At 53.7% G+C, this 141,934-nt stretch overlaps 2 protein-coding genes across 22 annotated transcripts; both read right to left on the reverse strand.

The window, feature by feature from the left end:
* Nucleotides 1-1,206: 1,206 nt before the first annotated feature.
* On the reverse strand, nt 1,207-78,915 carry Ptprs (protein tyrosine phosphatase receptor type S). 21 transcript variants are annotated; one of them, XM_045134660.1, is made up of 36 exons: nt 78,818-78,915; nt 55,442-55,619; nt 51,317-51,462; nt 50,839-50,980; nt 48,077-48,265; nt 42,755-42,865; nt 41,072-41,083; nt 32,374-32,643; nt 27,615-28,196; nt 26,775-26,908; nt 26,334-26,478; nt 21,983-22,288; nt 20,996-21,189; nt 20,861-20,887; nt 19,271-19,388; nt 17,987-18,595; nt 17,467-17,564; nt 16,015-16,268; nt 15,555-15,648; nt 15,236-15,451; nt 14,724-14,884; nt 14,263-14,274; nt 13,797-13,909; nt 12,194-12,241; nt 11,156-11,253; nt 10,960-11,083; nt 10,293-10,468; nt 10,069-10,188; nt 8,206-8,360; nt 7,793-8,078; nt 7,422-7,600; nt 6,491-6,617; nt 6,200-6,325; nt 3,135-3,289; nt 2,883-3,018; nt 1,207-2,374 (listed from the first exon to the last, which is right to left on the reverse strand). In XM_045134660.1, the coding sequence occupies exons 2-36, from the start codon at nt 55,530-55,532 to the stop codon at nt 2,306-2,308; spliced, it is 5,823 nt and encodes a 1,940-aa protein (XP_044990595.1). In that variant the 5' UTR covers nt 55,533-55,619; nt 78,818-78,915; the 3' UTR covers nt 1,207-2,305. The 21 variants fall into 21 exon arrangements, with proteins under 21 accessions (XP_044990595.1, XP_044990596.1, XP_044990597.1 ...); XM_045134661.1 differs by lacking the exon at nt 78,818-78,915 and having other exon boundaries at nt 14,724-14,881; XM_045134662.1 differs by lacking the exons at nt 41,072-41,083; nt 78,818-78,915.
* Nucleotides 78,916-127,168: 48,253 nt separating this feature from the next.
* On the reverse strand, nt 127,169-128,161 carry Znrf4 (zinc and ring finger 4). The gene has a single exon (XM_004654730.2). The coding sequence runs from the start codon at nt 128,159-128,161 to the stop codon at nt 127,169-127,171; it is 993 nt and encodes a 330-aa protein (XP_004654787.2).
* Between the last annotated feature and the right edge of the window lie 13,773 nt (nt 128,162-141,934).

The following is a 141,934-nucleotide window of genomic DNA, read 5'->3' on the forward strand; positions in this document are numbered from 1 at the left end:
AAAACCTTTCAGATCTTGGGACTGGGAGACGGCTCAGTGGTTAAAGGTGCTTGCTTGCAAAGTCTGCTGGCCTGGATTTGATTCCCCAGCACCCACATAGCTTTTTTTGTTAGTATGTGTGTGTTGGGCTTTTGAGGGAGGGTCTCACTCTAGCACAGGCTAACCTGACATTCACTATATAGTCTCTGCTGGCCTCAACCCTCCTACCTCAGCCTCCAGAGTGCTGGGATTAAAGGTGTGCACCACCACTCCTGGCCTAATTTTTTTTTTAATGCTTTAAAATTTTGTACCTTTTTTTTTTTTCTTTTGGTTTTTCGAGGTAGGGTCTCACTTTAGCACAGGCTGACCTGGAATTCACTCTGTAGTCTCAAGGTGACCTTGAACTCACAGCAATCCTCTGATCTCTGCTTCCCAAATGCTGGGATTAAAGGCGTGCGCCACCACTCCCGTTTTGTGTTCTGTTTTTATGGTGCTGGGGACCAAACTGATGTTCAAGTTCCTGGTTTTGCTAATGCTCCACAGGGTTCATGCTGCATGTACATGTCTGGGTCTCCTCTGGTCCTGGAGCTGTCTGACCTGTACCTTGGTTCATGCATGCTTTTCCAAGTTCTCGTCCTGCAGACAGAACAGGTGTGCCCCATAAACTCAGGTGGTCTGAATGATCTGTCCCCAGCTGGAGGCAATTTGGGAGGTAGAGCCTTGCTGGAGGACCCTTGCTGTTGCTAGGGCAGGCTTTGGGGTCTTCCAGCCATCTCCCCCTTGCCAGAGCTCGCCTCCCTCTTCCCCAGCTGCTGCTTCCACCTTCTGGCAGAGGATGGCCAGCCTGTGGTCCCGCCCTGCGTCACCTTCCATCACGGACCTTCCACTTGGGACCGTAGACTGTGAGCCAAAATCAAAATAAATCTTTCTCTCCTGTCAGCAGGTTTTGGTCGGGGGCTTTGTCCCAACACCACAAGGTGAGAATGACTTTCACGTTTGCTGTTTTCTAGGTCTCTTCCATAGAGCCATTCTGGCCACACCTAGTTTTGTTCCATAAACACATTTTGAATTGTGTAGTGGTTTTTGTTTTTTCCCAACTTTGTACCTACCAGATCTCTAGTAGCCCTTGTTCTCACTGCCAGGATGAGCCAGGATCGGGGTGAGGGTGCAAAAAAAAAACAAAAACAAAAACAAAAACAAAAAAAGACGACTCCCCAGCAGGCCAAGACCGGACGCTCTTCCTTTAATACAAAGTCGGTATCTACATACGGGGGTGGAGCTCCACCCAGCCATTTCTCCGCTCTGGTACAAAGAGAAAAAACTCACTTGCTTGGGGCCGGGTGGGGGACACGGTCCGCGATGTGGGCATAGGCCCCTCCTGGAAGTGGGACCATCCTCCCTGCCCCGGGGTTTGGATCCCTCTGCAGGGGCAGGAGGCAGGTGTGTTCAGGCCATGGTGTCCTATGCAGCAGTGTCCCCACAGACCCCTGTTGGTCTGGACGTGCTGATGGTGGTCCAGGTCCCCCCACCCCGTGCTTCACCCCCACAATTGCTGTACTTGATTTGTCTGAAAATTTAATTAAAAAAAAAAAAAAAGAAAGGCGGTGTCAAGAAAAAAAAAACAAAACCTTGGAAGGTCAACAAAGTCCCATTCCCACATGAAAGGTGACAGCTCTTAATGGCAGGGGGACAACCCCACAAAAGCCAGCTGGAGGGAAAGTCGCACACGCTCCCAAACGAACTATCACGCGAGGATGAAGATACTGTGAAAAAATAGACGTCTTGTCTCTGGACAGAACATCAGCAATGTTGATCTTTTTTGTTTTTAAATGGTTGGCTGGCAAGTCTTTGTCTCCTCTTTTTAAAAAATGCAAAGAAAAAAAATACACTATTTAAAAAAAAGGAAATGTCACTGAATACAGTCACATGGGAGAGTTTAAGCAAAGTTCAGCTCTGCACTGGCCCAGTGTCCCCAGGTTGTCGGGCAGGAGGGAGCTCCCGGGAGTCCATGGCCTCTGCCTACCCTCCTGGGAGGCCCCCGGGCAGCACCCCGTGTGTGCTCACCACCCCCCACCCCCCACCCGGGGCCTCGTTTTGGAATTGGAAGGAAATGAGGAATGTGCCAAGTATTGGAAGGCGGCAGGTGACAAGGGACACCGCTGGGCTGCACAGGGGGACTCAAGGTTCTGCGTTGTCCCCAGACAGCGCCAACCGGCAGCCTCTGTGCCATGTCCTTCCGCCCTGCCCGCTGGGGGTCTAGGCCGCTGGGGTCCTCTTGGCTTGGGCAGTGGCATCAGGGCCTATGGTGGCTGTGGGGACCATGGCTTTAGGTTGCATAGTGGTCGAAGCTCCCGAGGTACTCCAGAGCCGCCTGGTAGCAGAACTGGTACTCATCCTGAGGAAGAGGGACGGCGGGCACCGTTGGCATCTCTGCTCTAACCCTCCCAGTCCCCCAGTGCTCGCAGGAGACCCGAGTCCCTTCACCCAGACTGAAGTCCTGCTCTGTCCCCCTCTTGAGGCCCTCTCAAGGGTTCCCTACATGCAGGGGGAGTCCTTTTCCCCTGTAAGCCTGGGAGCCCCCGCCCCTGTCAGAGACTCACTCAGACAGCCCCGCCCCCACCAGAGGGTGCCCCGCCAGGCCACAAGGGGGCCGCAGGGAAGCTCTTCCTCTCGGGCTCACTTTCACCACGTGCACTGGCCCCTTTGAAGACGGATTCAGGGCAGAGCCTCAACTGAGACACACACGAGCAGACCATGGAACAGGAATGTGACCGTCTCTGTCACTCTGTGAACTCTTCTGATGATCCCTCCACCAGCTAACTCGTCCCCTTCCCATCCAAAGCCAGGGTGGGCGTGGGCGTCTCCTGGGAGGAGGCGGGGTGGCTTGGGAAGCAGAGTCCTACCTCCGTCTGCACCATGGCCGGCCTCTGCGTGCGCAGCACCTTCACCGTCTGGAAGATGTCCACCACGCCCTCGTACCGCATGCGCTCCAGCACGATGCTGAGTGTGATGAAGACTCCAGTTCGGCCCACGCCAGCACTGTGGGAGCAGAGCGGCAGGACAAGAATGGGAACCCGAGGGCGCAGCGGTGTCCGCTGAAGCCCCAGGGGCCACCTGGGCTTGGTGTCCCCAGCCGGGCTCCCAGGGCAGCTCACCTGCAGTGGACAGAGATGGGCCCGTCCTGGCCGAACTGCTCCTTGGTCTTGTGCACCTGGCCGATGAAGTCGATGAAGCCCTCGCCGGACTTTGGCACACCCTGCTCCGGCCAGTCTGTGAACTGGAACTGCCGGACGGTCCGGGACTGGCCGTCCTGGAAAAAGAGTGCCTGCTTGTCTAATCCCATCTGCTATGGCCGGCCAGCAACAGCGCCATCCTGTCCAGTTTTCTGTATCCACCAGGTAGCAGTGCATCCTCCACTGGGATGCTGCAGTGTCATCGTCAGCAGCCGCAGAGGGAGTCATCCTATCTCCACCGTCTTTACCGTCTTCCACTCCTGTCCCTCTTAACTACATTCACACTCACCATGCCAGTGTCCCTGCACCCAAACATACTCCATCCTTTATTGTCCCTCAATGCCATCTTTGTCACTGGCAGCACCGTTTCCCAGCACCCAGACTGACTGACTCACCAACCCCCACGCCGACGCTTCCACACAAACCACCTTCAGCTTTCCACGCTGTGCCTCCAGCACTGATCACCTGGGCCCCTTCAGCAGCGCATGTCTCCGGGTCTCCTTCCGTGAGCCGCCACCAGTTCCTTCTCATCCCAACATCCTCCACCATAGACCTCCAGTTTTCCTCGACCCACTTTCACCTCTCAACACAGGACAGGGCTTTTCCACACCATCACCCTGGCCATCTCTGCCCACTTTCCGCTGGCTGCCTCCTTCAGTTCTCCCTGCCTTTCTAGTCTCGGGCGCTGCCGCAGGCAGGAGCCGCCCAGTGATACCACCTGCCCCTGCCCCGCAGTCTCCATCCCTCTTGCGGGCACCACCATGGCTGCTAGCACCGCAGGCCATCCTCGGCGTCTCTCCCGTCCCCCCTGGCCAAGTGCCGGCCCTGCTGTAGCACCATCCTGTTTGTGCCCCCGTATCCCAGGGCACCCTCCCCTCCTCCCTGCTGTCATCCACATCCCACAACCCACCCTGTGCCACTGCTGCTGATGGCCACTGCCCACTTTCTGAGCATTCCGCTCATGAGAAGCATCTTTGTCTTTTTAAGTTTTGGAGCCCAGGTTGGCCTTGAACTCATTATTATGTAGCTGAGGACCTTGACCTCTTGACCCTCCTGAATGCAGGGAACAGTCTGCACCACTGGGCAGCTCCTTTAGTGCAGGACAGTGCTCTGTCTCCTCTGACCCCCACCCTGCCTTCCACACCAAATCTGCCCTCTTCTCCCATCCCCACCCACCTGACAGTTGCTCATCTCAGCTGCCCTTTCCTTCCTCCCAGGGAGATCTTGGCCATCCTCTCCCAACATCCCCTTGGACCACATCAGCACAAACCATGGCCCTGGACCACCTCAGCCATCACCTCCTCTCCCAGCCTTTCCCATTCTTACCAGGCCTCTGGGTCCCTCTGGCCTTGCCCACTCCTACCAGGGCCTCTGTGTTCACCCCTCACCTTGTCCACTCCTACCCAAGTCCTCTATAATCCCCCTTGCCTCGCCCACTCCTTCCCAGGGCTTCTGCATCCACCCCTGGCCTTGTCAACTCCTACCAAGGTCCCTCCCCTTCAACTAAATACATATTTTAAAAATAAACTCATGTGTTTTGAATGCTGGGTTCCCAGCTGGTGGCAATTTGGGAGGTGGAGCCTTGCTGGAGGAGGTGTGTTGTTGGGGGCGGACTCAGGGGTGTCACAGAAGCTCCCCCTGGCCAGAGCTCGGCTCACTCTCCTGCTGCTGTTTCCATCTCTGTGGCAGAGGTGATGTCCAGCCTCTGCTCGTGCCATGCTTTCCCTGCCATCATGGAGCAATCTCTGGAAACCATAAGCCCACATAACCCTTTCCTCCCTCCTGCCCACTGCTTCTGGTCAGGTGCTTTGTCCTAGCAACAAGGTCACAACAGGGGTCCAGCCTCCAGCCCCAGGGCTGGGATGTCAACTTCACTGCACTGGGAGACTGGTAAAGCAGCTTCCTTCCAGGAGTTTCACTGAGGGAGGAAGACCTTCCTGAATGGGGGAGGGGCTCCACCCCACAGCTGAGGCACCAAATGGATTGGGAAGAAGGAAGACATCAGCCTCCACTCTGCTTCCTGCCTGCCAGGAGACGATGCTTGCTCCTCCATCCCCCCTGCTACTGTGAATGCACACTCAGAAACCAGGAGCCCTGAGCACCTCTTCCTTCCTGTTTTCTTATATTTTAATATTTTATTTATTTACTTATTTAAGAGAGGGAGGAGAGAGAGAGAGAGAGAGAGAGAGAGAGAGAGAGAGAGAGAGAGAAGGAAGTAGGGAGAGAGGCAGATAGAGAATGGGCATGCTGGGGCCTCCAGCCACTGCAAATGAGCTTCAGACACGTGTCACCTTGTGGCTTATGTGGGTACTAGGGAATTGCACCTAAGTCCGTTGGCTTTGCAGGCAAGTACCTTAACCATTAAGCCATCTCTGCAGACCTCCTCCCCCTTTCTTTTTTTTTTTTTAATATTTTTTGTTCATTTTTTATTTATTTATTTGAGAGCGACAGACACAGAGAGAAAGACAGATAGAGGGAGAGAGAGAATGGGCGCGCCAGGGCTTCCAGCCTCTGCAAACGAACTCCAGACGCGTGCGCCCCCTTGTACATCTGGCTAACGTGGGACCTGGGGAATCGAGCCTCGAACCGGGGTCCTTAGCCTTCACAGGCAAGCGCTTAACCACTAAGCCATCTCTCCAGCCCTCCCCCTTTCTTTTGATGTGTGTGTGCATGTGGAGGCCAGATGACAACCTTGGGTATCAACCCGAGGAACACTGTCCGCCTTCTTTGAGGCACGCATGGTCTCACTGCCCTGAGCTAACCAACTAGGCTAGACTGGCCTACCAGTGAGCCCCGGTGCTGCTCCTGTCTCTGCCTCCCCAGTGCGGGGGTCACAGCACCCACCTCACAGTGGGAGTTTATGTGGGTGCTGGGAATGGAGCTCGTATCTTCCCAGTGAGCGTTTCCCCACCTCCTCACGTGGATTTTGCTATGGTATCGTGTCCCAGTCTCAGGTAGCCAAGTCCAACCCTCTCCCCTGCACTCACCCGAGCGTCTGTGACCTTGAACTCCCGCAGGATATACTGAGGCATGTTGTACTCTGCCATGGGATCCACCACGAAGTACTGGTATCGAGCTGAGCGCTCAGCTGGCCAATACTGGTGACATTTCTCCTGTTGGAACACAAGCACTGTGGTCAACCCCATCCAAGGTCTGCCTGGCATCAGCCCCACCCTGTGATATGCCCACATATATAAGGCCCATGTCACCAAGTGTAGTCAGCATCACGATTCACCCAGACCATCATCTTGCTCATCCTGGTTAACGTCACTACTCACCCGGCCCATCTCCCTCAGCTTGGTTAACATCACTACAATGGTGGAGTTATTCTCCCACAGCATGCGCCAGAAGTCCTCCGTGGTCTCGGCCAGGGGGCCCTGCGTGGCGATGTAAGCTTTCTGTTGCCTGCAGGGAGAGGGGCGTGGGCCCAGGCTGGGTCAGGGCCACGCTGGGAGGTGAAGCAACCCACCTGGCACTCCCAGGTTCACTTAGGAGCAGGGTCCCGCTTCTCCACCCATCTCCCAGAAATCCTTCTTCCCATGGACTCCAGCGGCCCCAGGGTAAAACTCAGTCACTGAGGAAGGCCCTCTCCTCTGCCCGGTGCCACTCAGTGATGTCCTGTCGAGTGCATAAGCCATGTTTCTCTCGACCTTGGGCCTTTGCAGGGACAGCACTTGTGCCCAGGGTACTTCCCAGGGCCTGTGTCTCCTGAACAGTACCACTCACATGGAGCCCTCTTGGCACTGAGGGATGGCTCCTCCCATCCCTGGAAGGCATCAGACAAAGTAGCAGGAGTGGGGGCTCATGCCTACAATCCCAGCATGTGGGGTGACAGGCAGGAAGGCTTGACACCATATAGCAAAACTCTGACTCAAACACTAATGCTGGAGACGTGGCTCAGTGGTAGAGCTGGCTGAGAGTGTGTGAAGGCCCTGGGTTCCACCCAGCCTGACAGGAGAGATAAAGCACCCAGATATTGACAAGTGCCCTGAGAAACCAAGCTGGTCCAGTTCAGACTCACAGGTGATGACAGACAGAATCAGCCACACTGCGGACAGCAGCTAAGCCTCTAAGGATCCCCCCCCCACTCCCTCCAATCAGTTGCCTGGGACTGCCAGTATTTGTCCAGCTTTATCCCTCCAAGTCGGAGGCCCCTGAAGGACAGGGATAAGACCCTTCTGGAGCACTGAATCTTGTGGGGAAAAGCACCTGTAGCCATCGATGAAGCTGGCGTTGATGTAGTCAGAGCCCTCCACACCCCGGATGGGCTGCAGGCACACGCGTGTGCTCTCATATGGCATGATGTTTACCAGGCGGTTCTTAAACTTGTTACACGGCAAATTGGCGCTGATGAAGCGGGACGTGTGGGCCTTGGAATTGGCCAACCGCTGTGGGGACAAGGCAGTCGGGGACAGATAAGGGACAGTGGTCAGGACAGGCCTCTTTCCTCAGCCAGAATGCAAATGGAGGGAGGGGGGCAGGATGCCTCGCCACCACTTTTTGGTGCCCACAGCTTGACATAGTCCCGTCCCATTCTCCTGAGCATCCCCTACCCTCAACCACCTCAGCCAGGCTGTTACCTTGAACTCTAGCTCCATGCCAGAGACATGCTCGCCCGGCTCCACCTGTGCCAGCTTCTGGATGTAGGAGTAGAGGCTGCGGGCGGGGACCTCAGTGTTGCCACAGCCCACGGCCTCCAGCAGAGCCTCGTGGATGAAGCTGTACTGGTCCTCCGTCTGGACCATGTAGTTCCGCTGGGAGCGCATTAGCGTCACATGCCCATACACGTCCACCGTCTTCTCTGGCTTGATACGCTCCAGCATGGCGTCAATGACGATGAAGCAGCCTGTGCGGCCCACACCAGCGCTGTGGGGACACGAGGGGACAGTCACACGGTGGTCAGGGGCGACAGCCCACACCAGTGCTAAGGTGACATGAAGTTGGTGGCCATGGAGCAGAGGACGGGTGGGGATAGGGGCATGGATGCATGTACCTGCAGTGTACCACAACAGGGCCGGCGTCGGGTGGGTTGCAGGTCTTGACCCTCCGGAGGAAAGCCAGGAAGGGTGTCGGGTACTCAGGTACCCCGTGGTCTGGCCATGCAGTAAACTGGAAGTGGCGAACCTCACGTTTCTCGCTGGAGCCATTCTGGGGACCATGGGAATGTGTGTCACTGTGAGCCCTCTCCCACAATCTAAGGACCTCCCAGATTCCCTTGGCCACGATGACCCACGACATGCTCAAAGTTGCCTCACCTCTGTTCCCACATAGGGTCCCCCATCTCAGCAGATGGTGGCTCCAGTCTCTAGGCCACAACTTGGGGTCACCCTCAGCTCTCCTCTCCTCCTGCACCTTACACTTTAGCTAATCTTGCCAGCTCTGCTTCTAAATCTTTAGTCTGTCCACTTCTCTCTCCCTCCATGGTGGCCATCTCGGTCCTGACTTATCACTGGTCCCCAAGACCAGGGCATACCACCTCCATCCTGTCCATCATGCCTGCCTGGCCTCCCCACAGCAGCTGCAGAAAACTTGTGACCCCAAGTCCATGCCCCCTCTTCTACCCACAGCCCTCTATGGCTCCCACCTCCTCAGGGTCAGAGCCCAAGTCCTCCTGCAGCCAGCAGGCCCTGCTCCGTCCTCCTTACTGCTCCTCCACCACCCAGGCTCATCTCTGCACATCTGGGGGGCTCTCCAGGCCTCCCATAGTCCCTTGCCCTTCCCGCTCCCCTGACCATGCTCTTTGCTCTCCACCTCTCCTACACTCGTGCTCTTGTCTTCAGCGTTTGCTACCTGGAGTTTTCCTGAGAGACTGGGAGCCCTGAAAAGGAAGGCTACGTCGTCTGTCTTTTCTGTGTGGTCTGGTGGCCCAGACAGGAGGCGGCTCGCAGACCATGTTTGTGTGCGTGTGCAGGAGCAGAAAGCTAACCCTCCCTCCCTCCTCATGGCCACCCAGTTTTCTGGCACTTAGGCCAGGTGGGTGCTTGACAGTGTGAGAGGCCTGGCCAGATGTGATGGCCTTGATGGTAGTACATGCCCCTCCCGCAGTCAAGTCTCCTGATAGAAAACCGTGCCAACTCAGAACTCCTAACAGTAGAGAATAGATGGAAGCACATGGTGGCCAACAGCATCAGTCAAACATGCATGTCCAGATTTTCTCCCTCCACGTTCTCTCTCACTATGTGGAGCTAATGGTAGCCCTGCCCACCAAGATGACAAATGACTGACAGGTGGCAGAACTGCACCTATGAAAAACCAGCAATGCAGGGTAAATGAAAGCACACAGTAGGCAGTAGCCATTAGTTAAGTACTTAAAGGGCATATCTAAAGCACTTCAGTATGGTGGCATGCATCCAGCAGTATCAAACATCTCCTGGATGACAGAACTGTACCAGTTCATATCTGCCCATATAGGTAAGACTGAACAGGAACCCACAGTGGATAGCAGCCATCAGTTAAATGTGTTTCTCCATCCTTTCCATGTCTGCATGGTGCCAGCAGTGCCTTCCCTCCCCAGCATTAAGATGACAAATGACTCATGGTTGACAGAACTGCACCTACTCAGAACCAGCAAGGCAGAATGATGGATGGTAACATGTGAAGACAGCAGCCTTCAATGAAATACAGTGCTAAGGTTCTCTATCTACACCCCAGCCTAACTGCACTGCTCGGCATGGTGGACAAGGGGAGGCCCTTGGGTGTGGCTGAGGGAAGAGGATGAGCTCAATGCCTAGTTTGGGTATTAGTTGACTCTGTCCCGTCTTCTGAACCTCAGTTTCCCCATTCCCAACACGGGCTCCATGAGTACATGATCAGCTTGGGACACATGTGTGCCCCACTTCTCAAGCCCAGGCCCTACCTTGTGCAGGGAGAAGGTCCTCACGCAGAATGTGGCCAGCTCAATGGTGTCCAACAGGGTGACCTGGATGAAGCCATAGGTCTCTGTGCCTCGGTTGGGCCAATACTGATCACATTTGATCTGCGGCAGGAAGAGAGGATTAAGCATAGAGCATGGGCTGGGGGAAGAGGGGGGTGCACAGGCCAGAGTTGTCAGGGGCTGAGGGTGGAGGGCCTGGGCCTCACCCGCGACTTTTCCTCTAGCCGTGTCATCATCACAATGGTGGCTGACCGCTGCTCCCACACCATACGCCAGAAGTCCCCAAAGGTCTCAGGCAGAGGTCCCTGTGTGGCGATGTATGCGTTTTGCCTCCGGTAGCCATCCACATAGTTGGCATTAATGTAATCACTGCCCACAATGCCTGTAGCGGGATAAGAGGCCCGGGACTTATGGAGGACTCCCCGTCAAGGGCTGGCTTCTTAGGGCGCAGCATTTCCTCTGCCCTCCTCAGACAGGACATGTCAATACTGCCATGAGGGTCACACTTCACAGCTGTTCTATGCTGGGTTATAGGCATCTGGGGCCAGATCTTTCTCTAAGATGGTTACTGTATGGCATAAGCACCATTCTGACATTCTACTTGAGGGTACGGCACTCTGTCCTAAACTGTGACAACCAAAAGCTGTCCTTGGGTACCCACCAAATGTCCCTTAGATGGCAGAACTGTCAAGACTGAGAGACAATGGCATGTTACATGTTATATGACAGCAGCTATCTGCTTAATACATCTCTGAAGATATCCGGCAACTACCAGGATGACCAGGGGCAGGTCTGGGGTGTCAGGATGGGGTCTAGGTCTGGGAGCAGTGGAGAGAGGTTGGGTGAGCTGGAACTCAGGGTCTTGCTCGCTACCTTCAATGGGTTGAAGAATGACCCGGGAGTGGTCGTAGGCGATGACATTGGCATAGCGGTTCTTGGGCTTGTTCACCTCTAGGTTGGAGTGCTCCCATGTGAACTGCTGCCCTGGGTCGATGGACTGCAGGGAAGAAGGGTAGGTCAGGTGTTGCTGCGGAGCTGGGGTGAAGGGCTGCTAGGCGGCATGGCTCACCTCGTATTCCTGAGAGAGCTTGAGGCTGTCGTTGGCTTTCAGTCTCTCTGTGTGCTCAGCCATGTCTGCGATGGGGACGGGCGGGTGACTGAGCATGCCTGCCGGAGAGCAGAGGCATCACTAGGTGGCCAGTTCAGGGGCCAGGACAGGGGGTATTCAGAGTGTGAGTCTGCCATGGGCGAGCTGCAGTTAGAAGGGTGTGGCAGGTGGTCTCAGCAGGATAGGAAGTCTGAGTGGTTCTCCCTGGTCCCTGGCTTAAAGGCACTGGCCCATCCCGGTTCTCCCCAGTCTGACTTGGTATGCAGGGGATGAAGGAAGGGATCCTCTAGAGGGTGTCAAGGTTCCAGCGCCTCATAGTGAGAAGCAGGCAATGGCACAGAAACGAACAAACTAATGTAGCTGGTGTGGCTTTCAGAAATATAGTCCCCAGGAAAGGATAGGGGAGTCCCCTTTCTAGAATCAGAGAGACCAAGAAGTCTTCTACTGTGGAGCACTAAGGGATGGGGAGGGAGACGCAGTACATGTGTGTTTTTGTTTTTTTTTTGTGGCGGGAAGAGGGATGATATGTGTCCCGATCTATGCCTGTCTCTGCAGTCCTTGAATGTAGCTGGAGTGGATGGGGGTCTCCTTTCCAGGTATGAAGGTCTGACAGACCCCCCCAGCCTGAACTGAAGATCCTGTGAACCGCATGTCAAAGCAAAGAGACTCCCAGCTGGCCAGTGTGCACTGTTGCTGAGTCTCCCCATGCCCCTGAAGCTGGGAGTACCCAGATCCCTCATCTAAGGGGCCTTCAGGGATTGCCTGTCATGTGGACATGTGTGTACCTATGTCTCACCCATGCCCTGCTACAGCTATACACACGCGCATACACACGCACACACAGGAAGCCAACCACAGACCCTGCCTCCGTGAGGTGCCAGCGTGAGATAGGTGGGCAGAAGCTGGCTGAGGGATGCACAGACAGAGACAGGCGCAGGATGGAGAAATCAACAAACAGGGGCGAAAGGAAGCTGAGAACAGAGAGACACAGGAACTAACTTTCCAAGTGTAACCCCGGCTCCCTGAGGGGGCTGCTGAGGCCCGAATCTGCAGAGACAGCAAACAGTAAATAAATGAAAACATGCAAGCCGGCTGCCCCCACCCCTTGCTGGCCACGGATGCAGGGAACAGGGCAACTTCAAGGGGTGAAGGGACCTGTGGCCACTTGGGCCCCAAACCCAGAACTCATAGAGGTGGCTGCTTGCTGTGTCCCACGGGCTGAGCACTGGCCATGACTATGAGGAGACCCCCAAGGTTTATGCTTGTTTGTCTATACCAACCCAGCCTTGGCTTCCTTTGGAGGCCAGTGGGCAGCATGGGGGGAGGCAGATGCTAGATGGTGAGGGGAAAACTTGGAGGCCATGGAGGAGCACTGAGCCAATGCTGTGAGCTTTAAGGACTGAGTTATCACGCAAATGTTTAAAATTCCTTCCCTAAACGCAAACAATTGATATAAAGCCTGTACAGAGCCAAAATTACAATGTGAGGACGCTAGGGGTGATGGTGACACTCTACATGATCCTTCCAGGAGAATGTAGCTATCAGTTCAATACACACTCAAAACCCTCATTTGGATGAAAATCAAAATGACAGCTAGCTCAGGAGAAAGAAATGTGTTAGAGGTGAAATGAGCCCCTCACGATCCCATCAGGAGGACAGCAGCCATCAGTTAAATATGAATGACCAGTGCTTTCACTTGGAAGAACAAAGTAGCATGAGCCAGTAGGGAAACAAGGAGAAGATTACAGTAAGGCTAATAATGAGCCCCTGGCCCTCATGATCCACCAGGAGGACAGCAGTTATAAGGTAAATGCAGACACAAATGGTGAAAACTATCATTTGTATGAAAATGTAAAAGACATGAATCAGTCCAGAGAGGGAAAAGAAAGAATTCATCAGGAAGAAACATGAGGCCATGCATGATTCCTTTAAGAAGACAGCAGCCATCAGTTAAATACAAGTGATGAAAGTCCCAATCTGGGTGGATGCACTACTGATTCCAACAAGCTGAAGGATGGAGGTAACCCTGGCATGAGCCCATGAGAACAGCAGCCATCAGTTAAATACAACATTAGCTACTTGGTTAGAAGCAGCTGGCATGAGCCCATGAGAAGGGGAGGGAAGATTGTGGACCTTCAGAGACAAAGATGACCAAGGCAGGGGATTTTATCCATGGGGAACTAGACAAGAGAGGGTAAATGCAGGAACCCTTTCAGGCACAGAAGGGAGGAACAGGGCATGGGGGTTGGGGAACTACCCTCCAAGTCATCCCTGTGCCATGCTGGGATCACCCCCAAGACCAACATGGGCAGTGGCTCACCCTCAACTCCTCCCCACAAGAGTGTTTGCAGCTGGCCATGTGGTAACAGCTCTGCAAGAGCAGTGGGGTTCTCCTTAGGCTTTTGAGAATACAGCTGCCTTCACTGCACTCTAACTCTCTGCCGTCTGCAGAGCCAGCCATGGGATCCGTGGACAGACCTGCTCTCAGGGCAGGAGTTCCTTGGAAATCAGGACCCTGAAGCCTGGCATGTGCGGGGGGGGGCAATTTTCTCTTCCCCTTTTGGGTCACCTCTGATACAAGGGACAAGGGATCAGTATGTACCTGGAGTCTGGAAATTAATGCGTCTCATTTCCACAGGATCCTTGGGATGGTGGGGGGCCAGGTCAGCATTGTTCAGCAGGCATTTGGTGCGCGGCTCCGAGTCCTTGCGTTTACTTCATGGGAAGAGAGAGACAGACAGTGAGCACACACATGTTCTCCAAGTGTACATGTGGAAGCACACGTGTACATGATTCAGGCCTGGGGACGTGTGGTAGGACAGGGGTCATATATACTGAATCCTGATGTTATGTGAGCCTTCACGCAAAACTGATTCCAGATCCTAGATAAGCTCTGATCCCAGACTAAGCCCTATTCCCAACTGACCCCAAACACAGACCAAGCCTTGATCCTAGGTTCACCTGCTAGAATAGCCAGGTGTCCATTCCATGAGCAGCAAAGCTCAACCCCTCACCCTGATCACCCTTCAGTCCCAGCTGGGAGCTGCAGGCCCAGGCCAGTCTCTTACCTGTCAGGTTTGCTGTTCCACAAGCAGGACACAGGTGAGGGGGAAGAACAGAGGTGAGAGGGAACTGGTCAGAAAAGACTGCATGTGCGAGTCTTAACCTCTCTGGAAAGAGGGGCTCACTACCATGCTTACACTCCTTGACTCTAGAGAGACTTTAGAGAGAAGGTCACCTCCACACTTACACTTCTCTACTTTAGAGAGGGTCCTCTCCATGCTTACACTGCTTTACTTCAAAGAGGGGCACGTCAACCCTCTCATGGGAATGTGCCAGGCACCTCAAGTGGCCACAATAATTCCAACTGGACACAAAACCCCCACTGCTGGAGGAGGTGAGTCATGGGCCTGTTTCGAATTTCAGCCCTGCGTCCCCTTTCTGTGATGTTGATCAAGAGGCTCGCCCTCCCTTACTGTTCCTCCCCCATCCCCACCCAGGTGCGTGGCTGGGGAGGCCAGACACTCACTTCTTATACAGCAGGATGGCGATCACAATACAGATGATGAAGACCACGGCCAGCACAGGCCCTATCACCCAGATAAGGCCCTCCTCCCCATCCACGATGGGCTGGGGATCTGGGTTGTCGAGCTGGAAGGGGTCTGAGAAGGGGCTGGCTGCGAATGTCTGCTGGAGGGGATGAGGCAAGGTCTACCTTCAGTCTTCCCTGCTCTGCACCCTCCTGTGGCCCCAGGAACCTGATCCCCAGGGAAGCCCCAAGTCCCAGCCACTGCCATTGCATTTCCTCCTCTATCACCGTCACTCTGAAATCCTAATTCTGGGATGTCTTCTCTGCTGTACTCCTACTCATCCTTCAAAGCCCCAGCTTTGTTCCCTGCCCCCCCAATATGGCCCCTGAGCGGTCCCTTCCTCCAAGAAGATGGCTGCACTAGCTCCTGCCCTCCCTGCTGCTCAGGCCTGACCAGCGGGAGCTGAGGCGGGGCGGGGGCAGCCTCACTGCGAGACCGCATCAGGACTCACAGGCTCATTCCTCTGCAGCACAGCGAGCACAAAGAGAACGTAGCGGTGGCCGGGCTCTAGGCCCCTATTGTCAAAGCCACCGTATTGTTTCTGGTTCCCAGGATGGAAGATGGACGGGAGGACAGAGAAGCGGGCTGCGATGTAAGGCCGGGGCACCTCCAGCTGGCGCGAGTGCCGCAGGCTGCGCCTCTGCAGGCGGGATATGTCCTGGATGAGCTGTGGGGACAGGTGCAGGGGCTCAGAACTTGGCCATGGGCACTGAGGCTGCAATGACTTGGCTATACCTGGCGCCCTGGTGGGCCCAGGCCCAGCCCCTCACCTCCTCCAGGTCCATGTCCTCTGGACTGCCCAGCAGGGTGGGGAACTGGCCGCCTCGAGACTTGCGCAGAGGGACCATCACGATGAAGTAGTTCCTGGGAGGGGGGAGTCCCAGGAGCTCTGGTGAGGCCCCGGCCCATGCTGAGCCTGCAGGCTTTGATCATGCTCTGCCTTCTGACTAAAATTCCACTCCTCCAACAATTATGCATCCCTCAAAGCCTCAATTTCATTGCCTACATATTCTTGTATCCTCTTGGGCAGGACCCTCTTCTCCCTACTGGAGTTATGCCTCCCTACTAACTCAGAAGCTCAGATCCCTCTCACAGGCCATATGTAGGGATCAGGGGACAGTGAATGAGGCACAAGTGGCTCAGAAGCACTGAGGTGGGCTCATGCAGTCTCTGTCTTATAGGTAGGCTCAGAGAGATTGTGAGGCTGGAAGGGGATAGGGGACAGCGTACTGCACAGTCACGGGGCTCTGGCCGTCGGGCAGGTACACCACGATGAAGCCATCGGCGTCAGGCTTGGGGGCGACGCTGGGCTTGCTGCTGAGCAGGTTGAAGGCTGTCCTGGCAGTGACAGTCTGCTGCAGGCCGCCCAGGCTGCTGCCGCGGTTGGTGAGCACGAAGTTGTAGAAGGTGTGTGGCTTGAGATGAGTGATGAGCTTTCTGGTGGCGCGGCCATCTACGTCCAGCGTGAGCCCACTGTACTGGATCTGTGGGCACAGGGGGCTCACGGCCTGCTCAGCCCTGACCCCCAGCCCAGGCTCTCCAACTTCACTTTTCCCCCTGCAAGCCACTCTTGACTGAGTGAGCCTTGATCCATCCTTGCTAATCCATTACCTGTCTGGTTAGTGATCCTATATACTGCGTCTCAATCCCAGGTGAACCCTGACCTGAAACCAAACTCTGACCTAACACCTGGCCTCAATTCCAGACTGGGACCCAGTCCAAGTGCAGTCTCATCTCTCACTGAATTGATATCACACTGAATTTACAGCAGAAACTGAACCTTAATCCCTGCTGGTCCTAAAACATAAACTGATACCCCCTTCCCCACCCCATCTGCTCGCTGACCCCACACAGAGCCTCAATCTCAGGTGAGTCCCAACCCTGAGCATCAACCCCACAAGGAGCCCTCACTCCAGGCAGAGAAACTCAACCTGAAGAAGCCCTGGTCCCAGACTCCATGCTTAGCTCGGGCTAAACCCTGGTCCCAGGCCAAAGCCCAACCCTGAGTTGTAATCCCAACTGAGCCTAAATCCCAGACTAAACTCAACCTCACCTGAATAAGCCTGAAACCCCAGGATGAACTCTTAAGTCCTGATCTATCTCCAACTCACTGGGCTCTAGTCTCAGGTGGTTCTAATTCTGACTGAGCCTCAATCCCAGGTCAAGCTTCAATGCCAACTGAGCCCTGATCCAGGGTGATCTCGGATTCAACACATACCCCAAACTGAGACCTGATGCAGACACAACTGCAGCTCTTGAGTCCTCAATCTCAGCTAATCCCTGTCTTTTAAAATATTGTTTATTTGATACAGCAAATGAACTCCAGACGCATGCACCACTTTATGCATCTGGCTGTACGTGGCTTCTGAGGCCATCATGCTTCACAATCAAGCACCTTTAACCACTGAGCCATTTACCACCCCCACCCCCCAGCCAGAACCCTGTCTTTGAACTCCAGCTTCAGTAATATATCCAAGTGAGCCCTGGCCCCAGGACAGCCCTTATCCTCAGTTGCTATCCTGACTGCTGACCATCTTCCATTCCAGCTGAGATTCAGCCTCAGGCTGAACCCTGACCAGGCTGTCTCAATTCTGCACTCTGCCCCATCCCCAGCTAAGGCCCTTTTCTAACTGCGCCTTGATCCTGGCCTGGCCCCACTTGCTGCTGCCCGCATGGCTGAACCTTATAGGGTGTGGGCGAGTTGTAGCCGTCAGGGAACTCCCAGCTGAGCAGCACTGAGGTCTTCATGATCATCTTAACCTTGAAGTTCTTGGGAGAGACTGCAGGCAGGCGGGTGGTAGCAAGGAGAGAACAGAAGAGAGGCCTAGTGAATGCAGGGCAGAGCAGGGCGGCATGGTGGATGGGGCGGCCCAGGTGCTCCCTGTTGTCCGCTGTGCCTGTGGCTTTCCTGCCTGGCCCTGGCCCGGCCCTGTCTCCCTGTCCCCAAGTCCCTGCTGTGAGAGACGGCGCGGCTGCAGAGAGAAGGTGGTGGTGGAGGAGGAAGAGGAGAGACGAGGGTTGGGGGTGGGGACGGCGGCGTGCCACCTAGGCACATCCCACCTGAGCCAGCACTGGAGCCTCGGGGCCTGGACTCGCTGAGCGTCCACGGAACAGAACAGTGACCACTTACCTGGGCAGGGGAGGGGCAGGGGGCTGGGCGCTAGGCCCGTCCTGCTGTGGTGTGGGGTTGCCGCGCGCCTACCTTGATCCTGCAGGAACGTGCGGTAGCGGACAGGGGGGCTGTAGGGGCCAGGGCCCCGGCTTGTATGAGCCCGCACTTGGAGGTCATAGGCCGTGTCCGGCTTGAGGCCCCGCAGTGTGAGCGCATTCTCAGCCCCTGGTTCGGCTGCAGATGGCACCTCGGTCTCTCTTGGGGGGCCCAGCTCGCCAGCCTCACGCACGGCCACTGTGTACTTGGTGATGGCCCCATTGCGCTCGGCGGGCACGGGGGGCAACCAGCGCAGCAGGACAGTACCCTCCGAGGCATTGCCAGCCGCCTCCAAGATCTGCGGGTGGCCGCGGGGCACGTCCTCAGGGATGCTCAAGACCTCGGCCGCCTCCTCGCCCAGACCGCCGCGGCTGCGGGCCGCCAGCCGGAACACGTACGTGGCCCCCTTGTGCACGCCCGATGCCGTGTAGTGGTGCTCGGAGGGCGGGAACTCCAGCGTGGCCAGTGGCAACGAGTCCTCCCGGCCAAACTGCAAGCGGTAGCCAAGCACCGGGTCCTCGCTGGTGCTGGCTGGGGGCTCCCAGCGCGCCAACAGGCTGCCCTCCGGCGTCTGCCGCACCGACAGGGTGGGGCGGCCCAGCACTGTGAGGAGCAGGCAGATGTCAGGGCCAAGGAGCCTCACAAAATCAGGACTGCAGCACTCCCTGGCTGTCTAACTCCAGGGCTCACTCTCCTGCCTTGGTCTCTCATTGGCTGGGACAGGAGGCAGCACATTTCCATGGTAGGGACATCCCAGCCAAGGCCTCACTGTAGCCCAGGCTATCCCACAGTGATCCTCCTGCCTCAGCCTCCTGAGTACTGGGATGAGAGGCTTGTTGGCCTCCAGCTATGCACTGTCATTTTTATCACTGTGAAGGTATCGCAGAAGGGCTTGCTGAAAAACAGAGCCCTGAAGGAAGTCGGGAAGCTGCAGAGTGGGTTTCTAATGGGCCCCAGGGATCTTCTGGCTGTTGCTTGGCCACACTAGCCTAATCCCCACACCCCAGCTTGGAGGAAACAACCAGGTGGGCAGCGCCCCACTCTGGCAGAGATGAGAGTACAGTGGAGCCCGGAGGACACAGCCTCCATCCCATGGGAGCTGGGGCCGAGGAGCTGCTGAGGGTGTGGTCTTTACTGACCCTGAGTCCCTCTACACATCCTCACGCCACTGCATGCTACTCCACCTGCCAGTGGGTCCTGGGACCACAGAGGCTTGATAATGCTGGGAAACACTGGGTCCTCACAGGCAAAGGGTCTGAGAGTGATGGGATGTCGCACCTGCTCCCTTGGTCACCACCACCTTGGGTTTGCTGCGAGCGCCATCGCCTTTCATGGTGTATGCGGCTACTGTGATGGAGTACGCGGTCTCAGGCTGCAGGTTTGTGATGACCATTTCCTGTGAGTGAGGATGGGGTCAGCAATGGGCCAGCTCTGCCTCCCTCTCCCCAGTGACAAGGTCAAGCAAAGAGGATGTAGCATCCGGTATCAGCGACACAGGCAGACAAATTCATGCACAGGCAGTGAGGATGCGTGGCACCGCCATGCTGAGATGGGCACATCTGACAGTCACCACTCTGGTTCCCAGTTAATCAACCACAGTCTGTCCTCCCCGCCGCAGCCACCAGAGGGCGCCGTGAGCCCGTCCATAGCCCTCCACGACTTCCACCTCCAGGTGTATGGGGGGGGATCAGAGTCCTTTTGGCAGCCACAAGGCCCTGCCTGTCCTACCCTCTCCCTCTGCTGCACCACATAGGCCCCCTTGCTGCTCCTATGTCACCCAGGCTCATCCTGCCCCAGGGCCTTTGCACAGGCCGTGTCCTCTGCCGCTACACTGGTGTGTTGGGGATGCCTCACACCAACTTAGGAAACCAACAGTTACATCTTCTAAAATTTTGTAAGCCAATTCAGATAAAAGTCAAATTATCAGAGGTAAAAATAAAATTCCACAAACTTAATTATCAAATAGTATTGAAAATGCCATCAGAGATTTGGGCATGGTGCGGCACATGACTGTCATCCCAATTACTTAGAGGCTAAGGCTGAGGTGGAGGGTCGTGAGTGGGTCAGCCTGGGCTACACAGTGAGGCCGTGGAAGACAAGCCCAGTGGCATAAACTCCCGGTTCTAGTCACCTTACTCTGCTAGTGGTCACCTATGTGCTTAAGGCCATTTAATCTACACATCACGGCAGAAACGAGACATGACAAGGCCCTGTGAGGCTAGGTGAGGACTTGCAGGCAAGGAGCATTTTTACCTCGACTAGACCCTGTGCAACCACAGCCGGTGCCTGCCTGCCTGTCCAGACAGCCGGTGCCTCACTACCACAGCCTGTCTCCTCTGGACTGCCAACCCAAGGAGGGGACTCAGGTCATCCCTGTCACCATAACAACCTCAGCCAATGACACATGCGTGTCTGTCTCTCCTGCACACATGTGGGCACACACGCATGCACACACATGCACAGCCCGGTGGGGAGGATGGGGGACCCCAGTGAGGAGCACAAAGAACAGGGGACATGGGACAGGGATACACAAACAGAGGGTCTCCTCCTTTGTGCCTCCCATCTTCCCTCAGGGTCTGAGGTTGGGAACACCCTGGGGGACCCATGACTGAAGCTGTGGGGGCCCAGGAGCCTTAGAGGAGCCTTGGCTCCCATCACAAGGGCTGAGGCAACCCAGGGACAGGCAGCGACTTGTCCAAGTCACACAGCAATCCTGCTCTCGGCTTTGGAACACCATGAGTAACGGGTGGTAATAGTGGGAGAAGACGGGAAGGCGGGGGTCACACGGGAGGAGACCCTGCCACCAGAGTCGTGCATAAGTCACGGCACAGCACGCCCGCGGACAGCAGGACATGGGGCGCTACTTACATATTCGGCCGTGTCGTCCATCTCCCACTGAGCGGGAGGCGGCCGCAGGGGAGAGAGGAGGGACGTGAGAGGGAGCAGGGGTGGGACGACGGTGGCACGCCCGGGGGTCCCGCCCACCCCCCGCGCCCCGCCCACCTGGGCATCAGCAAGCATGACGTCCCTGATGCGGGGCGGCCCGCGGGCCTCGGCGCCCTCCATAGGCACGTAGTGGACCTGGTAGCCGCGGATCTGCCCGTGCTGGCGGCCGGGCGTGGGCGAGCGCCACAGCACGCGGATGGCCGTGGCGTTGAGCGCCTCCGCCTCCACCTTCCGAGGGGGCGCGCTGGGCACTGGCGGGCGGGAGGGGAGGTGCGGCGGGGCCGTTACATGGGACACCTGGCCCTACCCTGTACCAGGGCACCGAGTGGTTGCCTTCAGAAGAGCACTGCCCCCCGAAGTCCTCCCAGATCCTGGGGATCCTGCTGCCTCACCACCCCCAGCACCCGAGCCACACAGCCAGCGAACTCTGCTGAGCTTCCGTCCCTGCTGCTTGCTCTCATTGTACAGGTGGGGAAACTGAGGGCTGGACAACCAATTCCACAGCCCTGAGGTTAGCACAAGCCCAGCAGTCTAGGCACGCAGGACTGTTTCTGTGGGTGCCCTGGCACAGTACCTGGCTCCCCTCCCATCACCCCCCCACCCCGGGGTTTTGCCCTCAAGAGTGTCTTCACTTCCACATGGGACTCCACACTAGCTCCTCCCTGCTTCCCATTTCCTGGTGGGCATGAGGCCACCAGGACAATAACACACCTCAGGGACTGGCCTGTGCTGCCACAGTGATTGCCACTGTCCCTCACATCCTGCTGACTTCTTCTAGGCAAGACCTCTTAGGGTACAGGAAGTCACAAATGCTAAGTGACCCCACTTAAGAGTGTAATCCTTGGATTTCTGAGGCTGAGGGCCGGTCATTCACCCATTCTCATGGCCCTGAGTTCACGGGGTCAGAGGTCTGGATTCTTCCAGGCAGAGCTCTCTGGCTCCCACCTTCTGACCACCAGCCCCATGGTTCAGAAGGTTCCAAGGGGGGCCAGGCTGAGCCGAGCCGAGCCTGCGAGGGATGTCCTGGGCCGCGTGGGTGCTTACCGTCTTCGTCGGTGCGGATGACCACGGGCGAGCTCTCGGGCCCTGGTCCCACCTCTGTGTGAGCCACCGCCGTGACACGGTACTCGGTCCACTTCTCCAGGGCCTCCAGGAGGATCTGGGTGGTGGTCGGGGGGATGTCGTTCACCTCCTTGGATTCCGGCTCCTCTGAGCCCAGTGGTCGGTAGCGGACGCTGTAGCCCACCAGGGCCCCGTTGTGAGTTTCTGGCGGCGGCGGACGCCAACTTACCAATATGGCCGTGGAGCGCAAGCTGGTGCACGTAACGTCTTGAGGGGGGGCTGACGGCTCTATCGGGGAGAGCGTGGGGGCGGGGAGGTGGGATGGGCGGGGGGAGGGGAACAAAAGATGGGAAAGAGAAAATAAAACAGAAGATGACAACGAAACAGAACCAAATCAAAAGAGAAGTCGAACCCAGAAGAGGTGGGTGTCAACCGAAGGTGAGATGGGCGGTGGGTGAGTGGGTGGAGGGAGGGCTGGCCAAGAACCACTGTGCTCCCTGGTGTGGACACCGAGACAGGCAGGATGGGTGGCGATGGACTCTCGCGGGCATCAGGCCTGTGTGCCATGCAGTAGGCCCAGAGCCTCTGTCAGAGGAAGAGCACCTGAGACATCACAGACCTGCCAGAGATTCAGACTAGAAACTATGTGCCTGGCACCACAAGGGGATCTATAATCAAACCCTATTCTGAGCACCTACTGTGTGCCAGGAAGTGGACAAGACCCCCGCAGGACACCAGTAAACGCATCTGCTGAACAAGTACGATGTGCTGCTCACTTGCCAATGGTAACAGCGCCAGAGTGTGCTGGGGCCTACTATGTGCCAGGCACCATTCAGATAGCTGCAGATGCACTCATTGGCTGCATACCTACTGTGTGCCCTGCACAGTGTTGAGGGGGCCTTATCTTGTGCAAACAGATGTGATAATATCTACTTGCTGAACGTGTGAGCTACCGGGGACTCCAATGCTGTCCTGGAAACTGGCTTTTGGCCTGAGGAATATCACATCTATACTCAGCACCTACTAGGTACCAGCCAGCATGCCCAGTGCTTTATAGAGTAATAACTGAAGTGCTGGCCTGCCCCACACCTGCTGGGTCGGGACCAGGATATGGTACTACAGCTCAGTGTGGACACCTACTGTGTGCACAAGTCTTGGTTTTTGCCCTTCACAGCCATCACATTTCTTTATCACCTACTGTGGTCATAGTCCTCTAAAAACCAAAAGTGTCTATCATTTTATGCAGCACCTGCTGCACTGGGCTAACAGTTGCATGCACTAAGCACCTACTATATACTGGACCTACTGTGTGCGATGCACTGTGCTAACAGCTCCCACTTACTATGTACCTACTGTGTGTGGGTGCTGGGCTAAAAGCCCATATACTTAGCATCTATGGTGTGCCTCCTCACCAACATCCTCACATACTAAGCAGTGCTGTGGGCCTGTGCCCTGTGCCCTGTGTACACTGAGGAAACTCCCACAATGGTGCAGTCTCTCATTGTTGAGCACTTGCTATCTGCAGGGGACTGTGCTTTGTGAACATGGCACCCGTATGGAGACCTTTCAGACTGATGATGGCACACATCTGAGCACCCCATATGTGCCTAGCACCAGGCCAACTCCCTTATAGCAAGTGTTTCTTACTGAGCACTTACTGCCAGAAACTATGCCAAGAGGCTTGCAGAACCCTCATAGCTCCATGTTCTGCACACCTACTGTATGACCAGCACCAGGGTCAGCTTGTCACCAACGATTAGTAGCTTCCATTTATTGAGAGCCTATGATTATGTGCCCCAGAGAGTCCTGCAAGTGGAACTTAGGGGACACCTATGTGACTGGCAGGATGTTAATAGTCTGCATTATAGATTGCTTCCACATGCGCAGTGCGGCAGGTGTGTAGTCAAGGCTTTGAGGGACATCTGTCCCTGTCACCACACATGAAGCCCAGCTATGGGCTAGGGGTTGTCCTGCAGAAATGGCTGATGATACATCCTGTGTCCTGCACACCTACTGTGTGAGCTCCTCGGGTTTGAGAAAGTCCCACTGGCTGTTTTGTCTCCTGGGTACCCACTCAACACTGCATGTAAGATCTCAACCTTACAACCCACAGGTGTGGGAGCTATCGGCCACCAGGCCCCACCCCAGGTCAGCTGTGCACCCATTGGGTGTGGGTCCACATCTTGCCCACCCCTGTACTACCTCTAAGCCCTTTCCAGAGGCCAGAAGCAAGTCTCCTTTGCAGACAGAGACGAGCCCTCAGAACCAGCTGCCTGTCATGGGCACAAGGCAGAGGAGTGGGGATTCAAACACAGGCTTTGCTGTAGCTTGTGGGTTGTCTGGGCTCCAGAGCAGGACTATGGATCTCAGCTTGGACTGGAGAAGTGTATCTGGAAGTCCCCCAAATCCAGGCCCTTAGCATTTCCACCATGAGCCTTCCTTATCTGTCCTCTGGCCTCATGTTTGTTGGCACTTACTGTATGTACACCCTCATGCTCGGCTCTAGGCCCCAGAAATGGTCTGAGCTTGGACCTCATGCACTGTGTGCTCATGGGCCCCACAGGCGACCCTAACAGCTCAGTTCATCTAGAATGATCTTCTAGCCTCCCTTCCTGGGGAACTAGCCAGGAGGGTGGGGGAACTCCCCCATTTCTTGACCAGCCACCCCAGCCCAGAATGCCCAGGAGGAAGCCAGGCAGGAATGGAGGAATAAAAAAAAATAAAAATAAAAAAAAAACACAGGAAATGTGTTGGAAGGAATGGATTTGCTGAGAAACAGGGAGAAAAAAAAATAAAACAAAAAATGATAATAAAACAAGAAACAAGGGTGATGGTGATGATGATGAAAAAAAATCATAATAAAAGAAAGAAAGACGCCTTCCGGAAACTCCCAGTCTTGTTACCTACCTTCCGCTCTTCAACAGCTAACTTATAAGACTTTCTTACGAGGAAGGGAATGACAGGGTGCCGGGTTACAGGCTATGTAAGCAGAGCCCTTGGTGGCTCCGGGCCCCAGCGTGGCCACCACCCTGCGGTTCCTGGTGGGCAGGTGGGACAGCGGCGTCTGGGGACACCTGCGGTCAGCAAGTGGTCTGACCCACACCTACCCTTGCATGGCCTAGGGGGCCCGCAGCCCAGGGGACACGCCTGGCCCTGAGTCTTGGGGCAAGAAGCGGGGAGTCCCTTCTCCCTGTCCTGGGCCGCCCCGGCGCGCACGTGGCCTGACCTTGGCGGTCGCGACCTTCACAATCCGGCCCAACTTGCATGATTTCTCAGGAGGGGACATTTGTGTGGGAAATGGGACACACATATATGAAGCCAAAGGTGGTCACAGACAGGGTAAAGGATTGGGGTTCATCTGGGCTGTGCACAGCCCAGGGGAGTGGGGGACACACAGGGTGGGCCGTGTTTGTGAACTCGCTTAAACCAGTGTGTACTCACCTCTGAGCCACCTCTGCCGGCCACCCTCACTGACCTCCACCTCATAGCCGCGACGTGGGATGCCCTCGAGCTGCCCGTGGGGCTCGGCTCAGGCTGGTGGGGACTGTGTCCCTGTGGTCCCCACCCTCAGAGACACCCCATCTGAGTCCATGTCACCCTTGACTGACATGAGAACCCACCCCATGTGCACACACCAAGGGTGTGAAGGTCGCCATGCTGAGCTGAGGATACTTCCAGAATGTTCAGTGGCCACGTGGTGAATGACTGAGGGGTGAGGGAAGGTGCAAGGGGCCATGAAGGCAGAGGCCATACTGGCCAGGCCAAGCACAGGGACAGGGTGGGGATGCAGCAAAGGCTGAGCCCAGTGTAGCAGCAGGGCTGGGGAGGACACCAAGTGACCCAGGTGTGAGAAAGGGACCACGGGAAAAACAAACCATTCCAGGGACTTGGAGCCCTGTATTGGGGTCTGCACGCCCCCCAAAGCTGGTGTCACCCTGAAATACCCACTGGCCATCAGGGGCTCCGAGCCACCATGCTCAGGGCGAGAAGGGCCACAGAGGTGCAGCTGTGACCACTGCTCCCTAAGAGTGCCGCAGGGACATGAGCAACCCCACACTTAGGGAGGAGGAAGGTTTAGGGACACATGGGCAAGAAATCTGTGGGACCAGGGGCCAAGCAGCCACTGCTCACAGGCCTCACTCTCTTCTAGGCACATAGCGGACCCCATGGCAAACCCCTACCTGCTCTGGGGGAAACTGAGGTGGGGCGGGCAGACACAGCCAAGGCCGAGACAGGTCGGTCGGGAGGCCCCCCTCCCCCGTGGTGGCTAGGGCCAGCCAGGGTCGGGGGCTACCGCGTCCCCCACCCCCGCCGAGAGGGCCGAGACACGTACTGGACTGCAGCGTGCGCTGGCGCACCACCGCGGTGAAGGCACCCAGGCCCTGTGGCGAGCGAGCCGCCAGGCGGAAGGCGTACTCTGTGTTGGGCTTGAGGTCATCCACCACGAAGGTCGTGGTTGGGTCGAAGGTCCGCCCCACCTGCAGCCAGGACAGAGAGGTGGAGACAGAGGTAGAGAAGCGGAGACACAGGAGAAACAGAGAGATGGAGGTAGAGGTGGGTTGAAGTAGACACAGGAGGGACAGAGATGGAGATGGAAGTAGAGGTGGGTTGAGGGAAAGGACAGGGGTGATGGGGGACATGAGTGAGGAAGAAAGACAAACAAGGCCAGGGTTGAGCAGGGAGCAGGGAGTGCCCGGCAGGGGCTGGTCCACAAGCATCCTGGGAGGTGAACTGTGGGGCCCGCCAGGCTCCCCAGTCATGGCTGCCCACGTACCTCTCGGCCACGGTCACCCTCACGGAAGAGCAGCTCGTACTTGATGACACTCTCCTGCCGTGGGGGGCTCCATGAGAGCCCAATGCTTGTCTCTGATTTGGCCTCGGCCCGCAAGTTCATGGGCTGGCCAGGCACTGGGGGGGGGGGGGGGAAGGAATGGGAATGGAGGAAGATGGTGAAGGGGTGCCAATCCACCAAGAACCCCAGGCCTCTTCCCGAAAAGAAGCTCCGAGCACTGTCCACAGGGAAGTGCTGCCCAGCTCCACATTTCCAGACTCCTCCTGCTGTTCTCTCTCCTGGAAGCCCTTCCTCTCACCACCCATTCACTTCAGGGTCCCATCCTTTTCTTCCAATGGGAAAAAATAATAAAAATGCCCCTCAGAAGGCATCTTGGTGCATTCCCCACCCCTTGTAAATTAAGTGACAGAGAAACTGGGAGACAGAAAACTTTAAAAGAGGACCTGCATTTTGTGCCCACCCCGCAATGACCATCCACTTGGGGTCTTCTTGAGTCTTAGGGTTTGAAAGCCCAGACCCTAAAAGGTTGAGAAACCCCGAGAGATTGGGGGGACACATAGAAAAGAGCCCTGTCTACGGTGTTAAGGTTAAAGCTCCCCACCCCATTACTGTCAAAGACGTGTCATCTGTCTCTTTAAGGACAGTGACAGATCGGGGCTCACATGCTGCAGGCCTGTGGGGATTCCATGGCTAATGGAGCAGACACAGCCCTTAGGGGACCTCAAGACCACCCCGAGTGTGGCTCCAGCGGCCCAATCAGATCCTCCAAGGAAGGCAGGTGGTGGGGACTTTTCAGGACAACCCAGCCCCAGTGGCCCTCACCTCCCTGCTGGGTCTTGACCTGGATGGGGTCAGAGAGCGGCCCATCGCCCACGGAGGTGAAGGCCAGCACGCGGACAGTGTATGTTTCGTCTTCCAGGAGGCTGCCCACAGTAGTGAGCAGGCTGTCATCCACATTGTGCTTCTGCCAGTTGCCCACGGGGTGCTCAGGCTCCATGGTGTAGTAGACGCGGTAGCCCCGGATGAGCCCATTGGGCTCCACGGGCTCCTCCCACTGTACAATCATGGTGCTGGCGCTCAGCATCCGAGCCTGCACATTCCGCGGGGCGCTGGCTGGGGCCTGCTCACCCGTGCGCGTCACCACCGCCTCACTGGGGGGGCCCTGGCCAATGGAGTTCACGGCCGACACCCAGATCTCATACTCAGAGTTGGGGCTCAGGCCGCCGATGCTGTAGCGCGTGGTGGTCACATCATCCTTGACCTGGTATGGCCCATCCTGGCTCTTAGACTTGTACTCGATGACGTAGTGGGACACGGCATCGGGGTTACCCGAGTCCCACGTGATGGTGATGCTGGTGGCGGTATTCTCGGTCACCACGGGGGTTCCAGGGGCTTTGGGGAGAGCTGTGGGCGGGCACAGTGATTCAGGGCCCAAAGGCTGGGACTTTTGACCTCAACTACCCTCTCCGAGACTGGACTTCAGTGGCAAGTACCACAGCTTAGTGACATCATCTCATGTCATGTCATCTGCAGCTGGAACCTGTGTGCCTGAGTCTCCCATGAAGGATCACCACAATGCAGCCACCTCACACTACAATGGTGGACCTACATGGAAACAGCAGCAACCAGGTGAGGCATAAAGCCGAAAACATTTTACTTTTTTGTGTGTGCATGTGGTATGAGCATGTGTGTGGGGTGTAGGCATGTAGGCGCATGTGCGCGTGCACATGTAGGCCACAAGGCTGTATCAGGCACCTTCCTCAATCACTCTCCACCTTAGGTTTTTTTTTTTTTTTTGGTTTTCTGAGGCAGGGTCTCACTTTAGCTCAGGCTGACCTGGAATTCACTATGTAGTCTCAGGGTGACCTCAAACTCATAGCGATCTTCCTACCTCTGCCCCCTGAGTGCTGGGATTAAAGGCGTGCGCCACCACACCTGGCTTATTTTATATTTTATAGAGATATGGGGGAAGAGGGAGAGGGAGAGGGAAAGAAAATTGGCGTGCCAGGGCCTGAGCCACTGTAATTGAACTCCAAATGATTGTGCCATCTGGTGGGCATGTGTGACCTTGCACTTGCCTCACCTTTTGTGTATCTGGCTTATGTGGGATCTGGGGAGTCAAACATGGGTCCTTAGGCTTCACAGGCAAGTGCTTTAACTGCTAAGCCATCTCTCCAGCTCTCTACCTTAGTTTTTTTTTAATTTATTTTTTAATTTTTGGTTTTTTGAGGTAGGGTCTCACTCTAGCCCAGGCTGACCTGGAATTCACTATGTAGTCTCAGGCTGTCCTCAAACTCACAGCAATCCTCCTTCCTCTGCCTCCCAAGTGCTGGGATTAAAGGCATGTGCCACCATGCCCGGCTCCACCTTAGTTTTTAAGACAAGGTCTCTCTGAACCCAGAGCTCACCAAGTTGGCTAGATAAGCTAGCTGGGGAGTCCTAGGAACCCCCCCCACCTACCACCACCTTCACCCCAGTGCTGTGTGCACCTCCATGTCCAGTGTTTATGTGGGTTCTGGGAATCAGAACTCATGACTGCACTTGGCCCACTAAGCTCTCTCTCAGCTCCACTTTTTTGGAATGGTATTTGCAGATGGGCAAGGGTGCACACCTAGCATTCCAGCATTTGAGAGGGTGAGGTAGGACGATGGCAAGTCCCAGGATAGCCTGGCTACACAAAGAGATCCTGTCTCAAAAATAAAAACATTTACTCTTGAAGGAGCTGTTTGTAAAAGCACTGTCATTTGTACCTGTGGTTCACTGTGCAGCCAGAGGTTTCTGGCTCTTCCCGCTTCACTGCTGCTGCCGTCCTTTGTCCTTAAGTGGCCACAGTTTAAATCCACCCTATACCTGCTTATCACCCTGGCTAGGGTCATGTGTCTCATTCTTACTCCCATCTGAGGTTACTTCATTTTCATGTTTTCCCTGCTAGCTGGGCCTAAGTTTACACCCACCTGGTAGAGCTCTCTGTCTCAAACCTCACACAACTCAGCCCTGAGAGCACTGGTCAGCATTCAGTCCTCAAGGCAGTGGCCAGCAAGCCTGCAGGGGCCAAGGGTCACCATGGGCCTGGCACACCTCTGAACGCAGCTCTGCCTTGAGGCCTGAAAGCTGAGCTGCCAAGATGACCTGTGGCTATGTGGCCAAAAGATTGGTGTGGGATGGTCCAAGAGGGATCAGGGGCAGGGATGGGGGAAAAAGAGGTGGGCAGGGGGCAATCAAAACAAAACATGTGCTGGGCATGGTGGTGTATGCCTTTAATTTCAGCACTTAAGAGGCAGAGAGGTAGGAGGAGAGCTGTGAGTTTGAGGCTAGCCTGAGGCTACCGAGTGAATTCCAAGTCAGCCTGGACTAGAGCGAGACCCTACCTCAAAAACACCAAAACAAGCCGGGCGTGGTGGCGCACGCCTTTAATCCCAGCACTTGGGAGGCAGAGGTAGGAGGATCGCTGTGAGTTCAAGGCCACCCTGAGACTCCATAGTGAATTACAGGTCAGCCTGGGCTAGAGTGAAACCCTACCTCAAAAAACCAAAAAACAAAACAAAACAAAAAAACCCAAAAGAGCAAACAAAAATTAAGAAACTAATAAAGCATGTTATGAATATGCCATATGAAAACCTATTTCTTTGTTAAGACCCTACTGCTGAAGACATTACATGATTTGGTTGACTGGGAACCTAAGCTGGAGCTGAGCAGAAACCTCATCCCCTCAGACTAGTAGTGGGAGAGTGCTATGCAAGTTGCCGGAAAAGAAAGTCATCTGTGTCTTACCCAGCAGTGGATCATGTGGGCTATATGGCCAGCCAGGAAAGATGTGCCCACTGGTGCAACAAAATATGTCTGATATGGGGGAAACCAACTGTTCTCTGTTTGGATCTGAGCCCGTTCCATGGGAGGGAATTTGTTCCAGTTACTAAAAACCTAGTCAAGTCTGTGGCTGGAAAGGTCTTAGGTCCTGAGGGAGCTACTACTGTCATTTGGCTAAACAGATGTGTTACATGCATTAAGCTGCCCTCTCAACACTTATGTTCAAGTTCACAATGCTGCTCTCACTTCCAGTGGGAGAAACTGCTCTCTAGATGGGAGGAGACAAACTCACCAAAGTGCTGAGAAGAAATGTCTGCACTGAGATATCTGTTTTGTCTTTATTCTTTTTTTAACATTTTATTATTTATATATTTATTTGAGAGAGAGAGAGAGAAAAAGAGATAGAGCTTGCACCAGGGCCTCCTGCCTCTGTAAATGAACTCCAGAAGCATGCACCATTTTGTTCTTTGGCTTTACATGAGTGCTGGGTAATCTTAACTAGGTTGTCAAGCTTTGCAAGCAAGTGCCCTTTCCACTGAGCCATCTCTCCAGCCCTTAGTGAGACATCTCTGTCATGCCCTCAAAGGCTCGGGCCACTATGGAAGAGGAAGCAGAAAGCACATAGAAGCCAATGGAAGGGGAGGAGTGCTGCACAACATGGTCTTCTGGGCATAAAGAGGACATGGCTTTCAGGATCTCATAGTGGCATTATCTGCACAAGGCCTGCACAATAATAGACCTGTCCACATTCTGCCACAGATGGTGGAGGAAGACCAAAAAAAAAAAAAAAAAAAAAAAAAAAATCAAAATAGAAGGGGGAGCTGGGCATGGTGGTGCACACCTTTAGTTCCAGCACTTGCGAGGCAGAGTTCAAGGCCACATAGTGAATTCCAGGTCAGCCTAGATTAGAGTGAGACCCTACCTCAAAAACAAATAAATAGGGCTGGAGGAATGGCTTAGCAGTTAAGGTGTTTGTCTACAAAGCCAAAGCACTGAGGTTCGATTCCCTAGGACCTAGGTTAGCCAGATGTGCAAGAGGCACACATGTCTGGAGTTTGTTGCAGTGGCTAGAGGCCCTGGTGTGCCCATTCTTTCTTTCCCTCTCTCTCTGTCAAATAAATAAATAATAAAATGCTTTAAAATAAGTAATAGAAGAGAGACTTATAAAGCTAGGACTTAGTGGAGGGGACAAAAGAAAATACTGGGAGGTGATTATGATCAAAATATATTATGTAAGCCAGGTGTGATGGCACACCCCTTTAATCCCAGCACTTGGGAGGCAGAGGTAGGAGAATCACAGTAAATTCGAGGCTACCCTGAGACTACAGAGTGAATTCCAGGTCAGCTTTAGCTACAGGGAGACCCTACCTTGAAAAACAAACAAACAAAATAATGTGTATGTATGTATGTGTATATGTATATATGTGTGTGTGTGTGTGTATGTATGTGTGTGTGTATAAATATTTATCTGTAATGTAAACACTGTCCAAAAAGTTAAGAAAAAAGATTTTATTTAATGCTCAAGGGGAAAAAAAAGGCAGGGATATGATATAGACTAAAAAACAAAATAAAACCTTATTTGTCAGTGGCAGAGGCTGAGTGATTTCCCTGCTTCACATCTGCTGACATCTCCGTTCCAGACAGGAGTCTACAGGTCTTAACCTACTCTCTCTGCATAGGCTGCTTTCTGTTGTCCCAATCTCCCACTTCTGCCCCTCACCAGTACACAGGGTCAGGGGACCCCTTGCCCCTCTCCCCCCGTGGACCCACTTACATTTCACCGTGATCTGAGCTACAGCTTCAATGACGCCCAGGCTGGACATGGCCACACAAGTGTAGTTGGCTGAGTCCTTGACGTCCGTGAGTTCTAGAACATTCCTACCCACGGGCATGTCGTCCTCAGGAGTCAGGTCCTCAGCCCCCTGCATCCACTTCACATAGGGCATAGGTGAGCCCACAGCCACGCAAGTGATGTTCACATTCCCGCCTGGCATGATTTCATGGCTCATGGGCAGGATGGAGAAGCGTGGGGCCACACGGCGGACTGGGGGGGTGGGTGGCGGCCGTGGCGGGAGGGTAGGAAGGTGGGGACGGGATGGAGGAGAAAAGCAAGAACAGCAGGAAAGAAAGAAAAAAAGAAAAAAGGGGTAGAAAATAATTTAAATATAAACAGGGCTATTACTTTCCCCAATTCTTTTATTTCCCCCCAAATGAAAACAGAACAAAAAAATTAAAAAACCAAACTCCAACACAAAGAAACGAAACTTGAAAGGAAGGTAGCTCACAAACAATATATAGAGCTCTATGGATATAGAGGAGAGACACGGAGCACTGTCTCAGCACCAGGGCTTCATGGCCGGAGGTGGCCACAGCACAACGCACACAAAAATTTATCAAGAGTTTCTCATCCTTGTGGACAGATGTGGCTCCAGTGCACAGGCCCCATGGGCTCCTGAGTGAGGCAGCCACTGGGGAGAGCACTGGAAGGTGAGGGATGAGGACACCTGTGAGGTGCAGGGCACTCACAGGAGGGCCCAACTTGCCTTCCTCCAGGGATGGGGCCAGGGAAGAGCGTAAGGGACATAAAAGCATGAGGGACATAAAAGCCTGAGAGGTGTAGTAGTTGGGAGCTCAACTCCCTCCACCCACTTCCCCAAGGAAAAGATGAGAAACTCTAATGAAATTTTTGTGGTTTGGGGTATAGAAACCCTTCTAAAAGCTTCTGTCAGGTTTGACAAGTTCCCATCGGAAGATGCAGCCCTCAGAGTCACAAACACCATGCAAAAAAGGCTGAGAGAGAAAGTGAGAGAAGAGAGAAGAGAGAGGGAGGGAGAGAGGGAAAGGTAGAGAGTTGGGACTGAGGGAGGACAGAAGAGGGGACATGATGGGAGCGTGGACTTCAGAAGACTCACGTGACAACTGAAAGGGCATAGATGAAGGGACAGAAAGAGAAAAGGAGGGGCGGGGCAGGTGACAAAGACAGAAAGGAGGAGATTGGGGGGCAGGTGACAGACAGAAAGGAGGGGGAGGGGCCCACTTCAGTGCTGCATATTATTCTAGCAGATGTGACAATGTGACATTACACATTGTCACATCACAGCCCTGGCAGAATCGTAAATAGGACGTTAAATAATAATTAATAAGTAATAATAGTAGAGGAGCGGACAGGCTGGAACATCGCGGGAAGGGAGGGTCACGTTCTGTGCGTTCCTTAGCGGGGCAGGTGGATGCAGCCTTCTGCCGGGACCTCGTGGACTGGCAAGGCGGCAGGATGCATTTCGGGGGCTCCATTTTCAGAAGTCAGATAAGTTCCAGGGCAGGGTGGGTGGAAACAAGGTGTGGACACTGGAGAAAGACACATCTGCCCTGACGGGGACATTGTAACGGGACAGACTAGCCTAACCTAGGACACACCTCTACCCAGAGAGGCACGGTGCCTTGGATCTCTCAAGGCATAACGAAATCACAGGCTGGGGCTGAAGAGGTGGTTTAGCGGTTCAGGAGCTGGCCTAAAGAAGCCACAGGGCTGGCCCAAGGCTCTGGAGGGGGAAAGACTAGTTTCACGGTGAGATGGAGGACTGGAAGCTGGGCTCACCTAAATGTCCCAACAAGGAAAAGGCATGGTCACTACTGCCTTGACTGTTCTAGGGGTGCGGTCTTGGATAAGGGTGTTGCTATAAAAAGTCTAATCTGCTGAGGAAGGGGTCTCAGGGAAGGAGAGAAGCCAGCTTAACCTGTTCCTTTCCAGTCTGGCTTTTAGCTGGGTATCCCCAAGCCCTGGTCCCTAAACCCAGGTGGGAGGCAGAGAGGATGTGGGGGAGTTGTGCAACAAGGGTGGGAATAACTGTCTGGAAGCTGAACCCCTTCAGAAAACGAAGCCCCACGAAAAGTCCAGTCATGGTGGACACGGGATGTAGGGATTGAGGCATCACTTGAGGGACGGAACAGATGGGGTCATGCAGACAGACTGGGGGGTCAGGGGAAGGGCAGGGCAGGGCAGGGCAAGGCAAGGCAGGGAAGGGAGCTGGGAGGGGGCAGCTCTGGCCAGGTGGAGGGTGGAGAGCAGGGGGTGGTGATGGGGTCGTGCCACCAGCATCCATAGTGAGGCTTGGGTGGGAGATGCTGAGGCTGTGTTGTCATGGAAACAAGACAATGGGGAGTGAGCGAGGAGAGGCTAATTAATCCAGGACAGAAAACGGCATTGACATCCAAACCAAAACCAGGAGGGGGAAAAGGCAGTAAATTAAAAAAGGAAGCAAAAAAAAAAAATTCAAATAAAATCAAAATTCCCCTTTGAAATGAAACACAAAACCCAAAAGCAAGAAGGTGGTGGAGGTGGGAAACTAACATGGAATGAGTGTGGTGCTGAAAATCGGGGTCTGAACAGAGGAGGGCTGTGGCTTCCCCAGGGAGGTCCCAGGCCCCCTCCCGAGCAGAACACAGCATCTGGCCTCCCCACCCAGCACCCAAACACCTTGGCTGGGGAATGGAGGCCACTGTGATGACAGCTCCACAGAGAAGCTGTGGGGGTAAATCAGCCCCTGGAAGCTCATCTCTATGGAGCCCCTGCTTCTCAAAGACATCTGCCTCTTCTTCAGAGCAAGTGAGCCAGAGGTCTTAATGTCCCACCCACCCTCCTTCAGCCTGTCCCCTAGGCAGAAGAAGAAATTTGGCAACCTGCGGGGGACAAGCATCCACCCAGACAGAACCCAAGGAGTATAGGGGTGCTCAGCCCAAGCATGGGCTGGCAATATTACTGTCCCAGGCTCACAAGCCACTTGATCTCTACTTTTAATTCATTAACATTCATTAATTTTGGGGAGAGTAAGGGTCTCACTCTAGCTCCTTCCTCAGCCTCTCCAGTGCTGGGATGACAGATATGAGCACCACACCTCGGTGAGCCCACCAGTGAACTGCTTCTCAGAAGACCTGGAATATTCCCTCCCCTCAATTCTGAGGCAGATGTCCTTAAGCCCAGTTAGCAGAGGACAACAGGGAGGGGCAGAGGTGGCAAAGCTAACAAGCATGTGGCGTGGCCAGAGCTTTGTGCCAGACCTGTCTGGCCCTCCCTCATGAACATGAGCCTTCTCACCACACTGAGCAGCAAGAATGACAGACAGCTGGGCTTCCCTTTCTGGGTATCTGGGCTCTTTCAAATTTGGGTCCTTACCCATCGAGGCACAAAAGGGGATAAAAGCACTGTCACGTCCGCATCAGCTGAATCATGGCACTGGCTGAGTAATGCACAGCAGCTTCATGAGCGCACCCAGAAGCTATCAGTGAAAGGCTCATATCCTATAGTCTCAAAAGGACGATCTAATTCTGAGATCTAAAAATTAAATACAGGCCAATTTCTCTCTTCTGAAGGACCAACACCTTATTCAAGAGACCCTGGTTACATGTGATTTGAGTTCAATTTATCTTCTTAAGGGCATCACCTGGGAAGAAATTCTAGTTTTTAGGAGTTCAGACCAGACAAACACATCATGACTATGCAAAATTTGATCTAGGCTTGTGAATGCCAGAGAATGACGACTACAAGAGCAATCATTTTAATGTTCACTGTCCCTGATATGGCCAGCCACCATCAGTTAAATGGCCATCACTATCAGTTAGATGATTAGCCACTATCAATTAAATGGCCAACGGCAATCCCATTATCAATTAAATGGCTATGGGCTATCAGTTAAGTGCCTAGCTGCTAACAGTGAGATAGCCAGACTGTTGTTAAGTTAAAGGACAGCTGTCTCTAGCTGAATGGACATGTCAATCAACTGCAATGGATTCTGGGACACCTAAAAAACACTGACCACTCGCCTCCCTGCCTACCTCATTTATTTTTAGGCTAAGCTATTGGAAGAGCGCTAGAATGTCCCAAGTTAGCAGAGAATGGAGCCCTGGAACAAGGTGGCCCTGACCCCCTCTGTGTGGGTGAAGGCCTCTGACAGGAGTGGACGGCTGACACTGTGTTCTGCCTGGTTTGGGGCGGTCACCCACCCACCTCATTTTCCACCCCGTGGCTGCAAGCTTGAGGTGCATGTTAAGGTGGGCACAGAGCCCACGGGACAGGCGGGCCCCGCAGGACCCTTGCCCCCAATTACCGACCTGAAAGGAGGGTCCAGGCGGGTTATAAAAGGCAACACCAGCCTTGGTCCTCGGCACGCTCCAGCTGGCTCTGGTCCCCAGCTCTTCTCGTCACCGAGTAGCCAGGGAGGGGGTCCCAGTGGGAGAGGGACCCATGTGGGTGTGGGGGTTGGGAGGAGTGGGTAGTGGGGTGGGGGTGGGGTGGCGGTAGGTTGGGAAGGGATAATCGCTTCAAACCCCGATTCACATAGAAAAAAAACTCTAAAGCTGTCAAGGCAACCCGGAGAAAACCCCTCCCCCAGGCAGGAAGAGGCAGAAACTAAAAAACTCACAAGTGGGGTTCAAGGGAGGGGGCAGAGAGGAAGGGGTGAGTGGGGCAGGAAACTCAAAAGTGAGGTGGTCTGGCTGAAGCGTAGGTAGGGGTCTGAGAGTGTCACGTCTCAACGAGTCAGCAAGCCGCAGCTCCAAGGGTGGGTGGGGGTTCTGCCGGGCATTTTGGGGTGAGAGAAAATCACGGATGCTTCTCTGAACTCCAAAATGGAAATGCGGATGAGGAGGGAGGGAGGGAGGGAAGGGAGATGCCAAGAAGTTCTGCAGCCTTCAGGGTGGGGGTTAGTTAAGCTTAGATTACACCTGTCGGGGAAGGGAGGGGCAGAAGCCCAAGTTTAAAGCCTGTTTTGTGTCCCCTCCTCGAACTCCAGCCTGTGACTCAGGTGTGGTGGGTACCATCCCCTTGGCTGACTTTAGTCACCTTCCCTCTCCCCCCATCCCCAGCATCCTGGAGACCCATCCAGCCTGCCTCCCTCTCCCACCACCAGCTCTTTTGGCCACAAAGACTGTACTGCAAGGCCCAGAGGGACCTGGACCCCAGCCCACAGCTTGACCAATGGCCTTGGCAAATTGTTGGCATTCTGTTGAATCACATTTTTTTAATTAGTGGATAAGGTTTGGGGTATAGTGTTACCCTGTCTCCCCAGTCCAATTCCTTCCCACGTTTTTGCCAATTGGCTGACCACCATTACTTCTCTGCTGTGGCTGCAGGAGACTGGCTCTTCCAAAGGACAAGGTGTAATCTAATGTCCCCCCATGACCCCCGCCCCACGGAGGAAATAGCAATGCAGAGGCAGGCAGCAGGCGAGGTGCTCAGAGCTCAGTGTTCCTGGGGACTGGTCCCTCTGCCCCACCCTGGAGACCTTCTCCCCCACAGGAAGGTGATGAAAGGGGCTGGGTGTGACCTCAGATCACCCCCCAGGGTCCAGTTGGGGGCCTTGAGGGCAGGGGCACAGCAGCAAGAATTGGAGAGCTGGCTAAGACCCCACAGAAGTGTTCTGGGGTATATAGAAGTGAAAGGCATCCAAGATCCCACACCTGTGTCTACTTGCATTTGGGAACACAGGAGCTGAAAGGGGATGGCCATCTGGAAGTCATCCACCCTAGGGTACAGATACCAGAGATTTAAGACTGTCCGCAAATGATGTGCAAAGGCCTGGGGACAAGTCACAGGGCTCTGAAGACATGGCAACAGAGCCCAACTCAACCTTGCTGACTGACAGCAGACATTAATAGACGTCAGTGTTGACTGAGCCCCGTTCTTTAAACTGTGATACTATCCTGAGTTCCTTCGTAGGTACGAAGTGGTTCCTGGTGCTCTGGCTGGGGGGGGAGGGGAATGCCATTTAACTGGGTTCAGTTCAATAATACTATTGCTTAATTGGAAAGCCCTGGTCTTTGCCTTAACACACACCTTGAAGGGTTTTGATAGAAGTGGGCAGTCCAGGAGGAGTCATCTGAATGCTCCCACCTAATCAAAAGCCTTCCTCCTCCCTCCGCACTATCTCCCCAGGAGACTTCTGAGGGCGGAGGTGCGGATTTAAAAATGGCCACAGTGTTGGCTTCCACCCCGTGGGTCTCAGAGTCAGGGGAATGTGAGAGGAGCAGGGGCTGAGGTTTTTGGAAAAATTCCTGGACTGCCCTGTCCATCTCCTGAGGACAGGGGAGGAGCTAGGAGGAATTGAGGTGGTGAGAGAGGCTCAGAAAACACTAGTGAAAAACACAAACAACATCTGAGCAACTGAGTCACATCTGCAGAGGTAGTTCTTTGTGCGCCTTTCTGGCTCTGGTGGGGGCAGTGCACGCTAGGCAAGCACTCACCACTGAGCCTCACCCCCAGCCTAGAGCAGAGTAGCACAGAGGGAAGTGAGTGGCCCCGAGTGCCTTGACCTCACACTTATCTTTCAGCTTTCCTACCGGCACCTGGGGGTCCCACAAGGTGAGGTACCTGATGGGCACCAGCATCCTTAGGGTCCTTATGGTTCAGCTCAGGAAAGGGGACAACCAGGGTCACAGAGAACTAGGGTTCAAGTCTGCTACAAGACACAGCCTGTGCAGGCTCACTGTTCCTCAGATGTGCAACATCGGCACCTAGCTGTGGAGGAGGGGCTAGGATGCCATCTTCTCTCACTTCTGGGGTTTCTATGGGGCTCAGGCTGGCAGCCTTACTAAGGACACCAGAAAAGCAGGCTCTTTCTTATTGCATCTGAAGACCTGGTACCCTCTTAGCTTTGGGTTTAATAACTGGAAAGTTAGAGAAGGCAGATGAGGGGTGAGGGGAAGGAAGAGAGGTGAACCCGAACAGGGTGGCCTCTGCCTCAAGTACTAAGTAGAGGCATGAGGGAGCGATGGGTGCATAGAAGCCTCCACTGGGACTTTTTTTTTTTTTGATTTTGGTTTTTCAAGATAGGGTTTCACACTAGCCCAAGCTGACATGGAACTATGTAGTCTCAGGTGGCCTTGAACTCACGATGATCCTACTACCTCTACCTCCCGAGTGCTGGGATTAAAGGTGTGTGCCACCATGCTTGGCAGCACTGGGAATTATTTTGCAGGTTAATGTTTTGTTTGGAATTGGCAGGAGAGTCGTGAGAACTTACTTTGTCTTGGGAAGGGATCAGAAGGTAGGGGTGTGTGAGAGACACAGAGAGAGAGCTGAGAGGGTGAGAGAGAAAGCTTAGAGAAAAGGGGTGAGAACAGGCAGAGGGAGAGTCAGGAGAGAGAGAGTGGGGGGAGAGGCTATGCCCAAGACTCCCCTGGGTTTTTTACTTTTCCAAAATCCCACAGCTCTGATGCTTAGGCAACTCAGAAAGTGACCATGCAGGGTAGATGGACAACAGACGCCTGTGACTGGACCCAGAGCCTGCGAAGAGACAGAAGCAGCCAACCCTGCCTGGGAGGTGGAGGTCTAGGGGTCCAGCCAGACTGCTGGCCAAGTCTTTCTTCCAACATATCACGCCACACCGTTTTTGATGGGTAGTTCCTGGATTTGTGTCCAGCCGGCACACACAGAGCCATCACAGCAGCTTTCATTCTGAGCACTGTGTGCCAAGTGTGTGCCATATTCCTTAAACTGACCAGCAGCATCTGGACACAAGACCCTCCAGCTACACCTCAAATACATACGTTTTATGGTGGTTTTTTTTTTTGGGGGGGATGGGTTATTTGGGCATTATGCTGAGGCACAAGAAAGACAGAATGCCCTTGTGCTGGCTCTGAGCAAGTTAGGCCTGCAGGAGGTGAAGGAAGCTAGTTGCTCGCCCGACACTCCATCCAGGCTCTGAGCTCCCCATCCAATCTGTCCAGCCTTGCACCTAAGTGGTCACTTTTGGGCCCAGCATCCCAACTGTGGGACCCTTTCCACCCTCCCGGATGATCTTTGGGACAGGAACACTGGCTTGTAACTCACAATGCGCGTGGGGAACAACCACAGGACACTCAGCCAAAAACCAAAGCCACAGCACAGAAACCACAGGACCAAAGTGTCGCTTTGGGGGAGAGGTGTGCAAGGGAGAGGGGAGGAGAGAGAACCAATGATTTCCCCCCAAAACGAAACTTAAAAGAATAAAAAAATAGAAAACTAAACAAGAAACAGAAGACAAACAAACAAAAACAAAAACAAAACAAAACACACTCCAACAGAAGGCGTTGGGGATTCACCAAACTGACAAGAGAAGCATGCAGAGAAATCTTTTTACATTCTCCCAGCATGCATCAGGCCCGTTACCATGACGACGAGGAGTGCAAAGAACTCAGCAACAACATCACCAAGGATGCAGAGGCGACCACAATGCAAGCATGGCACGTGCGCAGCCGGCCAAGGCCGGGCTGGCGCCGCTCAGGTTTTGTGTCTTTCTGGGTTTTGCTCTCACTTTGTGTTTCTGGTTTGTTCTGTTTGCTTTGAGCTTATTACACGTATTTGTTTTACCTTTTGCTTTTTTTCTGTGTGTGTCTGCATGTGTCTGCATGTGTGCATTTTGTGTGTGTGTGTCGTCAACTGTTTTCTCAGAATGTAAAAATGTGGGTAAAGAAAGTAAAAAAGAAAAAGCCACACCAACCTTCTCGAAGCTCTGAGGGATGTAAAGGGGTTTGATGCGTACAATGACATGGGAAGAAGAGAAAAAATAGGGGAGACACAGAGAGTAAAAGAGGACTTCCCAAGGCCAACAGCTGCAATAGTCTGCTTTCTCTTTTTCTTCAAACCAAAAAAATAAATTGAAATTAAAAAAGCAAACAAAAAAGAACAGTATAAACCTTCCTTCTTGCCCTCTCCTCCACTCCGCCCTGGACAGACAGAGAGCTACATTCACCCTTCTCAAGTCTCCAGACGAAATTCTGGAGTGTCTGAGAGTTAGGCAAAGATGTGGAGGCAAGATCTGCCCCATACCTGCCCCCAGAAAGAAGGGGGCTTGGTCTGGGGACCCAGATCCAGGAGCCACAGCCATGGAAGGTTCCCCTCCCTTCTTGTGCCCTCACTAATGGCCCCTCCCTAGCCCACCCCACCCGTCCATTCTTTTGAGCCCTACCAATGTTCAATGCCCCCCACCAATCCCAGTGTTGGCAAAGAAACAAGCAGGTTAGATGAGAAACGGTTGTCGGAGTCCTAGACACACTTTAACTCACCACAGTGCCGCGGCAGTCGACCACGCCCCCCAGTTCCCAACCCCCATCCCGCCTCCCTCCACACGGCCTCCTCCTCAGAACCGAGATTCAAAACCTCGGGGACCATGGGAAAGTGCAGCTGGTGGGACAAAGGAAGGGCAGGGGCCAAGGTAAGGGGCAGCCAGCTGGCTTCCCTGGTCGAGAGGGATGAGGGCTCAGTGCATTGCATGGGGGAAACTGAGGCTAGGGAAGAAGTGACCGAGTCAATCAATACACTGGGCAGGGGCAGGGCAGTTTCTGCAGTGAGCCTGATGGGAAACAACCATGGAAGACGGGAGATGGAAGAGGAGGAAGTGGGTGTCCCAGCACACCTGGGGACACCAAGAACCCCCAGCAGACAGCGTCCTTGGGGCGGAGGTAAGGGGAGTTGGCAGCCATGGACCCCAGGTCTCTGACCACAACTGAATGAAAGTTGGTCATGGATCCCAAGACCCACAACAAGGTTCCCACACACTGGGTGGCATGTCTGCCTCAGCTTGGAGCCTCAAAGCAACAGGGAGCCATGGCCCTGACCTCCCATCAGCCTGAGCATGTCCTTTCTTGAGCGAACACCAGGCTGGTTCTGGGGCAGTGGGCAGGAAGGGGCAGCTTGAACACCCAATCCCAAATCCTAGCTGGAGGGGATGGACGGGGCGGGTAGTAAAGCAGGTCAGAGAAGCAAAGCCAGCACGCGACAGGGAGGCACAGTACACCACAAAAGCAACTCAGGTGGGGAGCGGGTGGGCGGGGTGGGCAGCGGCCTACAGGCTCCCCCGGCCCTGTAGGCCCAAGACTGACCCCCCGACCCTGCCCCACTCCCTCCTACCCCTCCACCACTGTGTTCCTTAAGTCCCACAGCCCACAGGGCATCCACAGAAGTGCATGGGTTTGGGAAAGATTCCAGCTGCCCCCATTTTACAGACAAGAAAAGTGAGGTCTGGAGAAGGACATTCCTTATCCCTACATCCCTCTGTGAATGGGTTCGGGTCCTTCCTGCTCAGGTCTGTGGGGGAAGGGGGAGCCCGGAGGCTGTGAGCCCGAGGAGGGAGGGGGATAGGGCAGGATGGGTCCCTGCCTCTGACCATGGCGGCGTTCCCTACCTCGCACGTAGAGGTTGGCGGGTGAGGAGTAGCGCACGCCGGCGTTGTTGGTGGCCACACACTCGTACTTGCCCTGATCCGTCTCTTCGCTGCTCTCAATCTGCAGGGCCCCTGTGGGAAGAGGGCAGACAACTTGGCCATTGAGAGCCATGTCCTAGAAGGGTCTGGAGAATAGCCCGGCTGCCTGGCTTGGCCTGCGCTCTGTTCTGGCTGGGTTTGCTATAGGTCAGCTCAGATACTTGATCCTTGAAGCCTCCCTGGCTTGTAGACCCTATTACCCATTCACTCCATGCTGACCAGATCCCTGAAAAGCGGCCCCCCCTGACATTGTACAAGAAGCAGGTTACCAGGCCACAGAGCCAAGTTCAAGGACAAAGCTGAGGGTAGAGTGTGCACGAGTGTGTATACTGTGACTACCTGTGGGGATACTGTGTGCAAGGGCGCATGTAATGTGGCTACCTGAAAAAGTGCTGACTCTCCCTGGAAACATAGGAAAAGTTGAGGTGATGGCCACAGCCTCTGACGGTGACTCACAAAACAGTGACTGAAAAAGCCATGTAGACTTAGGGCAAACTCAGGAGCTGGCACCTTCCTGTTGGCAATGGGCACAGAAATAAGTGCCTGGAAGCCAATGGAAACAAGGCTGTGCTTCTGCAAAGGCATCTGAAGGGTTAGGAGTGCTTAAGCTCCATCACAGCCAAGGTTAAAAATGGTGGATACAGAATCAAACCCTGCGTCTCTTACCGTTAATTCCAGGTCAGCCTGGGCTAGAGTGAGGCAGGCCTCAAAAACACAAAACGAAAACACAAACAAGCCAACATGGCCTGTGCCTGGAACTTCCTGAAGCATCAGTAGCCCTAACACCTTCATGAGAACTGGGCCTAGATCTGAGGTTCTCAAGGGTCACCAGAACTTCCTCAAGTGGCATTACTGTCCTGGTAGCTGGACACGATGGCATGGGCCTGTCATTCCAGCACATGGAGGATTGACACAGGATTTCAAGGCCAGCATGGGCTATACAGGATGGACACAGGATTTCAATGCCAGCATGGGCTATACAGGATGGACACAGGATTTCAAAGCCAGCATGGGCCATACAGTGAGACTCTGTCTCATAAAAACCAACAAAAGAAAAACTACATCAAAACTTAACAATAAGGACTGGAGAGATGGCTTAGTGGTTAAGGTGTCTGCCTGTGAAACATAAGGACCTAGGTTCAATTCCCCAGTACCCAGGTAAACCAGATGAACAAGGTGGCACATGCATCTGGAGTATGTTTGCAGTGGCTGGAAGCCCTGGTGCACCCATGAGTGCCCTCTCTCTCTCTCTGCCTCTATCTCTCTCACAAACAAATAAAAAAAAATAAAAGATTATAAAAATCAGAAATAAGAGCCAGGCATGGTGGTGTATGCCTTTAATCCCAGCACTTGGGAGGCAGAAGTAGAAGGATTGCAGAGAATTCAAGGCCACCCTGAGATCACATGGTGAGTTCCTGGTCAGCCTGAGCTACAGCGAGACCCTGCCTTGAAGAACCAAAACTAAATAAATGAAATAAAAAAAAAATTTAAAAAGGGAGGGAGAATTATCTGGAATCACATACGTGACTGTTGGTATCTACATGTGAAAACAAGGCCAAGCTTCCCAGGGCTTTGAAGCCAGGTACAACTTGGAAGGAATTGTTTTCACAATGGAGCCAGATGTGTTTGAATCCCAAGCCTGGAGAGATGAGGCACTAAGCTCCCACAGTGCTCAAGACAAGCATGTGGCTCGCGGTGTACACGTGCGTCCTCAAAGACAACAAAGAATGAGCATGCACTGAGCAGGCCCAGAAAGCAGTCGTTAGGTCACACAGCAGCTTGGATACTGGGCCTAGAATTCTAGTCTTTCTCTAAGTCAGCCAGACCTGGCTTTTGAGAACGCCTGCCTCTGTCCTATCAGACTGAAGCCCACATCTTATTGCATGGGCATGCTGACGGCATGATGTGCATGGACACCCCAGGCACATGTGGGAAGGAGTACCCATTTCCCACAGCTGGAGCTGTGCATGGCCACATTTGGCCCCAGCCACAGAGACAGAGACCAGATGGACACTGGGCAAGGTGACAAGGAGACATATGACACGCTGGAAAGTGGCCCCATGGAGCCTAGGAGGTGTTGGGAGAGCGTGAGTGGCAGTTGGGTCTTACCTCGGATCGGGGTACTTTCTGTAAGGGAAGCAGAGAGAGACGTGAATGTCATAGGTGGGACTGAGGGGGCCAGGGAGGCCGGGCCAGACTATGATCCAGCCTGGGGCTTGGAACCTTGTTGGCCTGGCTAAGGAAGACAGCCAGGCCTCCAAAGGATGGGGCTAGGGTTCTGCAAGTCCGCCAGGCATGAGGGTTTCCTGGAAGAGGGGGAAGCTCCAGGATGCTAGCGGGGCCATTTGGCTCTGTGGGCAGATCTGCACTGAGGGGTTCATGACCTCCTCTCGTATGTCATTGTGAAATCTGGATGGGGAGAGGCAGGGAGCAATGGGGTCCCAGGAATCTTGTTAGCAACTGCAGTGGAGACAAGGCAGGTTAGCACTTGGGCATTGAGGAGGCAAAAGGGTCACCAACAGGCTGAGGAAGAGGAACAGGGAGGAGTTAAGGACAGGGAGGCCCTGCAGCCTCCATAACACCCGAAGGAAAAGAGGGAAAAAGGCAGACTGTCAGTCTGGCCCATGACTGCAGCTGATGGTTTGTTACTGGCTGAGGGACAAGACAACCCCAAGACCAGAGTGGAGATGCTAGCCAAGGCCCATTGTGTGGGTGGGTAGTCTAAGGCCAAAGGAAGTTGAGGGGTTTTTGACATAGCATCATGACATGGTGGTGGGGGGGGAGGGGTTGGTTCTAGCTTTTGAGCTTCCTGGGCTGGGGCTCTTACACCTGAACCTTCTTTGGCTTCCATTTCTCTTTATAGCTAAGGTCAGTTATTTGAAAGCCTCTGCCTGCTGTCATAGCGTAGAACCTGGGGAAGTCTGTTGAGAGGTGTAACACTCCAGATCTGAGGTTGTGGGAACCTGCGGGTACCCCTGATGGAGACAATATAGCTATGCTTGGATGATAATGTAGAAGCTAGGGCTGAAGAACCAGGTTTCCCAATACAGCTGCATCAACACAGCCACCATGTGGGGCAGAGGGCAACATGTCCATCTCTCTTGTTTTATTATACTGGGGATGGAAGCCAAGTACTTGCACTGCTGGATGAGTGCTCACCACCGAGCCACAGCCACTCTGAGGAGCAGAAGCGAGCAGGGAGTTCCTGTACCAAACATTCTCACATCGTAATAATTAGGCCAGCAACTAGGTTCAGAGCATTCATCCCACGAGGGTGTGGCCCAACTGTGCCGTTAAGCCCTCAGGCTGTATGAAGCCCATGGTCTGAGGGCCCTATGATGTCAGGGGGAGGGACTCTGGTAGTGTGAAGCCCGTGGTCTGAAGTCCCTCACTATGATGCCAGGGGGAAGGGCTCAGACAGTGTGAAGCCTGTGGTCTGAGGTCCCTCACTATGATGTCAGGGGGAAGGGCTCAGACAGTGTGAAGCCTGTGGTCTGAGGTCCCTCACTATGATGCCAGGGGGAAGGGCTCAGACAGTGTGAAGCCCGTGGTCTGAGGTCCTTCACTATGATGTCAGGGGGAGGGGCTCAGACAGTGTGAAGCCTGTGGTTTGAGGTCCCTCACTATGGTGTCAGGGTCTTTTTACCCTTGTCTCCTTCGGGTGCGCCTGTCTGCCGTGCATGGTGCGTGGCTGGGGAGGACTGGTGGTAGCGGGTGGTCCAGTAGGAGAGCAGTTAGTACACATGCCACACAGACTGGGTCTGTTACTGTCATGGTGGCTGTTAGTGTGGGGGAAGGGGCGTTAGTTGTTGACACAGAAAAGAAGTCAAACTTACCAAAGGTTTCTGAACGTTAACACAGGGAAACAAGAACAGAAAACAGTGCAGTTAATGGCGGTGACTTTGAATGCTGGGGGCTCACGGGGCAGGAAACAGAGGTGGATGACCACGGGTGGGGATGGGCCACAGAGTGCTTGTTGGCTTAGCACTCAGTGTGTGCCTGGCTCTGTACCACAGGCGAAGATCACAGAGGCGCCTGGTGAAGGCAAGGGCCCGGAGTGTGGCCATCTGTCCAGCCGAGCTCTGGGCCTGGCTGCAGAGCCACTCCAGGGGTTGGTACTTGGCTGGGGAGGATTGCAGGAGAGAGTGGACGGCCCCTCAGTGGCAGCAAGGGGCAAGGGAAGGCCTTGCCCCAGGCAGGCCAGCAGCTTTGGAGGCAGACCTTAATGGAAAGAAGGCACAAAAGTATATGCAGGAGATGGGGGGGGGTTATTCTAGGTGAGATGTGGGCCAGGAAACTACATCTGGACATAGTCACACACAATGACTGTCTATGCAGAGTACTGAGACACAATCGCATGCAGCTCCCGATGCACATGTCTCCAGAAGGGTGGATGGAGCTGTGTGCATGTGGAGTGCAAGAAGGCGAGTGATGAGGACACACACGTAGCTGAGGGCCTGGCCCACAGGAAGCCTGAACACACTCACATGGACAAGGAACACAGCACACACATGATGTCCCAAACGGACAGATGGACAGACACACAAGCTCACTGATGGGCCACATGGAGCCTATGTTGACAAGCACCGTGAACCATCTATCCCCGTGGCCAAGGCGTGGCTCCAACCCAAGGGCACCCAGCCTAGCTCAGGCTAGGACAAATGGCTTGACACCACGACACCACGGTTGTGGTTCTGCTGCTTCAGGACCAGGAGGGGACACTCTCTCCCTACAGGCCACCTGTTGGTAGCCTGTCAGCTTTGTCACATCTGAGCTTTGGCATTGGACAAGCCTGCATGCCACTACCTAAGCCCAGCTTCCCACACTCCTACCTGTCTGAGCCCATGAAGACCTCTCCCTCCTGTCTGCTATGGTTCCATTGGTTCAACTACCCATGCCTCATATACCCCCTCTGAAGGTGGCCCCCCTTCCCACTCCCCCTGACCCCCATCACCTTGGCTTACTGTCGAGTCTTGGAGCCACCCTGCCACTGTGGTCAGCTACAGCCCTTTGTCCTCTTACCCATCTCTGTCCGTCATAGTCAGACGCTGAAGAACTTTCCTCCTACCATCCTCCATAGCTCCCTACGTCTCCTACATGTGTGAACCCACTTATGCCACTAACAGGTGGCTTTGGGAACGGTCTTTCTTGGTTTGATTGTGGCTGTGCCCACGCACCAACTGATCCTGGCCAGGTCTCAAGGCTCCCCTCCCTCTCCTACCCTCTGTGGCCATGCATGCCCACCTGACCGCAGCTGTTTGATCCGCCCATTGCTGGCACTGGGATCCACGGGCAGGAAGTCCTTAAACCAAGTGATCTCAGGGTCAGGGTTTCCACTGGCGGCACAGAGCATTGTGGCTGTCCTCGTGCGCTCCACCACCTTCAGTTGTGGGCCCATGTCGATATTGGGGAAGCCAGGGGGCAGCTGGTCCTCTGCAGGGGTGGAGATGGAGGATAAACAGGACAGTGATCTGATTATGGCAGGGAACTCCCTACAGCTGGGGCTCAGGGACCAGCCGGCCCAGGTGACCTCAGTCCTGAGGCCCCTTCTTCCCACTGCTTCTCTATTATGGTAGGGACACATGAGAACTCTCTCCTACCACCCGTCCTTCACAGCTCTCCATTTCTCCCTCAAAACAAACTCTCCTGGGTGCTCATGCCCGTTGTAGGCAGTGGAGGGCCACAGGCTATACTGAGGTTTTCAACTGAAGACAACCCAGCTTCCCCGGGGGTCATGGGACAACAGGTGTTACTGGGTGGCTCTGAGTGGGTAAAGGCTACACAGGGCCCTCAACATCTCGAGGGGTGACCTGTCCATGGGTCATCAGGTCACAGTCAGCAAGTATAGCCACCACCCTTCCATGGTCCCTACTGAAAGCCACCAAGTCTCTCTCTGGTATCCTTTCCCCATTTCTGCCTCCCCTTCATTATCCCAATGTCCTCTGAAATTAGCTTCTTGCTCTAGATCCTTCCAGAACCCAATGTCACCACAGGGTCCCTGGACCTGGTACAGGGCCCAGCAAGCAAACCACATGGTTAGAAGTCATGGCCCTGGACTGAGATCCCAGAGCCAGGGAGCTGAGGTAGGAGGACCATGAGTTCGAGGCCAGCCTGGGCTTCCAAAACTAATGTCACTGAGGACCCACCCTTACCTTGACTTCAGACTTTCCCACCTCCTAGAGCTGTGGGAACGCGCATTTCTGTTGTCTATTTCTGGCTCTGTGGCACTCAGCGTGGCCTGCACTGAGCCCCTCAGTGAGCTCACACGAACGTGAGCTGACTCGTCACCGCGCTAGAAGAACTGAGATGCACACGAACTTGTGGGCAACTGGCGGCATGTCAGTGCAACATGGATGGGCCAGGGAAAACACCCCCAAGTCCTGGGTTGGGTGACTGGTGGTTCCCAGGGATGGGGACTAAGGAGGGTCATAGAGCAGGTTCTGAAGTGCTAGGAGCAATGGCAGAAGGCTGGGAATCTACAAATCACCAAGAGGGACCCATGTCACTATAGATGGGACACAGAAGCCAGCAGGGGTCACAGGACCTAAGAGGGAACAAAATCCACTGACCAAGTTCAAAGAGAAAGATGGTGTAAACCAAGGGCTGCAATCTCCAGCCTCCTGTCTGGTTTTGTTAATCAAGTTTTATTGGTACAGTTGTTGACACTGGTTTCCTTGTCTCTGGGACGGGTTTTTTGCTAGGATAGAGATCAATTTTTGTGATGGGGAACATGTGGCTTGCGGGACTGAAAATATTTGCTGTCTAGTGTGTGGTGGCAGAAGTGTGGCATTTCCAGGTAAAGCTGGTGCCACTTCTGGCATCTGAAAGAAATGACTGAAATGACCAGAAAGGACATCACATGTGACAAGGTGGTGGCTGGGGACTGAGACACCACCGTCCTGGGAGGCATGCAGCAGGGGGATGAGGCAAAGCAAGGACCAAAGTGTGCAGGGGCTGGAATCAACTCTATTACCGCAGCAGGGCCACAAGGTTTTTGTGATGCCCGGTGCGGCTCTATATAAAAGGAATACAGCCTAAGCTCCAAGTCCTAGATGCTGACCATGTGCTTAAGAGGGGAAACTAAGGCTCAGGCGAGTGTACAGGATGTGATGGGGTATGTCCACATTTAAGTGTGAGGAGCCATGGGGAGGTTCAGAAACAATGCCAGTCATGGCCCAGAGCATTTAATTCAAGCAGCACAGGAGGTATGCATGTCATCAGATGGGGGTGAAGGGGCACGGGTGGTAGGAGGAGCTACGGCAGCCGAGATGAGGCAGGAGGCTTGGCTAAGGGACCTGGGGTGGGGGAGGCAAGGACATCCTGGGACCTCAACAATCCAGGAACAAAGAGAGGAGGCAAAGAGGCTGGAAGTAGCTGGGGGTGTTCTCCTTAGATTAGTGTGTATGGACTTGCAGTGGCCTCTCAGCTCTGGAGTACTGACAGTGGGGCTGGCACAGAACCACAGGCAGTTGGCTGCTTTTCTGTGCCCGCGAAAGGTCACAGCAAAAAATATCTCAGGGAGAGGAGGGGCTGAGGCCTCCCAGCTTTGCTGTCCCACCACGAGGCAGCATGGCTGGCTGTCACTGTAGAGACCCTTGTCAGGAAGTGATTAAGAATTTCCAAGCATTAGCCAGGCATGGTGGTGCATGCCTTTAGTCCCAGTACTCAGAAGGCTGAGGTAGGAGGACTGCTTTGAGTTTAAGGCCAGCCTGAGAATATAGTGTGAATTCCAGGTCAGCCTGGGGCTAGAGCAAGAACCTACCTTGGTTAAGAAAGAAAGAAAAGAAGGAAGGATGGAAGAAGGAAAGAAGAGAGGAAAGAAGGAGAAAAAGAGAAAGAGACAGAAAGAGAAAGAAAGAAAGAAAGAAAGAAAGAAAGAAAGAAAGAAAGAAAGAAAGAAAGAAAGAAGGAAAGAAAGAAGGAAAGAGAGAAAGAAAGCCAGCCAGCCAGCCACAGCAGGAGGGTTCTGGACCACACTCATGGAGACAGTCCCGGGAGCCCAGTACCTCGGAGGACAGTGAGCTTGGCGTGCACGGTGATCTCCCCGGCTGAGTTCTGGGCCACACACTCATACACATTCTCATCGCGGGGCGTCCGCAGTGGCTGGATCCTCAGCACAGCCCCCGAGCTCTCGTCAAACTCGATGGTCTTGGTGGGAAGGAGCAAGGACAGGGTGAGACTGGGATCCTGGGACAAAGCCAAGCTGGGGGCCCGTACAAGCAAAGGGGTTACGAACATGTAGGTGGCGACAGGCGATATAATGACCTGTGACAAGTTTGGGTGGCAGTGCAGGACATAGAACACATATGTACATGTATGTGCATGCGTGCGTGTGTGTGGACTCAGGGGCAGCAGACCGAAGGAGTCCGTGGGGAGCTCGGGAGCACAAGACAGGCAGAGATGGGGTGGGAGCTGCTCTGACTTCAGAGGTGGCCCCATCTGCAAGAGGGTGGTTTTCAGTTGAGGCCACCCTGCCCAACTCACCTCAAAGCGCTGAGAGTTGACCTTCTTGCCCTTCTTGTTCCAGGTCACCCGTGGCTTGGGGTCACCCGTGGCCTGGCACACGAAGGAGGCCACACCCCCCGACACTCCTATCTGGTCCTTGGGTTCCTTGATAAACCTGGGTGGCTCTGGGGGTTCAGCAAGAAGAGGGAGGCTCTAGGGGATCCCTTTGGGAAACGCTTTCTTCACAGGGGATGACCAGTTAACCCTGATGTGCCCAGGAAAAGAAGGTCTGGTTGACTCTCCTAATGGGACAAGTGGGAAAGCCACCACAGGAACTGTGGCAGAATGTGACCACAAAATATGGCTCAAGGCAGCATTCAAACCCAGAGCCCTGGAGAGTGGTCAGAGTTGGAGTTGGGCTCAGAAAGGAAACACTGGGAAAACTGAGGCACGGTCCTGAAGAAGCACACCTGGGCATCTGTTGGGGCCAACAACCTCATCTGACACCACCCCCCATGACTGCCTGTGCTCTCCTCCCCAAAGTGCTGATTCCAGGGCACCTACTCTGGTGCCTTCTGGGCCTCTATCATCTGTACCTGGAAAAGGCTAGGTGACCAGGAAGAACTGTCCCCCTGACTTCCTTTGGATTGTTTCTGTGGTCACCCCGTCACCCTCAGGGATACAAGAGTCCCACCCACAGCCTTGCTACAACACAGTTGATAAATGCAGACACTTTCTGGGGCAGGCCCCACAGTCAAGGCTAAACACGACTTACAAAGTCCCTCCACTCCTTGGAATTGACCAACAAAAGGGGATACATGCTTTGTGTTTCTTTTGAGAGAGGGTTTCACTGTAGCCCAGGCTGGCCTTGAACTCACAGCAATCTTCCCACCTTGCTTCTCAAGTGCTGAGATTAAATGAGAGCACCACTATACCCAGCCAAAAAGCTAAGTAAAGATTAGTTATGGAGAACAACACTGGGTATCTGCACTTTCAGGAGAAGCTACAAGTGGCTAGAGTGGGTACATGGGCCTCATGGGTTCTCCCAGAAACTTCTGGAAAGTTTCCATTGTTCCGAAGTATAGAGCATCTCAAGAGGCCTTCAGGTTCCAGGTCTGGTACCCACAGGCCCTGCCTGCTCCTAGGCACCCCTCAAAGCAGTCCCTTCCTCAGTGGGTCATCAACCTTGCCTCCCTTGGGGAAGGCCCTGTTCATGGTGATATGCCTGTCTGTGCTCTGATTGCTCCCACCCTCTTTCTTTATTCTTTTCCTTCCCTCCCTCCTTCATTTCTGCTCTTTCCATCTCTCTCAAATAAACATTAAAAAAGAGAGAAAGGGGGCTGGAGAGATGGCTTAGCAGTTAAGGCATTTGCCTGCAAAGCCAAAGGATTCCAGTTCCACTCTCCAGGACCCATGTAAGCCAGATGCACAAGGGGGCACATGCATCTGGAGTTCGTTTGCAGTGGCTGGAGGCCCTAGCGCGCCCATTCGCTCTCCTCTCTCTCTCTCTCAAATAAATAAAAAAAATATATATTTTACAAAAGAAAAACCAAATAGCTGGCAAGGTTGTCTCTGCAGTAAAGGTGCTGCAAAACCCAATGACCAGGGTGTGATTCCCCAGTACCCACGTAAAGCCAGACACACACAGTGGTGCGTGTGTCTGAAATTCATTTGCAGCAGCTGGGGGCCCCGACATGTCCATTCATATTGTGCATGTGCACACGCGTGTATCTATTTACTTGCAAACAAATAAATAAAAAAGAAAATGTAGCTGACCCCCATTGTATAAGCATAAGAGTCCCTCTGAACCTGCACCTCACACAGTTCCTCAGACAACTCAGAAATGACAGGCCCAAGATTTGAACCTGGGTGTCTCCAAGCCCACATCACATCCACATCCTGAAACCAACGAAGGCAGATGTCTGGCTCCATTTCAGTCCCTGGGCCCCTCCTCCTGCTGCTGCCCACAGGAATGGTCACATGTCCTCAGCCAAAGGACATGGGGAAAAGCCACTGTGGCTGGGTCACGGTCCACTCTGGAGCTTTTGGGAGAAGCAGCTTGGCGGGGAGCCTCAAGAGAAGAGCACGCCCCTCACACCCTCCAATCCTAAGCAACATGGAGCAGGACCAGGTCATTATCTGGGCTGAACCCTCCCCCGACATCCTTCTTGCTCCAACAGCAGCTTGGCCAGCAATACCCTCAGGGGCCCCTTCAGACCCCTACTACAGCCCCCATATCCTTCAGCAGGCCACCCCCCGGCATACTCACTCCTCTCCTCTGGGTTTGATGACCCCACCAATGCAGGGTCCTGCCCGCTTGTCCCTAAGCCCAAAGCCCTCCATGCTAACCAGACATCTTCCTTAGTCTGTCCCTGGTGGCTCTAATGCCTGAGCCAGCCCTGCAGAGCTTCCCACCCACAGCAGATTCCTGGACTCTCAGCCTGGCACACATGGGCCCCTCTGTTTTCAAAGGGGCTGAGACAAGACAACCACCTTGGAGCCTGTGAGAGCCAGGCCCAGCTCCGGGAGACTCAGACCCTCCAGCACTGCGCCTATTCCCCTGCGGGTGGAGTTAAGATTCTTTCAGGTCTTGCAGACAGCTTGTGTTAGATCAAGAGGGCTTGGCAGCAGGGCTACCCCAGCTCTTAGAAGAAGAGCGGGAAGAAATCCGGAGCCCACCCCCAACCCCCGCGGCCTGGTTGGCCTTGTTTCTGTTTTCCCATTTCAAATTCTACAGAAAGTTTCTAGTGCCAGAGTTGGTGTTCCACCCACCCCAACCCCCTCACCCCGGGCCAGCCCCACAGAATCCTGGGAAGGCTCCCTGGCCCCAGTGTTGTTTTCTGCAGCGGACATCACACAATTTGGCCTGGTAAACATGCTAGCTGCCTGGCCACAACCCTTCAGCGCCAATGGTGCCCACCTGCATGTTCTCAGGGACCCAGGTACCTCTGCTCAGGCCCAGCTGCTGCTAAACAGGGACCAGGGGGAGCCCGTGCCCCTCCCATGCCCTGCAGTACCACAGACGTGGGAGATCCACAGGGCAGTTGAATGGAGACCAGGGGCTCACATTTCGGCCAGGCCTCCTCTTCACCAGCCACCTAGACCTCCTGTCTGGTTTTGGGCTCCCACACAAGGCACCCAAATTTGTCTTCCACACAGTAGCCAGAAGGTGCCATGACCACAGGGTCCATACCCCCTCGTCCACCCACAGCCCCCCACATCTCCCACCTCCCGGGGGTCAGAGCCTAGGTCCTCCCTCCTCCCTGTGCTGCACACACAGAGGACTCCTTGCTCATCCTGCCCCAGGGCCTTTGCACAAGCTGCTAGTCTCACTTGTAGGGTTGAAATCTCAGGACAGCCAATTCCTGGGTGTGACTTAAACCATACTGTGCCTCAGTTTCCCCAGCCTTAGAATGGGGATGATGACAGCATTTGCCTTGCTGAGCTAAGGTGGCTAATCTGGAAGTTGGACACATTTACTAAAAAACAACATGAAAAGGAGAAAAATCCCAAGTGGCTGAGATGGGCATGGGCATCTCCAGCACTGTTACCATTAGGCTCGCTGACTGCTGCAGGCCCACTGTGTGCCAGGCTGGACCTATCATGTGCCTCATCACAGGGACATTAGTATGGGACAGTGCCACATCTCCAGTCAGCTGATCAGGCTGGTAAGGCAGGGGGAAAGCTGAGTCACTGATCAGCGGTCACAGTGGGTGAGCAGCAGACCCAAGCCCACCTTCTTGCCACAGCCCCACCCACCCTCTGTACCTGCACAGGCGCAGCCCCCCACCCCAGGATGTCAGTCTGACACTGGGCCAAAGTGAACCCAACACTGTTCATCCTAAGAGGCCATCATGTGGTCTTGTCAGTCTTCACATGATACCAGGTACTGTTTATGAATACTGAACACCTACCCAGCCATAAGACCTCAACCCCGGCACCCTCTTGCCCTGCTCCTCCTGGGAGGGCCCATCTTGAATCAGGAATTGCCCCTGCTGTTGTTGCCTTTGGAACAGCACTACTATTTAGCTGGGAGTCTCTTGGGGTCCAGTGCATATTGCTTGGTACACAGGGCACAGAACTTCTGTTTGGTTGTAAGTTCTGGGGTAGGGGCCATGCACCCCAAAATGTGAACACATGCAGCCACCCCATCTGGCCTCTTACCTTCTGCCGTGCAGCCCCCGGCCAGTAGCACCAGGAAGAGACCCACAGGACCCACCACTGATGTCACACCAGGACCCCAGGCGGGCGCCATACTTGGTGGCACCCTCCGCCCTGGCAGGGGGACGGTCCCCCGTCCCTCACTGAGAAGTATCAATCAGAGTGTCAGGAGGGGCAGCGTCTGTGGAGAGAAGGGCAGGCAATGTGAGGAGGGCCTGTGGGGAGGAACCTTCCTGGAGGCGGTGTGGGGGTGCGAGGGGAGAAGATGGTCACGGGCAAAGAGGGAAGTCACGTCCCGTGGATGGTGAGTGCCACAAGCAGAGTGAGCCTACCCCAGCTGTGTTCCCACCTCTGCTTCATGCAGAGTTCTCCACACGCAACACCAGCTGCCCTGCCCTGGGTTAACACCTGCCGTGGCTCCTGTCACCCTGGGGAGTCATGCCCATGCCACTCCATGAGACTTTGCAGGTGCACCCCATGCTCAGGTGTGTGTCTCCTCTCAGCTGTCACCCCACTGTACCCCCCAGAAAGGACCCAGCCACTCTACAGCACTTTACCCTGTCATTCAGTCTCCGCGTCTCCCAGAAGAACCCAAGCTTCCAGGCAGAATGTACCGCAGGCATACCTAGAACTCAGGACCACCCTCGATCCCGGGCCCTGGCGTCCACTCCAGCCGATGCCAGAGCAGAAGGGCTGGGGGAGGCATCAGAAGGCCCTTGCGACCCTGTCCATCCCACACCAGCTTCCGCCACACCCTGGGCAGGCCCAAGCTGTGGCCACAAGGACTAGAGAGGCAGATAATGACCAATGAGGTGACTCTGTGATTCTGGATCCCAAAATACCCAGCTGTGGTCACCTCACCCAGGCCTGGGTGGCTCCAGGGGAGGGCTGGGCCATGATGGCTGGGCCACAGCCCAGGGTGCTGGGCAGAAAAGACAAGAGTACAGTGAGGGAGGGCCCGAGTTCAATACACACACAGTCAGACCACAGATAGATGGGGGAGGGCAGTACACAGTCACAGGCCATGGAAATGGAGACACCCTCACTTCCTCCCATGGACTAAGGAGACCACGAGCCCAGCCACATAGAAAACCATGAATACCGACCAAGTCAGACAGGTTCACAGCTGGAGTCACTCACTACAAGGCAAGTGTGAAGGACAGCACAGCAAGGCCACGGCCATTAGACATGCGCATGGGGTCACAGTCAGGTGGGCTGTGTGCATGCACAGGCCACGCGTGGCTTAGGGCACACCTTGGGATGGGGTGCCACACAGTCAGGCTGGCCCAACACGGATGAATGTGCAAAGCAACACCCTTGTCTGCACACAATGGAGACAGAGCCAGGCCACCAACTGCACCATCATGTCGTCAGACCACATGCAAGCACTGGGGACCAGGAAGACAGAAACAAGGAGCCCAAAGCACAGCTTTTTCCCTGGGACCCACCCTGTGTCCTCTAAGAGCAGAAAGGGGCAGTCTGGTGAGGGAACAGAGTGACCACAGTGGCCACCACACCCACAGAGGAACATCTGCATGGCTATATCTGGGACTAGATGGGTCAGGCCCAGGACACTAGATAGGTCTTCTGAGACCTTCTGGGGAAACTGAGGCAGTAAGCCAGCCCACAGCCCTGGAAGTTTGGGTAAGGGTCACCTGGATTCTGTCCCAAGTGGGGACAGGTCCCCAGGCCCAGTGCCTTCTAAAGTGGGTGGCTGGTATTCCGGCTGCTCCAGCTCTGGGGTCCAAGCCTGACTGAGCTTGGCTCTGTGGAGCAGTAGGTCCCCTGCAGTGGAGTGGGGTGATGGGAGTGTCTGAGGACTGGGTGCAAAGACCACCTTCGGGGCCTCTGATGCTGCATCCCACTGAGACCCCTGGCAGAGGTCATCGGCTTGAATCTATCTGCTTCTTACCCAGCCCGTCACTGCCCCCACTTGAGCCCTGGTCTCCCAGATCCAGCCCTCACCCCACACGGTCTGATCGTCCCTCCAGCCAGAAGGTGCCATAAAGCCCCAAGTCCATGCCCTTCCTCCTCCACCCACAGCCCTCACTGGGTTCAAAGCCCAAGTCCTCCCTGAAGCCACCAGGTCCTGCCCGCCCTGCCATATCTCCTCCCTCCCTGCAGACACCTGGGCTTTACTCTGCTCCTCCATCACCCAGACTCAATCCTGCCCCAGGGCCTTTGCACAGGCTGTGTTCTCTGCCCCAGTCTTTGTACATACGACTGAACTTAATGCCACTAATATTAATCCGCAGGAGGACTGAGGCAGGGGCAGCAACCTCCCTGGGTTGACAGGGCCACTGAAGAAGTAGCTGCCCATGAAGGCGGGGGTTAGGCCATAACAGTCTGTGGTAAAAACAGCTGAGCAGGGTATGAGGGATCAGGAGGGTACCAGTCACCAGACCTGGCCATAAGCCAGGAGCATTCTCTGCTCAGGATGGAACAGGTCAGAGATGGAGCCCCACTTGCTCTACAGAGGGAAACCTGAGGCTTAGGAAGGAACTAGGGCTCTCCAAAGTCCCCAGCTGGGATGCACTCTTGGGTAGGCACAGCTGCCACTGGGGCTCCCACGCTACATTCACAGGGATGTGTGGTGCCATGCTACGGGTCACATGGTCCTAGAGCTGGCTCTGCGTGCCCACATGGTCAGGAAATATAAAAGGGTGATTCTAACTCAGTACTGGGGGTACACAGACTGTCACCCACACAAGGCGGGCTCTCTTCCTCGCCAGGGATGCCTAAGGAGCCTTCCTGGCTCTGGATGTGGCCATTGTCTGAGGACTTCCCTGCTAGGTCCCCCACCTGCTGGTGGCATAGGCAGAGGACAGAGAAAAGACCCGTTAGCAGAGCAAACTCACTTTCACACCCTCATCCACCGAAAGTTCCCATCACCAGGAGCCCTCTTTTCATAGACTCAAAGCCCTCAGGAGTGGGGGGTGCTTTCCTGGATCCTGGTTTGTCATCCAAGAAAGCCCAGGGCCTGAACCACCTTCCCAAGCACCCTTCACTGGGGTCCTCTGGGTCTACCCACTTGGAAGTAGACTCAGGTGGGCACCACCCCTTCCTAGAACCAGCTTTAACTGACTTGATTCACAGTAGGATGGTAAAAGTCTTAGGGCATTGTCCCCAGGGGACCCCAAGGCCAGGAATAATGGGTGGGGTAGAAAGCCAGGCCAGGTCCCATAGAGAGAAACTGGTCATGTGCCACTGTGATTCCTACTGGGGGATGCTGTCCCCAGAAACACACAGGAAGGAGCAGGTAGGAGCTGGTGGCCAGCTAGGCCCTGTGCTGGTTTCTGGGAAGCCAAGGTCTGGCTGGGTGCCTCCTGTTTGGCCCCTGCTGCCATCTTTTCCCATGGTGCTGCCATCCCCACCAGGCAGCCTGTCTCCCAGTTGGTCCCAGAACCATCCTTCAAGCCCCAAGATGCTCACCTCTGCTAGGCACAGATTTGCCCTACTCCCCGCTCTCTAACCCTCTCTGTGCACTGACCTGTTTCCCACCCCAGCCTCTCTCTTCTGCCCCTGTACTGTCCCTACTTGCTGCCCTGCTGGCTCTCGGGAGTTTTGTGTACTGATGCCACCACCCAGCACATCCTCCTTGCTTTCCATAACCACCTGCATGCATGCCCAGGCCTCAATGAACAACCCAACCTGGGTCCTAACACCTCCATGTGTACTTCGATGAACCCAGTGCCTAGCCCTCACTGGACATTTTATCCATGTCACTTCTCTGTCCTAAAGAGGATAAGGGAAACTGAGGCTGCAACTCTAGAGAGACCAAGGTGGGCTTTGTGCAGGATGCAACTTCTTCCCAATTGTAGAGGGTCCTAGGAAACTCGGCGGCCTGGACGATACAGGAGTATCCTGATAGAGTCAGGGGTGTCCAGTGAGGCCTCTGCACGCAGTAGGCGCTCGGCGTGTGCACGTGGAGACGGGCAGCAGGGTGGGCAGGAGGCCCTGGGGGTCACCAAGTCCAGGTCCTGGCCCGTGACGACAGGAAGCCGGACAGGTGTGGGATCCATCCGGGTGACCAGAGCCCGGCCCGACCAGGACGGAGAAAAAGTTTCTGGAATGCGGGCTCGGGCAGGCAGGCGCCCCTCCCCCGCGCGCGCAGCTCCGCCCGGGAGGGGGGGAGGAGAGGAGAAGGGGGAGGGGGAAGGGAGGGGGAGGGGAAAGAGAGGGGGAGGAGCGCCGGGATAACGGTCTGGCCGGGTCCCAAGTGCGGGCAGGGGGGAGAATCCCGGTTCTGCGGCGAGGAGGGGGCGAAGCCCAGATCGGACGCCGGCCGGGACGCGAGTGGACGGGGCGCACTCACCGCGGCTCCGAGGTCCGGTCGTGGCGCCCTCCTCGCCCTCGCCCTCGCCCTCCGTCCGCGCCCCTCAGGCAGCAGCGCGGCGCGGAGGCCGCTCCGTGGGCGGGGCCAGCGGGGCGGGCGGGGCTCCCGCGGGGCGGGCGGGCGACGCTAAGGCTTCCTCGGGGCGGAGCTCCCCGGACGCTGGGGCGGAGCTAGAGGCGTGGCTGACAGTGGGATGGGCGGGCTGCGGGAGAGGTCCCCGGGCTCCAAAGGATGGGGTGAGGGTGAGACTGAGGACGTGGGCCCCGGGCCGGAAGTGAGGCGGGGGACCCCCGCTGCAGGCACTGGGAACCTCAGAAGGGGCCGATGCAGCCCTGGGCGGCGCTGCTGGTTCCCTCCACCCAGCCTCCACCTTCGTTCCCAACGTGACCATAGTGACAGATAAGGGTGGGATGCGGGCTGGAGACCTGGCCGGGCGACCGAGGGCTCCTTACACGTGGGTTGCGCATCCCACCCAGGCCCTCGTCCCAGAAGGGGGAGGTGTGGCGCTCCGAGGCCCCCCGGGGTTCCCAGCATTGCCCCAGGAAGGGGTGGGGAGCGCAGGAAGATTGGAAGCAGATGGGCTCCTCCCGGCCAGCCCGTGTCACCCGATCCCGGGGAGGGAGCGGAGAGCGGCCCAGCCCCGCTGCAGCCAATCTCCGGGTTCTACTGCGCGGAATGCGGCTTTCAAAACGGGCTTCAGATGAAGCGAGGGGAAAGGAGGTCCGGCGGGAGGAAACCCCGGCGCTCCTCCCAATCCTGGGCCCAGATGGCTCTGGCCACCAACATGCAGGAACAGAGAGGCAACTGGTACAAGGTCATCAGCCATAGGCCAAGTACATGCTGGGCTGGGGGTCCCAGAGAAGAGCAGATCCTCAGCACCTCCCTGCATGGCGGGCCAGAGGGTTGAGACCGGGGTCACCATCCCAGGCGGATCTTGTCTTCTCTAGACCCCTTACTCTCATCTCAGTAGAAACGACCGGTCCGCATCGTAGGGCAGTAACGACTGCCACCCTTGTTTGAACCAAGAGAATTCTGCACCAGGGACCCCTTGCAGGGCAATTCCATTTGTGGAGTCCAATGGCCCTGCCAAAGTTCTGATGGCCTCATGCTGACTGCCTGGTTGTGGATTTGCATTGAACTCCAGACTGTGACCGCAGAGGGCAGAGCCAGCTAAATGTCTATCACCGGCCAGAACCCAGCACTCAGCACCCAGCACAGAGCCACAACGCATTCTCTCAACAAACATTCACAAGAAGGGCCAGGACCTTGCTCCACACCCCCACCCAACCTGTCCTCCCCAAAGCCACAGGGTGACACACACCGTCAGTGTACACAAACACCTGTTCAGCACCCTCCTCACAATGCCCTGGGTTCTATGAACCTACCAGTGACAGGGAGTGCCAGCGTTCTGCTGCCATAGGATGGAAGCTGGGGGAGGTGGGGCAGGGGGCATGGCTTGTACAAAGGCGCTGGGGCAGGATTGAGGCTGTACAGCTAGGGCAGAGGGAGCAAGGGGTGGAGAGGGAGGAGGGAGGGGACAGGATCCATTCATAGTGATGTGAAGAACTTGGGCAGGGAGTGGGGACAAGCACAGGAGCCCAGGTCACCAGGCATATGGGATGGGCTGGTCTAGGGAGAGGCAGAGACACTGGATTTTGGGTAGGTTTAAAGAATACAAAAGAACCCATGAATGACATCAGGGTCTGGACCACGTGGAAGGTGGGCAATGGCACTCCAGGGTGTCCTTGAACACTGGCCCCAGGAACTCCCAGAACCTCCCTTCACTATGTCCTCTGTCCACACCCAGAACACCACTGCCCTTGGAGAGGGACACCGGGCCGGAACACGTCAGCTCCTGCAGCTGGGACGTTGGGGTGTAATTTTTTTTAAATAACTTTTCTTCTAATTATAAAACAGTCGCGTGCAGCAGAAAATTAGGGGAAATCAGCAAGAAGAAGAAAATAAAAATTACCCAGAATCCATCCTTCATAGGGGGGTGAGGGAGGCAGGGCTAAGCCTGTATCGGTGCTCATTCATTCTTTCCCACCAACATGTACTGAGCACCCTCTGTGAGCAGGGCAGCTGGGGACATATAGTAGGGGAGTTCTGGACAAAGCCAGCCTTTGCTCAGGGCAAACACCCCATTGCACAATGTAATGCAGCAGTAAGAGATGTCACAAAGAAAAGAATATGAAAACTGAAATGTTCTGGGGTGACTGGGGGAGGTCCCCTCAGATTAAGGGTGACATTTGAGTTTAAACCAAGAAGGAGTAGGGTCAAATGTCTAATGGGAAGAAGAACAGCAAAGGGCCTGGGGCCACCTATTTCCTTCCAGTCTTTCTTCTCTGGGTGCAAATGCTATCATTCTGTCCAGTTCATGGCTAGTGCAGACTGGCCTCAAGCTTTCAACATACTTCCTGCCTCATTTTACTGAGTACTGAATGACAGATGTATAGTATTTTCTTCTGACATTGGAGGTGGCCATGTGGGGTCATCTGCCAGTGTTCATCCCCAAGGTAACTGATTTCCACTTGCACCCACCCTCAATGCCCAAGGACACTGTAGCCTGAGTCTGGGGCAGGTGACTTCCATGGACAAGGTAACCTCACTGGGATATTCCTGGGCTCTGGAACCTTCCTCTCTACATGGAGCTCTAGGACACACCTGGGCAGAACTCCACCCCCAGCCTCCCAGCTGTGCACAGTGCAGGGCGGCTCCTCACCCGCCTGGCATTCGTGACCCCGGGCACCAGCATGTGCTGACTGGCCTAGGAACTGCCATGCCCACAGCTCCCAGCCCAGCCCAGCCCAGCCCAAGCCAGAGCTTGGGCTGCTGCCACCACCGCAACGTCCTGGTGCTAACCTAACCCTAACCCAGACACCCGAAGCCAGCCCTGCCGTCCTCTCCTCTGGGGACATCCAGCACACCGGTCCTGAGTCTAGCGCTGTTCTCCTGGATCATCACCATGGGACTGATCTCGTCTGCACAACGCCCTCCCCCTTCCTCCCGCAGTCCTTCACGGCTCTCATCTCCCCGTTTCCCCAGGTCAGAGCCACCGTCCTCCCTCCTCCCACTGCTGCGCCACGTAGGCCTCCTGGTCGCCCCTCCACTACCAAGGCTCCGTCCTGCCCCAGGCCCTACTGCATGGAAGACCATGTCTTCTGTCTCAGGGCCTTTGCAGCGGCTGTATATTCCTCTGCACCTCTGTGATACTTTCTTTTTACCACGCAGTGGCTCCTCTAACACTCACCTCCTCAGGGACATCCAGCAGATACCTGGGGCCTAACAGCTCCCTTGTCATTCATCTCTGGATTTCATTTCTTTCATGGCTCTACTTTTTTTTCATTTTTTAAAAATTTTATTTAGGGGGGTTAGAGAGACGGTTTAGCAGTACAGGTGCGTGCCTGCAAAGCCTAAGGACCTATGTTCCACTCTCCAGGTAATTCTTAAGCCAGATGCACAAGGTGACACAAGTGCGCAAGGGTGCATATGTGCACGAGGTGGCACACATGTCTGGCATTCAACTGCAGTGGCTGGAGGCCCTGGTATGCCAATTCTCTCCCTCCCTCCCTCCCTCCTGTCTCTCTCTCATAAAAAAATTACAAAAAAAATTATTTATGGCAGGGACAGAACGGGCACACCAGGGCCTCACTCCAGACCTGCGAGTCACCTTGTGTGCATGTGTCATCTTGTGCATCTGGCTTATGTGGGTTCTGGGGTCCTTATGCTTCACAGGCAAGCACCTTAACCGTTAACCAGCCCTCATGGCTCTAATTACCTCTTCAGACACTGTCTGCACAGGCTTGACAGTCCAGTATGGGAAGACTGAGGCAGATCTCAACCCCTAGTCCAGCCTGGGCTAGAGGAAGTGACCGCAGACACTGTCACCCTAACCCCCCTACAGGGTCACAAAACACCCCATTTCAAAAGTCAGAAAGTAATGGCTACAAGCCGGGCGTGGTGGCATATGCCTTTAATCCCAGAATTTGGGAGGCAGAGGTTGGAGGATCGCTGAGTTCGAGGTCACCCTGATTGAGATTACATAGTTAATTCCAGGTCAGCCTGGGCTAGAGTGAAACCCTACCTGGGGGCAGAGAGTAACGGCTACAGAGCTAGACGCCTGTGCAAAGGCCTTGGGGCAGGTGAGCACACCGAGCACCAAACAGAAGGTCCAGAGACTGAGTGGGACGAGAATTAAAAGCGCTATGAGAGTCCTTGATGCCACATCAGTAATTTCAGAAAAGGACAACTGTCACAGTCCTACAATGATACTTCCCACCCTGAATCAGAGCTTATAGAGCACATGTGGTACACCAAGCTCCAGGATGGGTGCTAGGGACACAGGTGACCCAGGCAGAGTTCTTGGGCCTGTTGGAAAGACCAGCATCCTGCAGACTCAAGCTATGCAGGAGGGAGAAGGGCAGGTCTGCGTCCAAGGGAAGGACAACGGTAGGGAAGGGTGTTGGGGGGCAGGGAGGGAACCTAGAGCACAAAACACAGTGAGAGGGAAGAACATTTACTACCCCATAAGGGAAACACTACAGGACCAGGAGAGGCAGGCCTCAGCACCCCACACCAGCTGTGTGACTCAGGTGGGGGTATGCCCTCCCTGGGTAGTACCTTAAGATCCCAAGTCCTGAAGTAATCCAGAGCTGCACAGGAGTCTACCACTGACCACACTGTGGGCTTTAGATGGTCACTCTACTGCTGACCATGCCCCCAGCCCTCACTGTGGGTTCTAGGCTGTCACTCTACCACTAACCACGCCCCCAGCCCTCACTGTGGGTTCTAGGCTGTCACTCTACCTCTGACCACGCCCCCAACACTGGATTCTTCACCTACAGTACAAGATTCCATTGCAAGTGTCTACCAAGTTACTTACTGACTCTTCTACTGACAGACTCCTAGGTTGTCTCCATGTTTCCCAACCTCTCCAGAACTGCAGACTCTCCACATCCCTCCCTCCCTCCCTCGTTCCTGAGGAAGGCATTTATCAAGCAGGACCCCTCCCACGTGGCACAGGACACCATGTCAGCAGTCCCCAAAGACAAGATTGTGATCTTTCCAAATCCCGTTTTCATATTCCCTGTGTCTCTAAGTCCACCTCTAGGAACTCGTCCAGCAGGGACACACCTGCCAAGTGACACAGCAGAGCCCTCCTTGCCCATCAAGGGGACAGCTCTTGTGACACAAGGGTGAGAGACAGCACTTCTCACAGCATCCTCGGGTGAGTGCCAGGAAGAGGCCAGGCAAGGCGGAGAGTTACAAAACCCTTCAAGACCCCTCTCACATGTGTTTAAGGAGGGTCTCACTCCAGTCCAGGTTGCCTGGAACTCACTCTGCGGCTCAGGATGGACTTGAGCTCACAGCGATCCCCCTGCCTCTTGTTTCTTGAGTGCTGGGATTAGCAGACAAAGCCATTGCAGCCTATGGGGTGGGAGTCGCTCACAGGGTATCTCTATGTAAAATAGCGTCCAAAATGGCATTCCCCAGTTACACTGGCCACATTTCAAACCCTCCCCAGGCTTCCTGGCTTGGGTGGGGTTCACATTCATCTCCCACCAGGACTCAAAGCCTCGGGCACCTAACTGTGGGCAGACAGGCAAGTGGGCATAATGGGAAGTGGAGCGGGACAGGCTTCCTATCAGCTGGTCATGGTGGCACATGCCTATCACCCTAGCCCTCAGGAGGATGAGACAGGAAAATTGCCATGAATACCAAGCCTAGCTACACAGTCAGATTCTAACAAACCAAAATGTAATTTTTAAAGAGAGCTCTACTAGGACACATCTGTCATCCCAATACTCGGGAAACTGAGGCAGAAGGGTCACTGGCAAGGGGGAGGCCAGAATGAACTGCAGAGTGAGAACCTGGATCAAAAATAACCAAAATAGGCTGGGCGTGGTGGCACACGCCTTTAATCCCAGCACCTCGAAACACCAAAATATCAAATAAGTACATAAATTGAAAAACAGACATGGGAAGCTGAGGAGGCAGCCAGGCAGCCGGGCACCCGGGGCCAAGCTATCACCACCTCCATGACCCACCTCAGACCCTTCTGCTGAGTGGCCTGGTGGGAAGTGGGGACCTTGCAGTTAGCATGTGTGTCTCCCAAGTGAGAGCCTGGGACCCCATCATCACCAGTCGTGGTGGTGAGCTGGGTGGCTGTGTGGTCACACTCGTCATGACCAGAGTGGGCATCAAACGACCAGACCAGTTTCTGTGACATGGTCTCAGGGGACAGGGCTATGCCTGGGAATGTCCTTTTGGGGGAAGAAGACAGGAATGGGTGAGCCCCCAGCTCCCAGCCAGGCTGATATTATATTTTCATCAAGATCTCAAACAAAGGCCCATGGCCGCCCGTCAGCCCGGCTCGGGCTTTTATGGTAATCAAGGCGAATTACCCACAATGCCTGGCCAAGCGCAAGTGGTTCTTGGCCCAGATCCTAAACTAATTTTGCCATGTTCATGTGTATATAATTTTACTCACTCCCTCTCTCCCTGCCCTTCATCAGCACGAGAGCAGGGGACAGTGTGAGGGACTAGACAGAAGGGAAGGTAGATGGGGGGGGGGCAACAAGGGAACAGAATGTGGGAGGGGGGAGGCTACACCCCCGGCCAGAGCCAGGGGGCCTGGAAGGAAGCCACCGAAGCCAGAGCTGGCAGCCCTGGGCAAACACAGAGAGGAGAGGGTTGAGCCTCTGCCACTGTGTGGCCTTAGGAAAGTGCCTCAAGCTCTCTTTTTCAGAGGCCTGCTCTGTACAGCAAACCTCACTCGACCCCTGTGCACACTGGGTGCTGGTCTAAGTACTTCCATTTAGCACTAGGAGCTGCTATAACCACTCCCATTTTGTAGCCGTGGGTTTTTGTTGTTGTTGTTTTGTTTTTTGAGGTAGGGTCTCACTCTAGCCCAGGCTGACCTGGAATTCACTAAAGGAGTCTCAGGGTGGCCCCGAACTCACGACGAACCTCTACCTCTGCCTCCCGAGTGCTGGGATTAAAGGCATGAGCCACCACGCCCGGCTTGTAGCCGTGTTCTTAACTGCATTGTACAGATGGGAAAACTGAGGCTGAGAAAAAAAAAAAAAAAAGCCCACCTTAGTCTCCTCCTCATGGCTCACCTGAGCCACAGCTCCCCAGGGCTCCCACTTCCCCAGGGTCAGAGCCCGAGTCCTCCCGCTGCCACCAGGCCCTGCCCACTGTGCCCTGCGCTGAAGCAAATGGGCCTCCTTGCTGCTCCCCGATGGGCATCCTGCCCGGGGGGAGGGGGGCTTTGCTGGAGCTGGAACGCTTCCCCACACGTTCACTCTGCTCAAGCTTTGTTTAGTAACTACCTTTGGGGGAGGACATCCTACAACCCAAGGACGATGACAAGCTCCATCCTGACTCTGGAACCCACTTCCTTCTTTCCTCCATCTCCCACCTGACAGCCCCTCTGCTGGCTTCTCTGGCGAGACCGTGAACCCGCAGGCCCTGCGCGCGTCCCTGGCGGCGTCCTGCGCATACCGGTGTCCCCTAAGTCCCCCAGATGCCCGAAAGCAGCAGTTCTGAGGCAGTGGCCACAGCTGGGTTGGCCTTGGCCCCCAGATGGCAGCGGAAGTGTCCCTGCCTACGCCTAGTCCCACCCTTGCCTAGGCCACCCTGCTCAGCACCTGCTGGGGACAAAGCAGGAAGCAGGGGTGGCTGTGGGTCCCCCCCGCCCCCAGGCCTTAAAGCCAAGCAAACAGCTGGGCAAATACATGGCTAAAAGCGTGGAGGCATCTCGAAAAAAGCAGCACAGAGAGGCTCTGCCACCCAGCCAAGCTCACACAGACAGCGCGGGCTGCATGGAGACACAAACCCCAGGTCACACGGTCCCATTCCTGCGGACCACACACCTTGGTGGCCACGCCTTCCTGTTGGGGGCTGGGCTTCGGGCTTCAAAGGAGGGAAAAAATAACCTCCCAACAGCAGCTCCATTTCCAAAGGCGCAGCGTCACACCCGTGGGCAGCGACGGCCCGGAACTTGGGGACACGGCTGTTTGAAAGGGGCTATTTCTGGAGCAGGCCGAGGTGAGAATGCGGAGGTGGGAGGAAGGAGCAGTCACCATCGTAAGGGACCAGCGGGGACCAGACCAGCGCTTCCCTCCCGGGAGCCACCTGCTGGGAGCTGGGACCTGGGACAGCGCTGTCATGCCAGCTGGGAGGCCTCTACCACCCCAGGATGTCACGTCTTCCCATGAATGGGGTCTGTTGACGCAAGCATCTGCACGTGGCCCTACTGTGTGCTGGCTGTCTCAGAGAAGTCAAGGCCAATGGAGCAATGGGGAAGGGGGGTGCTTCCACAGGTCCAGCATGGCCCTGGCAGGACAAGCTGGGGTGATGGAAGAGTGGTCAGGGGGGAGGAGGAGAAGGGCAACGATTCGGGCTCATGGCGCCCTCTGGTGGCCGCTGCAGGGAGGACATGGTTGGGACAAGGCGGAGGGAAGCCAGGAGCAGGGCAGAGGTGAATGAAGGCTTGGGTATGCATGAGCAACTATGGGGTTGGGACCCCTTAGCAGGGCTTGGGGACACCCAGGAGCAGACCATGACCCTGGGCTGAGATAACCTGCGTGATGATGGGAAATAGTGTTCTCTCCTGCATATCTGCACTGGCCCAGGAGCCAACAGGCCTGGGTCCAGAGGGGACAGTGACAGTCAGGCACCAGCTGGGGAGAGGGTGGAGGTCCCGGAGTACTGGATCAGCTGAATCATGGCTCCACTCCACTGGCTCTGATGTGGAGCAAGTAGCAGGCCCTGGCTAAGCCTCCGTAAAATGACTCAGTGGCAGGGTCTTCTCACAGCAAAGTGGCCGGACTGACTACAGAGTACTGTGCATGAAGCACCCTGCAGGGAGCCCCAGACAGTCAGCACCCCGCCTGCTTGGTGTTATTCATCATCATCCTTGCAAGGGGAGACCTAGTCCCATGGAGGCCAGACCCTGAGGCTCATGGCAGCCTATGAGGACCAGAAAACCCGCAACCAAGTCCTCTGTTCTTGCTGCATAAGAGAAGCCCCCAAGTTGGTCTCTTCAGAGTGATCTTTCTCATCTCGTGATTGACAAAGCTCAAGCTCTCTTTAAATCTCTGGCCCTTCATTGCTCGTGATGTCTCATGGTCCAAAACGGCTACCCAAGCACCTGCCGCTGCTGCATCTCTCCAGACTGAGACAGAATGAAGACTATGTCCCTTTACAAGCAATTCCAGGAAATCCCACTGGCTGATCCCAGAATGAATCGGATGTCCCTGGCAGCTGTAGGAGACACCAGGAAATGTCTTCCTCCACCCTGAGTGACCTGCCACTGTGACACAACTCTACTCACTCCAGTCAGAGTCACCAATGCCTCCTAGGTCAGGACAGCGGGCACATGGAAGCTCTGAGCTCTGCTGGGGTGGGCTGCAGGCGGGACCCCATGTGACATCTGTGGGCTGCGAGCCCCGCCAGGCATGGACACGGGCCCATTTATCTCTTTCTCCTCAGTAAACAACTGTCAGGGAAAATAAATAGTTTTAATGGGCTCATTAATTGATTTTGGGCGGAAACATTCTCAGAACACTGCGGGAGAACGCAACAGGCTGTGGGGCAGGGGGGCAGAGGGGACCTGAGGCGTGGGACATGATGGCCCCGACTGGGTCACTGTGCCTTATTCCCACGTGCCACAGAGGCCCCCGGCAGGCATCTTCCTCTCTCTCTCTCTCCACCTCATTTTTGGGGACAGGGTCTCACTGTCTGGCCACCGAGTCCCAGTAATCCTCCTGTCTCCAGCTCCCCAGTGTTGTGCTCTCGGCGCCACTGCCAAGCTGGGAATTCACGGGGGTTTCAGGGATCCCAACTCAGGTACAAGTGCTTTACCCACGGAGCCATCTCTTCAGCCCTGCTTGAGTTTTAATTTGTCCCTAGCACCCCAGGTCTCTTCCCAGTAGACTGGAGATCTCACAGGCTGTTTCTGGGGTCTCCATGTCCCTTACACCTGCCCCTCAGGCCCCTGGCTCGGAGTCAACCACCTCTGGCCACTGCTGGGGGCCAGCAGCATTAATGGGCCACAGATCAGAGAGGGCATGTGAGTGGTTGAGGACACAAAGCATGTCCTCTCGAGACTTGGTCTCCAGGCCTCCCCACTCAAGGCCAGGGGGAGGGGAGTCTCAAGGTGGCCGCTTCCTCCAGCATCACCTGTTCGGAGTATTATCAGAGCGGAACGAGGGGCGCCCATTTGGGGTTTTCTTGATCATTGCCTGCTTAATGGGGGATCAACCGGGCTGGCGCTGGCGCAGGGAGGCAGTAGCTCCCCAGAGAGACTGGCAGGTTGATCTGGGAGGGAGGGGCCTGGGGGGAGGAGGCACAGACTGCAAAATCAGTGGGAACCACAGAAGGGGACACCAGGGACAATGACCACACCAGAAGTAGAGTTCATGGGACAGCCAGCAGCAAGAAGCCATGTGTCTGGATAGAGAAGCCAGGGCAGGAGCCATGAAGGAAAATTCAAAGACAGCGCAGCAGGGGGCAAAAGCAGACCTCTAACGCAGACACTGCTAGCAAAACTATCACCCACCATAGGAATTTGTCTGTATCACAGCCAACAGGCACTGAATGACACCACAGTCTCCTTGTTCGAAAAGTACTGAGTTGCAGGGCATGATGGAGCACACATTTAATCCCAACATTTGGGAGGCAGAGGTAGGAGGATTGCTGTGAGTTCAAGGCCAGCCTGAGATTATAGAGTGAGGCTGTACTTCAAAAAAATAGGAGGGGGGCTCAAGACATGAACCAATTAAGGTTCTTGCCTACAAAGCCTAAGGACCCAGGTTCAATTCTCCAGAACCCATGGCACATGCATCTGGAGTTTGTTTGCAGTGGCTAGAGGCCCTGGCATGCCCATTCTCTCCCCCCATCCCCGTCTCTCATAATAAATAAATAAAAATTTAAAGCCAGGCATGATGGTGCATGCCTTTAATCCCAGTACTTGGGAGACAGAGGTAGGAGGATACAGTTAGTTTGAGGCCACCCTGAGACTACACAGTGAATTCCAGGTCAGTCTGAGCTAAAGTGAGACCCTACCCTGGAAAACCAATAAATAAATCAATATATATTTTTTAAGTATTAAGAATCATGCAGGCTGGGCATTAGAGTGCTGGCTTAGCTGGGTCTGTGATAAGACAGCATTAAAGCAAGCATGGGCAGGACATGGGACCCTGTATGACTGCTTGAGACACAGGTACAGAAGTAGTTGAAAGGACATTCCAGTTCTTCCCACTTCTCCCTTCCCTGTGCCTCAGTCTCCCTTCTGCAAGGTGAGAGTCACAGTGCCACCTGCTGGGGCCATTCTAAGAATGAATTGGGACAAAACATGAGTGGTCACACACACATCACAGCAGCCAAGACAAGGCCTTCATTTGTGAACAAGGACAAGCGGGGGTCCCCTCACATGGCGGGGACAACACGCATCAGGGCTCCATGCCAGGCCCTCTGCTCCCCAAACCCTTGCCAGGGTCCCAGTGACTTCCGAGGCCAGGAGGAATAAAGAACAAAGTCCTGTCTTTGGGGTGACATTGGGTGGTCACATATCCCTCTTTATTAGACAGTATCACTGGAGCCCAGGCTGCCCTAAACTCACAGCAACCCTCCTGCATCAGCTTCCTAAGTGCTAACGACAGGCATGAGCCACCATGCCTGGTTTTTGAACTCAGTGACCCACTCCTGAGGCTCAATGGGGCCACGATGACCAGTGACAAGACCCTGTGAACCAGTACAGGGTCCACAGATGTTAAGACTGCATCTCTGCCTGACTTCTTCCTCTGCCTAAGGTCTCAGGTCTAAATCAGTGTGGTGGGATCTGGGCCAGGAATCTTGGTGGTAGTGTCTTGGGCCCTGCAGGGTGCTGAGCTGTGTCGCTGCTCCAAGCCAGGAGCTCCCCCAGTGTGACAGGCACACATGTCCCCAGACATGACCCAGGGTCCCTACACTGCCCCAGAGCCTCTGGGTGGCTTCAAGTCAAGTTTATCATGGTGACCAGTGTCAACATCATCACAGCCATGGCCTGCCTTCAACATCCCAAACTGGCCTTCCAAGGACCACTGGGGAAACTAAGGCTCAGGCAATGTGGGGGGAGGCATACAACCCGCAGACAGTGGGAGTGGGAGGTAAGGCCCGTCCCCAAGGTGTCCTGGATTTTCACATTCCTGTGACAGTTTGAGGAACCACAGAACCAAGGCCGGAGGCAAAATGGCTAATTTCATGTTGAACCTGGTTTTCCTCGGACATTCAGGGTTGTGGCACAATTTGACACAGCCATGACCAAGGGAGGAAGCCACCGCTGGAAGCCACTGCCCAGCTGAGGACACAGCGCCACACTGTGGGATCTGAGAGTGACAATGTTCCTCTGTTGTTTTGAGTCAGGGTCTCTCTTGGTAGCCCAGGCTGGCCTAGAACTCACCATCCTCCTGCCTCAGCCTCTCTGGTGCCAGGGTGTGGGCCTATGTCACCCCATCAGGCAAGAATGATTTGCCTTCAGTCTTCCTGTCTCAGTTTCCCTTCTGGGCTGGTGCGAGGCTCCTGCCTACTTTTTATACACAGCCCAGCATGGGATCCAGTGTGGCTGTGTGACCTTGGGGACAGACATTCCTCCCAGCTCTAAGCCTGGGCACATCGTCATTCTAGAGATGCTTCCTACTCACTCCCATGTGGGCAGCTATGCTGAGGGGTTCCCACAAACTTACTACAGGATTTCCTCCTCCCTACCTCCCCTCCCTTCTTCCTTCTTTCCTTCCTTCCTTCCTTCTTTCCTTCCTTCTTTTCATTTTGAGACAGGTCTTATGTATCCCAGGGTGGCCTCCAGCTCCTATGTAGCTGAGAATGACCTTGAATTCCTTCCTGTTCCTCTTGCCTCTACCTCCCTGGTACTGAGATGACCAGCCTGTACCACACCTGGCTTGGTTAAAACGCACCCATTTCATAGGTGGCAAAACCGAGGCATGGGGCACCTCCAGCTCGAGTCTGAGGCCCGCAACAGAGAAGCAGAGGAGAGATTAAGTCTAAATTCTTTAGCAGCTAGTTTTTAACGGACTGACAGACTACCTGTCTGGCTGTCCATCGGACTGACATCATGAATGAAGGAATGAATGAAGCATTAGCCACTAGATGAGTTCTGCTGCCCCGGGGTCCACCCACCCTCGGGATGGAGTGCCCTCACCTCTGGTGGGTCCCAGGGTGTCTGCAGAGCTCAGGCCTCACGGCGCCGCTGCAGAAGTGGGGCGGCCTCGTTCGTTCAGCAGCCAGCCACGGGGAACGCCCCAGTTTACAGCAGCTGAGTCATGTCGCCGGCTGGCTGGGGCTGGACCCTGTGGAGGGGCTGGGGACACAGCCAGGGCTGCTGGGAAGACACATCCATCCACCTCACAGCCCTGGGTCAAGATGGTGTCAAAACTGAAACACCAAATCCCTGGCGGGGGGGGAGGGGCAGAGGACAAGGACATGGCTTGCACCCACGCCAAGTCCACCACAAGTGCCCACTGTGTCCATTTTAAGTCATTTCATCCTCCCAGCGACCCTTGCCAGGTAAGAAAAACAAAATTACAGACAGGCTGAGCAACTTGCCCCATGTTACACAGCCAACAAGTACCAGAGGTGGGATGTGAATCCTGGTCCTGGCCCTTGCTCTCACCTCCTGGCAGGTAAACTGCTGTGGAAGTGACATGCCCACCCGTTTTCCTGTCTGGTTCACAGAAGCTAATTTACAAATGAAAAGAGAAAAACACAGCCACAAGTGGTGATGCACACCCATCATTCCTGCTGCTCGGAGGCTGAGGCAGGAGGACTGTGAATTACAGATCAGTTGGGGCTACACAGCAAGATTCTGATTCCACACAGAAAAATAAAACATTTCAGCCAGCCATAGGGGTGCATGCTTGTCACCCCAGCACTAGGGAAGTACAGGCAGCAGGATCAGGAGTTCAAGGCCAGCTTTGGCTACACAGTGAGTTCGAGGCCAACCTAGGCTACATGAGACACTGCCTCAAAAAAACATATAAAAACTGTAAGGAAAGCCGGGGGTGGTGGTGGTGCATGCCTTTAATCCCAGCACTTGGGAGGCAGAGGTAGGAGGATCACCATGAGTTCAAGGCCAGCCTGAGACTATATAGTGAATTTCAGGTCAGCCAAAGCCAAAGTGAGACCGTACCTCAAAACAAACAAACAAACAAACAACAACCAAAAAAAAAAAAAAAAACTATATGGGATGGGCCAGGAGAAGAGGGGGGGGAAGATAAAGGAAGATAAAGTTCTCCATAAATAAATATGAATCTCTCTCTCTATATGTGTGTGTATATACATAAACCTAAGAAGAAATGGCATTTCTGACCATTGGGCAGAGCCTGACAATCTGGGTGCTGTCATCCATCCGTGGGCTGTGTGACCTGGGGCGATGTACACCCTCTCTGTGCCTCTCCCGCCCCTGCCCTCTGGAAGCTGAAGCGACTGTGAGGCCAGGCTGGGAAGCACACCGCACCGCACTGCGGAGGGGTTTCTCAGCAGAAGGCCTGGCACGGGATGCCACAAAATAAGTCAGAGGAGCTATTATTACCACACCTCCCCCCCCGACATCCCTTATTAGCTAATCATGGGGTTAATTATAAGCGGTGTTAAATTATACACACACACAGCCAGCACCCCGGAATATCTCCCCATGAGACAGCCCCACAGGAGGGCATGTCGCTTCACCTCTCCACTCAGGCAGGGGCTTTGGGGATATGCAGTGGACACTCTGGGGAGAAGACATGGGTGAAGAGGAAGGTGCCAAAAAGCTGGGGGGATAAGCCCTCATCCCCCCATGGCACGTCTAGTCTGTGGATGCAGAACAGAGAGGTCAAGCTACCCGGCTCAGTTTGCACAGCATAGCAGACCAGACCAGACCGAGAAGTCAGGCAGGTGGAGACTAACCTCATTCGCAAGCAAAGATGCCACAGTATGGAGATGTTAAAGAGGAGAGAGAGAGAGACACCTGGCAGGCAGAAAGGAGAGACGCAGGAGTGGAAAAAAAACCGGAATTTCTCAGTAGGGTGGGAGGAGTGGGATGGGGGAAAGGAGACCTCTGGCTTTCCCCAAAGGGCCTGACAGTAAAGATTAAAAATAAATGTAAATAAAATGAAACGGACACTCTAAACAGCAGGGGAGGGACATCCAGGTAAGATAAAGAGTGTCACAGACAAAAAGCACAGAGAAAAGAGGGACACTGGAGATCTGGGTCTCAGGGATGGCGACAGGCTGGGGGATGGAGGGCTGGGGACGCCAGGACAAAAACCCCCAGTTTATTTTCAGCTCTGGGATCCTGTGGCCTCCACAGGATTCAAGGGAAAGAATGAGATTCTAGAAGGCTCACTCAAAATATCCCAATGCCAAGTCCAGCGCAGCAGGCCAGGAGGACGGTGGCGGGGGTGGGGACCGGCAGTGCTGGGGGAGATTAAAAAAAAAAAAAAAAGGAAAAGGAAAAAGAAAAAGAAAAAGAAAAAAAATAAAGCCATGTGCGAGCCGGGCCCTCCTGAGTCACTCATATCCACTTGTTCATTTTCGCCTGAGCAGAAGTGTAAGGCGATTTTCCCCGGTCCCCACGCACGATCCCCTCCCCCTTGCACTCGGAAATACCAGCCAGTGACGACGACGCAAGGGAAGCCACAGGCCCCACCGTCTCCCCCCCCCCACACACACTTGGTGCAGTGCTGGGGACGGAGCCCAGGGCCTTAGCACATGCCAGGCCAGAACTCTGGGGGGTCCAGCCCTCCCAGATCTCTACTTTTTCTTCCCATGGCCCTTTCTTTCAGCCCAAGGACCTAGGGATGCAGGAATGTCACACCAGATGCTGTGCATCTCAGGGCTGGGATTCATCCTCTCTGGGTGAACATTTCTCAGAGCGCTGTTTCCCAGCTTCACTTCCTCTCCCCAGGTGGCTGGTCCTAATTCCAAATATTAAAGAGCCCCATGGTGAGTGGGGACAGCATGGCACACACACGTAAGCCTGGACCCCCTTCCTGTACCCGCTGTTCCCCGGCAGCCCGCAAGCCCCCGGGTGCTGCTGTACGCTGGAAAAAAGACTTCTAGAAAGAAGACTCTCGGTAAAGCCCGTGAACTCTGCCTTGCTATCCTATCCTTCATTTAGGGACCCACCATGGGGCTCTCTCACACCGGCAGGGTCGTGCTTCGTCTGTTCGGTCCCCTCCTGTCCCCACCAGAGACCAGGCTACTCTGCCTGGGGAATTTGTCGCAGGGAAGGACAGAGGAAGGGCGGCCAGGACCAGGGCCGGAGAGGGGCATCTCCTCAGCGAATTCTGGAACTGCACATTGACATTCGCGGTTAGGGCCGGGGTCCCTGAGAGAGGACCAGGGACGGAGAAGTGACGGTTATGCACGGCCGTGAAAATGGCAGCCCAGAGTGGGCAGCTCCCAGGCCTGAGATGCACAGCACTCAAGTGGGGAAACTAAGTCTCAGGTGCAGAAGAAAAGCAAAATTCCCCAGTGTGTGACCCTAAGCCTCTGGGATCCTTTCAGAAACCTGAGATGCCACTACAGGAAGCCACTGGCCACCTTGGGTCCCACAAACCCAACATTCTCCCAAGGAAGCCCGGGAGGCAGGCAGTGCTCTGTCAGTGTCCCTGAACCAGCCCCATGTACAGGTCTTTCTTTATTTTTAGGGTTTCCACTGGCTCCCCTGCCCCCAACTCTCGAAACCCCCTCCTTCTTCCCACACACGGCTGCAGCTGGAAAGCAGGTGAATGGCGGGCCACAAGGCGCCCACACAGAGCCACCAGGTCACCTCGCTGCTGCTGCCTCAGTCTCCCTGCCCACCGCGGTGATCGTGTGCCAGCAGGGGGACAATCCATTAAGCCACAGGTCACCAAGTGGCTTTCACCACATGCAGCTCTGCAGGGGAAATCAAGTCACCACCCAGAAAAAAAAAAAAACATACCACATACCACGTGGAGAAGTATCTACCTTCAGGACTTCCCGAGGGATCTGGGGACAGAGATGGCCAAAGTCCCCTTGGGAAGCAGGGACTAAAAGGGCCAAGGCCACCAAACGTGGTCACACATACAGAGCAGCGCTGGCAGGAAAGAACCTGGTGTCTGCATGTCCCTGTCTGTCTGTCTGAGTCCCCCAAAACATCAGTGTCCTCCAACGGACCCCAAGAGGACTGAAGAGTCCGAAGAGGAAGAGGGGACCCCCATTCTTGCTCCCTAGCCACACCCAGCCACACCAGGATCACCCTGGGACTGGGACCTGGACATCACCCCTGGGGACAGCATTTGGCCACGGCCATACCCTGAACCAGCCCTTCGGGGATGACCGATGTCATCGTGCCAGGGGCACAGCGACAGGTACAGCAAATTTGGGTGCATGAGCTCACCAGGAAAAGCCGGTCTCCCGCGACAATTTGTTTGCCCTGAGCCCAATTATACCAACTCTCAAGGCAATCGCGGTGGTGGATGGTGGCCCCTCAAGGGACTTGGGGGTGGGGGACACGACTGGTCCCCATGCAGAACTGCAATGTCATGGTGAAGGTGTCCCCTAACTCCCCAGGAGGGAACAGGACAGGAAGAAGAAGAAGAAGAAAGAGAGAGAGAGAGAGACAGAGATTGAGAGAGAGCGCAAGCAAGCAGGGAGGAGATGCCCAGGTGGATGGATGGGTGGAGAAAAGGATGGGGGGTATTGTCTTGGGACAGGGACGTTGCTTTGCATCCCCTAGCTGATGGACTCTGGGGTTGGCAGGCCGCCCCCGGCTCCAGCTGCCCTCCTTCCGTCGCCAAAGGATCATCTGGTAGGAGAAGGAGAGAGAAGCGAGGGACAGAAGGCAGGCGGGCGAGATTGGCAGGAGGAGGGACACAAAGAAAAGAGGACCCAGCTATGCAAATGGCTGTTCCAGTGTCCCCTGGACATTATTAAAGGACTTGAGAGCCTCAGCTCTCCTCCGCGGTGCCACAGCCGAGCCTCCTGGGCTAGCCCAGACAAAGACGGGGGAGGGGGGAGGAGACAGCCTCCACAGGGGACAGCATCCTGCAGCCGAGTGCAGAGAAGGGAGTGCAACGACAGTGGGCCCCTCTGTGACACCCTGGGGGACCGTCTTGACTGTCCCAGCTTCTCCGAGTTCCCAAGTGCTCACTCGGGACGGGGACACCGACTATGTCCCTGGGAACAGCAGTTGGGCTGCTTTTTTGGGAGGTGACCCTGCTCAGGTTGGGGACTTGGGGGGAGACAAGGGAATCCCAGCCGGGAAGGAGGCGGTGCCAGGGACCGTGCTCACGTGGGGGTGGGCAAGAGGTGCCCACGGGTGGAAGGGAAGAGGGGGTGATGGAGGGGGGATGTGAGGGGGATAAGGGGTCACGGGGCCGGGGGAACGTTTTGGGGTGTGTGTGGCTCAAAACATGTAAAAATAGGTTCTAGTCTGTAGCGGCGCTGGGATGGGCGAGTCCCCCTTCTAGAATTTGGAAAGAAAACTGCTTTGCGGGTCCCCGGTGAAGGGCCGTGAACTTGGCTCCGGCGGCGGGGTCCCCGAGCGGCGCCCCTCCACCTGCCGCGGGCCCCGCCCCCGGTGACGTCACCGCCCTCCTCAGGTCCCCCCGGGCCCGGGGCGAGCGGCACCCCGGGGCTGGCGTTGTTCCCCGGGGATCCCCGCGGCCCACGGCCCACGACCACGGGAGGAGACGGGGCTCCGAGGCGCTCACCTCGCGCACACCCGCGGCCGGGGCCGGCTCGGGGTCTCCCGGCCCGGAGGGGCAGGGGCTCCCGCCGCAGAAGGGTGGGGCCGGCGCTGGGGATGGGGGACCCCGAGGGCCGCCTCCCTCCGACGACAAAGGAGCTGCGGGCGGGGACGGTGGAGGGAGAGGGGACCCCAGGACTGTCCGCGGAGAGTGATCGCGGCGGGGGACGGAGACCGGTACACAAAGCCGGCTCGCTGCCCAGACCCTCCCCCGACCCCGGTCCCAGCCCCCGCCCCGGACCGCCGCCGCCGCCGCAGAAAGAAGCCGCCTCGGGGCCCCGCGTACCTGCGGAGCGGCGGGCTGGGCTCCCCCGGCGCGGCCTCGCCTCACATCCTGCTTGGGGCATCGGATCCGCGCCGAGCCGGGGCTGGCCGCGCGGACCGCGCCGACGACTCACTGCGGCTCGCGCGCGCCCCCCCACAGCGCTGACGTCACCCCTTCCGCCGCCGCGGCCGCCCCACAGGAGGGGGCGGGGCCTGTCGGGGGCGCCACCGCGCAGGCGCACCGTCGCTCCTCCTACCCGCGGCCAATGAGGGCGCGCAGCGGGGTCACGTGCCTCTGGGAGTATTTAAAGCACCGCGGGAGCACGTGGGGCAGCCCCGGCTCGCGGGTGCCGTCCCAGCAGCGAGGCCAGCTGGGGCCGCTGCTTGTTTGACTGACACAGGGCCTCTTGTAGTCCAGGCCAGCTTTGAACACGCAATTCTCCTGCCTCCGCAGGACAGTGATGGATAACCGGCGTGTGCCACCATGCCCTGTTTATAGGTAACGGGGACGAACCAGAGGCCTCGACCCGCTGAGCTGCAGCCACAACAGTATCGTGTTATTTTTTGAGACAGGCTTCAACAGGCCTTGAACTCCTGATCTTCCTGCTGGAACAAGTATGTGTCACCACAGCAGGCTGAAGCCGCTTCTTCCATTTTCTCCTGTCCATCCTTCCTCACTTTGTCCTTTAGCCACAATGCTCGTCCCCCCACCACTCTTTTCCGCATGAAGCCAAGCATGATGTTGCAGGTCTGTCACCCCAACTACTCAGGGAGCTGAGGCAGTAGAATAAAGAGAGGCTAACGTGGGCTACAGAGTGAGTTCAAGGCCAGTCTGGACAACTGGGACTCTCAAAACATAAATAGGGCTGAAGAGATGGCTTAGGGGTTAAGGTGCAAAGCCAAAGGATCCAGGTTCAATTCCCCAGGACCCACATAAGCCAGATGCACAAAGTGGCCCAAGCATCTGGAGTTCATTTGTAGTAGCTGGAGTCCCTGGAACGTCCATTCTCTCTGTCTCTAATAAGTTAAATAAAGACAGAAGGAAAAAAAAAACCACGAAATCTTGTCACTTGGGGCAGATGTGCACCGCAGGCTGAAATACAGCAGATGGAAAGCCTTTATTTTCTGGCCTTATCTCTAAAAAGACATGATTTTACCCAGGTATGGACACGCAGGGCTGTTGCAGCACTTGAGGGGCTGAGGCAGGAGAATTGAAGTTTGAAGCCCAGCCTGAGCTACAGAAAGAGGGCTGGTCCCAAAAGCAAATTTTGACTCTAGAATTTGGGGGTCTTTCCCCCTTAAAAATCGTTGCTTCGTTTACTCTAAGCCAAACACAGAGACATAAAAAGGAAAGGCCAGGGAGCGGACTAGGCGGAAGTCATAAACAGAGGAAGAGCACCCATGAATAATTTAATGAGCAGCCTAAATTAAGCTCAGAGGTTCCCGTGGTTGAATCCTCGGCCAGGTTTGCAGAGCCGGAGTCGTCCTCTCTCCTAGCTGGGTGACCCTGACCCGACTTTTGGCGATTCTGGCCTCTGGCTAAGGCACCAAGCAGTGGGAAGCAAGCATGTCCCTGCACACATGCTGGGCAGGACATGTACACAATAGGTGCTCAAGCTTTGCATATTCCCTGGAGGTCTAGGAAAAAGGAGGCTGTGAGGATGGAAGGGACTGAACAGGACAGTCCCATCTTGTGAAAATGGTAGACTGGGGCCTAAGCCAGCACCCGTGTCTGCAAGGAGAGAGAACTGCTTTGCCGGCCGGGGTCTTGGGCATGCCAAACAGTGTCTGAGGCCCAGAAACATCTATCCAGGCCATTGTTCAGCCTCCCAGCCAAGTTTGTGTTGAATCCTCTGCACACAGAGATAAAAAGATGGGCTGAGCTGGGCGTGGTGGTGCATGCCTTTAATCCCAGCACTAGGGAGGCAGAGGTAGGAGAATCACTGTGAGTTCAAGGCCACCCTGAGACTACATAGTAAATTCTAGGTCAGCCTGGGCTAGAGTGAAACTCTACCTCGAAAAACCAGAAAGCAGGGGAGGGGGTGGTCGCTGACAGCAAAAGTCAACACCTGCACTTGGTGCAATGGCAGGCGGACAGTGTCCCACCCTAGGTTAAAGCTGTTAGCCCTGTAGCCCAGTGGGCCCTACAGACCTGCCTTGTCCCGTCCCATAATAATTAATTTGACTGTTCTGGAGGTCACAGGGCAGCCAGAGGTGTCTGTGTCCACTTCCTCTGAGACAGGGTCTCTGACAGTTGACTCAAGTTCTCCTGGAATGTCGTTGAGATCACAGATGCATAGGTCACCTGCTGTCCGGATGTAGGTGGTGCTGGAGAATTGAACTCTGGCTGGCAGACATTACCCTACCCCTTCCTCCCTCACTGCCCCTGCTGCAGCTACACCAGCCTCAGTGAGTCCAAATGTCAGGCTCCTCCTAACCCCCCCCCCACGGCTTCTGCACGGGCTGGGTCCTCTGGCCAGGATGCAGTTCTTCCCAGAGCAGATGGCTCTCATCCTTCAAGTCTTGAGAGACTGCCCCCAAACATCTTGCTAGAGTTACTGTTCATCTTTAGAACAATGTCACAGGGGCCGCTTGCTTGTCTCCTGTCTGATTTCCCCGCTCTCTAGCTGTGAGTTGGTTTGCCTGCCTGTATGGGGTCCAGAACAGTAGCTAGTGTCTTAGGGCCACTGGGATGATGACAAGAGTCAAACCATATCAATCTCCTGACACCAGACACAGGAACAAAGAGCAGGGGGTGTGGTCAGTGGTAGAGTGACAGCCTAGAACCCCCACTGAGGGCTGGGGGCGTGGTCAGAGGTAGAGTGACAGCCTAGAACCCCCAGTGAGGGCTGGGGCTGTGGTAAGAGGTAGAGTGACAGCCTGGAACCCACAATGAGGGTTCTGGGGATGTGGTCAGTGGTAGAATGACAGTCTAGAACCCACAGAGCAGGTTGGGATGTAGTCAATGGGTATAATAGTAACAACCTAGAACCCATAGTGCGGGCTGGGGGTGTGGTTAGCAGTAGAGTGACAGCCCAGAGAGGGATGGGGCGTGGTCAGTGGTAGAGTGACAGCCTAGAATCATTGTTGAGGGACTCGGACTGGGGCTCAGAAGAAGGGCTTCTATCTAGCTTGTGTGGAGCCCCAGGTTCTAGCACCAGCATTGCAAAAAAATAGTTGTTTTTTTTCATTTGGATTTTGAGGTAGGGTCTCATTCTAGCCCAGGCTGACCTTGAATTCACTATATAGTTCCAGGCTCGAACTCACAGTGATCATCCTACCTCTGCCTCCTAAGATCTGGGATTAGTGGCATGTACCACCATTCCTGGCTAAAAATATATATATATATTTAAAATTATTTTTTATTTATTTGCCAGATTATGGATGTGCCAGGGCCTCTTATCATTGCACTCGAACTCTGAGTACAATCACCACTGTGTGCACCTGGCTTTACATGGATACTGGAGAATCAAACCCAGGTTAGCAGGCTTTGTAGGCAAGTGCCTTGAACCACTGAGCATCTCCCATCCCAGTTCTTTTACTTTGTGCTCAGAGGATGGGATACTTTAGTCGGTTACTATTCCAGCTTCCAGGCGCTCTGGCAAGTTCAGAAAGGCACAAAGGAGGCAGCAATAGGGAACCCAGCCCAGCAGCAGGCCAGCACATGCCAGGCCCAGGGGACAGACTGTGCCTGAGGCGTGTGGAAGCAGGGTGAGCAGGGCCTGGGGCCTTTGATGTCTGCCAGTCCTGGCACCTGGCACGTGGAAGCAGTGTGAGTCACAGATGGGTGAAGAGTTCAGATTATTTTCCTGTGGGCACGTTGGACGTGTCAGGGCGGGAAAGACACCAAAGCTCCTCCTTTCCACACGTGTCTGCCCTGGCATCTTCCAGAAGTCGGTGATCACTTCGGCTGTGTCTCTGTTGACATAGCTCTAGGGAGACATGTAACGTCCACAGACAGACTCCTCTGTGCCAAGTCCAGGACTGTGTGGGTGGAACACAGCCTGAAGTCTCAGGAGAACCCCCAGAGCGCACATGGGCCAGATGCCACTGTTCTTCACTGCTTCTAAATGATCCTCTCTCCTTTTCGCTCCATGTCTCCCTCCCTCCAAGCTTATTTACAAAGACAAAACAAAGAGGTAGAGCCCACCTTTTGTTAAAGGCCTTCTCTGTGCTGGGCTCCTTTGTCGGTGACCACTGGTGTTCTGGAATGAGACATGGCTGATGTCATGAGCATATCCTGGTCTGGACAGGATATGACACTTGCACAATCCAAGGTCTCATCATAATGAGATGGTCAACACAGTCGGTCTATAAAGGAACCCAAGTTCCCCATGTGACACAGTCGATATCACACCTCATGATGAAAGACTTGAGTGTCGATCCTGGGGTGGTGGCAAGCACCTGTCATGCTAGCACTGGTGAGGCAGAGGCAGGGGGATCTCAAGCTTGAGGCCACCCTGAGCTACACACGGAGACCATGTCTTTAAAATGACTGTGGGAAGCCGGGCGTGGTGGTGCACGCCTTTAATCCCAGCACTCGGGAGGCAGAGGTAGGAGGATCGCCGTGAGTTCAAGGCCACCCTGAGACTACAGAGTTAATTCCAGGTTAGCCTGGACCAGAGTGAGACCCTACCTCGAAAAACCAAAAAAAAAAAAAAAAAAAAATGACTGTGGGGCTGGAGAGATGGCTCAGAGGTTAAGGCACTTGTCTGCAAAGCCTAACAGCCTGAGTTTGAATCCCCAGTACCCACGTAAAGCCAGATGCCCAGAGTGGCACATGTGTCTGGAGTTTGCAGTGGCTGGAGGCCATACTCACTCTCTTTTTCTGTCTCTCTCTCTCAAATAAATAAATATATAGAGAGAGGAGTATTTATTTTAGAAAAAGAAATGATTGAACATCTACAAAAAAATGGAAAGACATCCCATGTTCATGGATTGGAAAAATAATCCTAAAATTAAAGCAATGTTCCCAGAATTGATCCACAGATCTCACCCAATTTCTATCAAATCCCAAGTACTTCTTTGAAGATCCTAAGATTCAGACCGGGGTTCAGGGGAGTCTTAATGCCTTATACAATCCTGAAAGAAAGAAGAAAGTGGAAGGTCTCACACACATTAAAAATTTTTAAACTCATTACCATCCAGGTGTGGTGGCACATGCCTTTAGTCCTAGCACTCAAGAAGCTGAGGCAGGAGGATTGCTGTCAGTTCAAGCCAGCCTGGGCTACAAAAACAAATTTATTGCAAAGCTAGTCTTCAAGACTGGCTCTGGGGCTCAGTGGGTAGCGCTTTCCCAGCATGCTTGAGGCCCTGTGTTCCATCCTGAGCACCACACAGACTGTGACGTCACCTGCCAGCCCAGCGCTGGCAAGGTGGAGGCACACTCAGCTTGAAGCTGTTGTAAACCTCTCGGCTGGAGCCAGCTGTGAGGCCCTGGGAGTCTCCTTAGCTGTGAGCCAGGTCTGACCGCACCTACCTCAGGCCAGGTCTCCATAACTGAAGGAGCCACATCAGAGGGAGCCGCCCCTGGAAGTGTAAAGAAATGGTCAAACCCAGCATGGCACGGGACACGACAGACTGACCCTGTGAAGTCTAGCCACAGGGTGAAGTAATGGACACTTCCAGCAAAGGACCACATGTGAGGAGACAGGGAAGTTCCTTAGCAGGCTTGATTGGTGGCAAGAGAAGTGAAGGCAGGAGAGTGACAAGTTCCAGGCCCATGTGTCCCACGGAGCAAGTGTAAGCACAGCTTGGATGACGTAGAAGACCCCCCCCATCTCAAAATGAAAAGTAAGAAATTGGGGTGGAGCTCACAACTAACATCCTGCTGGGCCCTTCAGACACTGCTCAAGTCACTGCCCTTGTCTCAAGTAATGTTATGATGAATTCTTACACATTTTAAAAAAATGTTTTTATTTATTTATTTGCAAGCACAGAAAGAAGAGAGAGAGGAGAGGGAGAGAGAGGAGTCAGAAAATGGGCACAGCAGCCTCTAGCAGCTGCAAACGAACTGCAGATGCATGTGCCACTTTGTGCATCTGGCTTTGCATGGGTACTGGGGAATTGAACCCAAGTCATTAGACTTTGCAGGCAAGCACCTTAACTGCTGAACCATCTCTCCAGCCCCTTGCAAATTTTTTAAATATTGGGATGTTTCTCACCTAGGAACAGCAGTGAACAGATGAGGAAGGTCACTGGACTTAGAATGACATAAACTTGCCTCTCTTATCTCCATGGCTCAGGCTGTCCTAGAACTCACCACAATCCTCTGGCCTCAGCCTCCCAACTGCTAGGGTCACAGGCCACCACACAGCTTCACGCTGGTTGTTTCTGCCTCCACTTACAATTGTGTCTTGGTGACGCTAGAACAAAGGCCCTCGGGGAATGATGAGCCTGCGTAATGGTAGAGCAGCAAGGACGCCCCTGTGTCGGCAGAGAGGTCTAGGAGGGCGGGCGGGGCCTGGCGGCCGTAGGAGGACTGGGTCTCTGACCTGGACGGGGGAGCCATGGAGGGCTAGGGACGGAGGAGGAAGATGACTTGTTGCTCATGGCGCCCTCTGGTGGCTGCTGCAGGGAGCCCACAATGGCAGGCCTGATGTGGAGTAGGTTGCAGGGACCTCTTGGTCCCTGGGTGAGAGGCACAGGGAGGATGAGGACCAGCCCAGGGCCTGACAGCTCCGCCAGGATTGGAAACTGAGTGTCTACGCTGCATGAACTTGAGTCAAGACTGGGGCCCCTGTCTTAGCTCGGGGTCCCCAGTTCCTCTGCGCCAAAGGTTCTTGGGATGAAGGGGAGGCTGGGACCATAAAGTGTCTGAGGTAATATCCCTCCCTGCAGGCTGGGCTTGCTTGCTCCCTGCCATGGATGTCTCACTCCCTATGAAGAGAAGGCACGTGGATTTTAGACAATACAAGAGTAAGATGAACAACGTCCCTGGTCCCCATGCCCAGGCTGGCACACCTCGAACATCCTTTGCCAAATGAACACACTGGTTCTGAGCTTTGCCCAAAGGCCAGTGTGGGCCCAGCTTATTTAATTTATTCAAGGTGGGGTCTCTATCCCATGCTCACCTGACATGTATTGTTTTTAATTTTATCTATGTGTGTGTGTGTGTTTGTGTGTGTGTGTGTGTGTGTGTGTGTGTGTGTGTGTGTGTGTGTACATGTGCATGCGTGCACCAGGACCTCTTGCTGCTGCCAATAAATACCAGACACTTGGGCCACATTTGCTTCTGGTTTTATGTGGACACTCGGGAATCAAATCCAGGTCATCAGACTTTGCAAGCAATTGTCTTTAACCACTGAGCTACCTCCCAGCATCGGGAGCATTCTAATGCAGTAGAGAACAGGGGCAGAGAGTTGTCCAGGCCTTGTGGCCTCATGTGACAGGGAAGTTAAGTGACATTTACTTCCCTGTGGTCTGTTTTGTTGGGAAGACTCTCTGCTTCAGCCTATTGGAGTTTTCTGAAGGGACACCATCCTCTCAAACGTTCCACGCAGAGAAACCTATGCAATCTCCTCTTCTCTTTTGTACCTCCGCTAACAAAATCTAAATTTCCTTCCTTTTTTCTACATCTTGTTTGCCAGAGAGGAAAATGTTGATGTGTTGATTTCGTCAGGAAGACCTTAAACCTCAGACAATTCAGTCAAGTGATGGCAAAACAGCTTTAAAAACCTACAATGGAGCCAGCTGTGGTAGTGCACACCTTTAAAATCCCAGCACTCAGGAGGCAGAAGTAGGCAGATAGCCAGGAGTTCGAGGTCAACCTGAGACTACATAGTGAAGTCCAGGTCAGCCTGAGCTAGAATGAGACCCTACCTTGGCGGGGGGGGAAACAACCAACAATGTTGTTTATTTGGGGGAGAAAGAGACCCAGAGCCCAGCCAAAGAGCAGAGTGGCAGTCAGGAGATGTGGGGAGCTGGTGTCCTTGAGGACATTCCAGAGGAAGAGTCTGGGCTGGGTCAGGTCTTGCTTTCATTGTTGGGCTTCTGGGTTTTTCTATTTATTGTCATTTTTGTTGTTTATTTATTTACTTATTTTTTTGCAGTGGGGTCTCACTGTAGCCCAGGCTGGCCTTAAACTTTTGGTGATCCTCCTGCCTCAGTCTCCCGAGTGGTAGGATTAAAGGCATGTGCCACCATGCCTGGCTTTGTTGTTGTTTTTAAATATTATATTTGTTTATTTATTTAATTGAGAAAGAGAGAGAGAATGGACACACCAGGGCCTCCAGTCACTGCAAACAAACTCCAGAAGCATGTGCCACCTTGTACATCTGACTTAACGTGGGTGCTGGGCTATGAGGCTCTGCAGGCAGGTACTTTAACCACTGAGCAATCTCCCTGGCCCTGTTGTTGCTAGTTAAACTGGGAAAAAGATTCAATTTGCAGTTTACACCGTAATTTCTGGAAGAGGCAGAGGCAGAGGCAAACATTGCCCTGGGAAGCTGAAAGCCCCCTCTGTGTTCCCACAGTCCTGGGTGCTGATGGAAGGCTTCTGAGCCTCCACCTCAGATCTGCACGGAAAGGAGTGCTGCAGTCAATGTGTGATGTCTGGCCTGACTCCTTGGGGAAGAGTTCGGTGATTGGTTAGTGGGGTCTGCTCCAGGCAGCTCAGTGGTCTGTGGTGCACATTAGCCCTTTGTTTCAGAGTTGTGTGAGGAAATCCTCTGGTGACTTTTCCTGGGGCTGGTAGGAAGGTCCTTGTCCTCGTCTGAAGTGACAGGAGTTCAGAGCTTGTCTGATTTGCCCCTTTCCTGTGAAACAGTGGGAAGTTGCTTGTCATCTCTGAACCTCGGTTTTCTTCTCTGAAAGATGGCACAGAGAGCTTGCTGTCATCGAGTTATCTGGTTGGGCACCTCCTGTCTCTCCAGGCCCAGCTCTGTGTCGGTGCCAACCTCTGCTTCCTGGCCTGGCAGATCCCACCTGACACCTGGGCCCTGTCCCCTCCACCCACCCTGACACAGCCACATCCCCCCTTGGTGGCAGCGTAAAGGAGAAAAGAGAGCAGTTTGTCATGGGCCTGTCGTTGGGGGGTGTGTGTCTGTCCCCACACCTGGCCAACATTCATGGGCCAATGTTCCTGCCGTCCCCAGCACTTGGCTTGCTGTCCCTCTGCAGGTGGCCGGGCCCACGCTTGGCAGGGACAGAAGAGGGAAAAGGGACCCCCTGAAGCATCATGCTGTGCTGGACCCAGAGCTCATGTTGTCGTTTTAAAACAAGCTGGCTATCCTCCTGCCTTAGCTTCACTGGTTTGTCCAAAGTGGCAGAAAGAAAATCAACCAACCCGAGGTCCATGAAGATTCGTTGACACACGGGGGTGGGGGGGGTGGGAGGTGGGGAAGCACAGCTGTCACCCCAGCACCCCCGAGGTGCAGCAGGAAGGTCAGGAGTTCAAGGTCATCTCTGCTAATTAGTGCGTTCAAGACCAGCCTGGACCACATGAGAGCCTATTAGAAAGAAAGAGGGAAGAAAGGAAAGAAAAGAAGATGGGAAGATAGACAAAGCCACAGTAAAAAGAAAAGGTCCAAAGCAGATATATTGTGCACACCTTTAATCCCAGCACTCAGGAGGCTGAGGCAGGAGGATCACAATACCTTGGCGCTCCAGGCCCAGCCTGGGCTACAGTAAGATCCTGACTCAAAAAAAAAAAAAAAAAAAAAAAAGCCAGGCATGGTGACACACACCTTTAATCCCAGCACTCTGGAGGCAGAGGTAGGAGGATTACCATGAGTTTGAGACCACCCTGAGACTACATAGTGAATTCCAGGTCAGCCTGAACTAGAACGAGACCCTACCTTGAAAAAAAAAAGAGGAAGAAAGAGAAAATAAAAGATTAAAAAAAGAAATCCAGGTCTTATAATATAGCTCAGGCTGGCCTTGAACTTGTGATCCTTCTCAGTCTCCCCAGTCCAGTGACAACAGGTGTACCCCACCCCACCCAGTGAATTTATACATTTTTAAATGATTCAAGTTAGTAAATTTTTAAACTTTTTAAAAAAGGTTTTATTCATATTTATTTATTTGAGAGAAAGAAAGAGGCAGAGAGAGAGAGAGAGAATGGGCATGCCAAGGCCTCCAGCCACTGCAAACGAACTCCAGACACATGCACCACCTTGTGCATCTGGTTACATGGATCCTGGGAATCAGGCCTGGGAAATTTGGCTTTGTAGGCAAGCGCTTTAACAGCTAAACCATCTCTCCAGCCCAGTAAATTTATCTATGTGTACTTTACCACAATTAAAAAAAAATACAGACTGGGGGCTGGGAAGACAACTCAGTGGTTAAAGATGCTTGCTTGCAAAGCCTGACTGCTTGGGTCCAATTCCCTGGCACCCAGGTAAAGCCAGATGCACAAAGTGGCACATGTGTGTGGAGTTCATTTGCACCAGCAAAAGGCCCTGGCACATTCTCTGTCTCTCTCTTTCTCTCTGCAATAAATACATTTTACAAAAAAATTAGAAGTATTTGTTAAAAACTACTCCACGATTGGAGTGTATGCATTGGTTGAAAAGCATGAATCTTTCCACCAGCCAAGCAAATGTCCCCAAAGACGCATGGCAAGGGAAAATTCAAGTGTGCATTGAATGACGTGGAGCTATGCATGCAAGCCACATGTATGAAAGAGACAGTAACACACATGCACATGGGGGTCTCTCCCCACCTGCTGTGTGCAGATGACTTGTGCAAGTCCCTCCTATACCTCAGGTTGCACATCCACAAGACGGGGGTGTGGGGGTGCCCAGGGAGGGTGAGGCTGAGTGACACTAATGTGCTGAAAATGGGGTTTTGCTAGAGACAGGAGTTCTTTAAAAATTCCCCTTGGATCCTGGTCTTCCACCTAGCCCCAAAGCGACATATCTGAGAACTAAATCACCTCCGCAGAGTGGATTTATTTGGCTCCTGGCACCCAGCCTGTCACTGGCACCTGCAATCTCAGAGAGGGTGACATCATCATCCTCTTCAATAACCCCCTTGCCTCCAAGGACCCACCTCAGAGCAAGTGATGCAACCTGGGGAAACAGAGTCCTTCTGGCCAGGGGTGATCCTACTAAATGTCCCCTGTGTGGAAGGGAGGGGACAGCACCCTCCTGGCATTTTGCTCTCAGGGGACGTCCAGGGTGGAGAGTGTCTTCTTCAATTAGTATCTCAAGGGAGCCAATTGTCATGACATTGGAAGGAAGCCACAGGCTGGGGTAGGCAGAGCCTGGACCAGGTGGCCTTGGAAGGGACAGCAGAAAAGGTTGCTCCTGGGATACTGGGAAAGTCATCTTCCCTGGGCCATTGAGGGAATGTGGCCCTGCTTGGTCAGGAGGACTCTCTGGCTGTGTTCCTGGTGTCAGTGGCCTTCACCACCGTCCACCTAGGATCCCAGACTCTTACTATGCTCAGAGGAAGGACATGGATACAGAGAGGGAAACTGAGGCTTGAAAGTCCCACATAACCCACAGTGAGGTTGACATAGGACCTCGGGGGAGTCAGATCTGGAATGTTCTAACTCCAAGACTGTGGATGTGCTCAGAAGGCTACTGATTTCATTGTCATGGAGGACCCTGAAGAGAAGGACAAATGGCAGGGCAATGAGGGAGGTTGGGTGGGAAGCCAGAAATAGGCCTGGGACAGACATAGGAAGCTACTGAAAGAAGGCCACACAGAGGGACTCAGGACAGAGGGGTGAGGATGAGGAGGATGGATGGATGGATGGATGGATGGATGGGAAGATAGATGGATGGATGGATGTGTGGATGAGTGGGTGGGTAGATGAATGAATGGATGGGTGGGTGGGTGGGTGGACGGAGGGGGGAGGGAGGGATGTATGGGTGTGGGTATCTAAGAATCAAGGTATGAATTCACACACCCACTATTTTGGACTTTTTAGGTTTATGCCTCTTTGGAATTCCTTCTCAAGGCCCTCCTCATTCACCTGCACCCTCCTTACCTCAAAGCTGCCATGGTCACATGGTGGTCTTCACCTCTTCACCATTCTTTGGCTCAGTGTCCAGCAGCTGGAACCTTCCATGTTGTTGATTTGAATCCTGGATCTTCTACATTCCTCACGCCCCACAATCTGCCCGTTTGAATTCCACATAGCTTGGCCTTAGCCCTCCTCCACTATCTTCCCATTGTTTCTCCTGTTCTCCTGGGGCCCAACACAGCCTCCCCTGCGGTCATGCTCAGCCTCCCCCCTCAAGGCTCCCGAGCCCACTCTGCCGTCCTACCTGCTGTGGCCACCAGAGGGCGCGATGATCCCTCCTCCACCCGCTGCTCTCCAGGGCTCCCACCTCCCAGGGTCAGAGCCCAAGTCCTCCAGCAACCACCAGGCCCTGCCAGTCCTCCCCACTCCCTCAGTGCAGATATACTGGCTCTTAGCTGCTCCTCCATCACACAGGCTTGCCCTGCCCCAGGGCCTTTGCACGGCCATGTAAATTTGCTCTCCTCCCTGACTTGATCTTCTGGAAGCACAGAGTTTGACTCCCCTTCCCTGCTGCCACATCACAGTCTATCTTCTTCCCCCTCTGTCTGTTTCTGATGTCGCCTCTTAAAAACAGTTCTGCTAAATCAGCATGTCCATCCCAGCCCCTAGAATCCTGTTGGACGCAACCTGGTCATCAAATTACTGATATTGTCCGAACGTGGAACACAGTTGGAGGCAGACAGGTCCTTCTGGTCAAGACCTCCTGCCAAATTAGCCCAGACCAGAACACTGATGTGATCACAGCTTTCTGGAAGCTGAGGCAGGAGTATCATCAGTTTGAGGCCAGCCGGGTCTACAGTGAGACCTCTCTCAAAAGTATGATAGCAACAGAAATTAAAGTAGGAAAGCCAGGTGTGGTGGCGCATGTCTTTAATCCCAGCAATCAGGAGGCAGAGGTAGGAGGATCACAGTGAGTTCAAGGCCAAAAAAAAAAAATTAATTTAGGGGCCTGGGGAGACAGCTCAGTGGGGAAAGTGTTGGACACATCAAGGATCTGAGTTTGAATCCCAGAATCCATGTAAGGATGCCAGGCATGATGGCGTGGGTCATCCAAGCGTTCAGTGTAAGCAGGAGCATCCCTGGGGCTTGCTGGCAAGCCAGTCTAGACTATTTGGAGAGCTCCAGGTTCAGTGAGACCCTGTCTCAAAAAGAGGTGGACAAAAAAAAAAAAAAAAAAAAGGTGGACAGAGCCTGAGGAACACGGCTGAGGTATCCTCTGGCCTCCACATGTGAGGATGCATTGTAAAAAGGCACAGAGGAGCCAGGAAGACAGCTCAGCAGTTGAGCCGCTTGCTTGTAGATCCAGACAGCTCCAGTACCCATGTAAAGCCAGATGCACAAAGTGGTGCATGCATCTGGAGTTTGTTTTTGGTGGCGGGTGCCCTGACTGGCCCCATTCTCTCTCTCTCTCTCTCTCTGTCTCTTGTGCGTGTGTGTGTAACAAATGAACAAAATTATTTTTAAAGACAGAAAAAACCAGAAGATGACTCTCTCCTCAAGGCTCCTTCAGTGCACCCTGGCCTCCCCAGCCTCCCCCAGGTCTGCTCCCTCAGCTGCAGTTCCTCTCTAGAGCGGCTGTCGCACCCTGGCCCACGTGAGCCTGGGAAGAAATTTAAAGGTCAGCGTCTATAATTGAATTTTCCTGGAGATAAAAATAGCATCTTTGTAATCGTTTAAGTGGTTCTGAGGGAGGCGGAGGAGGGGCGCTGCGGCTGGGCACCGAGGACTCCAGGCATCAAGTGGACTCAGCCAAAGCTGACCTGAGTGAATGTGTCCCACATCGTGGGACAGTGATCGGAAGGTCCTCCCGGCCTGCTGAGTGACAGCCATGCCCCACCACGCTCAGCTGAGAGATATTTCTTTTCCACGCATGAAGACTGCACTGTCCACTCCACACAGTATCTGTAACAGTATTTGGCAAATAGGGAAACTGAGGCACAGGGAGGCTTGACCCCGTTTGCATCTTTGCTATAGTTGGGATTTAGAATGTCCACAAGGTCATGCGGGCAGGGCCTGGTGGCTGCTGGAGGACTCCAGCTTTGACCCCTCAGAGGTGGGACCCATGGAGGGCTGAGGGCCCAGGAGGGTGCTGACTCCGGCCCATGGTACCTCTGGTGGCTGCAGTGGGTCCTGTGACCTTCAGGTCCCCAGGCAGGAGCTGAGGACCTGGTGGATACCGTGGCTGGTGGCATCCGCAGCTACGCACATCACCACCACACAGGCTACCTCTGCGGCCCAGAGATGCTTAGTGCTGTCCTCAGGTCACACAGCCAAGACCCTGTGTCCCCACTGGTCACCACCTTCTAGCTCTTAGCTGAGATTATTTTTATTGATTTTTACACAAGTGCTCAGTGGGAAAGACCCTCCAGGTCCTGCGGCTGCAGCAACAGTTCCGTGACTGCTGTGCGTGGTCCTGGGTACAAAACTCAAGCAGCCTGGTCTCCTAATAAAAAACAGATTTTGGGGGCTGGAGAGGTGACTCAGTGGTTAAGGTGCTTGTCTACAAAGCCTAAGTACCAAGGTTTGATATCGCTAGTACCTACATAAGCCAAATGCATAAGGTGGCACATACAAGTGGAATTTGTTTGCAGTGACTAGAGGCCCTAACATGCCCATTCTCCCTCTCTCTCTCTCAAATAAATAAATAAATAAAACAAACAGAATTTGAGGGCTGGAGAGATGGCTCAATGATTAAAGCATTTGCCTGCAAAACCTAATGAGCCGGGTTCAATTCCTCAGTACATGTAAAGTCAAATGCACAAGGTGGCACATGCATCTGGAGTTTGTTTGCAGTGGCTAGAGTCCCTGACATGCCCAGTCTCTCTCTCCCTCTCTCACTGTCTCCTCCTCCCTGGTTGTGTGTGCACACACATTTAAAAACAGATTTTGAGACAAAGTTTCGCTCTGTAGCCCAGGTTGGCTTTGAACTCACAATCCTCCTGCCTCAACTTCCCCAGTGCAGGGATCACAGGAGTACACCACCATACCTCGCATGAGATTCTTTTATTTTGTAACTTCTCTCTGGTTTGCCTGGGACACCCCTGGCTGCCACACTCCATGTCTTTTGTCCTCTCAGCTCCCAGCAGCCCAAGATGGCTGGATTTTGCTCTGTCCCTGGGAAGCCAAGAGCGACATCAATGCTCTGGGAAGATGTGTGGGGTCCACACAGTTCCCACCTGCCAGGTGATATGAGGGGTGACATCCAGGTATACAGTAAGAGCCAATAAAATGCTGGCTCTTCCAAGCAGAGACTGAGCTGGAATCCTACATTCCCTGACATGAGTCCAGCATTTTCTAATCCATAAGCGCTAACGGGACTTTGGACCTTCCTGCTATGATGAGGAAGGAAGCTGACTGGTTCCCAGTGGGTCACCTGGATGTCACACCGGTTTCTCTCTGCCTCTAGAACCATCCATGGCTCCCACTGGCTCTGGAGTAAACCCACCTTCTCCCTCACAGACCACAAGTCCCTGTGTGGTTTTGTCCCATGATTCCTGAGCTGCTCTACTGTTCACCCAAACTCCTACATCCAGATCTCTGGACACACAGTTTCCAGTTTCCAGTGTCTGGAATGCTCTTCCTTCCTACCTTGGAGAACTCTCATTCAGGACCCTAATGCAACCCATCCCCTCCATGGACCCCTCTCACCCCCAAGCCACCATCGTAAAGCACTTAAGGCTTGTGAGTAAATCCGGCCCCTGACTTGTTTTGTAAATAAAGTTTTATCGGCACAAATCATGTCCCTTTTGTTAGGTCAGGACAAAATGGAGTCATCGAGGATAGCAGGAGGGTGACAGAGACATAAGGAAGTGGGTCATCCACATTCTTCAAGGAACCACTCAGCCATTATCCCTTCCTTGCCTAATAATGCCCCAGGTCTAGGTTTCCTGCCCCCTTATCTCTCAGGTCAGGTCACTGTTCTGGTCTCATACCCTCTGGCTAATGTAAAGAACAAAGGAGTTCCTTCCCTTCCTCACCTTCCCCCAGCTGAAGAGCTCTATATAGCTCACTATCTGTAATCTCAAAGTTGACTTCTCTACTCTTTAGAGTCAGTCCTGGCAGCTTGTGTTTTTCCCGAATAAAATCTTCCAGCTTTGCTTCAGAGTGGTCTCAGAGGTCTTGGTCACTCCTGAACCCTACACCTTTGTTTGCAGGTTGTCTGCTTTCTTGTCACAATAACAGTTTAGTAGTTGAGACAGAGACTTACAGTCCTCCTACCTCTGCCCCTGGAGCACCAGGGCACCAGGCTTGGGCCACCGCCATACCTGTAACATACAGATGGGGAAACAGAGGCAGGGAAAAGCTGAAAGTTGCAGATTGAGAAAAAAAGAGGACTGAAACTCAAATTCCCCAGTGTCATTGCTGTTCCTGCTGCTCCTGCCTTAGCCTCCCCTGTGCAGGACGATGGTTGGGAACTGGACGTCTCATGCAGAAGGAACAGCACGTTGTCTAAGACCGGCCGTGAAGCAGGTGGGTTGCCACAGCAGGCATGGATGGGGACACCATGCAAATGTCCCCACTTGAGGGATGGAGAGGAGAGAGAGGCTAAGACAGGGAAGCCCCTTCCTCCATGTTCCCCAGAGTTGGAGACTCTTGTCCTAAATCCCCACTCCCACCCTCCCCTGGTGGCATTTTGCTTGACTCCATCTCCCGGTGCCCATTAATCGTCCATAGCAAGCGATTAGTGCATCTTTTATATATGGCCCAGTGTTTAATTGCCCGAATCGTGGGATCTGTAACTCCAAATCTCCCATCCTAATTGTTTTGCCTGCACAATTAGGCCCTTGTTATACACGGCTCCATGGTCACCTGCACCTCTGAGCCTCGAGGCCTTGCATCTACCCACCTGGAGTCTCTAACGTTGCCTCACTATCCACCAGCTGGTCTGCTCATGGATGTTTGAGCCACCCTGTGCCCAGGGTGGGGGCTGCCAAAAGCAATCTGTCCCCTTCACGCAGACCACTGTCTAGCTGGATATATGACAGGCAGACTGGACTGTAGACTGGGCGCCTTCTGCTGGTGAAGGGGCAACAGAAGTTGGATGTATAGGAGTTTGAGAGATAGTAGAGTGTATGCAATATCTGTCTCTGTGTGAGTGCTATGGTGGTTTGAATGGCTGGCCCCCAATAAAAAAGAATGGCTGGACTTCCAGCCTCCTGGATGGAGGAGGTATCACTGGGAATGGATCTGATTCCAGGCCAAAGGTGTAAGGGAGCAGTGTGCGCTCTGCCTGCGTCCCCAATGTTTTGCTGCTGGTTTCATGCTTGCTGATGGTGCTGGCTGTTGGCAGTTTTCTCTCTGTTTGGATTTGTGAATAGGAGCCGGCTTCTTCCACCATTGATGGAACTTCCCCTGGATCTGTAAGCTTGAAAGAAACCTTCCTCCTATAAGATGTGTGTGTTTGGAAGTTCATCCCAGCAACATGAAGCTGACTACAACAGAAAATTGGTACAAAGAGTGGGGCATTTCTGTGCAATGAATCTGACCATGTGGATTTTGATCTCTTGGAAATTTTATTTCAGAGGAATGGTCATAGACTTGGTACTTGCAACAAAAGATGCCTTCCAGAGTGGTGAGCTAAGTTTTATGGCATATTCTGGTGAGAATTTGAAAATGCTAAGTGTAGAGAGAATTTTGCTTGGCTTATAAACTTTCTAAGGCAAAGGAAAAGCAGCAGAAAACTCTGTTGGAACTGTGCTATTGGAATAAGAACTGGCCATGTTCTTCTGCCCAGGCCCAGAGAGTTTGATCAAGGTTAAATTTGTAATGGACTGACGTATTTGGCTAAAGATATGGAAGTGAGGTCCAGAGAGATGGCTTAGCAGTTAAGGCACTTGTCTGTGAAGCCTAAAGGCCCAAGTTCAATTCCCCAGTACCCACATAAAGCCAGCTGCATAAAGTGGTGCGTGTGTCTGAAGTTTGTTTGCAGTGGCTAGAGGCCCTGGCGCATCTATTCTCTCCCTCTCTCTCTTTTTCAAATATTCATTTAAAAAAAAATAAAAAGAAGATACAGAAGTGAGAAATTTATGATTTCAAGTTGGAAAATTTCAAACAAATTTAAAATTGCAGGTGCAGAGATTGGCTGCTGAAGCTGCTATTGTGGAACACATTAACATCCATAAGCAGGATGGCCCAGTTACTTTACATTGAAATAATGGAAGGATGCTGGAGGTCAGAAAAGACTGAATTGTAGAAATGAAAACTTTTTTGGACTAGAGAGATGACTTAGTAGTTAAGGCACTTGCCTGCAAAGCCAGAGGGCCCAGGTTCAATTCCCCAGTATCCATGTAAACCAGATGCACAAGGTGGCACATGTCTCTGGAGTTTGTTTGCAGCAGCTGTAAGCCCATTCTCTCTCTCTCTCTCTCTCTCTCTGCCTCTTTCTCTCTCTTGGTCTCCCTCAAATAAATAAATTAATAAATAAAAATAAAATAAATTCTCTTAAAAAATACAAACTCTTTTAAAAGGAGTTAACTGATGAAAAGGAAACTGCTCTTCAAGGTCATGATTTATTTTCTCCCTGAATTAAGAATATGGCTGTGGGCTGGAGCAGATGACTTAGCGGTTGAGGTGCTTGCCTGCAAGGCTAAAGGACCCTGGCTCAATTCCCCAATACCCACATAAGCAAGATGCACAAGGAGGCACATGTGTCTGGAGTTTGTTTGCAGTGGCTGGAGGCCCTGGCACAGTCTCTCTCTATATCTCCCTCTCTCTTTCGCTCTCAAATATATATAAGAGAATATGGCTGTGTTCCATACTCCTAGTATCAGTTTCAGAAGCATGAAAATTGTGTGGAGTGGGTCATAAAATATGCACGCTTCCAGGAGCTGCTGCTGAGATGCTCCACCATGCCTGGCTGAAACCGTCTTAAAATTGGTAAAGACTATGGGGATCTTTGAAGTTGGACTGAATACAATTTGCAGAGTGAGATGGTCATGAGTTTATTGGAGGCCAGGAATGGAATGTGGTGGTTTGAATGTACATCCCCCATAGACTCAGGTGTTTTATTAAAGCTTGTCTCACCAGCCCTGGTGGCACACGCCTTTAATCCCAGCACTTGGGTGGCAGAGGTAGGAGGATTGCCATAAGTTTGAGGCCACCCTGACACTACATAGTGAATTCCAGGTCAGCCTGGACCAAAAAAAAAGTTTGTCTCCAGGAGGCGCCACTGGGGTGGACCTGATTCAGCCTAAAGGTGTGCCGAGACAAAGTCTGAGCTCTGCTGCTGTCCTTGCTGTTTTGCTGCTGGTACTGCTGGCTACTTCGTGGCGTGTCTCTGCTTGGATCTGTGAATGAGAGCAGCTTCCACCGCTGATGAAACTTCCCGTTGGATCAGTAAGCTGAAATGAACCCTTCCTCCCATAAACTATGTGTGTTTGGAAGTTCATCCCAGCATGGTGGAGCTCACTGTAGCAGGAGCATGGGTATGCACGGGTGACTGGGGTGGGTGTGCTCCTCGATGGCTCTGCCCCTGCCTCTGAGACCAGGCCTCGCCCAGCCCAGAGCTGCTATTCAAGCAACCAGGCAGGAGGTGTTTTACACCCATCTCCCCAGTCTCCCCCCTTCTCTTTGAGATCAGGTCTCACTGTTTCCCAGGAGCTCCTGATCCTCCTGCCAAGGCCTCTCCTTTGCGGGGATGATGGGCTTGTGCCCCCATGTGGGGCCAAGCTGGACAAGCGTCTTCAGCAGAGAGAACAGCGTATGCAAAGACCCGGGTGCCAGCAAGGGCCGGGCTCCTGGGCAGGGAGTGAGGACGAGTGAGGAAGCCAATGAGGAGAGTGAGAGAGAGAGAGAGAGAAAGAGATGGGAGCCTGCTGACACCAGATCACTGCCATGGACCCATGTCCCTCTGTGTGTCTCAGAACCCCAGGTTGGCCTTCCCATGGCTGCTTTAGAGGTTCTAGAAGGTTCCAAGGTAAATTGTCAGTGAAAGTAGCAGAGAAAACTCGATACCTGGTGGGGGCAGGGTGGGGGTGGGGTGGGGTCTGTGACAGAAGATGTTGGCGCTCAGAAGAGAATGTTCCACGAGATTCTTCCAGAAGCAAACACAAGAGACACAAGCAGTTTTGCGAATGACAGGCGACCCAGTGGAAGATAATATATTTAAAAGCCGTATCAGTTGTTAACAGACCAGAAAGATACAAGTGCATTAATCCGCTAGCTGTCGGCTTCCCTCCTGCTGGCGCTCCTGACACTGTGCAAGTACGGCTCAATTTATTTGGATAAGGACAATAGAAATACCCCCCAGTTCCCCCTTTCCTATCTCTCTCTTCTTCCCCTGCCATGCCCCAAATAGTTGGGGGACATTAGAAATGAACCATTGGGTATGTCAGACTTTTTAAAAAATAATTTTATTTATTTGCAGGTAGAGAGAGAGAAAGGGAGGGAAAGAAGGAGGAAGGGAGAGAGAATGGGCATGCCAGGGTCTCCAGCTGCTGCAAAAGATCTCCAGATGTGTGTGCCACCTTGTGCATCTGGCTTATGTGGGTACTGGAGAATTGAACCCAGTCCATCAGGCTTTGCAGGCAAGCATCTTAAGTGCTCAGCCATCTCTCCAGCCCCCATGTGAGACAGTTTGAAAATGATTTTTCCCTAGGATGGAAGTTTCTACTGGATTTCAGGATTCCTGGTCTGGAGGAACAGAGAGGAAGGCTCGGCTGGGCGCTGCGTCTGCTGTGTGTCCGCAGGCCAGTGTCGCTCCCTCTCTGAGGGCTCTTGGCCAAAACTCTTCATGCAGCTGCTGTGGATCCAGGCTCTTCTTCCTCGTTGCCTTCCATACACAAGGTGGGATCGTTGTGTCTTCTGTGTCCTCAGTATCCCCTCCTTCCCCTCGCTCCCTCTGCTGCACCCTGCAGGACTCCTCACTGCTCCTCCATTATCCAGGCTCATCCTGTCCCAGGGAACTTTGCAATGGCCATGTCCTCTGCCTGACTCCGCCACTGTCCCCAGCTGGCTCTTTGTGCTTCAGATCTCCGTCCTAGTAAGGTCTCCTCTTCAGACCGTGTCTCCACACCTTATGTCTTCCTGCAACAGCTGGTGGCAGGAAGACATAAGGTGTGGTGGCAGCTCCTGGGCTGAGACCGAGGCTCCCCCCTCAGCCTAGCTTGGTCCTGTAGCTTCCGTCAGAGGCACCCCTGAAATCGCCACCATAGACTAATGGCGTGATGTCGGGGAAAGCCCGGCACAGATGTTCCTGAAATGGAACATCTGGGCTGCGCATGGCTGGCAGCTGGCAGAAGCCAGAATGCTGAGAAGTGCGGAGACATCTCCAGGTGGCTGCATGGTCAAAGCTTCCCTCCCCTCCATGCCACGCCCATGGCTCTGTGACCAAAGCTTCCTGTGGAGTTCCTCCCGCCAGGGAGGAGAGAGCCTGAATTGGATGTTTGTCCCTAATTCCCCCATCTTCCTCTCTTGGTCCGCCATCAGTCGTGAGCCAGAGTCCTCGCCCAGCCCTCCACGGCTGCAGCACGCAGGCTCCTCCTGCCTTGGCCCTTTGCACTGCTGTGCCCTGGCCTATGCTATCTCCTCACCTGGCAATCCTACTCCATGTCTTAGGCTGTAAAGTCGCCCCAGCTCCCCTCCTCTGACCCCAAAGGCCTGTCTGCTTCTTGATCTAGCCTGGGGACTTCAGTGGACATGTTGAATCCTCGTTGGCTTGAGTTTCCTTCCAGAATTTTCCACCAACTCAGGGCTCCCTTGGCACAGCATCAGTTTAGAATGGCTTGAAGCAATCACTGTCATTGGGACAGCTTAGGGGGTCCCTGGTGATGATTTTAAGCAGATTTAAAGCCCCAAGGCCCTGTTGTCACCCCCCCCCCCCGCCATTGCAGATGTCAGGGGTCGGGTTTATTAATTACTTTCTCCTGCTACCACCAGATACGGGTCCAGAAACAGCTCATGAAAGGGCGGGAGCATTTTCTCTCACAGTTGGAGGGCACAGTGGGCATGGCGGGGAAGATGCGGTGACAGGAGTGGCCAGTGGGTTACTTGGTGTCCACAGTAAGGAAGCAGAGAGTGATGACCAGCTGCTTAGCCCACAGACACTGTGCCTGCACTCAGGGTGGGTCTTCCCTCCTCATCTCACGGAATCTAGAACTCTCTCACATCCATGACCACAAACCACAGATGTGTCTTCTGGACCATTCTAGATATGGTCAAATTGACCATCAGTACTGTCACCAAAGTTCAGGTGGCGCACACCTTTAATCCCAGCACTCAGGAGGCAGAGGTAGGAGGATCGCCATGAGTTCAAGGCCACCCTGAAACTATATAGTGAATTCCAAGTCAGGCTGAGCTAGAGTGAGACCCTACCTCAAAATCCCCCCCCAAAAAATACCTGACACCAAAAGGCACAGAAGACCCCAATGGTGGAACTGTTAATCTTGGAGCCATGAGGCCTGGGTTAGAGTTCCCTGTTGGCGGTTACATTTATTCAGCCAGACCTTCACCTCACTGGGCCTCAGTTTACCCATTTCTCAAATGGGGATCTGGGAACCTCCCTCCCCACCTTGGCTTCAAGGTTCATAGAGGCCCCAGGGACATCTGTGTGCATGGGGGATGGAGCCCAGGGCCTTTGCTCATGCTGCATGGTCACGCCTCTTCACTGTTTATCTGGGGACAGGGTCTCACTAGGCTGTCCATGAACTCACCCTGTCTACTGCTATTATCATGTTTTTATCGCCCTGGGTCTAGACCAGGCTATTTTGCTCCTGATCTCCCATCTCCACAGTTGCAGCCTCTCCTGGAAGAAGATTCTACAGGGGGGAGGGGCTTCCTGGAAGCTTTGGAGCTCAGGGCCTTCCCTTGCCGTTCCTCCAGCGGACTTTGGGGATCTCCAGACAGAGCCTCCCACATCCAGGGAGTTTTCAATCCCGGGGAATGGCTGGGTTCAGAGGAGGGCGCCACTGCAGGCTTACTGGGCCCTTGAAGAGACCCTGGTTTGGCCCCTAGAAGTGACCCCGGAGTGACCTTTGTCGCAGCCAATGAGGGCGGCCGGTGGGTGCCTGGAAACCGTTGTCATGGCGCCCAGAGCCGCGGTCCAGGAGGGCGGGGAAGATGCTGGCTAGGGAACCATGGCAACCAGCCGCTGCGGAAGACCCTGCCCGCCCCAAGCCTGTGTGGGGAGAGGGAAACTGAGTCCGGGGACACTCGCTGGACTCTCCCACTTGAAACCATCACTTGGGATGCCGGGGAGATTGGGGGGGTTTCTGAGGTTCCTCATCTGCAGCCAGCCGAGGGTTCGCCCTCCCCAGCCCCCAGGAAAGCTGCGAATGAGGGGGCTTCTTCCCTCAGTCAGCCAGTCCGGGGTCCGACGCCCCCCGGCCCGCTGCAGGGACAAGCATGGCGAGCCAGCAGGGAACAGCCTGTGCGAAGGCTCAGAGGAAGAACCAATACGAACCTGGGATGGAGAGGTTGCTTTTTGCAAGGGAGGAAATTTTAAAAAAAATAATTTAAAAAAAAAAACAAACAGACGGCAGAGACCAGAGGCATTGTGGTAGAGTCTGGGAGGAGGAGGCTGGAGGGGACGCCAGGGACCGAGCAGAGGCAGCTGGCCAAGGGAAGGAGAGTGACAAGGTGCGGGTGAGGAGTGTGACATCTGGAGCTCTGTGGACTGAAGACTGCGCAGGGCGTTGTGGAGGCTCCACGTGGAGGGGGAGCTGCCAGGGCGACTTGGCCCCTAGGACCACTGGCTTTGTTTGGTATCTGATCCAGAGCGGCATGATGCTCGGGTGACCCCCCCCCCCCGCAGCCCTTTGAACATGGCGCTCCTTCTGGGTACCAAGACCACCAGGCTGTCGGGTGGAGACTTTGGGAGTGGGAGTTTCTGCCCAGTGCCTCCCCTGAGGCTCTCGGTTATACATTAAAGGCTCTGACAAGCCCTGCGGAGGACTTCCCATATCTTTATTCCAGTCCTCACCCCACTGCCCGTCCTTCCTACACTGGCCACCAGGGGGTGCGGGGAACCCCAGACTCACTCCCCAAGGCTCCCTGGGGTCAAAAGCTCAAGTCCGCCAGGAAGCCACCAGGACCTGCTCACCCCTCCCCCTCCCCCTCCCTCTGCTGTATTCATGTGGTCCTCCTCGCTGCTCCTCCCTCGCCCAGGCCTTTGCCCAGACCATGTCCCCTGCATGATATGACATACTGCTTAGATGACTCCGTGACAGCCTCCGCCTCTTTGTGCCTGTCATTACTGCTCACACATCGCTCTGGCCCCAGCGAGGCGTCCATCTCCATCGCCCACAATAGTCGGGAAGGAAGTACTTCTCTTCTGCCAACATCTGTCCCTTGAGTCTGGAGCCCTGAGGGACTAGTGTCTTTTCTCTGCACTGTGTGTAGCTGGAATAGGTCCTGGCATCCATGCCCAAGGCTGGCATCAGGGGGTTCAATGAGTGCAATGCTGGCATGAGTGAATGGAGGGTTCACGTTCTCACGCCCACTCCGCAGATGAAGAGACTGAGGCACAGGTCGGCTACTGGGCTCTGCCCTGTCTTCATCATGACACTGCCCCACCCTTGCATTAGAACCCAAAGCTGGTGGGGAGGAGAGTAGCCCAAGGATGGGCCCTGCGTCCCTCAATCCTGAGTCATCATGGGGTCACTAGGTTCCCCCCACCACCGTTCACACATCGCTTCAGGCTCCCTCAGTTCGCCCTCCCTGGGGCGGGAAGTTATTCATCTCCATGGCAACTGTGTTGTCGCCTGTCTGACAAGAGCTGAGTGACAGCCATGGGGGCCACATGAAGTCACTTGTCACCCACGCTGGGAGGAGAGGGGAGGCGGGGGAGAAGACTGGGTGTCACCACCGGGGACTGACTCAGGGGTTACTCTTTTCCACAAGGAGCCAGGAAGTGGGGGGGCAACTGTCCCCTCAGATGACACCTCACCAGGACAGCCATGTCTTCAAGACACTGCATGTGATAAGCCCCCCTGAGGAAAGGTTGTCTTGGGGCTTTTTATGCACCTACTGTGTGCTGGGTCTGGTAGACAGTAGGTGTCAGATAAATGCTTGAGGGAGGAGAGGGGATGGGGATTATCAGCAGAGATAACACCAAGTTATCTCCAGGGCCTACTTAGCCAAGCCTGTCCCCTGTCAACCAGTCTCAGCTGTCAGACTTCATCTCTGCCAGCAAGTCCCCACAGCTGATTTCCTGTCGTCATACCTGTGTCCCCAGGGAAAGGGACCACTTGCTTATGCCAGACAGAGCAAACTCCAGGCTGAAAAGATTTCTCAAAGAAAGATTGTCCCCAAACCATGGGACTGTTCGGGGCAGGAATACATCACCGTTCGTGATATTCCTATCACACAAAGTAACCTAAGGCCAACTGCAGAACCCCGCGCTCAGGCGACCATGCCAGGGACTCAGCTCAGCTTCTTTTCTTTCTGATTCTGAGGTTGGCTGGGGACTCCAGAAGCCCATGCCTGGGTGTTGATGGTCTGGGCTGGAGACACAGACAACAGGCAGGGTGTCACCTGTTTAGCAGGGCAACAGCAATGGGGACAAGCAAAGCAGGGAAGGACAGGCTTGGGAGTGGCGGAGAGGGAACACTAGCTAGTTTGGTGACGTTGGTCCTGAGATGTAAAGGTGAGTCACGTGAGGAAGGCATGCCCAAGGGAGGAAACAGTCAAGGCAAAGGTACTGGGACAGGCACAAACTTGGAGAAAGTGAGGGGATAGTGGAGGGGCGCTGGGGACACTTAGATCGGAGGGTCCCGCAGAGACACCCTGGGGCTGAGGAGAAGCCAGACTATGAAGGAATGATCTTCACAGGAGAGAGGCCGAGACAGAGAGGTTAAACAGAGGACATGCACACAGGATCCAATTTCGGGGTTCTCACAGTCTGAATCATGTCTGTCTGAATGCCTGTGTCAAACTCCTGACCCGCAGCCCCTGTGAATGTGATCAGATGTCAGAGTGGAGGAGGGTGGCCAGGTCGTCCTAGGTGGCATGGGTGTAGGCAATGTCATGGGACTAAGAAGTTAAAAAAAGGCCCAGATGGTGTCCTTCCCTCCCAGGCTTCAGGAGAGACCATTGTGCCAACACCATGGCATATGACTTCCAGTCTCCAGAACCATGAGACCTCTGTGTTCCAGCTTCCAACCTGTGGCATGTGGTTATAGCAGCCACAGGGCATTCATACACGCCTGCTAGACAGGGCATGTGTGCCTGCAGAGCTCCAAGCCCCATACTCCCCACCAATGGCATAGGGTGGCTACCTTGGCCACGTGACCAGTGGAAAAGTAGGGTCAGGCATGGTGGCACATACCTTTAATCCCAGCACCCTAAGGCAGAGGTAGGAGGGGCACCGTGAGTTCGAGACCAGCCTGAGACTATGGAATGAATTCCAGGTCAGCCTGGGCTAGAACAAGACCCTACCTCGAAAAATAAAAAGAAGAAAGACAGAAAAGAAAGGGAGGAAAGGAAAGAAAAGAAAAGAAAAGACAAAAAGTACTGGTTCTCCAGACCCTGGAAATCTTCCCTGCTGGGCCAGGCATGGCGCTGTCCATGGTTCTGAACAACCAGGTCCACAGACGTGGTCTCACCAGGACCCTGGGGATGTGTCTGTGATCATGGGGCTAAGAACCTCTAGTGAAAGTCATCTGATAAAGGGCCCTGGGAACCCCAAGCCACCCCTGCTTCCTGCTGTTGCTTGGGAGGGGTCTGTCCAGGCTGAGGAGCCCAGGGCTCAGCATTCCCTGTGCTTCCTTCTCAGAACTGTCAGCATCATCTTGGTAGCCTGGGAACCTCTGCTCAGGGCAACCGTCTGGTGCCAGGAGCTGCGTCCTGACATCCCAGCTGACCCCAAGTCAGCCCTAGCTGCCTAGCGAGAATCAGGGAGTCACGATTCGATGGGGTTGACAGTCTTCATCCACATTCCTCAGTCTGTCTGTCTGCCTGTCTATGACTCATAGTGTGTCTATATGAGTTTCTCTGTGTCTGCCTGCCTTTCTGTCTGTCCCTCTGTTCCCTGCACTCTGAAAGCTCCAAGTCTGTTGACACAGCTTCCTCCAGCCATCAGAAGGGAGACAGAGGCAACACTTACCATACCCCACACACTGGACACTAAAAACCAGCAGTCCACCAAGACATAGACATCCACCAGACCAGACACTACCCAAGCCCCCTGGTACCTCAGCATCCCCCTCTGCATGCGGCATGATGAAGGATCCATCTCTTAATGCCTCCCTGAGTCCCAAGGGCCAATCCCCATTCCATACCTTAAAAAGATCTCATTAGCCCCCAAACACCTGCAGGCAGGGACATAAGAAGTGTGAATAATTTATTTTGTGAGTCATTTTAATATTTTATTTAAAAAATGTGATGAGTGGCTTGGTTTCATGTGATTGTTTGGGTCTCATTAAGAAAGATAGGGGGCTGGGGAGATTTCTCAGTGGTTAAAGTGGTTAAAGCCTGATGGTCCAGGTTTGACTCTACAGTAGCTATGTAAAGCCAGATGCACAAAGTGGCACATGGATTTTTTTTTATAGTGGCAAGAGGCCATAGAACAACCTTTCTTTCCCCCCCCCCCATAAATGAATGAATGAATACTTTAAAGAGGCAGATCCATGGTTGGGTCCTACTGCCTCAGGATCTATGGGCCAGTAGAGATGACCAAGTCCCACAAGATAACCCAGAGCTGGTTGGCAAGGCTGGGGGAAGGGAAATAGTTTTGAGGTGTTTAGAGGGTGACCAGATAGTCATCGCTGATCAACAGGTTACTCGTGCAGCTATGACTCAGACATACCTGCTCCTTTTCATTCGTTCATTAGATGATTAGGGCTGAGGATTTGGCTCAGATGCCCAGAGCTTTCCTAGGAACAGCCAGTCCAAAACAGCCCAGCCATGGCATGGCAGTACCTACCTACCATCCCAGAATGCAGGAGGTTGGGGCAGCTGGATCAGAAATCCATGGTCATCCTTGGATACATAGAGAGTTCAACACCAGCCCAGGCTATATGAAACCCTGTTTCAAAAACATAAGCAAGGGCTGGAGAAATGGCTCCACACTTGCTTGAGAAGTCTAAGGACCTAGGATTGATTCCCCAGTACCTAAGCAAGCCAGATGTACAAGGTGCTACATGCATCTGGAGTTCATTTGCAGTGGCCCTGGAACACCCATTCTCTCTCTCAAATGAATAAAATAAACAAACAGGAACAAAAAGGTATTATTTTTCTATACGAGCCTTCAAAATTCTAGTCCCTCCCTGACCTTCCTGCCTCTGACTCCTCACTGCTCTCTACTCTTCATCCCCATCTCAGAGCCTGTTCATGTGACAAGCCATCTTCATGTGACAGGTTCCTCCTCATCCTTACAGCCTTGGTGCACATGCCATGCTCTGTATCTCACAGTTCTGAGACTTGGAGATGAGATGACCAGGAGGAGGTTGTGCTTGGCAGGGAGTTCCGCGTGGGCAAGTATGTGATGCCAGGGGCTGGGGATTGAATCAGCTGAATTGGAGGATGAGCAGGTGGAGAGGTGGGCGGGGCGAGGAGAACCAATTTGCAGGAGAAGATGCTGGAGAAAAAGGCTAAAGGATGGAGAAAAGGGAGAGAAGCTGGGCTTGACGTGTTCTCCAAGATGAGGATGAGTAACTTGGGCTCCACCCTGGGAAAAAGGGCCCAAGGGACTGTCCTTGTGTCCTGGTGAAGTCGCACCATGCTCTGCTATCGCTGTCACGCCCAGCACAGCTGAGACTCCACAGATTGAGTTTTCTCAGCTGTGCTTTGCTCACCAGCCCAATTTATCCCAAACAGAGAGCCTCCTTGTGTCCCACACTGGTGTGAAAGAGAACATCTGGCACCCATGTGAGAGCCATGCCACGCACCCCATGGTGTGGAGCTGCTGGAGGATGGTTTGCCCAGCCAGGGACTAGATTCCTAAGACTCCCTGTGGTCATGTGACACAATCTGGCCAATAGAATATGTGTGAATGGGATAAGCATTTTTTCCCACGTGGGATCGATCCTAGTCTTTTATGGTTGCTGTGGCCAATTATCGCAAACATAGTGCCTTCGAATAACACATTTCTTATCTTAGACTTCTGGAGGTTGGAAGTTTAGAACATATTGGAAGAGATGTGTTTTAAAAGCTCCGAGGGAGAAATGTTCTTTGTATTTTCCAGTTCCAGAGGCTGCTTACATTGATGGACTTATGGTCCAGACAGACAGATTCTTTTCTTTTTTTTTTGTTTTTTTGTTTTTAGTTTTTTGAGACACAGAAGATGGAACATGTGGCCTTGGCCTACCATCGAGGTGTGCCCTAGCTCAGATCTTAACATCTGCTTGCTCTCTCTTCCTTCTCCCACTTTAAGGTCTGGGTGATGACACTGGGCTATCACAGAGACCAGCATGGCTTCCTGACTCAAGAGCGTTAATTTGCCTGTGTATGTGTGTGTGGTGTGTAAACATGTGAATATGCGTATATGCACTTGGAAGCCTGAGGTTAACATCATGCATCCTCTATTGTACCTCAGCCTTACTTCGTTAGGACACGTTCTCTCACTGAATCTAGAGATCACTGACTCAGCTAGCCTGTCTAGTGCAGAAGACTTGGGGATCATGGTGTGCCCACCTACACAGGTATCAACACACCCAGCTTCTCTGTGAATCTGGACATCCAAACTCAGGTCCTCATGCACTTTGTCCACTGAACTGTTTCCTCTCATCTCAAGATCTTTAATGTGTCTGGGGAGATGGTTCAGTGACTAAAATCACTTGCTTGCAAAGCCTGATGGCCTAGGTTCAGTTCCCCAGTACCCACATAAAGCCATATGCACAATGTGATTCAAGCATCTAGAGTTTGTTTACAGCATAAGAAGCTCTAATGTGCCCATTTTTTCTCTCTCTCAAATAAATACATTTAAAAGAACTTTGCCTCTCACTGGGGGTTCTCACTCAGGGTCCTTCCACAGAGGCATATTCTTTATAGAATGGGATTTGCATGTGCCCCTTCCTTTTTTTTTTTTTTTTCTTTCAAGGTAGGGTCTCACTCTAGCCCAGGATGACCTGGAATTCCCTGTGGAGTCTCAGGGTAGCCTTGAACTCACGGAGATACTCTGCTTCCCGAATGCTGGGATTAAAGGCATTAAAGGCGTGTGCCACCACACCCGGCTGTGTTTCTTCCTCTTTGTGAGGCAGAGTGTAGCTCACAGGCCAAAATGATTCACTCTGATGGGCCTGTGTGTCAGTCCTGAGCTTGTCTCCGGATGTTACCCTCAGACCTGTTTCAAATGAAGAACTCCAGAACATTGTCACCAATTGTCTGTAAATGTTTCATGATTTTCCTAGAACATATGGACTTGTAGCCCATTTTGGATTCTTTTTGGTTTGTGTGTTGTGCATGCCCGTGTGTCCATGTGTGGTGTGTATGCACTTGCTTGGGGAAGCCAGAGGCCAGTGCTGGGAGTCCTCCTCAGTGACCCTCCATGTGTGATTTGAGGCAGGGTCTCTTGCTGAAAACTGAAGCTCTCCAGTTTGGCCAGTCGTGGACATCCTTCTGTCTCTGCCTCCCCAGCCCTGGGGTTCCAAGTGCAGGCCACTACACCTGACTTTTATGTGGAGTTGGGTGTTCATTTTTGTCTTGACACAGGATCTCACTACACTCTCAAAGCTGGCTTGGAACTCATGATCCTCCTGCCTCCCCTCCTGTGTGCCGGATGGCAAGCGTGAGTTGCTTCGTGCAACTGGAATTCTATTCAAACCCTAAGGGGAGACTCAGAAGGCTGCATTCTGAGGGCTGTTAGGGAGTCTGATTAGGCTCTAAAATGACAGCAGACATAGATCCCAAAAACATGCAGGTGACCAGAGAACCAGCTTGACCCTGTGGGTCTCCACCTGAGCCTCAGTTTCCCCCACCACTAAACATGCTGGCCAGTCCAGAGGGTGAGAAGTGGCCTCCTGGGTCACACCCATCATCTCTGGCCTGCTGTGCTCACAGTCTAAGAGTGGGTCTACCCAAAAGGAGAATGGCTTAATTCTCCCCTTTCCCTAGTCCCCCCTCAAAAAAAAAACTACAGGTCTTTTATCTCACATGGCAAAATCAGGTCATTTTTCATGCCAGGCATTCTCCTTCCTACATAAAGTGTACCAAGAGCCACTTTCCCAAAAATCTAAATTGAAAGTGAACAACACAGTGGCAATTCTGGTGATAAAACCAGTGGTTTTGGAGCGTCTTTGGGTAATATTTATTCTCCCCTCTCACTAATGGCCCAAGCTGCCTCCCTGGATTATTAAAGTAATGCATTTGCTTAACCTGCCTGGGGCAGCGTCCCACCCGGGGGTGAATGAGCCCGTGTGAAGTCCCCCTCAGGCCCGCCACCGGATGATTACTATAAATCAGAAAGCCATCCATTTGGGTTTGTTTTTCTTTATTGAAAACGTTTAAACTTCATGCACTCCAAATATCACCACCCTGGGACTGGAATTAACTCTTGGAGAGCTGAGGAATGGGTGTGAGGAGGTTCAGCTACGGGTGGAATAGAAGCAGTCTGCTTTTCTAATGTGGCTGAGGCTCAGAGAAGGAATGCAACTTGTTCAGGATCACAGAGTATCAGAGCAGCACTGAAGGCCTCCCCCCCCGCCCCATCCTCTGCACGTGCATGCGTGGTGCATGTGGAGGCCATAGGCTGATGTTACTGTCTGCCTGACTCATTCTCAACCTCATTTTTTTTGAGACAGGGTCACCCACTGAACCCAAATCTCACCAATTTGGCTTGAACTAGCGAGCCAGCAAGCCCTGGCCATGCCCCTGTCTAGCTCTCCAGCACTGGCATGCACCACCGCACGTGGCCGTGGCTTCTATGTGGGTGCTGGGGATTCCAGCTCAGGTCCTTGTGCTTATGTGGCAAGAACATTACCCACCAAGCTGCTTGCCAGCCTCCTGAACTTTCTCACTGCTGTGGGCTTTATTTGCCATTTTCTCAAATGCATAGTTTGGGGCCAGACAGGTGCTCTACCACTGAGCTGATCCCCCAGCCCTTTTGAAGACAAGGCCTCACAGTATATAGCCAAGGCTGGTCTGGAAGTCACCATCCTGCTGCCTCAACCTTCCAAGTGCTGGAAGACTGGCAAGCACCCACTACCCGTGACTGAAAATTCACTTGGAGTCACGGGGGGCGGGGAACTTGAAGTAGAGTCTTGCTCTAGCCCAGGCTGACCTGGAATTCACTCTATAGTCCAGGCTGGCCTCAAACTCAGCAATCCTCATACCCCTGCCTCCTGAGTGCTGGGATTAAAGGTGTGCACCACCACGCCCGGCTGAAAATTCACTTTTTTTTAAAATATTTTTTTAATTATTTATTTATTTATTTATTTATTTGAGAGCAACAGACACAGAGAGGAAGACAGATAGAGGAAGAGAGAGAGAATGGGCGCGCCAGGGCTTCCAGCCTCTGCAAACAAACTCCAGACACGTGTGCCCCCTTCTGCATCTGGCTAACGTGGGACCTGGGGAACCGAGCCTCGAACCGGGGTCTTTAGGCTTCACAGGCAAGTGCTTAACCGCTAAGCCATCTCTCCAGCCTTGAAAATTCACTTTTTGAGGGCAGAGAACATCCTTATCACTGCAGCACTCTGGAGGCTGAGGCAAAAAGGTAGAGAGCTCAAGTCCAGCCTGGGCTACATAGTGAGACTCTTTCTCCAAAGGCCAAACCCCATCCAAATGACTGAATGAATGACATTACCCAGCTCTCAGACCCGGCCAAGTGACCAGTCATGGCTTGTGACAGGGAGAGGGCCACCCCTGTCCCAGGTTGTGATAGAAGGCAGGCTCTGTGTCCCTCGGGCAAGTAGACAGTCTCAAAGAAACCCACGTTAGAACTCCCGGGTGACAAAGGGCCCCAGGAGTCAAAGTGCTCCTTCAAAAATAAATTGCCCGATTAGCATAACGTATGCAAATGTATGCTAATGTGACAGCTATTAAAAGATTCCAAATGTCATCGAGGGAAAACATAGGGGGCTTGGCTGGCGGGAAGGATGGTGATGGGAGGGGAAGATGCAGGTCAATGACTGAGGAAGGTCAAGGGAGGTCTCAGCTCAGGGTCACATGACCGCTAACATCCCCAGAACCCTATCTGCAGGCAGGGGCCTCCTTCAAATCTCTGTCCCCCTAGCCAGGTGAAGTGGCATGCTCAGGAGATGGAGGCAGGAGGATTGGACATTTTAATCCAGCCTGGGTTACAGAGCAAGACCCTGTCTTGTTTAGTTTAGTTTAGTTTAGTTTAGTTTAGTTTAGTTTAGTTTAGTTTAGTTTAGTTTTTTAGGTAGGGTCTCACTTTAGCCCAGGCTGACCTGGAACTCACTAGTCTCAGGCTGGTCTTGAACTCATGGCAATCCTCCTACCTCAGCCTCCCCAGTACTGGGATTAAAGGCATGTGCTACCATGCCTGGTTTCTACACTGTCTTTAAAAATAAGCTAAAACGGGGCTCGAGAGATGGCTTAGCGGTTAAGGCATTTCCTATGAAGCCAAAGGACCCAGGTTCGATTCCCCTGAACCCGTGTAAGCCAGATGCACAAGGGGCACATGCATCTGGAGTTCATTTGCAGTGGCTACAGGCCCTGACATGCCCATTCTCTCTCTGTCTCTCTTCTATCTCTCTCACCCTGCTTGCAAATAAATAAAATTTTAAAAAATAAGCAAAAACAAAATTCAACTATTTGATGAGGATTACTGAAGCTTTGGAGAGGAGAAGGCAGAGAATCAGAGAGGGTGACTACGTTGTCCTGGGTCACACAGTGATGGATGGAGAACACAGCTAAACCATAGCTTTCCTGCTTCCAGAGCCTCCTGTCTCAAAAGTACCATGCTTTGACAATGTCTCCGTAAACATTTCCCTTCAACCTACCTCATAGGAAGGGATTGCCCTTGATAGAATGAGAACCGGAGACAAATGCTATTTAAAGAAAAAACCACACTGTGAATACTTTGACCAAAGGCAGTTGCCTCGTGAGCTGGCTTCACCAATTTATTTGATTAGTGTTATTACTCGGGACATGGTCCTACTGTTTAGCCAAGGGTAGCCTGCCGAGGACCCACCGTCTCAGCCGCCCTGGTGCTGGAATGACAGTTGTCCATCACCATGCCAGCTAGGATCACCTCCTATCCAAAGAATATCTCACATGACACAGAAAAGTGGTAAAGGCAGACTAGCCCCCAATGAAAATATTCCTCTAGGAAAACAAGGGCCAGGGCTGGAGAGATGGCTTAGTGGTGGAGTGCTTGCACATCAAGCTTAAAGACCCCAGGTTGAAGCTTGATTCCCCAGACTCACGTAAGCCAGATGCGCAAGGGGGGTGCATGTATCTGGAGTTCGTTTGCAGTGGCTGGAGGCCATGATGCACCCATTCTCTCTCTCTTTCTCTCTCTCTCGCTCTCAAATAAATAAATCAAAATTTAAAAATAAGAAAGAAAAACAAGGGCCTTTTCTGTACCAGACAGCTGGGTGGACGGTCAGGTGGGAAAAATGCATGTACGACCAGGACAGATGGACAGGAGACTAACAGTGAGACACTGAGTCCATGACAAGAAAGACAGTGACATACATATGGTTCAATGTGGCCCACCAACACACTATGGCAGCAAATTATCCAATAGACACAAATTCACCCATCGCACATATCAAGATATCTTCCAAGGGCTGGAGCGGTGGCTTAGCGGTTAAGTCATTTGCATGCGAAGCCTAAGGACCCAGGTTGATTCTCTGGGTCCCAAGTAAGCCACATGCACAAGGTGGCACATGCATCTGGAGTTTGTTTGCAGTGGCTAAAGGCCCTGATGTGCCCATTCTCTCCCTCTCTTTCTCCTTCTCTCTCTCCCTGTCTCAAATAAAAATAAATTAAAAGAAAATTTAAAGACATCTTCCAACCATTGACCAACCCATCCATCCATCTACCCATCCAACGATCTATCCATCCATCTACCAATCTATCAATTCACCCACTCATCCATCCACCCACCCACCTACCTATCCATCCGTCTATCCACCCATCCACACATTTATCAACCCACCAATCGATTCATCCATCAATCCAACCATCCATCCATCCACCCGCCCACCAATCCATCTGTTTCAGTCAAGGTCGCATTGCTGGCAGAAAACACCCGACCAAGAGCAGCTTGTGAGGAAAAAAGGTTTATTTTGGCTTTCAGACTCAACAGGAAGTTCTATGATGGCAGGGGAAAACAATGGCATGAGCAGAGGGTGGACATCACCCCCTGGCTAACATCAGATAAACAATAGCAATAGGAGAGTGTGCCAAACACTGGCAAGAGGAAGCTGGCTGTAATATCCATAAGCCTGCCTCCAACAATACACTGCCTCCAGGAGGATTCAATTGCCTTCAGGTGGGGACCTAGCATTCAGAACACTTAAGTTTATGAGGGACACTTCAATCAAACTACCATGCCATTCATCCATCTACCAACCTCACCCATCCATCCATGCATCCACCCTGTGGTGGTTTGATTCTGGTGATCCCCATGAATTCATGTGTTCTGAATGCTAGGCCACCAGCTGATGGCAGTTTGGGAATTGGAGCCTCATAGAGGCAGTGTCTTGTTGGGAGTGGGCTTATGGGTGTTATATACAGCTACCCCTTGCCTGTGTTTGGCACACTCTCCTGTTGCTGTTGTCTGCTTGATGTTGGCCAGGGGATGGTGTCCACCCTCTGCTCATGCCATTGTTTTCCCCTGCCATCATTACCCACTCATCCATTCATGAATCCACCCACCTATCTATCCACCCACCCATCTATCCATTCACCATACATCCATCACCCACTAATCCATGCATCCACCCACCCATCCATCCACCTACCATTTCATGTATCCCCCCACCCATCCATCCCCCCACCCATCCACCCATATGTCCATCTCTGTCCTCTTGGAGTTTCTTAGTGGGTGAAGATGCCTCCATCTCTTGAGTGACACCCTGAAGTAACCCACAGGCGCCTCTATTTCTGCAATGATGAGGGTCCTGGTGGTTGCTAGGTCCTTGCTGCTGTTGGGCAACCCCAACCCCATCTTCTCTGTCTTCTGAGCACACACACTAACACACGTCCCAACATTCATTGCATCAGGACAGTCATATGACTGGATTTCACTAATAGTATATGTGGCAAGGAACAGCTTCGTCACTCCTAGGTGGCCTCCCTCTTTCCAGAAACAGCATTTTGTTTTCTTTTCTGTTGTTGTTTGTTTGTTGTTTTGTTTTGGTTTTGGTTTTTCGAGGTAGGGTCTCACTCTAGTCCAGGCTGACCTGGAATTCTCTATGTAGTCTCAGGGTGGCCTCAAACTCATGGTAGATCCTCTTATCTCTGCCTCCCGAGTGCTGGGATTAAAGACATGTACCACCATGCCCGGCTTAGAAGCAGCATTTTGCAGGTAGAGGATTGCTTCCTTAGTTCCTGCTCTAGGCAATCACTGAAGCCCATTTCTCCTGGCCTCCTAATTGGCTTACCTGAGGCACATGACTGGAAGGATGCAGATGATCTTTCTAGGGACCCTACTGATACTGGAGAGGTGGCCACTGAGAGAAAAGATCTTCTCCTCTTCCTTTTCACTCCCTCCTCTTCTTTCTCCTCTTCATTCTCTCATGTTTTTCATGTTCTGCCATTGAAACTGGCCTCCCTGGATGATCCAAGTTCACAAACCTGATTATGACTTCCCAGCTATCATGATGCTTTGACACCCACCCCCACCCAGGCTTAGTGCTGACCTCACTTCACTTCCTCCTCCCAGACGTGCCCTGGTGTGGTGGCTTGAATCAGGTGTCCTCCATAAACTCAGGTGTTCTGAATGCTGGGTCCCCAGCTGGTGGCAATTTGAGAGGCGGAGCCTTGCTGGAGGAGGTGTGTTGTTGGGGGCGGGATCAGGGGTGTCACAGCAGCTCCCCCTTGCCAGAGCTCGGCTCACTCTCCTGCTGCTGTTTCCACCTGCTGTGGCAGAGGTGATGTCCATCCTGTGCTCACGCTATGCTGTCCCTGGCCATCAAGGAGCTTCCCCTTGAAACCGTAAGCCAAAATAACCCTTTCCTCACATCAACTGCTTCCACTCGGGTGCTCTGTGCCAGCAGTGGAAAGATAACTGCCAAGACTGGTTACCACAGACACGACCCCCAATACATCACTTGAGCCCACCCAGCTCTGTCTGTGGCCTGTCTCTGTGGGTGGCCCTGCTCTTTCTAGAAGACTCCAACAAGACCCATTTCGTTATCCTACCTGACCCCCACCCTCAACACGTCTGAGGACACTCCTGCAATGGCCTCCTGGCGATTCCAATACATCCACACACGGCAGATTGAAGGGTCCATCCAGGGTTCCCCTCACCTCCTCTAGAGCTCTCTATGCCCGAGTGTCCTCCACAGAAAGCCCAACGTTGGCTCTTGGCTTCAGCATTCGACCTAACCTCATGATTCCATTCTTCCCTGCCCCACCTCTCCTCCTCCTCTGCACCTGACACAGGGTCTTCGTTAGCCATTGCCCCTTCCAGGCCAGGAAGCTCTACAATGTACAGCAACAATGAGATGGGGTGCCCTGGATAACACTAAACCCAGCGAATTTCACAGGCCTCACCAGCCTATGCTTGCAAGGTCTGGTTACCCATGAGATTCAGCAGGACCTGGGTTGGCTCTGCCCCAATATTCTCAGCCCTCAACACAGGCCCCTAGAACCCAGTAATGACTTAACCCTTCATGCATGTACAGGGCACATAAGTGCATGTGAAGACCACTGGGCAATGTTGGGAGCGAGGATTACAGGCATGTGCAAGGCCTAACTTTTCAGTGGGTGCTGGGGATCCGAACCCAGGTCCTCATGCTTGCATGGCAAGCACTTTACTCACTGAGCCATCTGCTCAGCCCCAGGCCTAAACCTTTTTGAATGATGAAGAACTCAGTGGTGATGGCACAGGCTCTGTGGTGACTGACATACAGGCTCTGCAGTTGCTTGTGTGGGACAGACTGGGGTAAGGCATCCCCAGCCAGCAAGGGGCAGAAGCTGTTAGGTAAAGCATCCATTTTTCCCATGTGGAGGGAATCTTTGGAAGATACTGCCATGAAGTCAGCGTGTAGGGTAGGGAGATGCTCGCTGGGTAAAGCTCATGCTATGCAAGCATGAGGACCTGAGTTCGATTCCCAGGACCAATGAAAAATGCTAGGTGTGGCGCACCTGTCGTTCCAGTGCTGGGAGGTGGAGACAGGAGGACCCCCAAGGGTTTGCCAGTCTAGCCAACTTCTGAACTCGGGTTTCAGTGAGACCCTGCCCCAAAGAACAAGGTGGAGAGAGATTAAGGAAGACACCTGCCCTCACCCTCTGGCCCCAGCGCACACGCGTGTACATTCACATGTGCGTGCCTGTGCACCCACAGAGAAAAGAACTGTGACCATAGGGGACAAGCCCTCTCTTTCCCCATCAGCCTCCAGCCCTACCATCTCCATGCAGACTGCGACATTCACAGTTGTATATTAATTGCAGTTTTTTAGGCACGAGATGCTCTCTGCAGTGTGCGTGTGTGAGGGAGGGAGTGTGTGTTTAATGACTTTCTCGTTCTGAGATCGGGCCAGACAGCTTTTGGAAGGCAATCTGCCTAGTGCCTGAGACAGAAAACTCCACGGTTTAGCACTCCCTCCATCCCCCGGAGCCCATCCATCACCACCAAGGAGAGGATCTGTTTCCATGGACGGTTGGGTGCTGCCACCATCGAGGCTGGCGGGGAGAGGAGACACGTGGCAGTTCTCGGCAAGCACTGATTGTGCACCTACTGTGTACTGGGTTCGAGCCCTCATGCTAGGAGAAGACCATCCCTGGTGACCCACACACAGCCAGAGCTCGCAGGTGGTGCGGCAGCTCGGGGCTCAGGGAAGCTGCTTGATCTAGTCTGGGGGAGCAAGGGGGAGCAAGGAAGGGCTCCAGAATACAGGGAAAGAGCTGAGTGCTGAAAGCCAATCAAGAAATGGGGAACAGGCTGGGCGTGGTGGTGCATGCCTTTAATCCCAGCACTTGAGAGGCAGAGGTAGAAGGATTGCCATGAGTTCGAGGCCACCCTGAGGCTACATAGTGAATTCCAGGTCAGCCTGGGCTAGAGTGAGACCCTACCTCAAAAAACCAAAAAAAAAAAAAAAAAGTGGGGGGGGAACAGGGCTAGAGAGACAGCTTAGCGGTTAAGCACTTACCAGTGAAGCCAAAGGATCCAGGTTCGATTCCTCAGTACCCACGTAAGCCAGATGCACGAGGTGGCACATGCATCTGGAGTTCATTTGCAGTGGCTGGAGGCCCTGATGTACCCGTTCTCTCTCTGCCTCTTTCTCTCTCTCACTCTCTCAAATAAATAAATAGAATATTTTTTAAAAGAAATGGGGAACAACATGCCAGGGAGAGGAATGGCGCAGGCAAAGGCCCTGCAGTCAGAGGAGGTAAGTTTGCCTCTTTTAAAAAAATATCGCAAATAAATTCCAAATACATGTGCCATCTTGTGCACCTGATTTATGCAGGTTCTGAGGAATCGAACCTGGGTCATTAGGCTTTGCGGGCAAACGCCTTAACCACTGAACCAGCTCTCCAGCCCATGCCTCTTAAATAACTGCTACACTCAGCTTTGGTCAGAGGAGCTTCCTTGTGTGGTGGGCGTCAGTGACTACAGACCTTCATAACCCACCAGGAAGAAGTAACTGTGGAGGGCTCTGCCCTGAATGGGTCATCCATGTCACCCCCTGCAAGACTCAGAGGACACTGCAGAAGAGGGGACAGAAGACATGGGAGCGGGTGGGGGTGCTGTGGGACTCTGTCTTCTGGATACACCTGCTCTTCTTCACACTCATGACCTTGCCACAGCTGTGGCTTCCTGCAAGGGACCGTGCCTGTCACCAGGCCGCCATCAGGGAGGGGCTCGTGAGGCCTCACCCTCCCTGAGGATTGACAGGCACTTCAGGGTTGCTGGGGGAGGGTGGCATGTCCTTGGCAAATCGCGCTGCTCCTGTAAATAACCCCCACCAGTGTTCATGCAAACAACCTAATTTAACTCTGTGTCGCAGAGGAAAAAAAAAAAAAAAAAGAAAGAAGAGGGGGAATAAAAGAGCCAGCCGTGGTGGTTCACGCCTTTAATCCCAGCACTCAGGAGGCAGAGGTAGGAGGATTGTTGTGAGTTCGAAGCCACCCTGAGATTACATTGTGAATTCCAGGACAGCCTGGGCCAGAGTGAGACCCTACCTTGAAAAATCAGAAAAAAAAAAAAGAGAGAGAGAGAGAGAGAGAGAAGAATAAAGAGCCAGACTCAACAGAGAAGAGTGGGAGGAGAGAAGTTGGTGACATGTGACTATGACCAAAGCACATTTACACATGTATGAAATTGTCACCTGGAAGCCCATTAGTATGCACCATCAGTATACACTAACAAAGCTTTTTTTTTTTTTTTTTTTTTTTTTTTTTTTTTTTTTTTGGTTTTTCAAGGTAGGGTTTCACTCTAGTCTAGGCTGACCTGGAATTCACTCTGTATTCTCAGGGTGGCCTCAAACTCACTGCGATCCTTCTACCTCTGCCTCCTGAGTGCTGGGATGGAAGGCGTGTGCCACCACGCCTGGCTTACCAAAGCATTTTTCATATTTTGTTTATTTATGTGCATGCAGAGAGCAAGAGACAAAGATGAGAGAGAGGGGAGAGAGAGAAAGAATGGGCACCCCAGGGCCTCCAGGCACCACAAAGGAACTCCAGACACATGCGCTACCTTGTGCATCTGGCTTGATGTGGGTACTGGGGAATGGAACCCGGGTCATGAGGGCCTTATGCGCTGAGCCATCTCTCCAGCCCTGATAAAGTGCCCACTTTCCCGACGCTCTGACCACCAGCCTCTTGGGATCTCCAGACTTTAAGGTGAAGCACAGGGAGTCCTGAGTGGGAGTCCACACTCCGGGTGGGCACAGACCCCCCCCTCATCTCCACGGGTCCTCCAAGTGCTGGTTTACACTGCGGATGTAAAACCTGCTTTTGAATTCAATGAAGGCTCCACTGCGGAGTACATTACCCCGCCGAGGAAAGACCATGCACACAAAATCACAGAGTACTCAAAGAACTCCCTCCAGGTGGATTAATTCTCAGTCTCATCCGAGCATAGGCCAGAGCTCAGTCCCTGTGGAGGCCCTCCCCTCCTCTCGGGGCACCATATCACAGGCAGCAATAGGCCCGTCGTCACACCAGCAGGGCTGGCCAGGCCCCCCGAGCGTGTGACCACAGGTGCTGGTCAAGAAGGGGGACCAGTGTGCCAAGGGCCAGGTGGAGACAGGAGACTGCCTGGGAGTTCACTGGCGATGGAGAGGCCGTTGCCTCCAAGGTGACAGCAACGACCCACACTCCGTCCTCCAGCTTCCGCCAGGGCATCCTGACTTTAAGAACAGGAAGATGGAGAGGCGTTTTTCCAGGCAGGGTCTCACTCTAGCCTCATCTGGCCTTGAACTTGCAACAATCCTCCTGCCTTGGCCATATAAGCATGGGGCACCATAGGATTTAGCATATGTATTGTACAATGTTCATAGGAGAACTGTGAGAGGGCGTGAGAGAGAGCATAAGCATGCCAGCGTTGAAAGGCTGAGGCAGGAGGATTGTAAACTCCAGTGTAGCCTGAGCTAGAGACAGAGAGAAACAGAGACAAAGACAGGAAGAGACATAAAGACAAAGGATTAGGGGAAATTGTATTAAAACAGCATAAATTGAGCTAGGAAGTAGTAAAAAACAAAAAAAGTGCTTCCTTACAAAGCCTGATGGCCCCAGTTTGATTCCCCAGGACCCACTTAAGCCAGATGCACAAGGTAGCACATGCCAAGTTCATTTACAGTTCCTGAAGGCCCTGATGTGCCCCTTCTCATTCTCTCTCTCCTTGCACATAAATATAAGGGCTGGAGGGATGGGTTAGTGGTTAAGGCATTTGCCTACAAAGCCAAAGGACCCAGGTTTGATTCCCCAGGCCCTGCGTTAGCCAGATGCACAAGGGGGAGTATGAGTCTGGAGTGAGGCCCTGGCACGCCCATTCTCTCTCTCTCTCCTTCGTCAAATAAATATTTTAAAAATAAATAAAGATATAAAAACAGTATAAATTGACATAAAGCTGAACATAGTGGCTCATTGTTTTAATCCTGTACTCAAGAATTTGGGAATCTGAGGCAGGGGGTAGGCTGTTCCAGACCAGCTTGGGCTACAGAGTGAATTCTAGGCTAGCCTGGGCTAGCGTGAGACCCTGAAAAATCAAAGAGGGTAAAATGGCCTGTGTGTATGGAAGTGACCCAGTCAAAGTGAGTGGAGGAGAGGGACAGCGGGGCGGGGGGGGGGGGCATGTCCCTGAGAACATGTGGTTTACAGATGAAAGCCAAGGTGTGGCCAGGTGACTGTGTGCGGGGCCTGCGGAGGATGGCACCTGCAGATGGTGCAGATGGCACCTGAAGACCAGAGCTGGGATGGGAGATGTAAATATGTCCAGTAGCTCAGGCTAGCCCAGAATGAACCATCCTGTGGGCTGGGAGGTACCATGGGTCCAGGATGGCCTCTAGGCAAGTGTGATCTTCAAGTCGTGTTTGTCCCCAAGGACACTGCCCCACACCCGCCCGGGGCCCGGGGCACAGCCAGCGCTCAATTAGTGTTGGCTGCATGGCTGAAGAGCTCTTCAGTCAGGGCAGCGAAGACATGGGGGATTTGATCTCTTCTCAGCAATTCTCCTGCCTCCAACTGTCCGGTGCTGGGATTTGCATTCGAATCCGTTTTCCGCCGCGGGCCGTGGGGGAAAATGAGGCTGGGAGAGGCGGCGCCCTCTCTGCTGTGGCGATGCCGGGGTTGCAGTGAGGGGCGGTGATGCAGGCCCTTAGGGTGGAAGGGGACACTTCTGCCCCCTCAGGTGGCCCGAGAGGGGATGGGTGACGGGCCTGCCCACGCCGCGGACCCGCCTCCCTTCGCCCCTCCTCCGCCCCGCGCGCCGCCCGTGCCCGCCCACCGCCGCCCTCTAGCCAATGGCCGCGTGTCCCGGTGACGTCATGCGCCCCCATTGGTCGCCGATAGCAGGTTCTCGGCGCGACTGCCAGGCGGAACATTCTAGATGCCGCGCTCCTGTTTCCCCTTGTTCCTCGGTGACAGGGAGGGTCCTCCCCGCCTCCGCCCAGTGGGCAGTTGTGTTTCTTTGTGGGCCCCAGTCTGACCCACTGGGGATGGCGGGACAATTTCACCTGAGCCTCACTGTAACCCAGGCTGTGCTCGAACTTAGGGCCTTCCTCCTGCCTCAGACTCCCCAGAGCTGGGAAGAGCCGGTGAGTGCTCTTACACAGGCTGCCGTTGAAATTTGATGCGCTGACCATCTTGTCCTTTGTTGGCATTAATTTTGACTTCCTTTTTTCTTTCTTTCCTTTGGTCAATAGCTCAGGCTGACCTGGACTTCACCATGTACTCTCAGGGTGGCCTCGAACTCATGGCGATTCCTCCTACCTCTGCCTCCAGAGTGCTGGGATTAAAGGTGTGCGCCACCACGCCCGGCGCAATTTACAAGTTCTGTACTTGAGATTCCCTCTGTGGCCTCAGCTGAGGTGCCCGGTGCTGGGGATGAGCCCAGGCCTGTTGTAGTCCTCCACCCTGTGTCCGCTGTGGTTGAAAACAAGTGCCCGGCCTCCTGCAGGACCCTGGCTCCTTGCCCACGGCACAGAGCCTCTGAGATGCCCCATGTCGTCCCGCCTCTAACCTTTTTCTTTTTGATGATATTCCACCTCTGCCCCTCTCCTTTTATTTAGAGAAAGATTTTTATTTTTTATTTATGATTTTTCGAGGTAGGGTCTCACCCTAGCCCAAGTTGACCTGGAATTCACTCTGTGGTCTCAGGCTGATCTCGAACTCACAGCAATCCTGCTACCTCTGGGATTAAAGGCCTGCACCACCACACGTGGCCAAGATTTTTTTTTTTTAATTTTTCATTTATTTATTTGAGAGCGACAGACAGAGAGAGAAAGATAGAGGGAGAGAGAGAGAATGGGCGCGCCAGGGCTTCCAGCCTCTGCAAACAAACTCCAGACATGTGCGCCCCTTTGTGCATCTGGCTAACGTGGGACCTGGGGAACCGAGCCTCGAACCGGGGTCCTTAGGCTTCACAGGCAAGCGCTTAACTGCTAAGCCATCTCTCCAGCCTGTGGCCAAGATTTTTATTTTATTTTTATTTATTTGCAAACAGAGAGAGTGAGAGGAAGAACGAGAGCGGGTGCACCAGGGCCTATAACTGCTGCAAACAAACTCCAGATGCACGTGTCACCTGTGTATCTGGCTTTATGTGGGTACTGGGGAATCGAACCTTACCCCTTAGGCTTTGTAGGCAAGCACCTTAGCTGCTGAGCCAGCTCTCCAGCCCTGCTTCGCTCCTATTTGATGGCTACCTATGATTCTGGGTGGGCAGAGCAGGTGTGTCTCAGCTGGGCGCTGGCTGGACGACATGTGGCTGTTTCCAGGGTTTGGCTGTTAGAAGGAAGTTGGGATGAATTGGCACACCATTGCACGCGAGTTCTAGGTTCTCTTGGGTGCATACCTCGGAGTGGGGGTGCGGGCCGGAGCTCAAGTGGCTTTTTGTGATTCTGAAGGAGCTGCCAGGTGCTTTCTGCAGGGGAGGCGAGAGGAGAAGGGAGGGGGAGGGACTCCTGGCACTCAGACCTCCTTCCTCTGCAGAGGCTTGGCAGGCATGATGTAAGGATGCGGCTGCACACATTGTGACAAATACGTGCTCATGTGGAATCGCCACTCCAGGGGTCAACGCCCCTCCAAACTCCTCAGACACATGCTTGTCATCAGCACAGAGAGACAGACAAGCTGACTGACTGATGTCTCAACATTAAGTGGCCTCCAGCCCGTCCTCCCCACCGCGGCTGCCAGGGGTGCCTCTGTTCTTCGGCCTGTCTGGATCAGAGCCCAGTCCTCCATCACCCGGGCTCGTCCCCCACCTGCATCCCGGGCCTTTGCATGGTCTGTGGAGGCCAGTTCCAGCCGGCCAGTGACCCTACCTGTCTACCTGGCCACCACCTTGTCCCCAGCACAATGCTTGCACACAGTAGGCCCTCAATACATTAAGACTTGAAGCCATGGATCCACCAAGCCCCAGCAAAACGCCTTCCTCTGCGCAGCCTGGCCCAGGACACCAGATAGAGATATTAGGGGAGAGAACCCAGAGTCCAGCTTTCAGTGCCTCCCTCTGCCTTAATTATTTTGTTGACAAGGCCCACGGTCCAGCGAGTGAAGGTGGCCTCCGCGAGGAGAGAGGGACGGTCCCTTTAGCGTCGCTGACAGCTAATTTGTGGGAAGTTTAATTACAGGCGGCGTTAATTAACTGGCATAGTGCTGGGTGAGGAAGGCGGCCATCTGTTCGTCCTCCCCTTCTGGGCCTGGCTGGGAGGCAGCCATGGGTGGGCGTGGGAGGAGCCGGGACCGGGAGGAAAGAGCGGGGAGGACCCTGGAAGGGTGGCTGCTTTCACACCTGGCTCTGACTCTATCCCGTGGGGATCCTGGTGGCAGGGCTCCTGAATGGTCACGGTTTCTGGGCGTGGGGTGTGGGACAGAGGCGGTGACAACACTCTGTCCTTAGCCACACTGTGCATGGGGACATCCACCATCCCCACCCTGCCTGGGCCCCAGGGCCAAGTTTGCTACAGTTGGGTTCTGAGTGTCCAAAACACCCCAGGGCCTTTGCACATGTTGCGCCTGGCCTGGCTTTCAAGCCTGCAGGTATGCCCCAGGGAGCCCCACTCCTTTCTCTGCGCCCCATCCAGGCTCATCCACCCTGACCCTGGGACCCCCAGCATCCTGAATGAGCTTGCGCTCCCTCTCGGACTCAGTTTCCCCTTCTGGAAAACTGGAGTGTCCAGGAACTCTGCCAAGGACCCAAGCAAGGTGTGGTGCCAGGAAGGGTGTGGCCAAAAGGCCCTACAGAAGCCCCTCCCCCCACCCCCTGCAGGAGGCCAGCGAGCTTCAGTTTCCCTCTATGCCCTTCCAGGCCCACACAGACGGGCACCGCCTGGCTTGGCAGGAATGCCCCTGGACGCGGCGCGACGGGGGTGGAGGGACTGGCACAGGCTGTCCCTGAGCAGCTGGAGCCCTTGGCAGCAAGTGACATCCCGGAGGCGGCTGGAGAGGCGCCCAGGCCTGGATCTTGGGACAGGAAGCCCGTCTGGGAAGCAGTGGGGCTAGAGAGCAATTATGAAGCACCTACTGACTGCAGCGCTTGCCACTTACTCCCAGCTTGGCGTGGAAGCCAGTGTCACCACGGGGCCCAAGGACGTGACAGCTGCAGTATGGGTCAGTATGGGTAGGTCACTCAGTCGAAACACACACAGGTGACAACACCCAGGGCCCTGTGAAAAGCACAAGTTTTCCTTTAATAAAAATCCCATTATTGGACTGGAGAGATGGCTTACCGGTTAAAGGGTTTGCCTGCAAAGCCTAAGTACCCCGGTTCAATTCCCCCAGGACCCACGTAAGCCAGATGCACAAGGGGGGTGCACACATCCGGAGTTCATCTGCAGTGGCTATAGGCCCTGGCGTGCCCATTCTGTCTTGCTCTTTGTCTCTTTCTCATTTTTTAAAAATCCATTATAGAGCCAGGCATGGTGGCGCATGCCTTTAATCCCAGCAATTGGGAGGCAGAGGTAAGAGGATTGCCATGAGTTCAAGGCCACCCTGAGACTACATAGTGAATTCCAGGTCAGCCTAGGCTAAAGGGAAACCCTATCTTGGGGGAAAAAAAAATCCCATTATATTTTCCTTTAATAAAATTCCCATGTAGAAGGAGAAACTCAGGCTCAAAAGCAAAGTGGAAGTCGACTATTTGCCCTCAGGCCTGGCTCACAGCTGGGCTGGGTAAGAGCTGGTTTGTAGCCTAAATGGTGTGTCACCCTGACACCCCAAAGGGGGTGCAGGGACTTGTTCATTCACTCGTTCATTCAGTTCATTCAGCAAATGCCCCTGGCAGCTGGGAGGCTCAGGCAGTGGTGCTGCCTGCCATCGGGCCCCAGCCCCACACACTGATGAGACCTGCTTGTCATGGGAGCAGTGCTTTCTGCAGCATAAGACTGCTTTCCCACCTTCCTCTCTGCCCAGCGCACCAGCACATGTGGTGCGGGAACCGGCAGGCGGACAATGTCCTAGGACGGACAGGGTGTCTCCTCGCTGCAGTGATGGCTGTCACAGTGGCGTTGGTTTTGTCCCATGAGGAACATCAGTTCCAGCCTCCATGATGACGGGATGTCTCAGAGCCAGACCAGGTGGCTGAGGCCTGTCACCCCAGCCACAGAGTGGAGACAGGAGGATGGACAGGCTTAGGGAGACTTTGTGTCAAAATAAAAGGCCAAGAGAGGGCTGAGGAAATGGCTCAGCAGTTAAGGAACTTACTTGCAAACCCTGGAAGTCGGGGCTTGATTCCCCAGTACCCATGTAATGCCAGATACACAAAGTGGTGCACGCATCTGGAGTTCATTTGCAGCAGCTGGAGGACCTGGCGTGCCCATTCCCTCACCCTCTCTGTTTGCAAATAAATAAAAACTTTTTTTTTTTAATTTGAGAGAAAGAGAGAATGGGTGCATCAGGGCCTTCAGCCACTGCAAACGATCTCCAGAGCCGTGTGCCCCCTCATGTGCATGTGACATTGAGCGATTGCATCTCTGTGTATCTGGCTTATCTGACCTGGGGATTCAAATATGAGTAATTAGGCTTCGCAAGCAAGTGCCTTAACCACTAAGCTCTCTCTGTACCCCTAAAAACTTTTAATTTATTTTTTGCCTTTTTGAGGTAGGGGTCTTGCTCTAACCCATGCTGACCTGGGATTCACTACATAGTCTTAAGGTGGCCTGAAACTCACAGTAATTCTCCTACCTCTTCCTCCCCAGTGCTGGGATTAAAGGCATGTGCCACCACACCTGGCCAAACTTTTTTTTTTTAAGGTGAAGAGAACAGAGGGCTCAGCAATGAGAAGCACAAACAAATGCAATCCATCATTGTATTGTGCCCATGTCAGCTTCTCCTATGACACAAGGTGGCCTGTGACCCCAGGATGGGCACAGACACACACAGGCCTTGTGCCATGGCCACCGTTGGGTTAGAAACCCTGGCAAAGCCCCATTCCCCAGGACCCTCATTGTCATTCACCCACGGAGAGTAGGATCACAAGGGATAGGGCCTTGAAAAGGTCCTGAGGCAGGATGGATGCTGGTGTGCCGGGGGAGCAAGGGACAGATGGGGCAGAGGTGGGGAGGACAGGGTCAAGACAAATGTCCCTGGAGCCATCACACCCTACACAGGGCAACCACAGCCAGGGTAACAGTCCACATTCAAACCCACTTTATTGGGGCAACATTCCTTTCTGTCTCCTGCACGTCCCCTCTGAATACTGTTCGGTGAAGACCTGAGACAGTGACCTCATGAGGGTCCTGGGGACGCGTTGGAAGAGGCCATGTTGCCAGCCCCCCCCAGGGACGTGGCACTGCAGCGGTGACACGGGCCAGCCCGGGCCAGGAGCTCGAGCCTCCGGGAGCGAAGCTGTGCCTGCATGGCCCAGATAGGCGGCCGGCTGGACAGGGACCGGTCATCGTCCCAGACGCTGTCCACAGTAGAGCCGTCGTCTTGGGTGCTGGCCACAGACTGTTTGCAGAGGGGACAGGAGCGGCGGGCAGCCAGTGAGAACCAGGGGTCGATGCAGCGGCAGTGGTAGGTGTGTGAGCAGGGCAGAATCTTGAGCTGGTCACCTTCCTCGTAGTCATCCAGGCAGATGGCGCACAAGTCGTTGAGGCGCGTGAACGTCCTCACCTGGGCCTTCTGGCACGCGGGTGACTTTGTGACCGACCCCTGGCCCCAGCGGGCCCGGAGCCACAGCCACAGGCGGCGTGACACGAGCAGCGTGGTCGCCATCAGGGCCAGGGCACGGCCCAGCACCCAGGACACAGCCAGCGCCGGGTGACAGTCCAGTACTGGACACGGTGTGGCCTCGGACAGGAGCAGTGTGTGGGCTGACTTGTCACAGAGCGCAATGACCCTCAGGTCACGGGAAGTGGCCTTGCCCACCCATGTGGATGGGATGGCCCTCTGCCTCCGCAGGTCCCCGGGGTCCTTGTCATGGACAGTGGCAGCCTTGAAGCCGGCCCTGACCTTGCAGCCTGACCGTCGGAAGGGCACGATGGTGTCCAGCGAGTGGTTGCCCATTGAGGGGTGGCATGTGTTGGTTGCCTTGGCTTCGGTCAGACAGATCCCCATGCCCTCCGGGCTTGCAGGGACCCCCAAGAAGAGATCGGAGAAATCAGCCGAGCTCCTGTTGTCATGGGGCATGGCCCACACCACCACCTCCAAAGATGCCAGCAGCAGGGACACCATCAGTGAGGCTGTGACCACCACTGGGGCCCACGTGGACCGCCCCATGGCCACCCTGACTTCCAGCTGCATACTGCTAAGTCCCACAGGGGACGGCTCACTGGAGGCCTTCAGGCATCTCTGTGCCCACCCAAGGAGCCACAGCTAGGGTGCAAATGGACACAGGCTGGGGTAACAGAAACTCACGGACCCTACACAGAAATGACACCTAGGGGCATAGCGTCTGGGAAGCCTGGGCCGAGGGTGGCCATCCCCTGACAGCCTCTCTGGCAGGTGACACAGAGCAGGTAGAGTCCCCAGGGTTCTGGAAGCTCCCAGCCTCTGTGACCTCATCCTGTTACATCTGCCCTCAAGGAGCCACAGCTTACCCAGTGCAGTATTACTAGGCCCTGACTAAAACCATTGGTTCTATGGTGTGACATTCCCAGAAGGACCCTGCATATGTGAGGTCAGTTCTTAAAACTCAAAGTATGCTCTCCTCACTCTCTGCCCCTCGCTGCAGCCGCATGGGCCTCCTCAAGCTCTGCCATCACAAGGTTCCGTTCTGCCCCAGGGCCTTTGCAGAACCTGGTCCTCTGCTTAGATTTCTTCCAACTCGTACACATCCTCCACAGCCGTTTCCCAATGACCAGCCCTTCCCGTTCTAGTTTCTCATCTTCTATGGAACAGTTCAGAACTTTTACTTTCCTTGAGCTCTGGGGGGACTTGTGGGTGTGCCTCTTCTGTGAGACTGTGGACTGCTTCTGAGTCCCTCCCCAGCACCCAGCAGAGCTCCCACAAACAGAACGGCTTCACATCCACCTGTGCAGAGAAGCATGGGTGCAGCTCACCAATGAGGAGAGAATCCAACAGGCTCAGGGGACCTGGGGCCACACCTCAAGCTGTGTGTAAGGACACACAGGGCTTGGAGCCCCAGCTGCCTGACCTGCACCCCAGGTTGGCTGTTCCCCTGGCAACAGGTGCGCTGAGCAGCTCTGCTCCTCTCCTCAGGGGTTTCCCTCCTTTGTAAGGCCTGGCCCCGCCTCCCCTCCCCCTCGCGCTGCTCTCCTCCCCCCTCCTCTCTCTTCCCCGCCCCCTCCTCCCCCAACCCCTCTTCCTCTCCCTTCATCTCCCCTCCCCCTTCTCCTCCTCTTCTCCCCTCCTATCCTTTCTTCCTCTCCCCTCCCCAGCCTCTCCACACTCCTCCCCTCCTCCTTTTCTCCTTTCCCCCTCTCCTCTCCTCCCTTCCTCATCTCTCCTTTCCTTCCTTTCTTCTCCCCTCCCCTCCCCCTCCTTTCTCCTCTCCTCTCCCCCCTCTCACATCCCCTTCCTTTTTCTTCATTTCCCCTCCCCACTCCTCCCCTTCCTCTTTCTTCCTCTCCCCTCCCCTCCTATTGCAGTCAGGTTCGCATTGCTGGTAGAAATCAACCAACCAAGAGCAGCTTCTGGGAAAAAAGAGGTTTATTTTGGCCTACAGGCTTGAGGAGAAGCTCCATCATGGCAGGGAAAACAATGGCATGAGCAGAGGGTGGACATCACCCCCTGACCAACATAAGGTGGACAATAGTAACAGGAGAGTGTGCCAAACACTGGCATTTGGAAACTGGCTATAACAACCTTAACCTGCCCCCAACAATACACTCCCTACAGGAGTCATTGAATCTCCATCATCTGGGAACCTAGCATTCAGAACACCTAAGTTTATGGGGGACACCTGAATCAAACCACCACATTCTGCCCCTGGCCCCCATAAACTGATAACCATACATGATGTAAAAGTCCCCATAATTTTTATCATTTGCAATGATGTTCATACATCCTCATATCCAAGATCTTTTAACTGAGCCATAATACCAAAAAATAACCTTAAAAAACCCATGGTGGCACAGAATAAACATTCACACTGTAAAAGATGGCATTGGGCATAGCAAAAGAAACATTCAGCCAGCCGGGCGTGGTGGCACACGCCTTTAATCCCAGCACTCGGGAGGCAGAGGTAGGAGGATCGCCGTGAGTTCAAGGCCACCCTGAGACTACAGAGTTAATTCCAGGTCAGCCTGGACCAGAGTGAGACCCTACCTCGAAAAACCAAAAAAAAAAAGAAAGAAACATTCAGCCAATACAAGATTTCAAACAACCAGGGCAAACATCAAACTATAACTCCAAGTCCAACAACTCTACTCAGTAACAAGTCTCTGGAATTCCAGTTCCACCCCTCCAGCTAGGCTACTCAGTTCTGGAAAACTTCATCGGGACTGGCAGCTTTCCTTAGCAGCTATCTCATGGTCCCAGCAGCTCCACTGGGTCTCCACTGCAACCCACGGTTCATCCTCATGGCTCCACTGGGTCTCCATGCAGGCATCCAGCAAACCTGCTTCACACTGCCCATGGCCATTTCCCAAACACAAGACCACACTACAAACTCAATGACCCTCTCTTTCCTGCATTTCTTATACTCCACAATACCAGGTATGGTGCCAATTTGTTAATCCAGGGGAGAATAAAGCAAACTTTGAAGAACAGGGCACTCCTTGAGCACTCAGTCCCTTCAAAAAAGTCTACATTCTTCCTCTTGCCCCAGTGTAGGTCAGCTGGCACAATCTCAATGGTTGTAATCTCTCAGACAATTGCAGGTGAACGGCAGCAGTTTACCCAAAGATTTTTCTTTCTGTGCCATATCCCTCTGCTCACACCAGTCCATTTCTATGCAAAGCAACCCTACACAACTTCTCAGGACCCAGTCATAACAGCAAACCTCTCACACAAACTGCTAGCCCAGTCCAGGCAAAGCTCTTTCTCACCCTCATAAAACAAACCTCACAGTCCATAGTTCTTACTGCATTCAGGTCTTTCAACTCTGATCAGAATAGTCCATCAAGCTGTACTTATAGCACTGCAAGGCATCTCTTAGGCCAAGGTTTCAAATCCTTCCACATTCCTCTTGAAAATCAGCTCCAAAGGCCAAAGCCACACAGTCAAGTGGCTAACAGCAACCCCACTCCTGGTACCACTTTACTGTTGCAGCCAGGTTTGCATTGCTGGCAGAAATCACCCAACCAAGAGCAGCTTCTGGGAAAAAGAGGTTTATTTTGGCTTACAGGCTCAAAGGGAAGCTCCACGATGGCAGGGGAAAACGATGGCATGAGCAGAGGGATGACATCACCCCCTGACCAACATAAGGTGCACAATAGCAAAGGAGAGTGTACCAAACACTGGCATTTGGAAACTGGCTATAACACCTATAAGCCTGCCCCCAACAATACACTCCCTCCAGGAAGCATTAAATCTCCATCATCTGGGAACCTAGCATTCAGAACACCCAAGTTTGTGGGGGACACATGAATCAAACCACCACACCTCCACTCCCCCTCAAATGTGTGATGCCCCTTCTACCTCTTCATCATGACCTCCCAGGCTCCAGCCTTCTCCTAGGTGCAATTTCCCCTAAATAAACCCACTTCCAAAGCATCCTCTCCAGTCCATTTTTATCAATTCTGTGTTAAACAGGATGAGAACCAGAGAGTTAGGGGTTCACAAGTCTGGACAACCCCTCCCGAGCCCCAAATCCTGCATCACTAGGCCTTAGCCCAGTCCCCTATGTTCTGCTCCAGCCCCACCCTGCTGTCTTTGGCCTTTGGGATCCTAGGGACCAGCTTGGGGACAAATGAATAGACTAGTGAGAGTGAGCAAGGGAGGCCATCTTTCTGGTGTAGGAAGCCACATGACCTGTAGCTGGCTAATCAGAACCCTGGATCTTCCAGGTCACTGTGATTGGCTACTGGGAGGGCATGTGATCAAGACGAGCCAATGAGAGTGCAACTCTGAAATGGGAGGGTGGGACAAGGAGAATCACGTGACCTAGGGCTAGCCATCAGCCATGTGCATCCTCCAAGTCGCTGATTGGCTCTCAGTGTGACATGTGATTGGCAAAGGCCAATGAGAGCTGACCCTGAGACTTGTCTCTGGGGTTGTGAGTTGTAGCGGAGGAGGGGAAGGGACTCACAACCCTGGTTTACTCAGGATGACAGGCTGCAGGCAACTTCTTCACATTCTGCCTGTCCGGTCCCCTTGGCCCCGCATGTTCTTCCTTCCAGTCACTTCCAAGAGAAGGTGCTGGCTCTATCCTCCACGGTAGGTCCAAGTACCACAGGTGATCAAACTTGGGCAGGGACAGGAGGGTGAAGAGACCCTAACCTGGGTCTGATGCTTCCATGGGCCAGGTGGGGGCTTTCTGTCTCATCTGAACCAACCACAAGGAGAGTATTTATTGAGCACCAAATGCATACCAGGCCTCAAGCACAGCTCCTCACTGATGCAGAGCTGACAGGTGTGCATCACCACACCCTGCCTGGGTACTTCACCCTGAAAGCTCCAGCTATAGTGAGAACCTACCTTGAAAAAAATAAATAAAAGAGGTCTAGGAGATGGCTAAATGGTTAAGGTGCTTGCTTGCAAAGACTGCTGACTCAGGTTTGATTCCCCAATACACACTTAAAACCAAAGTGGTGCATGTGTCTGGAGTTTGTTTGCAGTGCTCCTAGAGCCTCTGGCATTCCACTCACACGCTCTCTCTCCTTACAAATAAATAAATTTTGAGGCAAGCCCAACAGACTGGCCTTTTTTTAATGCAAAAGAGCAAGAGAAAAAGAGGGAGAGAGAGAGAATTGGCGTGCCAGGGCTTCAGTCACTGCAATCAAACTCCAGATGTGTGTGCCCTCTTGTGGCCATGTCCGGCCTTGCATGCTTGCGTTACCTTGTGCATCTGACTTACATGGGACCTAGGGAGTTGAACACGAGTCCTTAACAACTAAGCCATCTCTCCAGCCCTAAACAAATTTAAAAAATGAAAAGAAATTCTATCAAACCTAGGGTCATGCTGTCTTACATCTGCAATCCCAGCACCAGTGACCTGAGGCAGGAGCATTGCTGAGAGTTCTGGGCTGGCTGCACTCAGTCAGATGCCCTTCACCTGGCCACCTTCGCTCCTCATGTTAGATGACAGTTTCAGGGAGGCCGGGGGCCTGCATCTCTTCTGGGTTATTTCTGCAAATTTCTGTTAAGTTTCAAATGATTTCAACAACAAAACATTTTTAAAAATCCAGAACTCCTTGAGGCACTAAAAAATATCCTTTAAGGCGCTAAGTGGGGGGAAAAGTGTGAGAAAGAGCAGTGGCCAGGGTGCGAGGGGACATTTGAATAGGGACCCAATAGGCTGGGCGTTGGTAAAAAGTGAACCAAGCAGGAATTAAGGCTGTGTGGCGGGAAGCTGGGTGGCTGATGTGGCCCTTGGGGAAGGACAGGGCATGTGAGGTCCTCTGTGAGCCACATTGGGAGGGGACTGGGCACCGCGGTCTCGAGATAGTGAGGTTTCAGGAGACCAGCAGATTCATGTCACCATCGGAAGGCCAGGGCAGATGTGGGAGGCTGGAACCCCATCCCCAAGCAGAGACACAGCTGCATCACCCGCTAATGCATTTAGCTTGTGTGTGTGTGTGTGCTTGTGCACGCGGGCGTATATGTGCTTAATTCAGGAATGAATTTAATTCTAGTTCCGCTGGCTTTGGAGATGGGAAACAGCTGCATAACGAGTTAACGTCGCTGTAAATAGCTGGCATCTGGCGTCTGAGCAGCACCCGCCAGGCCGAGGCTGTGGGACTCACAGACTCGGGGGTCTTGGTTGCAGGCACAGGAACTGTGAAGACCCCACTCTACCCCAACCACCAGAAACTTGTTCCAGCTTTCCTGAGTGCTTGGTATACAGCTCACATAACTCCCCTTCCCCATCCTCACGCCTCACTCACCTCTTGGGCACTGGGAGGACAGTTGCAGAGCCCTGAGGTCTATGCAGAAGGAAGAAGAGAGATCGACGGACAGAGACTGACTGTGTGCAGACAGCAGCAGAAGGGCCTGAGGCAGGGCTGAGTATGGTTCACATGTGGGTCCCTGCAGGAGCCACCCAACACAGCAGACCAGAATCTCAGTAAATCTTTGATCAGGGCTGGAGAGATAGCGTAGTGGTTAAGGTGCTCTCATGTGAAGCCTAAGGACCCATGTTCGACGCTCCAGGTCCCATGTAAGCCAGACGCACAAGGTGACACAAGCGCAAAGGTTGCTCATGTGCACAAGGTGACTCACACAGCTGGAGTTTGGCTGCAGTGGCTGGAGGTCCTGGAGCACCAATTCTCTCTCTCCTCCCCCCACCTCATTAAAAAAATACAAAAAGAAAAAAAAAAAACCTTTTTTAAAAGAATGAAATTTTTTTTTTTTAGTATTTATTTGTGACAGAAAGAGACAGAGAGAAAGAGAGAGAATGGACACACCAGGGCTTCTAGCCACTGTGAATGAACTCCAGATCTATGCGCATCTTTAATCAAAGCGTGATGAGGTGACACACGCCTATAATACCAGTACTCTGGGTCTGAGACAGGGAGATTCCCACACGTCCCAAGCCAGACGCTACTCAGCTAAACTCCATTTCAAAACGAACCAGAGCCAGGCATGGTGGTGCACACCTTTAATCCAAGCACTCAGGAGGCAGAGGTAGGAGGATCACCATGAGTCTGAGGCTACCCTGAGACTATATATAGGCAATTCCAGGTCAGCCTGGATTAGAGTGGAACTCTACCTTTCGAAAGAAAGAAAGAAAAAGAAAGAAAGAAAGAAAGGAAGGGAGGGAGGGAGGGAGGGAGGAAGGAAGGGAGGGAGGGAGAAAGAGAAAGAGAGAGAGAGGGAGGGAGGGAAGAAAGAAAAGAAGGAAGGAAAGAAGGCAAGAAAGAAAAATGCTGGGCGTTGGTGGCACATGCCTTTAATCCCTGCACTGCGGAAGCAGAGGTAGGAGGATCTCCATGAGTCTGAGGCCACCCTGAGATTACATAGTGAATTCCAGGTCAGCCTGAGCTAGAGTGAGACCCTACTTTAACCCCCCCAAAAAAAGAAAACAGACAAAAAAGGAAAAAAACATTAACAGTACCTTTGGCTGGAGAGATGGCTTATCTGTTAAGGCGCTTGCCTGGAAAACCAAAGGACCCAGGTTTGATTTCCCAGGACCCATGTAAGCCAGATGCACAAGGTGACCCATGCATCTGGAGTTTGTTTGCAGGCTGGAGGTCCTGGCATGCCCATTCTGTCTATCTCTCTGTCTTTGTCTCTCTCTCAGATAAATAAAAGTGAAAAAACAACAACAACAACAAAACCTAAAATCAGAGCTGGGGTTTCCAATGGTGAGTGATCACCTGGCATGGGCGGTTCATCCCCAGCACTGCACAAAATGGAAAAATGCGGGTCTCAGAACCCCAACACCAAACCTTATGCTTTTCTGTTTTTGCTGCAGTCCAGGTTGTCCTCTAACACACCACCCTTCTGTCTCACAGCCTTCTGAGTGCTGGGTGGCAGGTACGTCCCCACACTCAGCAAACCCAACGTTGGCAACGTTCACTTCCCTCTTCACCCGTCACCAGCTAAGCTGTGGACCCAGAGCAGCCAGCTCGCCGTCCTCCCGGAGCCGCCGAGCTGAGCTGGAGGTCCTCGTGGTGGGAACAGAAGCTGGGAAGGGGCTGGAACAGGGCTGTGATGGGGGCTGGACTGCCTGAGGGGTGGAGGGACCCAATTCCTCAGGCCCCAGGGGAAAGAGCTGAGGCCTTTCAGCCTGTGCCTTGCCGGGGCCAGGAACAGCAATTTCTTAGCGTTCTGCTCCCCGCCAATGACACAAGATTAATTGCTGCCATAAACACATCAGGCGCCACCTAAATATTTCATAGCTCTCTGTGTGTGCGTATGTGTGTTTGCACATGCGTACACACCCAGCCTGAGCGCCTCTCTCTCCCTCTACCCCCCCCCCTGTCTGTGTCTCCCTCTCTCTGTCTCTCTTTTTCTGTCTGGTTTGCTTTTTGCTTCTGTATGAAGGAGGTCACAGCCAGAGAGACAAGGACCTGTCCCCTCCCAGCTCCTTTCTCTTCTCTCCCTGGCCGCTAGGAGGCTCTGGAGAAGGGGGGACTTGGGCAGGGGTCTGAGGAAGGATTCACCTCATCTTTGCAAAGTGACAGCTGTGCCAAGACCGACAACAGCAGGGGGACCTGAGGCCACCACATAGCCCCTTGGGAAAGACCTTCGGCTCTCCAGGCCATGATAGAAATGACCAGTACCTGTTCTTCCCCCTCAACAGACCATTTCTGGGAGCAGGAGTCAGGACCCCAAGTATCCCCTCAGCCTCTGCATCACCTTAGATGAATGACTCATGCTCCCCGGCCTCAGTTTACCCATCTGCAAAACAGGGATCATCACTGTAGCAGCTGTCATGGGGAGGTCATGTGGACTAAAATGAGCTCAGATGCTTATTTATCCAATGAGTCCTTCTCTGTCTCCACACCTCACCCCAAGTTGTTTGTGGCTGCATAGGTGTCCTTTTCATTAATGGCAGAGGTCTCCAGCCCCTCGGGACAGGCTGTGGGGAGCCCCGTCACCAGCAAGGTGACTGGATGTGTCTTCATCACCCTGCAGTGGAGACCTGTGATTTGGCCTCTTTTCTTTCTAGCAATTTTGTGAGCACCTCCCCCACATCCCTCAGGGCATTAGAAGACCAGTTCTGTGTACCCCACCCCTTGCTGGTGTCCCCTCCCTACCTCACTGGCTCCCCAGCTCCCTCTGTTCCCAGTGGCCTCCTCCTGCCTCAGGGCCTTAGCACCACCTTCTTTCTTTTGTATTCTTGTTTTTTAAATTTATTTTATTTTATTTTTTCTTTTCACAATTTTTATTAACATTTTCCATGATTATAAAAAATATCCCATGGTTAATATCCTCCCTCCCCCCCCCACTTTCTCCTTTGAAATTCCATTCTCCATATATTACCTCCCCATCTCAATCTTTTGTATTCTTTTAAATTTATTTATTTGCAAGCAGAGAGAGAGCTGGAGGCAGATAGAGAAAGAGAGGGAATGGACGCGCCAAGGCCTCCAGCCACGCCATATGAACTGCAGTGTGCCACATTGTGCTTCTGGCTTTACGTGGGTACTGGGGAATTGGATCTGGGTCTTTAGGCTTTTCAGGCAAGGGCCTTAACCAGTGAGTCATCTTTTCATCCCCTTCTTTATTTTTCTAAATCAAATCTCAACAGCATCTTCTTCTCTTCTTGGGTTGGGGAGGGGAGATGGGGATGGAGATCAGGATGTCACAGAGGAGGTGCCCAAGGCTGTCCCAGAGGAGGAAATGGGAGGATGGGAGCTGTGGGGAGCTGGACAGGAGCAGATTGGGCTGCAAAGCTTCCCTCCTGGGCATCAGCTTGTGCCCATCAACACTCATCAGAGATGCGGGAAATATTTTCTCTCCTGCTGACACTTCTGGCAAAATACAAGCAACCCTCGAGCGCTGCTTCGCTGCGAAACAACACGTCCATCAAAGCCGCTGTCCTGTCCCAGGCCCAGCATGATGGGATGGTGGAGGACGAGGGGTGGGGTCTTTCTCTCTCTCTCTCTCTCTCTCACTCACCACCCTCACCATGATTTTACATTTTTCAGACAAGAAAGCTGGGCTCAGACAGGGACACACATGTCACAGGGAGGTTTGCACTAGCTCCTTGGACCTGGCTCTCAGCTAAGTCCCTTTCTCAGATGCCATCGTCCCCGCTGGTCCCCTTGTTACTTGACCAGCCCACCCAGGGGCCGAAACGGCTCTGGAGACAGGAAATAACTGGAGCCCTGTTCACCTTGGGCGCGCAGCTTGACCTGTCCCTGTGCTCCAGTTCCCTGGACTGAAGGAGGCGCAAAAAGAACTCTGAGGCACGTGGGGAAAAGTCTGCACACAGTAGGTGCTCATCGAGGTGGAGTGGAATCAGATGCGGGGAGATGGGGTCAGGTAAGTTCTGCACATAGTGGGTATTCATGGAGATGGTGGGATCAGATGGGGAGGCAGGGTCAGGAAGGCCTGCACGCAGTAGGCACTTGTGGAGGCAGTTGGTGGGAGATGGGGAGGTGGTTCAGGGTGATGCTGGGGGCAGAGCTGGGAGAATTGCACGTTTCCCCACCCTGAACATAAGTACCTACTCTGCAGCCCCTGAAAACCCGTGTGAGCCAGACAAGACCCCGAGAGGCTGCACTTGAGCACCAAGATGGCCAGGCAAAGGGCCCCGGGGCCTCCGCAGCACCCCTGGCTATAGACGCGAGACAGCAGCAAAGCCCCACTGGCACGGTCCTGCTGGGCACAGGGCGAGCACCAGGTGGGACAAGCAGCCAGGGCCGGAGGCCCCGAGGAGCGCTGCCTGCCCAGAGACCCACGAACCTTCTGGAAGGACTCACGTGGTCTCTGCTTGTTCCGTGAGTACCTCCCCCACTTGGTGCATAGACCCTCAGGCCATCTAGTAGCACTGTGCAAGGGCCAAAATCAATTAAAAAGCAAATGAGCCAGAACATGCCCAGGTAGGAGAATTGCCTTGAGTTCAAGACCACTTGGGCTAGAAAGAGTCTACCTCAGGGGGAAAAAAAGTCAAAGCATTAAAGATGGAACCCAGGGCTTTGTACGTGCTAAACAGCAGGTGTACTGCTGACCACGCCCCCAGCCCTCACTGTGGGTTCTAGGCTGTCACTACTGCTGACCATGCCCCCAGCCCTCACTGTGGGGTCTAGGCTGTCACTCTACCTGTGGCCACGCCCCCAGCCCTCACTGGGGTTCTAGGCTGTCACTCTACTGCTGACCACACCCCCAACCCTCACTGTGGGTTCTAGGCTGTCACTCTACCAGTGGTCACGCCCCCAGCCCTCACTGTGGGTTCTAGACTGTCACTCTACTGCTGACCACACCCCCAACCCTCACTGTGGGTTCTAGGCTGTCACTCTACCAGTGGTCACGCCCCCAGGCCTCACTGTGGGTTCTAGGCTGTCACTCTACCAGTGGTCACGCCCCCAGGCCTCACTGTGGGTTCTAGGCTGTCACTTCACCCCTGGCCACACCCTCAACCCTCACTTTGGATTCTGACCACTGAGCTCCATGCCCAGCCCATCTATCCAGCATGTCCTCCCAGGAAGCTCTAGTTAGAGAGGAGGTCACTAGTGCCTAGAGCAGAGCTACGCCTGTGCTGGCCATCCCCCAGGCTCCCTCTGGGAAAGTCACCAACAAACAGCAAATCAACTCCATAAGCCAAGAGCCTGGCTTGCTACAGCTCAAACCAATGTACATGTGGTCAAGGCCAAGGATGGACCCTGGACAGGAGTCTGTTCAGAGCTGTCCCAGCCACAGAGCCTGGGGATGGTGTGACATGGGGTGCAGGGAGGGACTCGGAGGGGGATACAGGAGGAGGGAGGGAGTGTAGAAACAAGTCCACTTCTGCCTGGGCCAGTGACAGTGTGAGCGTGAGTGTGAGAAGAGCCACTGGAGAAAGGCTGTAATTTGCTCATTTCACTTGTCAGTCAAGCTCAGAAGCTGCCAGGTCTTTTTGTGTCACACTGTCTGTGTGATTTGACACCTGAAAAGGTAGCTCAGGCAATGGCTCCCCTGCGAGCCCAGAGCCGAGCTGAGACCAAGCACCTGGATCCAAGCCACTCCTGAAGCCCCCATGCCCAAGATCCCCTGTCACAGCCTGGCCTCCACGTGAGAATCACAAATACTTCCACAAACCCAGGGACGGTGACAAACGCATCAAACCTGGACGTGATTTCCAGGTTAGAACCGAGTCCCACCGACCTGAAGATGTGACAGGGAACAAGGAAAGGCTCGTTGCATAGTGGAGTTGGGGGGGTGTCTTTGTCACGGGACATTAGCTGACTGTTACATGAACACACTATGAGAGCGCCTGGCCTGGCTTCTGGGGTCAGTGGGACTGGGTGGGGCTGTGTGACTCCTGGAAATGACCCGAATCTCCCATGGGTCACAGCGCCTCTGGCTGATGGAGAATGCTGTTTCTCCTCCATGGGAGACAGAGTATTCCATAGTGACTGTACCACAGCCAGGGTCCTTCAGTCAGGTGATGTGGGCAGGTCCCCAGCCACAAGCCGTGTAAATGTGCCACGTGAAAGGCATGACAAGTGAATCTGTGGTGTTGGTGCCCTTGGACACGTGGGGCTGTTTGTTACAGCAGCAAGACTGAGTGGATGCTGACCTGCCACATGTGTGTTTGTGGTTTATGCTTGGAGATGGGGTCTTTCTCTGTAGCCTGGGCTGACCTGGAACCCTCAATCCTACTGTCTCTGCATCCCCAGTGCTGGAATGACAGGCATGTGCCCCACACCTGCCAGGCACTAAGAAGTCTTCATGCTGTCTCCCCAGGGCCTCCCTTCATGCTAACATCATCTATGTTTTACAGAGGGGGAAACTGAGGCTCCAGGAGGGGCACAACCTCACCCTGGACACTCAGCGGAGCCCAGCATGGACCTCCCTGTCCCAAAGCCTGGCACCATTCCTGTTCTATGATCCACTGGTTCCCACTCAAGCCACCCTAAGGAGCCCACATCTGGTGTGTCTCGCTGCCTGCCGCACTCTCAGGGAATGTGTTTGTTAAAAGAAAAAAAAAATACGACACAATCCCGCCACTGTGACATGACAAGGACTGCCACCGCGCTTCGGTAATTAAGAGTTTGGGACGCCACCCTTGATTAAAAGCGGGCCATCCGTTTAGAATAAAAATTCTGAAAGCAAATTGCTTTTGTCGCCACGAGATGCTATTTCAACCCACACGGCTCCAAGCTGACGCAGCCCAGCACCGAGCTGTCACTACACTCGGGACAAACGACTCGCTTGAAGCCCCTGTGCCATTGGCTGCCTCCCTGTCACCGACTGTACCACAACCTGGGTGGAACCCGGCAGGACATTGGACTCACATGGCCCTGGCTGGCCTCCATGTCACCCCAAATCTCCCAGCTCATGGCCCCCACTGTCCTGGTCACCCAACCAAAGGCTCCCATGTTCCCCTTGCCCACCTAGGCTGCCTGGAACACGGTGGATCTCCTGGCCCTTTGCTACATGCTGTCCCTCCCTGCCCCTCCAAATGACACGTAATGGTCCCCCACTGGAGATGCACAGGGTCTCTGCAATCTCCTCCCATAGCCAGACAGCCCTCTGTCATTGCCCACCAATGGGCCACCTGGCCTGGGAGTTGTGGGTGGATAGGCCAAGATTGCTGGTCACTAATGTGTCCCCACAGCCCAGACAGGGAGCACCAAGGGAGAGGTGGTACACATGGATGAGCAGGTGAATGGATGGATGGATGGGTGGGTGGATAGATGGGAGGGTGGGCAGGTAGATGGATGGGTAGGTGGGTGGGTGGATGGATGAGTGGGTAGGTGAATGGGTAGGTGGGTGGGTGGGTGGGTGGATAGGTTGGTGGGTAGGTGGGTGGGTGGATTGGGGTGATGTGCTAAAAACCTCATGGAACTGCAGTTGGAAGTCTTCCATTCAGTCTACCTGTAGACCAGCTCAGATCTCTTAACACACAAGGCCCATTGATGTCACTCTGCTTATCCAGTTATGCAGAGAATCATCATTTCAACGTCAAACTTGCCATTTGGGGTATAAAATGGACCCATTGATAATAGTTACCCAAGCTTTAAAAACACACACTTGAGCTGGAGAGATGGCTTAGCGGTTAAGGCACTTGCTTGCGAAGCCTAAGGACCTATGTTCAACTTCCCAGATCTCGTGTAAGCCCAATGTACAAGGTGATGCATGTGCAAGGTCATGCATACACACAAGGTGGCACATGTCTGGAGCTGGACTGCACTAGCCCTGGCATGCCAATTTTCTCTCTCAAGACACACACGTGTGCACACGCACACACACACACTTTAACCCAGCAGTGTTCGTCTACAAATTAATACTAACAAAGGAGGCTGAGAGGTGGCTCTGTGGGAAAGCACTAGGGCC

Source organism: Jaculus jaculus, chromosome 15 (genome assembly GCF_020740685.1).
Source record: "Jaculus jaculus isolate mJacJac1 chromosome 15, mJacJac1.mat.Y.cur, whole genome shotgun sequence".
Classification (NCBI taxonomy): domain Eukaryota; kingdom Metazoa; phylum Chordata; class Mammalia; order Rodentia; family Dipodidae; genus Jaculus; species Jaculus jaculus.

Coding starts and splice junctions, on each gene's coding strand:
- Ptprs (XM_045134660.1), bottom strand. CDS start 55,532: ATGGCGCCCGCCTGGGGTCCTGGTGTGACATCAGTGGTGGGTCCTGTG. Junction 18,596..19,270: donor GGTGGTGACCAAGGGAGCAG/GTGCGACATCCC, acceptor TGCTCCTCACAG/TGCTGGGCCGCCCCACCCTG. Junction 12,242..13,796: donor CATTAATTTCCAGACTCCAG/GTACATACTGAT, acceptor CTGTCTCTGCAG/ATTCGGGCCTCAGCAGCCCC.
- Znrf4 (XM_004654730.2), bottom strand. CDS start 128,161: ATGGGGCGGTCCACGTGGGCCCCAGTGGTGGTCACAGCCTCACTGATG.